We start from the raw sequence: 121896 nt of genomic DNA on the forward strand, positions 1-121896 counted from the left end.
AGTTCTTCCTTAAATGCTTTGTAGAAATCTCCTGTGAAACCATCTGGTCCAGGGCTTTTGTGTGATGGGAGTTTCTTGATGACTGCTTCAATTTCCTTTGCTGATATTGGTCTGTTCAGGTTTTCTGCTTCTTCTTCATTCAGTTTTGGAAGATTATATTTTTCTAGAAATGTGTCCATTTCACCTAGGTTTTCAAATTTCTTGGCATACAGTTCTTCATAGTAATTTCTTACAATCCTTTGTATTTCTGTGGTATCAGTTGTAATCTCTCCACTTTCATTTCTAATTCTGTTTATTTGAATCCTCTCTTTTTTTCTTGATGAGCCTACTTAAAGGCTTGTCGATTTTGTTTATCTTTTCAAAGAACCAGCTCCTGGATTCATTGATCCTTAGAATTGTGCTTTTAGTCTCTATGTCATTAACTCTGCTCTGATCTTGGTTATTTCCTTCCTTCTACTTGCTCTGGGCTGTCTTTGTTGTTGTTCCTCCAGTTCTTGTAGGTGTAGTGTTAGGATGTTTGTTTGAAATGTTTCTATCTTTTTAAGGTAGGCCTGTATTGCTATGACCTTCCCTCTCAGGACTGCCTTTGCTGTGTCCCATAGGTTTTGGGTTGTTGTGAGTTCATTTTCATTTGTTTCCAGAAAGTTTTTGATTTCTTCCCTAATCTTGTTCTTGACCCATTCATTGTTTAATAGCATGCTATTCAGTCTCCATGATTTTGAGTGTTTTGGGTTTTTACCCTTGGCGTTGGTTTCTAGTTTCAGACCCTTGTGGTCAGAGAAGATGCTTGATATGATTTCAATTTTCTTGATTTTGTTGAGGCTTGCTTTGTGTCCTATCATGTGGTCTATCTTTGAAAAAGTTCCATGGACACTTGAAAAGAACGTGTATTTTGCTTCTTTGGGATGAAAAGCTCTGTATATATCAGTTAAGTCCATTTCCTCTAAGGTATTGTTAAGTGACACAATATCTTTGTTGATCTTTTGTTTGGAAGACCTGTCCATTTTTGATAGTGGGGTGTTAAAATCCCCTACTATAATTGTGTTGCTGTCAATATCTTTCTTGAAATCCTCCAAGATTTTCTTTATGTATTTGGGTGCTCCTATGTTGGGTGCATATATATTTACAATGTTTATGTCTTCTTGGTGGATTCTTCCTTTGAGTATTATGAAGTGACCTTCTGGGTCTCTCTTTATGGCCCTTCTTTGGAAGTCTATTTTGTCAGATATGAGTATTGCTACCCCTGCTTTTTTTTCCTGTCCGTTTGCTTGGAAGATTTGTTTCCAGCCCTTCACTTTCAGTCTGTGTAAGTCTTTTGTCCTGAGATGGGTCTCTTGTAGGCAGCATATGTGTGGGTCATGTTTTCTTATCCATTCAGCTGTTCTATGTCTTTTGATTGGAGCATTTAATCCATTTACGTTTAAGGTTATTATCGATAGGTAGTTATTCATTGCCATTATTTCCTACCTGTGTTCCTCTGTCTTTCTCTTTTCCTTCCTTTCCTTAAAGCAGTCCCTTTAGCATCTCTTGCAGAGCTGGTTTGATGGAGCTGTATTCTTTTAGACTTTTTTTGTCTGGGAAACTCTTTATTTGGTCTTCTATCTTGATTGAGAGCCTTGCTGGGTAAAGTAGTCTTGGTTGCAGGCCTCTGGTTCTCAGTACTTGGAATATTTTTTGCCATTCTCTTCTGGCTTGGAGCGTTTCCATTGAGAAGTCAGTTGCTAACCTTATTGGGGCTCCCTTGTATGTTACTTCCTTTTTCTCCCTTGCTGCCTTTAAGATCCTCTCTTTGTCTTGGAAATTTGCCATTTTAATTATGATGTGTCTTGCAGTGGGTCTCTTTGGGTTCCTCTTGCTTGGGACTCTCTGTGTTTCCTGGATTTGGGTGACTTTTTCTCTCCTCAGATTAGGGAAATTTTCCATCATTACTTTTTCAAACAGGTTTTCTATCCCTTGCTCTTCTTCTTCTCCTTCTGGTATTCCTATTATACGGATATTGTTACGTTTCATGTTGTCCTGCATTTCCCTTATTGCCTCTTCATTCTTTCTGAGCCTCTTTTCCTTTTCTTGCTCCTTCTGGGTGTTTTTTTCTACTTTATCCTCCAGCTCGCTGATCCGATCCTCTGCTTCATCAAGTCTGCTTTTAATTCCTTCTACTGTGTTCTTCAATTCAGAAATTGTATTCTTCATTTCCTCTTGGCTCTTGTTGATATTTTCTATTTCCTTTTTCATGTTGATATAGTTTGCAGTGAGTTCATTGTAGTTTCCTTGTAGTTTCTGGTAGTTCTCTTTGAGCTCAGAGAGCTCAGTGAGTTTCCTGATGACCATTGCTTTGAACTCAGTATCTGATAGTTGACTTGCCTCTTTTTTGGTTAGTATTCTTTCTGAGACTTCCTCCTTTCCTTTCATTTGGGAATTGTTTCTTTGTCTTCCCATTGTTTGTGAGGCTCTTCTTGTTGGCCTCTGCGTCTTAAATTGCTTTGTTCTGACTCCCTGGATTTATGATATGAACTTCTATGGTAGAATGCCAATGGGATTCGGTGGTGCTGTCTCCTTACTCTCCTGTGCTCACTGGTCTTGAGCTGACGTTTATGTGTTTAACACGGTCTAACTCTAGTCTTTTCAGCACTCCAGGTTTTGTTGTCTCACCTGTGGGAAAAAGAGAAAGGGGGGGCGAAAGAAAAGAAAAAAAAACAAAAACAAAAACACACACACACAAAACAAACCAAAACAAAGATGGGAAGGAGGGAAAAAGGAAATAGGAAAGGAGGAAAGGAAGGAAGGAGGGAAGAATGAATAAAGAAAGATCGGAGGCAAGATAAGAAGGAATTTTAGCAAAATTAAAACATAGAAATAGATAAAAGAAGGCAGGAAGAAGACATAAAAATGGTAAAGGATGGGAGGAAGAAGGAATGAAAAAAAAGAAAAAAAGAGAGAGGAAGAAGGAATTCAGGGGGAAAGGAAAAAAAAGAAAAAGGATAAAAAAAAAAAAAAAAACCCCTTCTGTTGGCTTTAAACCGGTCAGGTTATTTCTGCTGGTGTCCTGTCTGTGCAACGGGAGGGGGTGGTTGGAAGGATTGGTTTCACTTTTCTCTCTTCCTGGGTCACGCTCTTCGCTGTTTTGTAGGTGTGGTCCCTGGCAGTCAATCAGTCCGTTGATCAGCCAATCCAGCCGCTTTGGCTTGTGACGCGTGCGCCAGCAGCAGGGGAATCCAGCCGCTTTGGGTCTGTGACGTTATTTTGTGCCCTGAGCGCGCAGCCGGCGGACCAATCGAGCCGCCAGGGCTTGGAACGCTGGCACGCAGGTGGCGGATTCAGCCGCCTTGGGGTTAGGACACTCGCCAGCAGCTTTGTATTTAGAAAACAGGCACCCAGCCGTCCCTGTGCTTGGTGAGCGCGCGCAGCCCGCTGAGCCACAGGCTCTGTGCTTGGGGGCCCGATCCAGCCGCCCTGGGCTTGAGTCTCTCGGGCGGGCCGGGCCGCCCTGGGACTGAATCTCGCGGCACTCGGTTCCGAGGTTTTGGGCCTGTGGGTGGAGCAGCTAGACTCTGCTCCAAATTATCTCGGAGGTTTCAGGTGTGGGCGCCCCTCCGGGGTTTCAAGTGTGGGTCCCGTTCGCTAATCTGCTCGCGCGCGCGACCGGACCTCAGGTGAGCGTAGCAGTCCAGGGGTGGAGGGGGAGGGGCGCCAGGGGCCTCGGCTACTACCGAGAGTTCTCTAATTAACCCCTGAGTGTCTCTATTTTCTTTTTCTTTTTGAGAAATTCCTCCTTTTCAAGCCCCCCTGGTCTAATCAAGCACCTGGCTGCTCACAGCGCAGCCTGGCCCTCTCCCAAGACTCCTGCCGCAGCCCCTGCGCCAGGGCTGGCGCTTCTGCCGCCCTTGTACTGCGCGGTCCTGGGTCCCGTGGACCTTATTGTCCTTCAGCACTCTTCTTACCGTCAGATCTTTCAGTGTCCTCTATCTTTGGTCTCTGATCTTCGTATATGCTGGAATACTGTTGGCTGTTCGCTCTGCTCCTCAGATCAGCTAGGTATTTCCCTGGCGTTGAGGGGAAGTGGACTCCGCTCCCACCTATGTTGCCGCCATCTTCCCCATTTATTTATTTTTAGAGAGAGGGGAAGGAGAAAGAGAGAGAGAGAAACATCAGTGTGTGGTTGCCTCTAGCACGCCCCCTACTTGGGAGATGGCCCACAACACGAGCTTGTGAACAGCGATCCTTTGGTTTGCAGGCCCGCACTCAATCCACTGAGCTACACCAGCCCGGCCAAAAATTTATTTTCAAAAACATTTAATAATGTTGGAAAATTCCATATAATATAATGCTTTTTAAAAGTTATATAAAAACCTCCCTATAGTAGAATCTCAATTTTGTAAATGTATATTTTGTGTATGCATAGAAAAAAAACATAGAGAGCACATAAACCAGAAGGGCCTTCCCAGAAATCTGTGGAACCAGAGTACATAGGACCCAGATTCCCAGGACAGAAAGTACAGAAGAAACCCATGACCCTCCAGACCCAGGGCTAGGGGAACCACCCATGGTGGTAGCTGAAAGGGGACTCCAAACTGGACAGTGCTGAGCCTTGCCACCCAGGGCCCAATGCCCTAATTCAGCCTGTAGCAGTGACACCCCTCCTCCCATCAAACAAACTCCATATGGGTCCATAGTCAGGAAAGACAAGAGCATGCAGCAATAGAAATTTGATTCTGAGATCCTGGGGTCTCAGGAATCCCAGGATTCCTTGTTGTTGCTTGCTCCCACCTAGCTGGTGTTAATCACCAAAGGCAAGAATTTGCATGAGCTTCATCTTTCAGCACAAGAGGCTTCACCCAATCCATAGGAAGGGCACCGTCCCAGGCTGCCCAGCACACACTGACCTAGCTAGCCCCCAAAGCTAAGGGAAAGAGACAGAAGCTAACACTGCTCAAGTCAAAACACATTGAGTACTGACTACATGCCAAAACACAGAGCTGTGCGCTTAATGACAGGGGGGTGTCTGTATCAGGATGGGGGCTGTAAGGCAGGATTGTTTTTCCTGGGAAGACCCTGGGCATTTCCTCTTCTCACTGTAAAATAACCAATGACTGCACATCCCACCTTAGTCCCCCAGGCCAGAGAGAGATTAATGAGAAGCTAGCAGATCTCTGCCCAGATTATGTGCTTTGTGGTTACGATCATTATTTAATGAGTCTATGTTTTTGATTAAATCATGAAAGTCTTCTGTCCTTACTCACCCTTTCAGTACTTCCAATTTATTTGGATAGTTGAGGTGTTTAAAATTTTTGGTTTGGGTTCTATAAAGTGGTTAGGGCTATCAGACACCTTGGCTCCCCAGAACAGGAGTTGGCTGCATTACTTTGGGTTAGTTTCCTCATCAGTAGTTGCATCATTGGGCAAGGGTAGCCAGGAAGCTAAGATCTTTGCTAATTTTCATGGTGCTGTTCCTGATGAAAATCTCTGATTTTCATCTCGAACATGAGCTTATCATTGCTGGGCCTGCTGGTTCTGAAAAGTGCATCACAAACACAAGACAAGTTTTGTCTGACAACTTATTGAGGCTGCAATGATAGCAGCTGCTCTTGGAGTTCCGCTCAGCCACCCAGAGACGACAAGAAGAAAGATGCCGGCAAGTCAGCCAAGAAAGACAAAGACCCAGTGAACAAATCTGGCAGCAAGGCAAAAAAAAAAAAAGTGATCCAAAGGCAAAGTTTGGGACACGCTCAACAACCTACTCTAGTTTGACAAAGCAACATATGACAAACTCTGTAAGGAGGGTTCACAACACAAGCATATAACCACAGCTGTTGTCTCTGAGACACTGAAAATCCATGGTTCCTTGGCCAGGGCAGCCCTTCAGGTGCTCCTTAGTAAAGGAGTTGCTTTTAAACTAGTTTCAAAGCACAGAGCCCAGAAACACCAAAGGTGGGGCTGCCCCAGTTGCTGGAGAAGATGCATGAACAACAGGTCCCACCAGCTGTACATTTTGAAAAATAAAACCTCATTACATCAAAAATTTTAAATAAAACTACTGTAATTAGCACAAAAATTTTAAATAAAACTACTGTAATTAGTACAATGTTGATGCAAAGGCAGTCAATTATAGCAGTAAAACAGCATAAAGTCCAGAAACAGACACATTCATCCCTGGACACTCGGCTTATGGAGGGACTGCAGAGCAGTGAGAAAGAAGTCATTTAGGCACATGTTGCTGGGCCAAGTGAATATCCATGGGGAAAGATGAAAATTGACCCGTATCTCACAAAGCCACGAAAATCAATTCCATGTGATCCACACATGAAAGGTAAAACAATAAAATTTGCAGATGATGTGATGGGAGAGCATCCTTATTACCTTAGAGTTTAGAAAGATTTCCTCAAAGCACACAAAAAACACTAACCTTAAAGCAAGTCTCTCAACCTTGCACTATTAACACTTTGAACTGGATAAACTTTTGTTGTGGAGGACTGTCCTGGGCATGGTAAAGTTTAACAGCATCCCTGGCCTTTAACCACTAGATGCCAATAGTACAACCACCACCATCCCAGTTATGACAACCAAAAATGTCTCCAAGACATTGTTGCCAAATGTCCTCTAGAGGTCCAATTGCCAAAATTCGGGGTGTGTGGGTGGGGAGGGACAGAATTTAAATCTAAGATAACAACAAAAAAATAGTCTAAGTATGTCCCAATTATTACCTGGAAAATACTTACATTAAAAATTTTTTCACCCTGGCTGGTTGGTTGGCTCAGTTGGTTGGAGCATCATCTCATAATCAAAAGGTTGTGGGTTGGTGGGAGCGTTGTCCCATAACCAAAAGGTTGTGGGTTCAATTCCCAGCCAGGGCACATACCTAGGTTGCAGGTTCGACCCTCCCAGTCCGTGTGCATACAGGAGGCAAGCCATCAATGTTTCTCTCTCTCCCTTCCTCTTTCCCTCCCTTTCTCTCCAAAAGCTAGAAAGAGAAAATGTTCTTGGGTGAGGATTAAAAAAATTTGTTTTTTCATTGTTCATCTGGTATTTGAATTTAACTAGGTGTCACGTATTTTATCTTATAACCCTACCTGGGGAGCAAAATCACCCCAGTTGAGAACTAGTTAAAGGAAAAATGATTTGACAAACTGGACTACAAAAAGGACTTCTAGTCATCAAAACACATCTTTAAGAGAGTAAAAAGGCAAGCCACAGAATGGGGGAATACCCTTGTACCACATATACCAACAAAGGGTTCATGCAGAGTTTATAAATAATGCCTATCAATCAACAAGGGAAAAAAATCAGACAACCCAGTAAAAAATAGACAAGAGACTTGAATAGGAAATCCACAAAATAAGATATCCAAATGGCCAATAAACATATGAAAGCTACCCAACTTCATTAGTAAAATGAAAATTAAAACCACAATACAATATCACTACACACTCATCAGAATAGCTTTTCTAAAAAAATGGTTGATAATATCAAATACTGGTCAGGGGAGTGACAAGAACTCTCATACATGGTAGAAGGGAATATAAATTGACTCAACCACTTTAAGAAACTGAAAATGCACATGTCCTATGATCTATCAATTCCACTCCTAGGAATACACCCAAAAGAAATATCTGCATCATAAAGCATGAAAAGAATGCTCATAACAACCTGATATTTTGAAGCAACCCAAAAGTCCATCTAGAGTAGAATGAAAAGAACCTTTTCAGTATGGTAACACCACATGGAATGCTACCTTCAATAAAAATAGAATAATATGGATGAATCTCACAAGCATAATGTTGAGAGGAGAAAAAAGCCAGACTTAAAAAAAGACCTATTGTGTCAGTCCATTTATATAAAATTAAGAAGCAGACAAAACTAACCTATTGTGTTAAAAGTCAAGATAGCATTACCTTTTGTGAGGAGAGAAGGGGCAGGAACTGGAGGAGGTGCATCATTTGGGGAATGGGAGGCTTCTGGAGGGCTGGTACTGACTGGTGTCGTGCTTACATGAATATGTTCACTCTGTGATAACTCACTGAGTTACATTAATGTTACACTGAAATGAAAAGTTTGGGTTTTTTGTTAAGTTGGGTTTTAATCCCCCTAAGTTCTTTGATTATCTCATTTCTAATTAACATCTAAATCTTACTATTCAGTGATTTCTATTTTCTTTCTCATCCAGCTAATTTTACTATATTTTTAATATATTTTATTGATTATGCTATTACAGTTGTCCCAATTTCTTCCCCTTTGCCTCCCTCCACTCTGTACTCCCATTCCCTCCAGCAATCTCCCCCTTAGTTCATGCCCATGGATTGTGCATATAAATTCTTTGGCTACTCCATTTCCTATACTATTCTTAACATCCTCCTGTCTATTCTGTAACTACCAATTTGTGCTTCTTAATCCATGCATCTTTTTGCCCATTCTTCCACTTCCCCCTCCTGGCTGATAACCCTCCAAATGATCTCTATATCTATGAGCCTGTTTCTGTTCTGCTTGTTTACTTAATTTGATTTTTAGATTCAGTTATTGATAGTTGTGAATTTATTGCCATTTTAATGTTCATAGTTTTTATCTTCTTCTTTCTCTTAAATAAGTTCCTTTAACATTTCATATAATAATGGCTTATTGATGATGAACTCCTTTAGCTTTACCTTGTCTGGGAAACACTTTATCTGTCCTTCCATTCTAAATGATACCGTTGCTGGACAGAGTAATATAGGTTGTAGGTCCTTGCTTTTCATCACTTTGAACACTTCTTGCCAGTCCCTTCTAGCCTGAAAGTATCTTATAAGAAATCAGCTAACAGTCTTTTGTAGGTACCTATCTGCTTTTCTCTTGCTGCTTTTAAGATTCTCTCTTTATCTTTAACCTTTGGCATTTTAATTACGATGTGTCTTGGTGTGGTCTTCTTTGAGCCCATCTTGTTTAGGACTCTGTGCTTCCTGGACTTGTATGTCTATTTTCTTCACCAAATTAGGGAAGTTTTCTTTCATTTTTTTTTCAAATAAGTTTTCAATTTCTTGCTCTTTCTCTTCTCCTTCCAGCACCCCTATGATTCAAATGTTGGTACATTTGAAGTTGTCCCAGAGGCTCCTTAGCCTATCCTTGGTTTGGGGGGGTACTTTTTTTCTTCTAGCTGTTCTGATTGTTTTTTTTCTTCCTTATATTCCAAATCATTTATTTGATTGTTGGTTTCATCCACTCCACTGCTGAGTCCCTGTAAATTTTTATTTATCTCACTTAGCGTAATCTTCATTTCTGCCTGGGTCTTTGTTATGCTGTTGAAGTACCCAGTGAGTTCTTTGAGCATCCTAATAACCAATGTTTTAAACTCTGCATCTGATAGGTTGCTTATCTCCTTTTTTGTTAAGTTCTTTTTCTGGAATTTTTTTCAGTTCTTTCATTTGAGCCATATTTCCTTGTCTCCTCATTTTGACAGCCTCCCTGTATTTATTTCTATGTATTAGGTAGAGTTGCTTTGACTCTGTCTTAGTAGTGTGGCCTACTGTAGAAAAACACAACGGTAAGTTGGATGGGGCAGAGCCTTAGGTAATCACCAGGGTGGGACAATCCATGTTACCCAAGTTGATGGAGTCTCAGGTATGGTATCACTACTCTGTAGCTCTGTGGGGGGGAGGGCTCAGAAAGGGGACAATGCTGCTGCATGGTCTCTGGAGTTTTGTTTGAGAGGAAGCTATCCCCTAGCACTTACCCTGGTGCCAGACACTTTAGTTTCTGCCTGTATGCCATTGGTGCCCTTCCAGCTGCTGCTGTAGTGCTGGAGCTCACAGGGAGTGAGTCTGGGTAAGTCCTAATTCTGTTGCAGGACCTTTAAGAGGAGAGGATTGAGAATCCTGCAGTTTCTTTTGCCGCCCCTACCCCCACTGGTTTTTACAGCCAGAGGTTATGGGGACTTATCTTCCTGGCACTGGAATCCTGGGCCGGGTGGTCTGGTGTGGGGCTAGGATACCTCACTCCAGAGGTATCCCTCCCAATTTTTATCCAACACACATGGATGTGGGACTGCCCATTCCATGTGTTTCCACCCCTCCTACCAATCTGGATGAATGTGACCTCTTTAATTCATTACTTGTCAGACTTCCACACAGCTCAATTTTCTGACTATTCTGGGTGATAGTTATTTTGCATTTCAGTTTGTTGTGGTTGTGCAAGGAAGTAAGCCCTGTTTACCTACATTTCCATCTTGACCAGAAGTCTTTACTATATTTTTTAAAGGTGTGTTTTTTAGCCCTGGCTGGTGTGGCTTGGTGGATTGAGCACCAGCCTGTAAAACAAAAGGTTGCTGGTTCAATTACTGGTCAGGGAACGTGCCTGGGTTGTAGGCCAGGCCCCCACTAGGGGGCATGCAAGAGACAACCAGTTGATGCATCAGTATTTCTCCCCTCTCTCTAAAAATAAATAAATAAATAAATAAATATCTTTTTTTTTTTAAAGGGTGTGTTTTTACCCATAGCAGTCAGCCTCTTAACTATGCTGGTTAATCACTACGTTCGATTATTTTAAGTGCCTGAAAACATTGATCCAGGAATTTTATTTCTTAATTTAAAGGGGTTTTATGGGGTGTTGCCTTTTAATATTCTATCTTTCCATTTTTCATTGACTAATTTTCCTATTGTATCTGTTATCTCTCTCTTCTGTAGGATGTTGGGTTTAATTGGGTATAAACACTATTATGAAAGGAATTACAGCTAACACCTGACCTTCTTTAAGTTGCAATCTATTTGCACATCCCAAAATTTAACTAAAAACATCACTTCTAATTTCCACCCTCAAAAGGCATTTTCCACCCTTTGTTTCCTCCATTAATACAGTTTGTATTCAATTAACAGCTTCTCTAACCTCCTTTTTATACTCTATGAACTGTCAGATGATCCACCATAGAGAGTACTCCATTTTTTTTATTCATGGTTCATTTTTTATTACTCATTCAACCTTGAGTAATAAAAGTCTACTTTGCTTTTCACCACCTCACCCACTCACTCAAAAATTTCCAGAAAGGATGTCAAATTGTTTTAGAAGGCCACTGAATAAGTTTTTTGCATCTGGAGATGATACATAAAATCTGGTAACATTTAATTGTATGTGAAGGTGATTCTGAAAATCACATGAGAATATGATTTCTTCCCATAGACATTATGTAAGTTTGTACTTCAAGATTATTTATGTCCTCCCCACATATCAGGTCACTTAATTCTCACCTGCCTAACCATATGTTTCTTTTACTGTGGAATTATGTCCCATGGACCATCTTCCCGTTAGGTCCCTGCTGATCAGATAAGCCCTCATAAGCTGCCCATAAGCCACTGAGGGTTTCAAATTCCGTGTTTAGTAATTCATGACCCGGCTATGAAATAGAACTATTTCTCTCACCTAGACTGGCTTCACTTTTCCTGCCTGCATCTGTTTTGCTACACTGGCTGGCCAGGGGAAAAACAAACCCAGGAAAAGCCTCCTGATGACCACTGTTACAGCCCAGAGCCTGAACACTGGCAACAGCCTGCAGCCTGCAGCCCTCTCTTTGAGTGGGTAAGAAATGGAATTTCTGGCCCCAGCCAGGTGACTGAGATGGTTGGAGCATTGTCCTGCACACCAAAAGGTTGTGGGTTGGATTCTTGATCAGAGCACATATGGGAGGCAGCCGATCAATGTTTCTTGCTCACATGAATGTTTCTTTCTCTTTCTCTCTTCTCTTCTCCTCTCTCTCTCCCTCCCTCTCTCTCTCTCTCTCTCTCTCTCTCTCTCTCTCTCTCTCTCTCTCACACACACACACACACACACACACACAAATACTCAAACACACAGAAAATGGGACTGATATGGAGGTGAGAAGGTATCAACTCCTGAGTAAAGCCCTACTGGAAACAGATGTCTGGATAAGGGTCTCACTAGAGAGGGTGGCACCGAGAAGTCTTCATGGAGGGGAAAGAAGAGGAGGGGTACTCCCATGGAACAAGAGCTGGTCTCTCCTCAGAGGAAGAGGCTCAGGGACCCTGCTTTTTTTGCCACAAATCCAGGGGTCAGAAGAGACTATCTTACAAAAGAGGGTCAGAGGGTTCCAGGATCCTCTATCTGTCAGGTCCCCATTTTAGGATTTTGGGTGTTTTGTTGGCTCTACCATATTGTAATCAGAAACCAAGTGAAATAACGATTTGAATAGCATTTAGCAAGTAACATTCCAGAGCCTGAGAGAAGTTGCAAAAATCTGCCCCCCAAAAATGAAGCAGGGGCCATTCGCACAGTTAGAGATGGCATAGGGAAGGGCAGAGATGCCTGTCACCAGCAAACCCCCATCCCATCCTTCCCCAGCCACACTGAGGCAAGCTTCCTGTCCCTGTAGTAGTGATGGCTTCACCACCCAGAGGGACTGTGCTCAGCTCCTTTTACTATTTCAGGAAACAGCTGTGGGGAAAAGAGTCTGATTTCGATTAAAGAAGTCTTGGCGATTGTTGCAGACTCAGGAAGGACCCTTGACTTCCTGAAGGGCTAGCCAACTACATTTTCCCCTACACCCAGATATGTAGGCAGAAATATCTCGTCTTGTTGTCTGGCTCAGTTTTGAATGTTTTAACTGCCAAAGTTATCAGGTGAACTGTGAGAGCTGCAAATAGTTTAACTAGTTCAGTTGTCAAAGGAGAGGCTAAAGAAGAATAAGTTGATCCACCCATCCCCAGAACCCAGAAAAAAAAGAAGAGCTTAAGGCATTTGAAGGGAAGCCGGGTACACTCCAGCAGAGCCTGCCCTCTGTCTGCCTCCCTGGAGAGCAGGACATGGCTTCTGGGAGCAGAGCACTGTCCTTATGTATATCCCCTCTCACAAGGGGCACAAAGCTCTGGAAGGGATTCCCACCTCACCTCCATGAGGATATTGATCGACTACCACCTTCCTGAATCTGTGATCTAAAGGCATCTATTTTAACAGAATCTCCTCTCCCTCTTCCCCCCCTCCCCAAGCTCACTGGAAGACAGAGTCAGGAGAGAAAGAAGGGACTGTCAATAACTAGGGTATGACTGGAGAGGGGATGAGATCCTTGATGCCTCAGAAACCTAGCTGAGATTCTACACTGGAGGATGAGGTGAGTGGGGACCCCCATCGAACCCTAGTCCAACAGTAGATATGTATCTCAAGTATGGAGAACACTCCGTACTTGGCCACATTGGTTGGTTTAGAGATGGACACGTGAGCCAAATCAGTCCAAGGAGAGTCAACTTCTGAGATTTTTGCTGGGATTAGAAACCAAGAATCCATCCTTGCCATAAAGGGGGAAATCTCCCTGAAAATGAAGACAAACTACAAAAAAGAAGAGCTCAGAACTAGAAAGATGTTGATTCCTAATGACATTAGAGCACTTGGATCCAGTCATGCTGGAAGTCAATATGTTTTGAAATATTACCCAATGTATCTTCCCCTCTCTGCACTTCCTTTTCTTTCTGCAGTATAAAGAAACAAATAAGATAAGCCTTAGCTTTGAATCTCAAAATAAAGTTATTTTGTTCCATATCTAAATAATAGCTTGGAAAGCAGAAGATTCACTTGCAAAAGTAAGGTTTTGTTGAGAGAAGAAAATATTTAACTGTTCCAACTAGCTGGATCTTGGAAGACTGAGCATAGAATCTGTTCTGTAATCAAAGAGTAGAAAAGAGCCCTGGCTGGGTGGCTCAGCTGGTTGGAGCATTGTCCCATACACCAAAAAGTTGTGGGTTCAGTCCTCAGTCCAGGTGCGTACAGGAGGCAGTGATTGGTGTTTCTCTCTTCTGTTTTCCTTTCGTATCTTTTCTTTTCTTTTCCCTTTTCTTCCTTCCTTTCTTTCTTTCTCTCTTTCTTTCTCCCTCTCTCTCCCCCTGCCACCTTCCTCTCTCTCTAAAATGGATAAAAAGCATATCCTCGGGTGAGGATTTTTTTTTAAAAAGTAGAAAAGAAACAGGATGTGTATGACATCAGAGCAGTTGTCCATTGCACAGCTTTTCCTGGGTTGGGGGAGCAGCTAGAAGAGATTTAGAGAGAACAAAACTAGACTATAAATACTGCCTGGGTTCTCTGAGAAGGAACCCAGCTAGGGAGGTAGGGGATTGATGTGCAACCCAGAGTAGCAGAAGGGGTATCTGAAAACAGCAGGATTATGCCACCATTGCCAGGCATTGCCAAGAGGCTACAAGCCTCTCAAAGAAGCCCTAATTGCCAAGCAGAACTTGTGGTGCTATTAAAATATAGTCCACAAATTCTTTGACATTCCTCCCTTCAAAAGTTAGAGGCAAATTCCTCTTCCCTTGGACCTAGTGACTCACTTCTAACATACATACAGTGATTGTATGTAACTTCTGAGACTAGGTTGGTTATTAAGGGCATTGAGATTTCCTCCTCATTCTCACTTTCTTAGATCACTGGCACCAGGGGAGACATCTTCTATGTCGTAAGGACATCAAGCAGCCCTATGAAGAGGTCCATGTGGCAAGAAATTGATGTTTTCTACCAATAACCAACAAGAAACATGGCCTCCCACCAACAGCCATGTGAGTGAGCCATTTTGGAAAAGGATCCTCCAAGTCTTCAGATAACTGCTGCTTTAGCTGCTATCTTGACCATAACCTCATGAGAAACCATGAGTCATAATCACCCAGATAAGCTGCTCCCAGACTCCTAACACACAGAAATCACAAGATATAATAAATATTGTTGGTTCAAACCACTAAGTTTTGAGATAATTTGTTAACAGCAATATACAACTAACAGTGCCAGGCTGCAACAAGTTGCCTGGGCAGTAATGACTGAGGCAGATAATCAAGAGATGAACCTGAGGGGAGACTAACCAACACCTGTACATTCCACACTGTTGTCCTAAAGACAAGCCAAGTGTTCTTCGGTGCCCCAGGGCAGGCTCTGGAACACTGAGATCAAGGAAAGGACCATGAGCATCAAAAGCAAAAGGTATGATACTCAGAATCATGGGTGTCTGTATCAAAACACAGGCCCAAAGACCTGGCCTAATCAGCTGTGCCTTAGATGTCAGCAGGCAACTTCTAAAGGCCAAAGGAGACAAGATTCTTCTGAGCAAGCATTGAGAACTAGACCACAGTGCCTGGACCAAAGGGCCTCCTTCACCCAGGTAACTGAGAGTAGGAAAAGGAAAGTGGGATATGGCACTCTGAAAGGCTAAGAATTTACTCAGAGAAACTGAATTAACTGAGAAATTTTAAACTAGAAATGATAAAGTTACTTGGGTTAGGTGAGTTTAAGTTTATTCCACTACCAAGGAGAAATGTTCATGAATAATTTATGTTCAATTATAAAAAATAAAGTTATGCCCTGGCTGGTGTGGCTCAGTGGGTTGAGCACGGGCCTGCGAAGCAAAGGGTTGCTGGTTTGATACCCAGTCAGGGCACATGCCTGGGTTGCGGGCCAGGTCCCCAGTTGGGGACACATGAGGGGCAACCACACACTGATATTTCTCTCCCTCTCTCCTTCCCTTCCCCTCTCTCTAAATAAATAAATAAAATCTTTTTAAAAATAAATAAATAAATAAAGTTATGTTGCTGCACATCTGAGATCTGACTATAAATTTTAAATCCACTATGTATTTTTATTTATTATGAAATAGTTCAGACATACAAAAATACAAAGAAAAACAAAGTGCATGAATGCTCATGTACCCACCACCTAGCATAAGAAATAAGAAATCAGCCCTGGCTAGTGTGCCTCAGTGGATTGAGTGCCAGCCTGTGAACTGAAGTGTTGCCAGTTCGATTCCCATTCAGGGCACATGCCTGGGTTACAGGCCAGGTCCCCAGTTGGGGCTGTGCAAGAGGTAACCAATTGATGTATCTCCCACACATTCATGTTTCTCTCCCACTCTTTCTTCCTCCCTTCCCCTCTCTCTAAAAATAAATAAATAAAATATTTTTAAAAAAGAAAAGAAAGAAATCAAAGTCCTCTGTGTACTCGTCCCTGATTGGATTCTCACTCAAGCCCCTCTGGGAAATGCAATCCTGAATTTCTCATTGTCACGCATTCCTTTTTACTTTGACTACAATCTCCTTATCTCCTCAATAAAAAATAGTATGATTTTGTCTATTTTTAGTCTTTAAATAAATAGTAACATATCATAAATACTTTTCTGCAACTTCCTTTTTACTTAATATTTTAACTGTGAGATTTGCTCTTGTTGAAATTTGTAATTCCAATACATCTAGTTAATTCAATTTCTCAGTCTTTTAAAATATATTATGGTTACTGATTGTTCCTATTATCTTACTTGTAGTTTTCTAGTTTTACCTATGCTTTTTTTAGGTTTTAAAACTTTTGGAGGATGGAACCAAGATGGTGGCGTAGGTAGACACACTGCGCCTCCTCGCACAACCAGAACTGACAGAGAATCGAACAGCAAGGGGGACCAACACCAAGGAAATAGAAAATAAACGTTCATCCTGACTGGTAGGAGGGGTGGAGACGGGCACCAGGGTGGAGAGGATTTGCGTGGCTGTGGCGGGACTGAGACTGGCGGAGTGTGGGACAAATGGCGCAGGCAGTCCGAGCACTAGCAGACCCTGCGACCCCACATTTGCACAGATAAACCCAGAGGGCCGGACTCAGAGTGGCGGAGAGTGGAGCAGGCAGAGTGGCGGGTGGCACCCTGCAGCACCACATTCGCCCAGATAAACCAGACGAACGGCGGGCAGCGAAGCAGACCGCACAACCCAGGGCTCCAGCTCGGGGAAATAAAGCCTCAAACCTCTGATTGAAAGCGCTCCTGGGGGTTGGGGCGGCAGCAGGAGAGACTCCCAGCCTCACAGGAGAGGTTGTTGGAGAGACCCACAGGGGCCTAGAGTGTGCACAGGCCCACTTACTCGGGAACCAGCACCAGAATGGCCCAGTTTGATTGTGGGTATCGGAGTGAAAGATTGAAATCCAGAGGAGAGTGAGGCGGGCGCCATTGCTCCCACTCGGCCCCTCCCCCACATACAGTGTCACAGCGCAGCGACCAGCATTACCCTGCCCAAGTGAACACCTAAGGCTCCGCCCCTTAAAGTAACAGACGCACCAAGACAAACAAACAAACAAAAAAAAATGGCCCAAATGACAGAACACTTCAAAGCTCCAGAAAAAATACAACTAAGCGACGAAGAGATAGCCAACCTATCGGACGCACAGTTCAAAGCACTGGTTATCAATATGCTCACAGACTTGGTTGAATCTGTTCAAAAAACAGATGAAAAAATGAAGCCTATGCTAAGAGAAACAAAGGAAAATGTACAGGGAACCAATAGTGATGAGAAGGAAACTGGGACTCACATCAATGGTATGGACCAGAAGGAAGAAACAAACATCCAACCAGAAAAGAATGAAGAAACAAGAACTTGGAAAAATGAGGAGAGGCTTAGGAACCTCCAGGACACCTTGAAACGTTCCAACATCCGAATTATAGGGGTGCCAGAAGGAGAAGAGGAAGAACAAAAAATTGAAAACTTATTTGAACAAATAATGGAGAACCTCCCCGATCTGGCAAAGGAAATAGACTTCCGGGAAGTCCAGGAAGCTCAGAGAATCCCAAAGAAACTGGGCCCAAGGAGGAACACACCAAGGCACATCATAATTACATTACCCAAGATTAAATGCAAGGACCTACATCCAAGGTTACTGTATCCAGCAAAGCTATCATTTAGAATGGAAGGGAAGATAAAGTGCTTCTCAGATAAGGTCAAGTTAAAGAAGCTCATCAGCACCAAGCCCTTATTATATGAAATGTTAAAGGGAGTTACCTAAGAAAAAGAAGATCAAAAATAGGAACAGTAAAAATGACAGCAAACTCACAGTTATTAACGACCACACATAAAACAAAAACAAGAGCAAACTAGGCAAACAATTAGAACATGAGGGTTGTCAATAAGGGAGTGGGAGGGGGAGAGGGGGGAAAAGGTACAGAGAATAAGTAGTATAGATGATAGGTGGAAAATAGACAGGGGGAGGGTAAAAATAGTGTAGGAAATGTAGAAGCCAAAGAACTTATAAATATGACCCATGGACATGAACTATGGGGGGGGGAATGTGGGAGGGAGGGGGGTGGGCAGGATGGAGTGGAGTGGGGGGGGAATGGGACAACTGTAATAGCATAATCAATAAATATATTTTAAAAAATAAAAAAAAAACTTTTTACTTTCATATTTTTTTAAATTGTGCATTTCAATAATTAAAATCATTTTAACAAAAGAAAATGGCACTCTGATTAAACTGCATTTTAGAGCCTGCAGGACCCCTTGGACCAGCTTAGTTTTTACTCTAGATTTCACTGTTGTCCCACCCAGCTTCTTCCTTTACCAACATGCAAGTTCTTTTCCTTCCCTGCCATCCAGAGAGACAGATGGGAGCGCCAGGTGTGGCCTTCATTGTCAGTAGTTCTGATGTGAAAAGGGGCAGCACAGTCATTTAAACTGATCCAACCTCTTTGAATCTTACAAAATTAAACAGCTAAAAGTAGTAAACTAAGAAGGCAATGCTTATAGAATATACAGTGCATATAGACGGTGTGGGCCTCATTACAACTTGCCTACTTGCTCTCCTGTTCATTCATTTATTTGGAAGGCAGTGGATTTTTCTCTTCCGTTTCAGTCTTCTTCAATTCCGACTTATCAAATTTCTCAATCTTGGCCATATCAGGTTTATCAGACAAGGTTGCTGAGGAAGCGTAGGGAGGCATGCAAATGAGAGGAGTCCGATCTGTGCAGTGACCACTGCTGAATTATATCTACACTTTCTTTTTATTGTCATTAAATGGTTAAATTGCCCTCTTGTTTCTCTCTGCTGATTTGGAAGTGCACATTTTATTACTACTATGCAATAGTTGCCCTTAATTTCTTTTTAATCCTCGCCTGAGGATACGTTTTTATTGATTTGAGAGAGAGAGAGAAACATCAGTGTGAGAAACATCAATTGGTTGCCTCTGGTATGCACCCTGACCAGGGATCGAACTCACAATCTGGGTATGGCCCTGATTGGGGGTTGAACTTGCAAACTTTTGGTGTATGGCACAATGCTCCAACTGAGCCACCTGGCCAGGACTGCCCTTAATTTTTTAAATATATATTTAACAGTTTAATATTATTCAGTATTATTATCCTTTCCCCAATAGTTCAGCTACAGTCACATACTTTTCCATTATTGGTGACTAATATTTAAGTTCTTTTCATTTTTACCCACCAATTATGTATTATGATTGCTGCTTTATATGGTCAATGTTTGTTTGTATTTACACATTTGTTTACTAACATTTTGATTATTCTCTTGCATATCATACCTTCGAGATAATTTTCTTTTTTTTCCTGACAAAGTTTAGAAGTCTGAGGATGGTAAAGTCTCATTTTTTCTTGTCCAAAAGTATCCTTGTTTTACCTTCATTCTTGAATACCAGTTTGTAGGCAAACAATTCGAGGGTGTCAATTATTTTCTGATAGCATTTGCAGTTACTATGGTACTGTACTACTGGTTTATATGGTTGTGGTTGAGGTGGCAGTTGCCCATCTAATTGTTATTTCTTTATAGATAATGTTTTCCTTCTGACTGCTTTTAAAATCTCTTGTCTTTGTTTTATAGTTTTATTATGATGTGATTAGGCATGAATTTATTCTTTATTCTACTTGAGATTTATTTTACTTACTGAATCTGAGTATTCATTATCTTTCATTAATTTGTGAAGATAATCTTCAAATATTTTCTCCATCTCCTTCTCTGTCTCCTCTCTTTTGGAATGCTAAATAGAAGAGTTAGAATCTCTCACTTTATCTCCCCTGTCTCTTACCTTCTCTTTCATATTTTCTACTTCTTTGTCTCTCTGTGCTGTATTATGGGTAATTTCTTCATATCTCATTAGTCCTCTCTTAACCAATGATAAATCTATTCCCTCCTACTTAAACTCATTCAATGAGTTTTTAAATTTCAATCATTATAATTTTTAGGAGTTTGAATTAGTTATCAATTCTGCTAGAATTTTTTTATAGTCTCATCTCTTTGTCATGTTTTTAATGTCTCCTCCTTCTTTAAAAATTTTAAACTTGGAAGTTTTATATTCTACACCTCAAAATTCTAATATCTGAAATCCTTTTTGGTCAAACTCTGCTGACTCCTCCCCAGAGTGGTTTGTTTCCCCGTGTTTTATAATTTTGGATTGAGTGCTGATGGTTGGCAAGATTTTATCTAATGAGATCCTGTGAAACCTAGGGTTTACATTGGTTCCTATCTGGAAGACTTACTCGAATTCTTGCCTTAGGGCTCCTAAGGCCAAGCAGGTAGGTAACAATGAGTTCAAACTCCAAAACTGTATCAGGGCAGGCCAATAGATACAACTTCTCAGAAAAGACTAATTTTTGTTGTTGTTTCTCAGCAAATCCTACCCAAGAGTCAAGCATATTGAAAACAAGTTTCCTAATCATGTTCTTTGATACCAAGTGGGCATAGCCCACCAAGAACTTTACGCATGAGTCTCATTCCCAATCTTGCTTGGGTCCCAGGCATCATCTCCTGTCACCCAAGCCTCTGGGTTACTGAAACTGACAACCAATCACAAAGTAGCCTCAGTCCCAAGGCACACTTTGTTTTTGTTCTCTGGGGCTTTCCTTTGTTTTCCAGCTAACTCACAAATGTATTTAAATGGAGATGTGTTAAACTTTATCCAGCATAACCAGGAACTTTGCGATTAAAGGGGTTTTTTAGGATATATATGCCACCATAGTGTTCCTCCCACATGTTCTTAAATGTGCAGACCAGTTTGGTGAGGAGAAACATGCAGAAGCAGGAAAACCTATTAGAAACTATTATGGAATTAACATAAAAATTTAGATAACATCTTGGAGGAGAGTGGTGGTGGCAGAGATAAAAAGATGGGCGATATTTAGTAAGTAAAATCAACAGGGTTTCAGACATTCAAGAACAGGTGTTTAGTGAGTTTTTACAGGAGCCAGAAGCTCAGAGGAGAGATTCAAGGTGCATAATTTGGCAAATCGTCTTTGAAAAACTGGTAACTGAGTTCACCGAAGAAGATGCTTGGGCGTAAGTGTATGGAGGGAAGAGAGGAAGGTCATAGGACCTAGCTTTAAGGAATACCAACATTTTAAAACCTTAGAGGTGGCTAAGCAAGCAACAGAGACTGAAGAGTTAAGAGAAAAAGCCAGAAAAGTGCGGTTTTCACTGAGGCCAAGAGATGAGCATTTCCAAAGGGAGGGAGGAGTCAGCACATGTCCAGTGATACAGAGTTCAAGAAAAAGGGCTTAAAAGTAGGCAATCAACTTGGTGACACATGGGAAACTGGTGATCTTGGCTAGAAAGGCAATGAATGATAAACTCAGAGACAGATGACGGTGAATTTGGGAAGTAGAAAATGGACACTCATCATTTAGAAGTTTGGCAATGAAGGCAAAGACAGAGGCCATTAGCAGAGAACACAGAATGTTTAAATGCCGATAGGAAGGAACCGGTAGAAGAAAAAAATAAAAGCCCGGTTAAAAACAAATCCGTTGTAACGGTGGAAGGATTCTTTTGGATTACTGACCCACCAAGTTAAATGGACCTTAAGAATGTGACGGTTCGAACAGTTCAGGTTCTAGGTCAAGGGTGTTTTTCTACACTAACACGTTCGTTTTTCCACTTCCTCCCCTTCGTTTCCAGACCCTGGGTCATTTCCACCACCCCTCTTCGGCCCCTCCCCCAACCTCTTAGCGGACAGCGCCCCTTTCCCTGTCCCTCCCCCACCTACACAACCCGGGCCAAGTCGCTTTGCTTTGAACTCTTCCGGGTCGTCGGGTAGAGCCACGCCTAGTCTCGATCTTGCCCACTTTCCAATTGGAGCGCGCTGCCCAAAGGACGCACGCGCGGCAGAGGGGGTGGGGGGTGGGTTCCCATCTCGCGCAGGCGTTATCAGGTCTTGGTTGCTATGCGGGTGCTCGTGGGTGAGGGAGGGCAGAGTGGGACAAATGGGGGAGGCGGGTTTATGGAAAAAGATTGAACCAGGCGTTAAGGATTAGGTGGGCCCCGATGGAGGGTACTGTCTCGTGCGCCGGCAACCTGGCCTTGTCCTAACTGAAGCCGAAATCTTCCTCATCCCTGTAACCTGTGTTACCTGTGTGTCGCAGGGACGGGGCCGAAAGAGGGGAAGAGATCTGGGGTCAAATGGGACGGCACCAGAAGACGGGGCCACAGGCCAGAACAGAAGGCACGCCTGCCCGGAAGATAAACACCTTGTATTTTCTGACCAGGTGGAGGGACGGGCTTCATTGGGACAGCCCTCATCCAGCTGCTGAAAGCCAGAGGCCATGAAGTGACTCTGGTCTCCCGAAAGCCAGGGCCAGGTCGGATCACGTGGGTATGTCCACCCTCTGGAAGCTGGTGGGTGAGGGGGAGGCCCGATTTAGCGCCACAGGGCTAGGCTGGCACTGTGACCTTTTCTCTGACAGGATGAGCTCGCTACGTCGGGGCTACCCCGCTGCGATGCGGCCGTCAACCTGGCTGGAGAGAACATCCTCAACCCTCTCCGAAGGTCAGTTGCTGCTGACCCTAAAACTGATATCCTCTAGAGCAGAAGAGGGTACACTCTGATGAGACCTTCCGAGATGTGAAGAATGGAGCTGCCTGATCCTTAATTATTTATCCTGCCCCACTCCTCCAAACCCACCCTCCCTCCTACCCACTCAGCCAGTTGACTATAGTCCTCACTTATAACCCAGGACACCCAAAAAGGATATGCTTTTTCCCTCTCCAGGAGAGATGGACAGTTTCTCTAAACCACAATGCAGGGTTTTACTAGAAATGGACATGGACAGGCCCCAAGGAAAGGGAGAGGAAGAGATATGTGCATGCATGTATTCAGTGGCTTATTTCCTGTTTCTCCTGCAGGTGGAATGAAGCCTTCCAAAAAGAGATTCTCAACAGCCGCTTGGAGACCACCCACCTGCTGGCTAGGGCCATCACCAAGGCCCCACAACCCCCCCAGGCCTGGGTCTTAGTCACTGGTGTAGGTATGCCCCAAATCACTAACCCCTTATGTTAACCAGGAGAGGGGAGTACACAGTGAAGGCGTAGCTCAGGCCCATCAAGGTATACATGCCCAGAAGTCTTCCTCCTAGGCCCTTGATCCATGCATCTTTCTCCTAACCTTTGTGTACTTTCACTGAGAAACAGGACCCTCAGAGAAAGAGGGTGGAGTGGTACTGCCCCGAGTGCCAGGAAAAATTCCACCTACTCCCAGGTCCCTTGCTTCTCACAGCAAAGTTCTTTAGGAATAGAATTTCTGATTCTTGTATTTCACCTTTGGGATCAAATAACTGCAAACAATTTCGGCATATATACCAGCCACTGAGTGTTTTACACACATTACAGCATTTAATCCTCACAAGAACTCTATGAGGTAGATACTATTATTCCCCTTTTAAAGACGTACAGATTTTGCAGAGAGAGGTTATGTAACTTACCTAAAGTTATAGTTAAAGTGGTGGAGCTGAGATTAAAACTCTGCCTGGCACCCATGTATTTATTCTGAACTACACTCTATCAGTGTCTCAGCTTAGCCCTGCAGCAAAAAGTTAAGTTACTCGAGGGCAGGAACAGGTCAGCTAATGGTGACACTCAAGGGAAAAATATCCACGGCTCCATCCCATGAGACCACAAGGGCCAAGGTGGGTTAGGCCAAGGGGGCCCTTCACTGCAAAAGACCAGGCAGGACCAAGGCCAGCCAGGCAAACAAGTGCTATTTCACTGGCAGCTTACTACCAGCCCAGCCTGACTGCTGAGTATGATGAAGACAGCCCAGGAGGGGATTTTGACTTTTTCTCCAACCTCGTAACCAAATGGGAGGCTGCAGCCAGGCTTCCTGGAGATTCTACCCGCCAGGTGGTGGTACGCCCTGGTGAGACAAAGGGGCCTGCCTATCAGGCGGGGTTGGAATGTCTTCTCTGTCCTGGGACAGTTGGGGGTGAGGGTAGCAGAGCTTACTGAGTGAGAATGCCCCCACTTCTGGCCAACCTGCAGATGGGAGGATGGGAAGTCCCCAAGACAGCTATACCCCTCGACTGCTACATAGCTAAGCCAGCATGGGAAAAGAATGAGGAAGGGGGAATAGAAGGCACAGTGAGGCTGCCTGGAGGCTGAGGGGTCTCCCTATACCATCCTTCTTGCCTGCTCTAGGGGTTGTGCTGGGCCGTGAGGGCGGTGCCATTGGTCACATGCTGCTACCCTTCCGCCTGGGCCTGGGGGGCCCCATCGGCTCAGGCCAACAGTTCTTCCCCTGGATTCACATTGGGGACCTGGCGGGAATCCTGGCCCATGCTATTGAAGCCAGCCACGTGCAGGGCATCCTGAATGGTGTGGCTCCAGCCTACAGCACTACAAATGCTGAGTTTGCTCAGGCCTTGGGCACAGCCCTAGGCCGCCCAGCCTTCATCCCTCTCCCTAGCACTATCGTGCAAGCTATCTTTGGGCGAGAACGTGCCGTGATGCTGCTGGAGGGCCAGAAGGTGATCCCACGGCGGACACTGGCCACTGGCTACCAGTATTCCTTCCCAGAGCTGGGAGCTGCCTTGAAGGAAGTCATAGCCTAAGTGAGAAGGCTCATGGCAGGGCCCATGGCCTGGCCCTCAACAGAGGCTTCCCTGGTAGGGACTGACTGAGGAGGATGAGGTACTCTTACTTGCAATGTGAACCCATCTGGTTCTTGGGGATTCCTCTCTCCCTGTCCTTTCTCATCATTCTGTTGCTGCACTTTAACTGCCTGTCCACTGTTTCAAGGGTGCAGTCTCATCGGGTTGGGACCGTAACATCTTCAACTCCTTATGAAAGAATCTCCGAGTTCGGTACCCCTACCTGACCCATTCCTGCCCTGTTTCTCTTGCTATGCAGTGAATGCTCTACAGTTTAGGCAATAAAGATAAATTATCTCACTGGTTGTGGCTCATCTCTTTAGCCTAGATTCTCCTTGAACTTATTTCAAGGAGTGTCACCCTAGAAGACCCCTCTATGTGGGGTTTTGAAAGTTACAATGGGAATTACCTCCCTTTTTGTTCCCTCCAAGGAGCTGGTAACAAATATGGGGCATGAAGTTACGGAAATGGCAGACACTAGAAAACGAGAGGTGATGATCCATTTCCAGTGGGTTCTGTGGTCACCCTACAACTTGTGCATGTGGTACCATTAGGATGCCAGCAGAGGAAGAGATGAGACCCAAGTCTAGGACAGCCTTCAGTCTGTTGCTGAATGGCAGTGAATTAATAAAGCAATCACACAGGGGTCCCAGTTCATCAAGCAGGAGTAAGCCAACAACCCTGTCTGTAAGAAGCTTTGGACTGGCTTCACATCTCACTGAGGCTACTCAGTCAACCAGAGTCCCATGCACAAAAGGAAAGAAACCTCGGGTCTACTTCACAGCCACCATCGTTGAAAGTGAAAGGGGCAAGGAACTACCAAAAACTACAAACAATCCTAATAGGTAAAAAGAAATCCCAAGTGTTCATTTAAGACCCTCTCCCTTTTCACCTACCCTGATACCTGCCACAACTTGACCAGTAGTTCCTCTAGCCCCCCAACTGGGGCCATATTAATCAATCACCTTTCTTCCAAGGAGACTTGGAGTCACTGTCTCCTATCTCCCTGACTAGGTCTAGAGGTACACATCACAACAGGGAGGAGGAGCAGACACTAGGACCCAGAGACCCTCTCCATCACTACTCAGCTCCCACTAGTTGCTGGAATGAAGAACAGGGGTGGCAGCCTTCAACTCCCAGTGCTGCTCAGGGAGCAGAAGCCAGAGTCTGAAAAGGATCGTGCCCAGGGGCTTGCCCGAGGGCCGAGACAACACAGAACCCTGTGGTCCCTGTCCCTCCTCTTTATCCAGTGTCAGACTCTAGGAAGTTGGCCAGCCCCATATTATTCCTGGAGGAATAACCAGCCTCAAGGGCAGAAGCACAAATCGGGGCTGCACTAGGGGAAGGACTACTTGGAAGCAGTCAGTCCCCTGGCACAAGAGGACTTCAAGCAGATACAGGACAATGACCTGTAGGAATCAGGGCAGAATGTTCCAACTGCACAGCAGTTGGTCTGAATCTCCTATTCTAATAATTCTTCAGTTTTCATTTTCCAGATAATTAGTTCATCTAGATACAACTTCTGTAACCCCCCTCCCCATATATATACTCACACACAAAGCAGAAGTGGGCCTCACTTTATGCAACGTGTTCTGTAGAGAAAACGCTAGGGTTAGATCACATTGTCATTGCAGAGCATGTCTTCCACTGGGTTCGCTACACCACACGTGCACTGAACAGGGGACTTTCTGACACATTCGTCAATCTGTAAACACGAATGCAACAGGAGAGCTGCCATTTAGAGGAACCCTGAGAGTATTCTGGTAATGCAAACAGTCACCCCTAACTAACTGTTTTGTAAATGTGGATTTGGGGGTTGCCCAAAAGGGACGCAGCCATTATAGGGCACATCATGAGGGTGCAGTGTTAAAATCTAGGGCACAGGCCATGGGGACAGGGGACTCCCAGTTCTCTGAAAGTGAGGTTTGGGTTTGGAAGCCTATGCAGTCACAGACAGACACACCTGAGACTTGGTCCAAGTACTTTTCCTCCAAAGAGCCCTCCTCCATGTTCTCATTTCTCCCAACAGGTATTTATACATCTGATTTATAGGCAGAAGTAAAGGCCAAGTAGCTCAACCAAGGTCACAGACAGGCACAGCTGAGACCAGAAGCCAAGTCTCCCTCTTCCTTTCCCACCAGCTCCCTGCTGCGCCACTGTGACCCAGACCCCATCACACTAGCCTTTCCAGGGCCCAGCATTCCCTTCAAGGCTCCCAGGAGCTCTGCCAGGCCTGGGAAGCATCCTGTCCTCTGGCTATCCAGAGCAGCAGCCAGTAGTAGGAAAGGCTCGGCTTTCTTATCACCTGTCTTCATTCCTCTCCCACCTACTCCAGCTTCCATCCCCAACTCAGCTTCAAGGAGGAGCTGGCAGTCCGAGTCCCCAGGATTTACCCTTTCCGGCAGCCCCCACTTCCTACAGAAACCCTGTACTAAGGTTGAGGAGTTGGAGCTGAACAGAACAGAACCTCTTGAGAGCTGGTTGAGGTCCTGCCTCAGGAGGAGATCGGGTCACTTTATGGACCTGTCCCCAAAGTGCCCCAGGCAAGATCATTGGAATGCTCTCCCTCAGTCCTTCCCTGACCCAAGGCACCAACTCAGAGTGGGTCTGGGTCAGGGTCTGAGCATCACAGGGATCCTCACAGAAGAGGCTAAGCTGGGCAAGGCTGATGCTGATGGGGAGGCAGCCACTCGGGCCAGCGAGGCTCAGAAATTGAGACTGAGCAGAGCCTCAGAGAGCTGATTGATGTCCCGGCAGTAGGGCTCACGCTGCAGGATGAAGTCCACCTTGTGATCCTGGCCCCAAAACACTTCCAGCAGCTGGCGCCGGAGCCTCTCTGTCTCCCGGGTCTTCCGAATGCCACCACTGCCTTTTTCCTCCTCCTCTCTCCCCTGCTGCTGATTACCATGTTCTGTGAAGCCCCTGGAAGGATGCTGAGCCTTAGAAGACCCCTGTACCCTAGGAAGAAGCAGAGAGAAGAGAGGAGCTGATGTACATCCTGGAGAGAAGTTAGAGCTCAGTGGGCCTCCCAGCATTCCACTGCTCTTAACTGCCCTGCCTGCTCCTGGCTCTGAAGTTCCCCAAGCTGACCACTAAGCAGCAGTATCAACCCACTCCTGAAGGGGAGACCTTTGAAACCAGGAAGGTGAACCCTGCCACTATTATAATCTAGTTCTAGTCTAATAAATTACTCACTTAATGGCCCAGCAGAGGGAGTGCTGAATACCAGTGGCTATAAGTAAAAGCGACCACGTTCCAAATAACTCCAGCAAACACTGACTAGGGGAAACAGGAAACAGGAGCTTCCCTCCCAGCCTGGAGGGTCTGTGTCAGGGCTTCCAGGGAAGCAGTTAGGGCCAAGCCCAAGGCAACCTAAACCACTACAGAATTAAGCTGGCCCAGATTGAGGTCACACTTCTCCCAAGTCTCCAGGCCTGCAAGGCCCCTACAGAAAGGGTGCCAGGGCTGGGGGCTACCTAGGACAGACTGGGGCATTACCTGACTGGCTTCTTCAGGAACTCATCCAGCATGGGGCCATTTCGCCCCAGTGGGTCATCAGGGACCATGAAGAGGTTTCCCACGAAGGTGAAGGGCAGCAGACTGGATGGGGACAGAAAACGTAATGGTCAAAGAGGGGCCCCTGCTCATCTCCCAAACAGCTGAGACTAACCCCACCAGCAGCTGTAAGCTACCATCCTTCAAGCCACTGTCATGCCCGTTTCCAGAGTCCTCACCCAGTGGCAGAGCAGAACCGGTTTTAGAGAAAAGTCTGAGTCCGAGCCCTTTTCTCAGGGGATGCCCCTCACCGCTCTCTGATGATTGCCATCCACTTCTCGGACTCCTCCGCCAGGTCCCGGAACTGGTCATTGGAGACAATGATCCCATCGGTCTCTTCAGCCAGCTTCACCATGAACCTGTCTCAGAAACCACGACATTCTGGAATTCTCCAAAGCCTCAACCCCAAAGAGTGTTATCATCTCCCATGACCTACTCCTGGTGATGGAGATCTATCCCTCCTTGCCCCCCTCATCTTAACCCAGCCACCAGAGGATGGACTGCATACAAGTGTCATGGGTTAGAGAGAAAACAAAGATGAATCCAGTGTGGAATCCCAAGAACTTCCCCTCCACTCACCACAATCCTCCACCCAATACTTAGTGCTTCGTTAGGAAGACAGTAAGATCTAGCCCTGGTTCTGTGCTCTTCCACCCTACAGTCACAAATCTGTCATGTTTTTCCTGTGAAAAGCTTTCCATTCTGTCCCCTTCCTTTCCAGTTCCACTGTCACCACCTTAGCTATTCAGACACTGCACCTGAGATACTGATAAGGGGGTCCCCTGCCCCCTGACATTTACCACCTTCTAGTTCCTCCTGCCCTCCCCCAAAAGAACATGCCCTTCAGCCACACAACATTCTTCTATACTTGCCCTTTACCTCCCGAATAAAGTCCACATGCCTAGGCCTGGCAGCCAAGCCTCTCTGGAACCCTGATCCAGCCCCCTTTATGGCCTTATCTGTCCCAGTATTCCCAAAGGTACTCTCGGCTAGTGCCAAATCAATGATCAGATTACACCCCGCTCGTCAAACATGCTCTCTCACTTTATGTTTCTTAAACTATTCCCTCCAGCTGGAAAGTGATCCCAAACTCCACTGATGAACAGAATCACCAGAGTAACTTTTTAAAAAGAGATGCCTGGGCTCCACCCGAGTAATCCTGATTCCATGGAACCAGGGGAGGGCTCATGAAAAGGTTGGTGAGGATCTTTTCAAACACGGTTAGAAACCCAGAGATCCAGCCCATCCCATATCCTTCTCTAGCATGGAAAACACAAATCTCTCCCTTCCCACAAAACCCCAGCCAGAAGCAGTTTCCCCTTCCTCCAGGCTACTGAAGTGTTTGGTTTATAGTTTCTTTGTGGCTCTTTGAAATCAAATTCCCAACATTCCCACCTCTTTCTGAAAGCCACACAGCTAGCACTAAGTGGGAAGTCAGTATTTGAAAGACACTGTGGTATCGAGGGGACTAGCAAAAGGATTTGGGGTGACAGATGTCTGGTTCTGAGTTACTGTCTGGGAAACAAACTAAGGAGATGATGTAGAATTGTTTATGGTATCATATAATATACAAATGGTATTTTCAGGCTAAGCACAGTTACTATCACCGTGTTACGTCACATGTTGTTCAACAGTATTCACCCAGTATGCCTGTGCAGGGCATGACTGCTGGTCACTGTTCAAAACTCTAAGTTCAGGTCGTGCTGTCAGCCTATCAGGACCTACACAACTGTATGGACACATGCCTTTAAAATTCACAGCAAATGACTCAACCTTCAGCTTTAGTTCTACGTAAATGCTGGTACAAATAGGAGGTTCCACACATCATAAATAATCTGTGAAATCTAGACATAAAACAAAAGCATTGGGACACAGGGAACTGTCTTTTGGTAGAATACTGTTTACCTGTTAGGGAGAAAAATTTAAGTACTTGAAAAGATAAAATATATAATCACTGTGGTATGGAAATCAGTTTTTTTTTTTTAACTGAAAATACTAAGAGAATAGAGAACTTTCATTGTAAACATTTTTAATTGGTTAATAAGCTTTTAAAATCTGCCCATTTCCCACACAGTTTCCACAGGAAGTGACCCTATACCTGCAAGGTATAGTAGAGCAGGGTCTATCCCAGGACACAGCTTTAAATTCTCATTTTTCCTTTGCCACTTATCAGACTTTGCCAGGAGAGTTAACCACTCTTACCCTCAGCTCCATTTCTGTACCACAGAGACATAACTCTCTGCTCCACTTGATTGGGTTCACGAACAGTTAAGGGATATCGCTGTATTCTTGCCTAGCACCTTGAGTGAGAAAAGCACATAGCTTATGTTCTTTAGAGAGTCACAAGGAGCATGAATGAATGGAAGAGGAGCCTGAGACAAGAGGTTAATTCAGCAACAGACTGGTCCACAGTCAGAGTCAATGAGTAGTGCAACCTGGGGCTCCAAGTCAGATCATCAATTTCCAGGTCCAGTGATCTCTCTTTAATGCCATGTTTTATTTATGTTATGTTTTACATTATTATGCATGGATTGTGTTTCTTCATTTGACTTGGTACTTGGAACATTGACTCTGGTTTTTCCAGAACACTGGGGGAATTTCTCCACGTGTTTGGAAATTTAGGTTGTAAGAAGGCATTGTCAGCTATTCATGTCATCAGCTTTCCTGTCTTTCCATTAAACTAGTATTTTCTAGACAGTAAGGCACTATATAAATGCAAAGCACTATTTAGTTTGGTGAATGAAAAATGAATGATGAATGGGCAAACACAGTTGTCTACCAATCATCTCATCTCACCTGCGGGCAGGTTTACCTGCCCAGTCATAGAGGCACATGGTGGACTAACTGGCCCTTTGCTCAATCCCCAGGCTTAGAAACAGTGCAGAGGGTCAGAAGCTTCTGGCTCTCCTTCCATCTCCCCCTGAGCTCCTTGAAGGGTCCAGGAAAAAAGCAAGTACCTGTCATCATAGGAGGAGATCCTCTTGCCATCCATGACTCGGGAGGGAGTGAGGGAGAGCAGACTGAGAGAGTAGAGCTTTTGCAGGAAGTGACCCTCTAGAAACAGAGGAGCAGAACGTGGTTATCCTCAAGGTAAAAGCAGGGTCTATCCCAGGACATAAAAAAGACAAGGCCCAACTCACCTCTGACCTTGGCATCTTTACTGAAGCGCCACTGAGGCACAAAGACAGTGATGTCCCGATGGCCACGGTCCCAGAAGTACTGCACAGCAATAGCAATGCCCCGGCTGGAGAAGTAGTGCTGGAGGCCATGCCTGCAGTGGGACGGGGTCAGCACTCTGAGGCCCCAGAGGAGAGCCTAGCAGCCTGGCTGGAATGCTCACCCTTCAGCACATGTCCCCAAGGTGAACAATACTGCCCATCTCATCCCCCTCCCCAGGACCCTCATCCCCGCCTGGTACTCACACCATGGCCACGTTGCTGCCATCAATGACAATATGGCGGAGATCTGGCTGGCCAGGTACATTGGCAAGGCACAGGGTAAAAGGGTCCTGTAGGGCCTCCTGGAAACGCTGTGTGCCAGTCACCAAGTTGCCCCCCCGGGTGCCTCGTTTCCATGGAGACCCCCGACCTCGAGCCACAACCTGCTGCTTGTCTCCCCTGTCTCCTCGGTCTCCACAGTACCACGGGGGTTCAGGTGCAGGCGGCGGGCTAGGCACTCTGGGAGGTGAGGCTTCCCCATTGTGGAGCCGCTGGAGGAGAGAGGCTCCCCGGAGCTGAGCTGCCCTCTGACAGGGACCCTGGGCACCAGGAGGCTCATCCTGTATACAGAACCTTCCTCTTTCCTGAGGCACCCCCTCCTTCCCCAAGGCCTTCCCCTTCAGGAGCCCTTCCTGCCCTGCCTCTCCTCCCCCTAACTGTGACCTGAAGGTCACTTCTTTCTCCCAGGCCTCTGCCCCTGGCAGCTCCTTCCATCCCAAATCCATCTCCCTGGGACCACCCTGCTTCCCTCCCTGCTTCTCCATAGCATGTCTCTCTCCCCTTGACTCTTGCCACCCTGTAGGTCCAGTGTCTAGGGAACCCCTGCCTTCACTCAGGGGAGGTCTGACTCCCTGGTGTGGAGCACCCAGCAGGCCTGGGTTCCCCCCCTCCCAGGAAGGAAGCCCTTGGGGCCCCTGCCCCCTGGATGCCTCCTGCACCAGGCTCAGCAGTTCCTCCTGGACGGGGAGGGGCAGCTGCAGCAGTGCCTCTCGGTGGGGATCCCCCTGGGGCTGCAGCAGGGCACAGAAGTCTCTCAGCACTCCAGCACACTGAGAGCTTCCAGCAGATGGCCCTGGCCGGAAGTCCCAGCTCAGCCGCTCTACCAGTTCCTCCACTCGGCTCTGAGCCATGACGAAGGCCTCAGTCAAGCCACTGACCATCAGTGAGCCAGGCACCCCAGGTACCAGGTGGGCTGATGTGCTCCAAGCCAGGCAATCAAGAAAGATGCCATGGGCCCCCAGGAAGATGCAGTGCAGTTTTGGTGGGTAGTGGATTTCATCCTGCAGCTCCGGGCTGCAGAGACCCTTCAGGTACTCCTGGGGGAAAAAAGGGAAAGGTAGGAAAAAAGGAGGCTACTAGAAATCTTCAGGCTCACTGCTCTCCCCTGAGCTCCAGGATGCCTCAGGAGACAATGGAGCCACACAGATCCTGACAAAGGTGAGGGTTAAAAAGGGATCAAGAATCTCACTTCCTTCAGCTTTCCAGCTGACAGCCATGGCTAGTATTTCCACTTAGAACTTGACTGCCGTTAAGATACAATCATAATTAATTAGTTACAGGACTGTTTCTCTAAATATTTATATGTGTGTGTTGTATATTCCCATCATAATTATCACTATTGCCAACTTTGACTGAACTCATGCTTTACCTCATTCACAATAAGCCCAAAAAGGCAGGTACTGCTATTATTCACATTTTATAAATAAGGGAACTAAAACTCAGGTCAAAGCACTGGTAGGCAGTAAAGCTGTACTGGAACCCAGACCTGGCCTCCCCTACAGTGAATTCCTTGGTGGGGCCTGCTTGCCCAACTGGATTTTCTCTACTGTCCCAAAGAGCACTAGCTCATTTGAATTGAAGCAACATGTCTCCAAGCCCTGGCAGATCCTAGGTCATCACAGCAGAAATAAAACCAAAACTCCAAACAAACACAAAGTTGGAGAGTGTCTCACAGCCCAGGGCCACGGAGATTGCCATGAGACCAACAATGGTGGAGATCCTTCCCAGCTCCTCCTCTCCCAGGCCTCTGAGAGGGGGATGGAGTCCTTGTTCCCAGAAGGGTCAGGAAGGGGGTGTTCACCTTGGCTCTGCTGGAGTTTTCCTTGGGGCCCTCCAGCTGCAGCCAGATGTGAGGGTTCTCAGGACAGTCCTTCGGGAGGACGCTCATCCCCACGCGGAAGATGCGCTCTACATGGGGTTGCTGCTCCCGTACCTTGTCCTCGGCCTCCGCAGACACGGCAAAGCGGTCAGGGGACGGGGAGCCAGCCCCCCAGGTAGGCATGGCTGCTCGTCCGCCCAGACCTGGAAGTAGGAAAGGCAGCTCAGAACCTCGCTATCCCCTCAACCCAAATCTTGGTCTGTCGGTCTACATCGGCTACCAACAGGTCGCACCTAGTTACAAATCTGGTAAACAACCCAGGATATCTGGGGCCATCTTGGGGGTAGGAAGGGAACTTCAGATTAAAGGGGCATGTGCCTTCTCTCCAAAGAGGACGTCATGGATAAACAAGGCTGTCTCTCTGGGATGAGCGTCTGGGCTTTGTAAAAGGATGACCACAGCCCTGAGCAGGGGCGGGGGTTGGGGGGGGGGGTGGGGGGGGTGCTCCAGCTTGGTCTGGGTCCAAAAAGGGTGGACGGGTGACGAAAGAGTCCCTCTCCTCGGGGGGCTCTGCAATCACTGGGTTGAAGACGTCCTCTTTAAAATGGATCCTCACCAAGGCTTGAACTGCGCTGTACTCTGGAGCCCCTCGCCTGCCATTTTCAAGGCTCTAGCCACTCTCATTCCCGCCTCCCCTTCCCTCCGCATCCGCTGCCACCCACTAGGTTGCGCCACGCGCCCCACCCGGGGCCCAGGGGCCCGACCGAGCCCCGCCTACAGCTTCTGGCGGCCGCCGCCCCCGGCCACGCACTGCGCTGAGGCCTCCGACTTCCACCTCTACCCGCCTCGACCACCCGTTGCGTCCTCTCGAGCCCGTGTCTCTAGGTGTCCGTCGGCCCCAACTTCGCCTGCGCCCCTGGCCCGGGCCCAGCGGAGAAAGACTGGGGACTAGGGGGGATCGAATCTGGGCGGGCCTTCCCGGATTTCTCACCCAACGGGGACCTCTCTTCACATCACGAACTGTTTTTGGAGTCACTTCCTGGCCGGGGGCGGAGTCATCCGAGCTCCTCCCCGGACTAAGCTCGCTAGGCGCCCCGGCGCTCGCGGGGCAGGCCCCCCCGCCCAGCCAGTCTCCTCCCACCTCTCGGCCCTCCCCCCCCCCCCCCGCCCCCGCCTCGGCCCCGCCCACTTGCCCGCAGTTCTCCCTACAGTCGCTTGGGATACCTCTGGGTTCTTGCTGGTTCTCCGTAGTTCTCAGGAAACAGGGACCACTCATAAGAGTCAGAAGTGAAGACAGCCTTAAAGGGACTAATCCAGTCCCTTTCAATGAAGCTATTGGAAGGTTGGAAGGCCAAGGAGGAAAAGTGACTGACCCAAGCACTTTCCCACCAAAACAATTGTTGGAAAAAGACAAGGGCTTTCCTTCCTAACAATGGAAAAGATGCCACTCAGAGTGCTGTAGACGTGTGAGGGACTTTGAAGGAGGGAAGAATGAGGAGGAGGAAGGGCTATAGGAGCTGTCTCTTGCACAAACGCACACACACCCTATCTCTGTGGTCCCAGTTCCAGCCTTCAGTACTCTCCGGAGGGGCTGTCCTGGAATTCTGGCTGTACCCCTCCTACCGGGCTGCTTCATCTCTCCTCTCCCTCCCAGAGCCCAACTGCTGTTATTTTGTGCCCTGCCAAGGAGGAGGGAACTGCAGTGACAGCAGGAGTGAGAAGCAGGACAGAGTTGTGGTGCACAGAGAGGTATGGAGAGGGAGACGCTGAGACCAGGTTACAGTGAGACACCGAGAGAGGGCTGAGAAGCCGGGTGAGGGGATTTGAGAGTCTGAGGGAGAGCAGAAACTGAAAGGAGCACAAAGGTGGACAAGAAGACCAGGAGGACTTGTGAGTCAGAGCCGCTCAGCCATGCTGGGAGCAAAGCAGCACTGGCTACCACGTCTCTGGCTACCAGGTCTCACACTCAACTCCAGATTGCCCATGGCCCTGATGATTCTGGCCCTGGGGACCGGTTGGGCTGAGGAGGGAACAGACCCTGTCCTCCTGGAGGGTGAGTGCCTGGTGGTCTGTGAGCCCGGCAGAGCTGCTGCAGGGGGTCCTGGAGGAGCAGCTCTGGGAGAAGCACCCCCTGGAAGAGTGGCATTTGCTGCAGTCCGAAGCCACCATCATGAGCCAGCAGGGGAGATCGGCAATGGTACCAATGGGGCCATCTACTTTGATCAGGTAACCCCCTGCCTTGCAAGGACCTGGAATAAATCTAAGCCCACTGTGCTGTGGCCAGTTGCCCCTCAATCCCACTGCCCATCTCCTTTCCCTTCACTCTTACCCATACTCCTCCTTGCCCTTTCTCAGTATTTCTTTTGAATCTGTGCATTCCTCCTTTTGGCAGCTACTTGCCACCCCTTATTTTCCTTACTCACTGTCCCATCTCCCAACCCAGCAGTTTCCCTAAGTCCCAGGTGTCCCCAGCCCAATCAGTAGGGTCTGCTTCCCCCAGGTGTTGGTGAATGAGGGCGGTGGCTTTGATCGGGCCTCAGGCTCCTTCGTGGCCCCTGTTCGGGGTGTCTACAGCTTCCGGTTCCACGTGGTGAAGGTGTACAACCGCCAAACCGTCCAGGTGATCTGAGCACTAGGCCCTGTCCCAGGTTGGGTGGAGGGAGGAATAAGCGAAGCCCAGCTGAATCCTGGGCAGACCCTCCACTGGCGTGTGTCCTGGGGGCCCAGGGGAAAGGGAGGAAAGGGCCTGCTTAGCAGAATGTGGAGGACCTGCACACCCCTGGCCACCCCTCAGCCCTCCCAGGAGAGTGCATGAGCTCCAGGTTCCCAGATTCCAGGGTATCCCTCTGGGGCTGGGGAGAAGAAGGGCAATCCTCAGAAATGCAGGGTCCTAGGACAAGGTCTGGGGAGAAATGCTAACTAGGCTGCCTTCCCAGGTGAGCTTGATGCTGAACACATGGCCTGTCATCTCAGCCTTTGCCAATGACCCTGACGTGACCCGAGAGGCAGCCACCAGCTCTGTGCTACTGCCCCTGGACCCTGGGGACCGGGTGTCTCTGCGCCTACGTCGGGGGAACCTGCTGGGTGGCTGGAAATATTCAAGTTTCTCTGGCTTCCTCATCTTTCCACTCTGAGGGCTCATGCCTTTCAAGGACAGGAATCTAACCCCTGACCTCTGGCCTATGCCCTCTCCCCTCTCCTGCCCCCAAAGCAACACCTTTGAAGTCGGAGAGAGGTTCCCTTTGGCTGTTTGTATTTCACCTTCTTGCATGGGACCCTGTGCCAAACACCTAAGGTGATGAGCAGAGCTATGGTGTCCCCAGACCTGGCCCCTCTTAACCTCTCCCCCTTCCCAAATGCCCTCACAGTCTCTCACTGAATCTCTTTGCAGCCCTAGGATGAGGGCAGGATTTGGCAGGTAAAGAGTCTGGCCATACTTTGCAGACTTTGCTCTTCCTTCTCCCACCCCACCCCCAGCTTGAAGCTCAGAGCTACTTGGAAACAGGTGGACAGGAGAGCCTGACAGGCCCCCACAAGGGCCCAGATGGACCAGGCTCAGCATGCTGTGCAGACTCCTTCCTGTGAGGAGTGCCAGCATCATGGATCTTGGCCAGCACAGTCAGGAGCTGAGCCAGCCCATATGGACTACGGCGGGAGGCTCAGCCACCAGTAGAAGTGTGGGAAGGCCACTGAGCAGCCCACAGCCTATGGCTAATAGGACAGGAAGGGGACATGTGACCAGCCTGAGCAAGGTACACATTTTTCATGTACATTGGGGCAACCAGCAGGCAGTGAACCTGGGTGTTCATCTGTACCAGATCCCAAATGACTCTGGCTCTCACTTCCCCAGCTGAGACATGGGGTGTGTATGTTTGTTTGTACCAGCTGAGAGCAGGTGTACGGCACTTCCTTGGGCAGCTATAGGTAGAAGGTCACATGTGGGCAAGTGTAGATCTCTAGTCATGGAACACATCAATGCCCACAGCCACCTTCTAAAAGAGTTCCACCTTTGCAGTCTATACTTCGATCACTCCCTGCTCTGACAACCACCTTCCTACACCAGCTCTCAGTTACCTGCAGTGAACCTTATCTAGACTGTCCCACTGCCTCTCTTCTCTCTCCTGTGCTGTCTTAAACTTTCTACTACCTTGAATTCAGTAATTCGTCCCTTCAACCAATCTCCTGCCAGTATTATAAACTCTCTTACCTCCCTGTCCCATTGGCCCAGCATGGGTGACTCAATCAATAAAGCTACTAGAGAATTATTGTTGATGAGACATTATCAGATAACTCAAGATAGAAGATGCCATTAGAATATGGGTCAGGAGACCACCAGGTATGTCGTAGAGATTATAAAACTGTACGTTAGAGTCAAATAAAAAAAGGATTTAGTAATACTATTTTAAGTAGGAAATACCAATGTAACTTTGTGGTTTTCAAAAGAAATAATTTTTCAAACAATCACTAAAGTAGCATAGAAACAACATTAGGAAAAATTCTCATAGGCATCCTTAGCACCTGGATCTTTACCTCAAACATTATTCACCTTTAAAAGGATTCAGGGTTCCTTGGAGAGTAGCTCCATGTCTCAAATAATTCTAGGTCTGGAACATGTTGTTGATGCCAATAAGCAAGGATACTTTTCTAACTGTATAGGGTAGAGTGAGAAGGCAAAGGAACCAATTTTAAAAGACTCCCATCTGACATTCTGTGGCAATTTCATAATCAAAAGGAAAATAATGTAGTTAATTGGAACAAGGTGATTTTTTTTAATTTATGACTCTAGTGACACTCCAAAAGGAAGAAGTCACTATGAAGCATGCAAAAAGGCAGTTCATATACTGAGTGAAGAAGAATGAATATATTGGATATTTTTAGTTAATTTTGATAAATACAAGACTATAAATATAGTAGATATTTTAACTATTCATAAGGTACACTTACTTTTCTTTATCTGTATAAGCAGGGAGGGATGGATATAGAGAGCTGTGAGTAATTCCAGAAAAATGCTGGAGCTGTACCAAGAATGAAAGAGACTGATTGGCACCATCTGGCCATATATTATAGCTAGGAAGAAAGAAAGCCCAGCAGATAACTGTTCACTGCTCAAACTTGATCCTTCATCTCTTGGGAAAGGGAGCCTCTATATTACCTACTAATTAAAATGGGCTTACAGTAACAGTAAAGTCCAAAATAAGAATGGCTTACATAAGGTAGAAGATTATTTCTGTCTCGCATAGAAGAATCTGCAAACAGAGCCCAGGGATGGATGGCAGTGCTTTTGGATTCCTGTATTCAATTCTCGTGCGCGCTCGTGCGTGCGTGCGTGCGTGTGTGTGTGTGTGTGTGTGTGTGTGTGTGTGTAGGGGAGGGGTGCTTTCCACAAAGTACCAAGCAATGCTCAGACACCAGGATATCCAAGATTTTGACTCAATTCAACACAATTCTGGCACTACCTGCCTGGATTTTGCATCAGATTCCACAGGTTAAGGATTCATCCTACACCCCAACCCTCTTCACTTCAGACCCCAGTGGAAAACCCATGGTTAAATGTACTGTTAAATGTACTTCTTCTGATCAACTACCTACAGATTGGAGGTTCCAGCGACCCCCCTCCTTGGCAACTCAGGTCAAACACCAGTCTCAAGTCCAGGCTGTTCCCAGTGCCTCTGATTGACTGGCTGGGTTCCAGTGTTAAACAAAAAATTTTAGCTTCCATAGCTGGGTTTTTTAAAAGAAAGGATTTATTAGGCCATTGCTAGCAAAAAAAAAAAAAAAAAGAAAGAAAGAAAAGAAAAAAAAGAAGACTAGTCTCGGGGCATGGAATCTAAACCACTGCACAGCAGAGCACAAAAGTTAACATGTCTGACGTCCAGGAGTTTTGCAAGTGTTTTTTACATCGGGTATGGGGGAGAAAGCTGTAAGCCTGCTCTGAAAGAATTTAGGTTAGCTGTATGCAAAGGACTGGGGGAAGGTGAGGTGGGGCTAGTTCAGGGAGGGGTGCAAGAGTCTGTAGAGCTCATGTACAAAGAAGAAGCGAAGGCTCCTGGGGTTTGCTGGCACCCCGCTATTCTCTCTTGGATAATCACAGAAATAGCTACCTGGAAATTAATCCTACGTTCCAGTAGATGTACAAGAATGTGGGCAGTCATTTGTCGTGCAGCAATTAACAGGAACTGCACTGTCTCTTTCTCTCACTCTCTGGCACTGTAGCTTTAATTTAGACTCTCAGAATTTTTTCCCTGGTCACCAGTTACCCCCTCCTTGGGTTCAATTACTTTGCTAAAGAGGCTCAAAGAACTCAGAAAAACATGTTACTTAGTTGCTACATCACCAGTTTATTATAAAAAGACTTAGGAACAGCCAGATGGAAGAGGTGCATAGGGCAAGGCATAGGGAAAGGGCACGGAGATTCCCTGCCCTCTCCAGGTGCCACCGCCCCCCAAATCTCCACCTGCTCACTAACCCTGTCCTTTTGGGTTTTTATGAAGGCTTCATTACAGAGGCACATTTAATTAGATCCGTGACTCAACTTTCAGCCCCTCTCCCCTCCCCAAAGGTAGGATGAGTGCGGGATGGGCTGAAAGTTCCAACCACCCTTTAGTTGATTCCATCAGCAACCAGCCCCCATCTATAAGTGCTTTCCAAAGTCACTTCATTAAATAACAGAAGACACCTTTTTCGGTCTCAACACTTAGGAAATTCTACGGGTTTCAGGAGCTGTGAGCCAAAAATTGTGGAAGACCAAATATATATGAGAAATATATTTTGGTCATCTGAATGACCAAGTACATCTTTCTTATAAATCATAATATTGCAGTAGTTTTATGAGCGTCACAGCCCAGTTTCTCTCCCCTGTGTTCACCATCTGTAGCACATCACCTCCTGACAGGAGGGCTCCTTGAGTTCCGCCATCACATGAGGAGCCTTACAGCCCCAGGAAGTAGTTTAAAAAAAATAAATAAAAGGCCACACCCCTTTTCTTTAAGGTCACTTTCTGAAAGTGCACCTCACATTTCTGACTGCATCTCATTGGCTGGAATAGTAGTTTAACACAACACCCATTTGCCTCACAGTTTCTGTGGGTCAGAAGTCCAGCAGGGCACAGCGGGATTCTCTGCTCTGAGCTCCCAACATCAAACACAGCTGTGGGCAGAACAGCCTCTTACTGAAGTGTGCGAATCTACTTCCACGCTCATTCAGAACTCAGCTCCTGATGGTTAAAGGGGAGCAGAGTTTGCAATCCCAACATATGCCTGTTTGGAATATCGATTGTTTTAGGCTCGTTAATTTTAAGAGCCAGCCAACTTGGGAGAAGCTCTGGAAACCAAGAGTAAGTTACTCTCTGTAAAGGACATTTACATTTGTAAGGGACATTTACATTTACATCCATCTTTAAGGGTGTTTATCTCACTATACCAGCCCTGCCTTCACTATCAGTGGAGAAGGCCCTGGACTGAACTCTGCACGACAACCTTACCTTTGTTTACTGTGCTTTACCTGGTAACCTCCCATAACTGACTCTCCCTGGCCAACGTCTCTGTCTTCATCTGACGGTGGTATGACAAGGTGATGGCATCCACCCTGGTGGCGAGTTAATTTGGTGTTCCCGGAGCTCTCCCGTGTATACAGGAGGTATACACGTTATTAAACTTCAATTTGATTTTCTCGTGCTAATCTGTGTCATGTTAATTTCATTATTTCTACAGCAAGAAGAACCTTACAGTACAGGATAATTTCTTCCCAACGTGGCTGTAGGACTAAGGTCCTGGCCCCCTCCATCTCTGAGCCAGCTACATCAAGCCAAGTCCTTCTCACAGTTTGAATCTCTCTGATCTACCCTTCTGCTGCCAGCCTGACTGCAGTAGAGAAAAGTCTCTCATTTTAAGGACTCCTGTGATTAGATTGGCCCTACCCAGATAATCCAGGGTACAGTAAGCTATTTTAAGGCCCATGACCTGAATCACATATTCAAAAGTTCCTTTTGCCATGAAATATAACATATTCAGTGGTCCCAGGGATGTGGCATGGACAGCTGTATATTGTGGTTGATAAACTCAAAGATGACATCATTTAAAGAAAAGGCATTCAGTTACAATACATTAAGTGCATGGAAAAGGTGTAAGCTTGAAAGGGTCCCATGAAATACAAGATAAGCTTGGGTTTTGAAGGTAAGCCAGTTCCCAGGTCCCAACCCAGAATTCATCCTTTCTATTTTTTTAACTTGCGTATGAGTTTTTTTTTTAATTTTTATTTTTTTTAGGAATGCAAGAGATGATATTTTATTGATTAAAGGAAGAAAAAAAAGATATCATTTTGAGAAATAGTAAATCTTGGCAGCAAATCTTGGTTTTGGGGGTTTTTTTTAAATATATTTTATTGGTTATGCTACTACAGTTGTCCCATTTCCCCCCCCTTCACTCCACTCCATCCTGCCCACCCCCTCCCTCCCACATTCCCCCCCCCTATAGTTCATGTCCATGGGTCATACTTATAAGTTCTTTGGCTTCTACATTTCCTACACTATTCTTACCCTCCCCCTGTCTATTTTCCACCTATCATCTATGCTACTTATTCTCTGTACCTTTCCCCCCTCTCTCCCCCTCCCACTCCCCTGTTGATAACCCTCCATGTGATCTCCATTTCTGTTCCTGTTCTAGTTGTTTGCTTAGTTTGCTTTTGTTTTGGTTTTAGGGGTGGTTGTTAATAACTGTGAGTTTGCTGTCATTTTTACTGTTCCTATTTTTGATCTTCTTTTTCTTAGATAAGTCCCTTTAACATTTCATATAATAAGGGCTTGGTGATGATGAACTCCTTGAACTTGACCTTATCTGAGAAGCACTTTATCTGCCCTTCCATTCTAAATGATAGCTTTGCTGGATAGAGCAATCTTGGATGTGAGTCCTTGCCTTTCATGACTTGGAATACTTCTTTCCAGCCCCTTCTTGCCTGTAAGGTCTCTCTTGAGAAATCAGCTGACAGTCTTATGGGAAGTCCTTTGTAGGTAACTGTGTCCTTTTCTCTTGCTGCTTCTAAGATTCTCTCCTTCTGCTTAATCTTGGCTAATGTAATTATGATGTGCCTTGGTGTGTTCCTCCTTGGGTCCAGCTTCTTAGGGACTCTCTGAGCTTCCTGGACTTCCTGGAAGTCTATTTCCTTTGCCAGACTGGGGAAGTTCTCCTTCATTATTTGTTCAAATAAGTTTTCAATTGTTTGTTCTTCCTCTTCTCCTTCTGGCGCCCCTGTAATTCGGATGTTGGAATATTTAAAGTTGTCCTGGAAGTTCCCAAGCCTCTCCTCATTTTTTTGAATTCTCGTTTCTTCATTCTGTTCTGATTGGATGTTTCTTTCTTCCTTCTGGTCCACACCGTTGATTTGAGTTCCAGTTTCCTTCCCATCATTATTGGTTCCCTGTACATTTCCCTTTGTTTCTCTTAGCATAGCCTTCATTTCTTCATCTAATTTGTGACCAAATTCAACCAATTCTGTGAGCTTCCTGATTATCAGTGTTTTGAACTGTGCATCCGATAGGTTGGCTATCTCTTCGTTGTTTAGTTGTATTTTTTTCTGGAGCTTTGATCTGTTCTTTCATTTAGGTCATTTTTTTTTTGTCTTGGTGCGCCCGTTGCGTAAAGGTGGGGGGGAGCCTTAGGTGTTCACCAGAGCAGGGTAACACTGGTCGCTGCGCTGTGACGCTGTATGTGGGGGAGGCGTCCAAGAGGGAGCAATGGCACTTGCTCCACTCTCTGCCAGTTTTCAGTCACTCCCTCTTCTACCCACAATCAAATTGGGCTCTTCTGGTGCTGCTTCTCGAGTGGGCGGGTTTCTGTACGTTCTAGGCCCCTGTGGGTCTCTCCAATGAATTCTCCTGTGAGGCTGGGAGTCTCTCCTGCTGCCGCCTCAAACCCGACAGGTGTTTTCAATCAGAGGTTTGAGGCTTTATTTCCCCACGCTGGAACTCTGGGTTGCACGTTTGGTCACCCGGTCCACCAGCTGCTGCCTCACCAGCCAGCTGCAGCTTTGCCCACCCTGCTCCACAATCCAGCACTTCGCTGGGTCCACCAGCTGCTGCCTTGCCAGAGTCCTCTCTGCCCCGCTGCCCATCTCCGCCCCTCCTACCAATCTGGATGAATGTTTCTTCTTTATCTCCTTGGTTGTCGGACTTCCATACAGTTCGATTTTCTGTCAGGTTTGGTTGTTTTTTGTTTTTAAATTGTTTTTGTCCTTCGTTTGGTTGTGTGAGGAGTCACAGTGTGCCTACCCATGCCTTCATCTTGGCTGGAAGTCCGTATGAGTTTTTTTTGAGCTAAGCTGATGACAAGCTGGAAAGAAAGATCTCAAATGCTCTGGAGAAAGGCAGTTTTGCAGTTTCCTTTATACATTTGGAATAAGAACATATTTAATGATAATCCAAAACTTGATCTGCGCTGAAATAATATTCTTTTGGATATCCAAATTCAAAACTTGGTCTCAAATGAGATAGTGTCTGTCTCTTGGGTCTACAAACCAACTTTTATAATGAGTTTAAATGTTGGTGTGATAAATTTCATAATCCTTGTAGGATATATGTGCTTTACCAAATGTTTGATGTTTTTAGAGAAGTGACCTATTTTATACTGGTGATTCTATCGAAGTATGGAGGAGAATTTAAGTTTGCAATTAATGTTTAAATAATTTGATTTGTACAATGTTTTGACTTTGATTTGTTGGTTATATAAATCATGTTTAAATGTTGAGACAATTTTTGCTAAAATGGATATATGAAGTAAATAGATTAAACAATAAATAAAGCACAGATGGTGGTTAACATTCCACTTCAGGTACAAAAAGCTCCTCAAACTTTAAGGATCCTAAAAAGATAATCCAACTGCCCTGCTCTCCCTAGAGCCATGCTGTGGCAGCTGATCACTGCAGAGAAAAGTCCCACACTGGAGGGTTCTCTGTGGACCTAAATCCATGGCCCCCAGCCACACTGTCCTCAATCCTCCAGGCCAGTGGTCCCCAACCTTTTTGGCACCAGGAGGGCTCGGTTTCATGGCAGACAATTTTTCCACAGACCAGGGGTTGGGGGTGGTTTAGGGATGATTCAAGCACATTACACTTACTGTGTGCTTTGTTTCTATTAGTGTTACATTGTAATATATAATGAAATAATTATACAACTCACCATAATGCAGAATCAGTGGGAGCCCTGGGCTTGTTTGCCCACAACTAGATGGTCCCATCTGGGGGTAACAGGAGACAGTGACACCTGAAGTGTGTTGCTTATGTCCAGTCTACTCTGTAATCTCATTTTGGTGGTTGTCACTACAGAAAATCCTGCTTCACAGAGATAGGATGTTGGAACTGGAAGCAGGCTTTTCAGTGCTTTTGTGGCAATCTCAGGATATTCCACCTCGACTTTAATCTAGAACATATGGAGATTTGAAGTTGTCTCAAACATACTTATAAGGCCACCATCGTTTGCGATCACAAGCAGTTGATCCTCTTCTAGCACAGACAAAGTCAAATCACCTGGCCTATTCACAAATGGGTCGAGGATCCATTCCTTTCCAGTTCAGGGGTCTTTTGTGGTTGGGCAGTAATGCTCAAACCCTTTTGAAAGCTGAGATAGGAGATCATGCACCAGCTGGGAGAAAGAAGGCCATGGCTCAGTTCTTTTCAAAATTTCTGCTAATGTTTGAAACAGGTAAAAAATCCCAGTGTTCACTCATCACCCCCATAATTCCAGTTTGGCTTTGAATGCAGCCCCTTTATCTGCCAACTTGAACACATTGGCATTCTCCCCTGAAGTGACAGATTGAGTTCATTGAGCAGGTTGAATGTGTCACACAAGTAAGCAAGTTTTGTGAGCCATTCTGTGTCACTGAAATGTGCTGCCAGTGGTGACTCTTTTTCTAAAAGAAATCTCTGGAGCGGCTCCCGTAACTCAAAAACTCTGGCCAGTGATCTACCTTTAGAAAGCCACCTCACTTCTGTGTGTAAGAGAAGACGTGTGTGCTCTGTGTCCATCTCCTCACAGAGCTGCATGAACAGACGTGAGTTAAGAGCATGTACTTTAATGTGGTTGATAATTTTAATTACATCCTGCAAAATGCTGTTAAGTTCAAGTGACATTTTTCAGCTAACCAGCACTTCTCAATGGATGACAGACAGAGTGTATAGACTCATATTCAAAAGTGACCTCTTTTACCCAAGGAGTGAAACCAGAAAGCCATCCAGTCATGGCAGCCACTCCATCCGTGCACATATAGACACAAAATGACCAATTCAGTTTTCCTGATACGTAATCATTCAAAGACGAATAGTTCTGTCGCTGTGGTGTTGGTTGGCAACAAAAAGTGCACATAACATTTCCTCATGCACATCCTCCTGAAAATATATTGCACAAAAACAAGCATAGTTGCCTTGTTGTCAACATTGGTAGACTCATCAACCTGGATTGCACACCGTGGTGACTCATTAGTTCTCTTTAACAATTGTGCCTCAATATCTTCTGCTATTTCATCAATTCATCTAGTGATGGTGCAAGCCAAAAGAGGAACACATGCTACCTTTTGGGGGGGGTTTGGTTTTTTTAAGTATATTTTATTGATTATGCCATTATACTTGTCCCATTTTTTTCTACCCTTTGTGCCCCTCCACCCCGCACCCCCCTTCCCTTCAGCATTCCCCTTCTCTTAGTTCATGTCCATGGGTCATATATATAAGTTCTTTGATTCTCCATTTCCTGTACTATTCTTAACTTGCCCCTGTCTATTTTATACCAAATCACGCTTCTTATTCCCTGTACCTTTTCCCCCATTTTACCCCCTCCACCTCCCCACTGATAACACTCCATGTGATGACCATTTCTCTGATTCTATTCCTATTCTAGTTGTTTGCTTAGTGTGTTTTTGTTTTTGTTTTTTAGGTTCAGTTGTTGATAGCTGTGGATTTGTTGTCATTTTACTTTTCATGTTTTTTATCTTCTTTTTCTTAGATAAGTCCCTTTAACAGTTCATATAATAAGGGCCTGGTGATGATGAACTCCTTGAACTTGACCTTATCTGGGAAGCACTTTATCTGCCCTTCCATTCTAAATGATAGCTTTGCTGGATACAGTAATCTTGGATGGAGGTCCTTGCCTTTCATGACTTTGAATAGTTCTTTCCAGTCCCTTCTTGCTTGTAAGATTTCTTTTGAGACATCAGCTGAGAGTCTCATGTTAACTCCTTTGTAGGTAACTCTCTTCTTTTCTTTTGCTGCTTTTAAGATTCTCTCCTTATGTTGCCCTGGCTGGTGTGGCTCAGTGGATTGAGTGCTGGCCATTCCAAAGGGTCTCCAGTTTGATTCCCAGTCAAGGCACATGCCTGGATCACAGGCCAGGTCCCCAGCAGGGGGCACATGAGAGGCAACCACACATTGATGTTTCTCACCCTCTCTGTCTCTCTCCTTTCACCTCTCTCTAAAAATAAATAAATAAAATTTTTTTAAAAAAGAAAAGATTCTCTCCTTATCATTAATCTTGGGTAATGAAATTATGATGTGCCTTTGTGTGTTCTTCCTTGGGTCCAACTTCTTTGGGACTCTGTGCTTCCTGGACTTGACTTGTATGTCCATTTCCTTTGCCAGATTGGAAAAGTTTTCCTTCGCTATTTGTTCAAATAAGTTTCCAATTTTTTGCTCTTCCTTTTCTCCTTCTGGCATCCCTATGATTCACATGTTGGAACATTTAAAGTTGTCCCAGAGGTTCCTGAGCCTCTTCTCATTTTTTTTGAATTCTTGTTTATTTCTTCCTTCTGTTCCAAATCATTGTTTTGAGTCTCAGTTTCCTTCCCTTCACTATTGGTTCCCTGTATATTTTCCTTTATTTCACTTTGCATAGTCTTCACTTCTTCCTTTCTTTTGCATCCATACCCAATCATTTCAGTTAGCATTCTGATTACCAATGTTTTGAATTCTGCATCTGATAGGTTGGCTATCTCCTCATCAATTAGTTCTTTTTCTGGAGTTTTGATCTGTACTTTCATTTGGGCCCTATTTCTTTGTCTTGGCACACCTGTTACTTAGTAAGGTGCAGAGCCTTAGGTATTCACCAGGGCAGGGCAACCCACTTCACTGTGTTGTGGTGTTGTATGTGGAGGAGGGGTCAGAGAGGGAACAATGCCCCTTGCTCAGCTCTCACCCCACTTTCAGTCACTTCCCCCACTACCCACAAGTGAATCGGGCACTTCCAGTGCTGATCCCCAGGTAGGTGGGTTTGTGTACCTTCTAGGACCCTATGGGTCCCTCCAGTGAACACTCCTGTGAGACTGGGAGTATCTCCTGCTGCCACAACCCCCACAGGTTTTTACAGCCAGAGGTTTTGAGGTTTTAGTTCCAACGCTGGAATGGGTTGCGTGGCCTGTCTCGCTCCCCGGTTGTTCTTCCCAGTTTATCCACACACTAGTGTCGGACTGCCTGGTCCACCAGCCACCACCTCACCCGCCACTGCGTTGCCTCACCTCGCATCCTCTCCACCTCAGCTGCCTGTCTCTGCCCCTCCTACCAGTCCAGATGAATGTTTCTTCTTTAACTCCTTAGTTGTCAGACTTCCATACAGTTCAATTTTCTGGCAGTTTTGGTTTATTTTGTTTTTAAATTGGTTGTTGTCCTTCTTTTAGTTGTGTGAGGAAGCAAAGCATATCTACGTATGCCTCCATCTTGGCTGGAGCCATGTACCACCTTTTGAACTGCAGTCTCTCCTGAAAGTTCGTGACAAATGTCCTTAGCAGCAGGCAGGATCAACTGTTCACCAGTAGTAAAGGGCTTCTCAGCTTTAGCAATGCAGTTAGCCACCAAGAATGATGCTCTCAATCACTCAGACACATTTGATGAAGTGGTGGCCTTCAATAATTGCTTCTGTTCTTCGTGTTCACATTTTTTTCTTTTGAGAAACTCCAAAGGCTTGTTCTTAATGCAGGGTGCTTAGGGTCCACGTAACAAAGCAGTTTTAAAGGTCTCATGGCTTCGTTGGATATCCAGTTGCCACATATACAAAACAGGCTTGAAGAATATGAATCATCTGTTGTAATGAACCCAAAATTTAAGTAGGACTCTTGGTATTTTCTTTGAAATGCCACTTTCTTTTTGTTGGCAGTCTTAGAATCTCCTGCTGTCTCATCATTGAGTCTTTCCCCCTTTTCAAAGAAACTCTCCAGCGACTTTTGTTTTTTACTCATCTTGGCTAGGGTAGTTTGTGGCCTTACCAAGACAGTGACTAAGACAAGTGTGCAATGGGGGGAAAGAGGCATGGACAGAAGTGGTAAATAAAATAATGGGCGGACCATATGTGGACTAAAATAAGTGTCAGATTCTGACTTAAAGCCTGCCACCGGATGCAGCTGCACAACTGAAGTACATCAACTCACTTGCCACTGTAAAGCCTGCCACCACATGCAGCTTAATTGTCACTTGTCACTCACTGATAGGGATTTGGTATGGGTCTGCAAGAAAACGATTTATTTTGGTCCCTGTGCAGTCAAATTTCTCTGCTCGTGATAATCTGTATTTGCAGCTGCTCCTCAGCTCTAGCATCACGGTCTCAGCCCCACCTCAGATCATCAGGCATTAGATTCTCATAAGGATCGCACAACCCAGATCCCTCACATGAGCAGTTCACAGTAGGGTTCATGTTCTTGTGAGAATCTAATGTCACTGCTGATCTGACAGGAGGGCAGAGCTCAGGCAGTAATGTGAGCTATGGGGAGCGGCTGTAAATACAAATGAAGTTTCACTTGCTCACCTGCTACTCACCTCCTTCTGTTCAGCCTGGTTCCTAACAGGCCACAGACTGGTACCAGTCTGTGACCCTGGAGTTGGGGACCCCTGCTCCAGGCAATTCTTCTGTGGTTTCCTTTGCCAGCCTCTTTCCTCACCCTCCCCAGAATCCAAGTGAAGCCTTCCATTTTCTCCTTGAACCTCTACCCCACCAACTTTGCCCCCACTTGTCAACAACAGACAGCCTCACATTTTACTTCACTGAAAAAGTGGAAACACCAGGCAGGAACCCTTCCCATCACCACATGTAGAAATTCGCTATCCTCCTCATCTGGGCTTCTTCCTACCTGGATCAGTAGAAGATGTGTCCTTCCTCTTGCCAACACAGCTATCTTCATCCTCTAGCCATGGATCCCATTCTTCCAAACACACCCTCTTCTTTTCTCTCATCTCTCCTATATGTCCAACTTCTCCCTCTCTACTTACTCCTTCCCTTCAGCAGTTAAATTAACTCAAGTCTCTTAAACCTGAAAGAGAAAAATGGGTGTGGAAATGGTTGTAGATATATAGTTATTCTGGGCTCTATACGTCCCCACAGCTAAATGGCATCATCCTCCTCCCCTTTAGAGCCAAATATCTATGTTCACCAGTTACTCCCCTCTTAAGTCAACTCTGGCCTCCACAACTCCACCTAAATTGTGCTCAGCTGGTCACTACTTCCATGTCACTAAAGTCAATGGACACTTCCTAGTCCTTCTGTTACTCAGGCTCTTCTTAACAATTGACCCTCTTGGCCACACTCACCTTCTAGAAGCACTCTCTGACCTGACTTCCCTGACTGTGTACTCTCTGGGCTTTCCCTCCGTCTCTCTGTCCAAGCCCCATTTTTTTCCAGGCTCCTCTACCTCAGCCCATCTCTTAACTATTGGTTTTCTCCAAGGTTCTGCCCTAGGATTCCTTCTATCTGACGCACTCTCAAAAGCAGAAATTTCCACCCATGTACTGGCAACTTCTGCATTGTTTATCTCTATCCAGAATCTCCCTCCTAAATCTCAGACTTATACATTGTATGTCTCAGCTTGAAGTCAACCTACTGAAATTAGAGTCTTTTCTTCCTAAATCTGTTCTCCCTCCCTTGTTCTCTGCGTCTCCAAATGGAACCTCCCTGTTCCCCCAACGAAACACCAACTCTTCTCTTCAATTCTTCCCTCTCCTGTAACCCCTGTGTCTAATCACTCACATCCATGGATTCCATCCATTGTTTTCTATCCACTGTTTTCTAGCCTAAGCCACCCATCTCTTAGAGTTCTACAAAAGCTTCCTCACTGGTCCCTTGGCCTCCGGTTTTGCCTCCCTTAGTCCATTCTCTGCACTGGTATTGCCCTAGTGACCTATCAGAATGAATTTCACTGCCCAGAGCTTCGCAGGAGAATCCCCAGGAGGGGAGTGGATCTCAGAGTGAAATCCATATTTCTTAACATGGATTTCTGAGGTCCCTTACAATCCAGCTGCTGTAATTTCCCTGCTTCATTTTTCACCATCTACAAGAATGTGAAAACTTGTGGAATAACATCCTTTATTAACTGAGGGAAAATGGCACTTCTTGGAAAAATAGGGTATGGCATTCGAGTCAAAACTTACCAAGGCCAAAGGAATCATTCTTGGACCCAACTGAGGTCAATCAGGACCTGTTTTAGTCTATACATCACATTAATCTGGGCCAAACTGAAATGGAGAGATCTCAGCTGAGACTATATAACATATTCATAAAAGATGGCAAGGCCATAGATTGTGGAGGGAAAGTAACTCCAGGAATACAGTTAATGTACTTGCAAGAGAGGCAGTGGGCATAGTGGTTAAGATGGTGGGCACAGGAGCCTCTCACTTAGCAGTTGCCCAGGACCTTGAGCAAGTCAGTTCGCTCTACCTCATTTTCTTCATCTCTACATGGAAAGAATAATTGTATCTACCTGACAGGATTGGAAAACAGATCAGTGCCTGGCACAGAGAAAGTGCTCAATATATTTAAGTTACTGTTATTGTATGAATTAATAAACAACTTAAAATTTGAACATGTCCCAAGGATTCTTGGAAAACCTTTAAAAAGCAGGCTCGATATTTACTTTGTTTTACTGTGGCCATGTATCTGTTACAATGCTTCTTTCTTTCAGGTATGTTCACCTTTACCCATGAACACAGGACTTAGTAAAAGGTTGCTAAGAAAACATGGTACAGCAAGGCACACGAGGTGGGGGTGGGGGGTCCTAATCTCACCAAATGGTTTATGTATGTTTTAATGTGGGAATAGGATACAGCATGGGATGCTCTTTATAGTTTGCTTATGTCATCATGGACTGTCTGCATGCTGATGACTTTGTAATTTCTCGGTTAGACACTTGGCTAAATCCATCAGCCAGTTCCCCCAAGGAGAAGGGAAAATGGTGATGGGTATAAGTGAGAGAAGTAGTGACTGGTAGTCTTCAGTACCCAAGGTGCTCAGCTGTGGACAAACCCTTTTTATTCACTCCTTTAAAAACAGGAAGCATCTCCAATCCCTGCTCAGACCTCGTAAATTGTCCAACAGTAAAGAAGAGACATCTCACCATCATAGGGCTCAAGAGGCCAATGTGGGCAAAATCTAATATTGCTTATTATTTTAGGTAAAAATGAAGAGATTTTGCTGAGCCACCTTTCTGACCAGTCTTCCACGTAGGAGTTCTGAACCTTTCTCTCACTGACCTGTACCAAGAACCTGTGCATTATGTTTGGTGCAGGGAGTCAGGAAAGACCAAACCTGTATGAATGATGGGTGAGATAAGACCGCAGGCCGCTGTGCCATGGGGCCCTATGCCACGTTCTTTCCCATGCCACTCTGAACTGTATTTGCTTGTTGGACTGTCTCTCTCACCTGACTGTGGGCTCCAAAGGGGCAGAGACCTATGTTAGCTCACATAACCTACTATCCACCCCACACCTAGTTAGGGCCTGGCACACAGTAGGTGCTCTATAAATACTGAATGGCAGCGTACACTTGAACTGGGAGATGTCAGCTCATGTGCACACTGCCATTCAGTTCGGGAACGTAAGAAAGGCAGCAAGAAGCAGAGGCCTGAAGTGGGAAGTGTGGCCAGGGTTAGTTAGGAAGGTCTCTGAGTCTGAGGGGCAGTAACAGCAAGAGTTCTAGAGGCAGGAAGGAGAGAAATGTTAGCTACCGTGTGATCCTCATAGTCAGTTTGGCCACTCTAATCAAAAAACACCATAGACTGGGCGGCGTAAACAACAGAAAATGTACTTCTCACAGTTCTGGAAGCTGGAAGGTGCCAGCGAATAGTCTAGGGAGCGCTCACTTCCTCACTTGCAGACAGCCATCTTTTCACTGTATCTTCACAAGGTTGACACTGAGAGCAAGCTCTAGTTTTGTTTTGTTTGTTTTGTTTGTTTTGTTTTCTCTTCTAATAAGGACACTAATCCCATCATGGGGGCTCCACCCTCATGACCTCATCTAAACCTAATTACTTCCCAAGCCCCCCCCCCACACACTTCCTAATGCCATCCCCCTCAGGGTTAGGGTTTCAACATATGAATTTGGGGGAACACAAACACGCGGTCCATGGCTGGCAAACGCTTACTACACACCCAGCAACACGGAAACCTCTCTGCACAGATTATTTCATATAGTCCTTGTACCACCCATAATTTAGGAATTGTCACCATGCCTTTGATATGTGGGGAAACCGAGACCTCAGGAAACAGGCCACATAAGTAGCAGATAATAGAGTCAGTATTCAAACCTAGATCTAGCATGTTTCCAATACAAGTAAGCTGGTTCAGCATCGATGCCATGCCCTGATGCCAGTCGTCATTCATCTTCCCACCCTGCCCATCTTCAAGACACAAACTGGAAGGAGCACTGGCTTGGAAGCCACAGCCTGGGCTTTCCTGGTGGCCCTGCCGGCCCTGCCGTGAGCCAGCTGGAGGCCTTCAGATCACTGACCTGAGTGCTGGTCTCATCTATAAAATAAGAGCTGGGGTCAGATGAACTTGCAAAGGTGCCACCAGGTCTCCAGATCTGCAAGCTGGCCTGAGAAACATGCAGCCATGTCTAATGGCTGCCCCCCAACCCTTCTCGCTCCCATAATTGAACTGAAGTTAAAAAAGAACTGGACATTGGCTCCATATTGACCTTTTTATTGATAAACCAAATGGAAAATAAAAAGGTATAATTTCATAAATGTGGTTAGCAGGGGGAATAGGTATAGCACTGGGGAGGGAGAATGAGGTTGGCCATACCATAGGAGGGGGAGGAAAAGTGGGGAGGGGAGGAAAAGAAAAGTTCTCGGCTAAAGCTCCCACAGCTCATCTTTTAATTTCTCCATGTCTGCCAATCATTCTTTCCTGGACAGAGCAGCTAGAAATGGTTTCAGGGCAACATCTAGTAGTTTGTCTATAAGATATGGGAGATGAGGAACTGGAGGAATATGAGTATGGGATTTTGAGGGATTCTCTCACTAGCACCCGTCACCAGAACCTGTCTATGGTGCACTGAGGGTCGGGAAACTTAATCCCGGTCCTAGCTCAGCTGTAAACTAGCTGTGTGACTTCAGGCAAGTCGCTTCTCCTCTCTGGGCATTTCCTTAGCTGTAAAACATCAAATTCAACTCTATGGCAGGTCCTACTCTAGCTCTTGCAATGCCAAGTGTGTTGACAGCCTGAGCTAGGCCAGGAGACTGGCTCAGCTTTGGAGAAATAAGAGGCCTAGCCAGAGGGTTATGGTGCTGGCCTTCACTGGAGTTTATTTTGTCAGCAGTGGCAGCAAATCAGCGTGTAAGCACACACACTTATGAGAACTCACTCTTGCTGTAAGCATGATCATTGCAGAGTTCTCTGACAGAGCCCAGATTTTGCTCTACATAGAAAGCAGGTCCAGGAAATAAGGTGGGAGGTGGGGAGTGATCCAACCACAGCAGTCACACACTATGTGGGGGCCGAGGATGTAAGGTACAGTGGAGGCAGGAGGAGGGCTGTGGGCTTTGGAGTGGGGTTGAGAGGTAGAGCCACATCAGCACCTCACTGTCTGCCATGCTGCTCGTTTCAGACACCCTCCCCTCTTCAAAGAGAGGCCTGGGTCCCTTGGCCTGGTTGAAGCAGCTCTTCAGGTAGAGATGCCACACTTGGCATCAAGATCCTTGATTCCTGTGTGGTTGATACCATCACAGCAGGGGTCAGGGTTGTCTCCATTGGCTGGAGTTCAATGAGGTAGGCTGACTCAGTCTCCCCTTGCCTTTTCCTGCTGACAAGGTCACCCGTGGCTGGCCACCCTCCTACCCCAGCTCTGAGTCTAGGGTCCCTGGACTGCTAGTCCTTCTTTGACAGCTGAGTAGTCCTCACCTGGCCTGCGAAAACTGACCATGAGACCAGGAACTGGCTGCCTCTCCACAGCCTGCATGGACTTGCATCAACTGTGACAACTTCAAGGGCAAAGGGTCCCCACATGAAGATTAGGGGAGAGGAGTCTACATTTGAGGTTTCTGTTTGAGAGGGGAGTGTGTGGTTCTGGTTCTGAGGTCCTGAACCACACTGTTTCTTGACTCAGTAGCCAGAATTCAGACTCTGGGTGTGCGTGTACATGTCTGTGAGTGTACACCTACACACATGTGGCAGGGTGAAGGGGATGCTTGAGGAAAGACGTTGAGCCTGGCCTACCTCGATAAGGGGACTTTGCACTCCCCTGGGTGAAACTGCCAGAGGCCTGTATCTGACAGCAGATTCTCCCACAGGGACACTGGTCCCCACTTCAAGGCAATTCGGCAAAGCTTTATGAAGTAACTTCACAAAAGGCACAATGGAGGCCCCCAGAGCAGCTCTGAAAGGAGTACTGATGGGGGGAGGAGAAGGGCCTAGCAGCAGCAGCCCAGGACCCTGGGGGTGTGACCCCCCTCACTGCTTCAACTCACTAGTCCAAGACCTTGAAGGACAGGGGCGTACCACTCTTGGCAAAGGACTTCATCAAACTGCTAGGGTAGATGCACCCAAGCTTCTCTGGGGTTGGGAAGCCCCAGACCCTGTAGAGAGACAGGCTCAGCCGATCCCCAATATAGAAAGGACCCACCCATTTGGCACTGCTGCCATTCCTGGGGAGGGACAGCAAGAGGACCTGGTCACCCACGTTCCACTCTTTCTCCTGGCTCTCCCTCTTGAAACACCTGTTCTCTGCCTTTTCGCTGGCTGTGTCGGCCACCCTCCAGTGGAGCTCCAGTAGCTCCCCCACCAGCTGCAGCAGGAAGACATCCATCTTGAGTCCTTCGATATTTGCAGAACTCATCTCCCACCACAAGGGTTCCATCAGCCTCTCCTGGCCCCCAGTCAGTATCTGGAATGGTGTGGCCTGGAGGGAGGAGGCCCTGAAGGCCAGGTGCAGCAAGGGCAGAGAAGCTGCCCACTTCTTGCCATGCAAGAAGATAAACTCCTTGAGAGCCCTCTTGAATTCCCAGTAGGCCCCTGAGCTCGTCAGGCAGGGGAACTGGAGGTCTCTACTCAGCGAGGCAGCCTGGGCTCCCAGGGCCAGCCCACAGCTCACCAGAACATGCCGGGCAAACTGGGGGCCCTGGGTGGCCTCCAGCCTCACAGGAACGCCCCACCTTGCAAACACATGCTGAAGCAGCACTTGGGCCACAGCCATGTGTGTGTAGGGCTTCAGCGGGAACGCTTCCACCCACCTGGTGTTGGGATCAGCCACAATCAGAACATGTTTGTGGCCCTCCTCACTTACAGTGATTGGGCCCACCACCTCAATCTGCAGGTTCGACCAGGGGGCAGTCGACCTGAGGGGCCACAAGGACTCGATAACCTTCAACTCGCTGCCAAGATTTCGGGGGATGCAGAACAAGCAGCTCCTGCAATAATCTCTAACATGCTCCTGCATCCCAGGCCACCACCCCAGCAACCGCAACTTCTTGTAGGTCTCCTCCGGCCTCTGGTGGGACCCCATGGGGAGGTCATGCACAGAGAAAATCAGATCCCTCCTGAGCTGCTTCGGGACTACCCAGACCTTGGGCTTCTTATCTCCCTTGAACAGAAGCAGGCCACTCTCCTTGTCCAGGCTGAGTGAGTTAAAGGCAGAACTGAAGGGTGAGGAGCCAGACAATTTCTGCCCAGCCTGCAACTTGGCAATGATATCTGCCAGGGTGCTGTCACTCAGCTGTAATGCCAACAAGTTGGGCCTCTTGCCCACAGTGTGGGGAGACACCATGGGAGCTGGCACATCCATTGGCAAATTCCAAAACTGCCCGCCCCCCTGTGCACCCTGCTTGGCCAGAGTGTCCACCGTTACAGCAAACAGGGAGCCACGGTAGGAGGTTCGATAGATAAACGGAAGGGATGAGAGGCCAGAGGTGAGGGATATGATGTAGGAGAGCAGGCTCGGGTGAGGTAGTGGAGCCCCATCGGAGGACAGGAAGCCCCGGGTCCTCCACAGGGGCAGGAGCTCCCAGAGGAGGCTGAAGACCCAGTTGCAGTGTGTGAGGAAAACCACAGGGAGGTGGGACTGGCCAAAGTGCTCTAGGCCGCAGGCCACGGCAGCCAGGTGGGCATAGGTTGGTGTATAAGGTGAGCAAGAGAAGGAAAGGGAGACAGGTGGGCTGGTGGGAGACAGGACATAGAGACCAAAGCCAGCACACCACTCGTCCTCACGGTAAAAGCAATAGCCTGACATGTGGATGCAGACAAACGTGGACAGGTCAGAAAAAGGAGGCAGAACCTGGAAGAAACGAGGCATGGAGGATACAGGAGTCAGCAGCCGGTTTTCCCCCAGCAGGCCCTGGAGAAGGGCCAGTTCCAGGGCCCTCTTGCCTTTGTCCTGTACCAAGAGGGACCATCGGATCAACCACGCTTTCGAAACCCTGCGGCCCTCCCACACCTCAGGATCCACAGTGGAGCGGGAGGCATAGGAAAGGTCCAAGACCACTGGGGTGTCTCCAATGCAGCAGGAAAAATGCTTGAGGGCCCAGGCCACAGCGTAGGGGCTGTCTCCCCCGGATTGGGGGCCCTCGCTCTCCTCATCAGGGAGGAGGGGTTTTGAGGTATAGGCAATGGGGTGCTTCCTCCCTGAGTGCTCCTGATAGACAGTGGCCGTCAGGGCCACCTGGCTCACTGTCACCTCCAGGTGGAAGGGCAGCTGGGAGTTGGGGGCCGTCAGGCAGAGGGCAGACACAAGGGCTCGCTTCAGGGCCAGGAAGGCCTTCTCGTGTTCCTGGTCCCACTGCCAGTCCGGCTTCTGCTTGAGGAGGCTGTGTAGGGGACCCACAAGGGCTTCGTAGTCAGAGATGACATCCCGGTGGGAGTCCATGAATCCCACGAAGAAGGAGAGTGCCGTGAAGTTGCTGGGGATGGTCATCTGGGCCAAGTGGGCTAGAACCTGCTGGCAGGGAGCCTGCCCATCCCAGGGGATGCCTAGTGACGGAGAAGCCACCGCTGGAAGGAGATCGATGTCAAGGGCTCTGTCGATTGGGTCGTGGAGGCTGAGGCACCGGAGGATTTCCTCTGAGAGGGAAGGGCACTCAACCCTGAACACCGACCCCAGCAAGGAGTCCAGGTCCTCTTCCTCGGCTGGCCTCTGCATGCCCTGTCCTTCCCTGGGCTCCTCGTCCTGCCTTTCCCTGAGCTCTTCATGCTGCCCCTCCTTCTTCTCCTCCCTGACTTCTTCCACTTTCTGAGGACTCTCTGGGGGCCTTGGATCAGCGGTGTCACTCAGCTCAGAGATGCTGGCTGAACTGGGAGGAAGAGCCTGCCACGCCTTCAGGAAGTTGCCAATGTCGGTGTCCAACCTGTACCGAAACACCAGAGCAGAGGGGCCCCATGGAATAGGGAGAGGGACAGCCTGCCCCAAGAGGTCAGCCAAAAGGAAAACCGCACCTGTGGAAGCCCTGCGGAGCCCCACCCTAGTGCTCAGGTTGGACGGAGTGCCAGCTTGCAACAGAGCAGGCCCTCAGGCAGGACCCTGCCCACAGGTACTCCCTCTACCTCCACCATGTGCTGGGATTCTCAATATGAAATTCCAATGTACTCTGAAGGCTTATCCAGTCAAAACCTCATTGGCCAAGTGACATTTTCTTTGTTTAGCCTCACCCAAGGACATTTTTTCATTGTTTTTTAGAGAGAAAGGAAAGGCGAGAGAGAAACATCGATGTGAGAGAGAAGCATCAATTGGATGCCTCCTGCACGCACCCAGATGGGGGATCACATGCGCCTAGACCAGGGACCAAACCCACAACCCCTGTATGTGCTCTGACCAGGAATTGAACCCACCACCTTTCAATTATGGGGTGACGCTCCAACCAACTGAGCTGCACTGGCCAGGACAATCAAGTGACATTTTCAACCAGTTTTAAGTCAGCGGTTTGATGAGAATTAGATGACTGCTGCTTCCAACCTGACACCAGGATGAGTGAGCCAGGGAAAGGTCAAGAGAGGGAGGGAGGCCTGACTAGGGATTTGGGAGAACACAGCAGACAAACTTCAACCACATCATTTTTTTCCCAAACTGGGAGCATGAGTCTGAGGGAAACTGGCCCAGGAAGTAGCGCCCTACCCAGAAAATCCACCACAGTCCCTTGTGGGCCCAGGGAACCGGGAGATGGGCAGCAAGGTGGCTCAGAGGAGGTGAAAGCCAGAGGATCTGAGTTACGGCAAACTAATTCTGCTGGCACCAGCAAAGGAACCTTGGGAAAGTATTTGAGTCTTAGATTGCTTATCTGTAAAATTAGGACAGTGGTCATGTATGTCAAACTCAAGTTGTAAGGACCAAAGAGGATAATAAATGTGGAAAACAGATCTACTTGGCATAGACTTTAGACACAGTTGCTCTTGCACACAATGGAACAAGGACGAGGCTGCAGCACCAGTTCCAAAAGCATAGCACTGGGAAACCATCAACGGCCCTCAACCGGAGATCCCATACCGATGGGTTCCCCTGTGATGCAATACCATGCAGCCACTAAAGTGAGCCACATGAATTAACCTCTGGAAAAAACAATAAAAATTGAGTACAAATGACAGTTGTGGAAGGATACACATAATATTAAAGCACGTGTGCAAACCTGTAAAGCTGCAAAACTATACTGGAAGTGGTTTACGGATGCGCAAATAAGTGGGAGAAGTGTAAAGACGTGAAAAAGTCAAATCACTAGACAAATGCTGGCTGCCAATCAGGGGAAGATTCTGCTCAGTCCCCGGACGGGCTGGGATGCTGGGGAGGCCCATTACCTGTTTGGCTTCCTCAGAAACTCGTCAAGGGTGGGGCCATCACGGCCCAGGGGGTCATCGGGCACCATGAAGAGATTTCCCGCAAAGGTGAAGGGCAGCAGGCTGGACACAGAAGAGAGGAGGCACATTTGCAGGGGAGCCCTTGACCCACCCACACCCCACTGCTGCCTGGACGTCTCCACGGGGGCAGAGACCCACATCTCTCCTCGGCAGGTGTTGGTGGGCACTGTCCTAAGGACCCTCTCCCTGCCCAACACCCTGCTGCCGGGGCTGCCCGACAATCAAAGGGAAGGAACAGCCCAACCCCCTCACCGATCTTTGACCATCAGTTTCTTGGAATTATTCATCAGGATGTGGAGCTGCTCATTGGTGACGATGACGCCATCTGTCTCCTCTGCCAGCTTCACCATGAACCTGCAAGGAGAGAGGGAGTCACTGATGACCAGTGACCAGCCCCTCCCTTCCTGGGCCTCTGGGGAAATGAACTTGCAGCTTCACTTTGTGTTGGACCAAGACCGCCCTTGGTAGTGGGAAGCCAGGGCTCAGGAGCCCATCCCCCATCTGTGGGGGTATTTGGGATCACCACTAGCCCCTGGGAGGGGAACTGAGATGGATGCCTCCCAGCTGTATATACAAACACAGACCCTTATTTCACACATAGGCATTCATAGATACCCACACAAACCACACAGCCGTTCATACCCAGATGTGCATTTTACTGCTTCAGTTTCTACATCTGTAAAGCATTAAATACCTCCCATGTATTGCTGTGAGGGTTACATATTGAAGTACCTAGCTCGGTGTCTGCCCCAGAGCATACACGCAAATTTTCCATTGTTATCCTTCACCAACACATAACATTCATGTAGTACACATATAAAAGCACACATCTGAAAAAACAAACCCATTTCCCAAGGATCACTTCTCCTTAATCTCTTTTACCAGGAAAGAAAGAAAAGGCCACCTCCTTAGGCATTCCCTGAAAATTGAGTGTCCTGCTGCCCCAAACATGTTATTCCACTAGCGCCCAGCAGAGGGCCTTCTGCAGAAAAGCCATCTTCCCTTGAACCCAGGCCTGAATCTACATGTACTTAAACACCTCACCCAGGGGCCTCGCTCTTGAAGGAGACATGCCTGAGCTGCCCTCCCAGCCCTTCCCAGGCCTGAACACTGAGCAGGTGCCAGGTTTTTGGAAAAGTGGGGAGAAACAGAATTTCTCCCTGTCCGGCTTGGAAGGCGCCTTGGCAAAGCCAAGACCCATGTCTGCCCAGCATGGACTCCAGCCCAGGCCCAGGGGCTCTAGGAGGGCCTTCCTGCCCCACAGAGGCTGCATCACAAACACCCCCTTGGGCACACTGGTTGTGCAGCCATGCTGGGGACTGGGTGCTTAGGACTGACAAGTAGGGAGGCATTCAGGCTTCAGCTAGGAGACGGGGCCAGTCTAACCATATTCAGAGCCCAGCCAGAGCTCCAACCTCACATAACCACACACATACCTCCTCCCAGTGCCAAGGCTGGGGAAGGGAAAGATTGAAGCAGCTCCTTGAGACATGAACTTCAACTCAAAATCAGCTGCTTGGGGGAGCAACTCACTCAACACACCAGGAGTCACTTGGACTAATCCCATCCAGGGTAGCGGGTCTCAGTTCGTAGGCCACAGGGAAAGGAAGCCTGTTAACTAAGGGCAATGGCGCTGCAGAGTCTCAAAGTCAGGAATGCCCGCTGGCCTCGGGTAGAGCCGACACTGGAGCCCTCTCTCACTGCGTCCCTCTCTCTGCCTACACAGGGTCCCTCTCTGAAATGACCCCCTTGGACATGTCTGCCTCCATCTCCAGAGAGCGGATGAGGCAGGACTCCACCTGACACACCAGCCCAGTTTCCAGAGTCCCACAGAGGCCTGGGGACCGACACACCTGTAATCATAGGTGGTGATCTTCTTGCCATTCTCCAGCTGAGAGGGAGTGATGGAAAGCATCTTGAGGGAATGGAGCTTCGTCAGAAAGTGGCTCTCTGGAGGTACAAGGCAGAAGACAGAGATCGTCAGAGGAAGGGCTACATGGAAAAGGCCATGGTAGGGACAGAGGCAAGGAAGGAAAAGCTGGGGGCTGCTGCAGGGGCTGGGGGAAGGGACAACTCACCTCTCACCCTCCGGTTCTTCTTTAGTTGCCAGGTGGGTACAAACACAGTGACTTCTCGGTGTCCCCGGTTCCAGAAATACTGCACTGCCATGGCAATGCCACGGCAGGAGAAGAAGTGCTGAAGGCCGTGCCTGCAGGCGCGGTGGGACGTGAGGGAGCCACTTCCTGACTTAGGAATGGCCCTGCCTCTCTCCCTCCCTCAGAGCCTGGGCAGCATAGCGGGCAATGCCGGGGCCCCAGCATCAGCACCACAGGCAATGACAATGCCTTTCTCCCTTCCCTCCATCATTAAATATTCAGTGAGCACCTACTGGGTATGCTCACCTACTGTGTGTGTAAGCATGTGTGTGCATGGGCACAGGTGTGTGGGGGTCTCCAGGGCAAGAGGAGGAAGAAGGCGAACTCTACACTCACAGAGTTCAGATTAGAGCTGGGAGCAAACATTCGCTGACCACCTACTGTGTGCTGGGAGTGCTCAGCACAGATAACTCTACTGTGTTGGTACATTAAGTGGTTTTGCATATATTTGTGCTGACACACACATAGTAGGTGCTGTGCAAAGAGGGCCACCTCTAAGGGTTGGTCAGGAAAGATTTCATTGAAGGGGCCTGCGCCGGGCCTTACAGTTCCGGCTACACATTTGAAAGCTGGCCCGGGGTGGACTGGTGCCATGTTACATGAGGCAGGCTGCAGTGGCAAGAGCCTGGGCCTCGGCAGTGGACAATCTGAACTCACAGGCCAGCTGGACCTCTTACTGGCTCTGGGACCTTGGGCAAGAGTCACCATGTCTCTTGAGCCTGTTTCTCCTTTTGTCAAAAAGGGAAAACAGAAACCTGCACTTGCAGAGCTACTGTGACAATTCCACACACATGGTTTAGCATGCGGTAGCCACTCAGCATAGGTCACTTGCCTTCCACTTTTCCCATGTGAACCCCACGTCATCCATATACAGAGGTCAAAAGAAATGCCCACCCTGTCTGCCCAAGAATGCCCTGACCCAGCTCCCCAGCATGCCCAGCCTGCCCCATGCTACTCACACCATGGCCACGCTGCTGCCATCAATGACCACTCGCCGCAACCCCTGGTTCCCAGGCTCTCCCGACAGGTTCAGCTCGAAGGGTGTATTCAGGGCCTCATGGTATCTCTGAAAGCTGGTCACTGTGCTGTTCGCCTGTGGTTGTCGAGGCGGCTGCCTTGGGGCCCCCTCCCAAGCCCCCAGGAGCCCGCCCACCTGAGAGGGGTGCTTACTACTGGGAGCCAAAGTGCTGCTGGACCGGAGGCCCTGCCTCCTGGCCTCCCCCTTGTCCTTTGGGAAGGAAGCACTGCCCCTCAAGGAAGGCTGGACCTCTCTCAGGAGCTTGGCTGCATCCAAGGCCGGCCCTGGATCTGTGAGCGCCTTCTGAGATGCAGGCGTTTTCGGAGCTCTGGAGGCTTTGGGAGCCACAGGTGCTTTGGGGGCCACAGGTGCTTTGGGAGCTGTAGACCCTGTTTTAGCTGCAGGCCCACTTTGAGCTTTCGATGTTTTGGGACCCGCAAGTGATGTTTTGGCTACAGGCATTTTCTGAGCTACAGGAACCACTTGAGCTGCCAGTGCCAGTCGACCCACGGCTGCCTTTTGAGCTGTGGGCCCCCCATGAGCTGCTGGCTTTGTGGGAGCCAAAGGCACTTTGGGGGCTGCAGATTCTGAGTGCACTGCAGGCATCATCTGGGCTGTAGGCACTTTGGGGGCTGGAGGCAGCACTGGGTTTGCGGGTGCAGTTTGTGCTGTGGGCACTGGGGTGGTCACAGGCACTTTGAGAGTATCAGGCCCTGTCCGAGCATCAGGTACTGACTGAGCTGTCAGCCTCCCTTGACCCACAGATTCCTCTTGAGTTGCAGGCACCCCTTGCCCTGTCAGCAGCACTGGAATGGGCCCTTCTTCTGGCCCCTTACAATTCCACTGTACACTTTCTTGATCCCCCGGCTCACTTCCAGCTTGGTATTGGGACGTAGAGGTCAAAGGTGGCCCTACCTGTGGAAGTCCTGGACTAGCTTTGTCCTGTATAGCTGAGCTCCCTGAGACCACCAATAAACTCACAACTTTTGGGGGGGTCTCTGCCCTTGAGCAGTTCTGTAGGGCTGTCTCTCCTCCTGGCCCCCCTTCTGGTCTACAATCTGGGCTTTCCACACTGGGCAAAGGAACAAGCTCCTTCTGCTTCCACTCCAGGTTTAAGGGCAAAGGACTCTGCCCTGGCAGCTTGAACTGAATGGGGCCCAGAGGCCTCTGCCAGAAGGGGAAACTGAAGCATGCCTGGGACAGGAGCCAGGTCAGGTGGAGGGAATGCAGTTCATTGATCCTCCAGAAGGTTGCAGCAATAGCCCCTGGCCACAAGGGCCCAAAGGCCGGCCCCGGGGCCCAGGCCTTCCAAGATGGGCACACACCCAGGGCTGACATTGGAGGCTGGAAGGGGAGTTTGTCGTCCACCCTCTGGACCTGCCTCTGCTGCAACAACGCTTGTGAGTGGTTCGCAGAATCCTGGCTGCTGGCGGCTGGCACCGGCCCTTCCTTGCGAGCACTGTCCGTACCACTTTGGTGGTTGGAACCAACCCTGGAGGAAGCCCAAGTTTGTTGGAAAGGTGAGGAGGCCAATTAGGTCCCAAACTCTTTCCTTGGGGTGGGGAAGCAGGGGCAGGGGCAGAGATGCCAGACTGACTCTCCAGAACTTACCGCACCAGCTGGTTTGCTGTCTCCTGCTGTGCATTCTGTCCCGAGGTGGCTCCCAAGCTGGTTAATCTCTTTGAGTTTTCTGTGCTCCCGTTCTGGAGGGCCCTCATCTCCAGCAAGGGCCCAGGACCATCTCCCGTGGACGTCATGGACGAGCCTTCCTTCTGCTGGTGGGGAAGGCAGATGAGGACCTCTGGGTTGGAGCGGGTGTTGGAGGTGCCAATGCGGCTGAGCCACTCGATGATGTCCTCCTTGCCCGCAGCATCCTGCACCAGGCTCAGCAGCAGCTCCTGGACTGCTGGGGGCAGCTGCAGCAGTTCCCCTGCATGCTGGTCACCACGGATCCAGATCAAAGCCCCAAAGGCCCGGGTCACCTCAGCCTCCCAGATCCCCCGGGGGGTAAACAGAGGGGCAGGGCCCCAGCGCAGCCGCCCCACCAGCTCCTCCAGCCAGTTCTGGGTCATGATGAAAGACTCAGTCAGCCCTCCCACCATTAGGGAGCCAGGGGGGCCGGGCACCAGGTAGGCCAGGGTACTCCAGCAGAGGCAGTCGAGGAAAAGGCCCTGGGCCCCAAGGAAGGTGCAGTGCAGGGCTGGCGGGTAGCGAACCTCCTTCCACAGCTCTGGGTTGCACAGTCCCTTCAGATACTCCTGCAGCCACAGTGGGGAGAACACAAAGGAAGTCATCCCTTCAGGAGGCAGCCACTGGCTCACATGTCCCCATCCAGAAGACGCAACCCCACCAAGCAGGTGCCCTCCCCCTGCCTCCCAAAAGCCAATGACTGCCCCATGGCCACCCCCTCTCTCCTTGGTCCTGCCTCCTCACACAATAATTTCTGTCCAGGAAACTGACAGAATGGGGGAGCCCTGGAGAAAAGGGAGCACCCAGGTTTGGAGTCAAAGGACCTGGCTCTACTTCCAGTCCGACCTCAGTAAGTTAGGTTAACTGTGGGAAATTTATCATCTTTTCAGGGCCTCAGCCTCTTCACTTGTATGACAGGTTAAATGAGGTACTCCTAAGGTCCAGTCCTACCCTGACATTCCGGAATTGTGAAATAGCCAGGGGGAGGGGAGATGCACCCTCCACGTGCCAGGAACTTAGGTGACCTGGAGCGAGTTATTTATCCTCCCTGTGTCTACATTTGCTCATCAGTAAAATGGAGATAATAGTTCTGCCTCATTAGGCTATTGTGGAGCTTCGGTGAGTTAATACACAGGAAGTGCTTGGCCTAACGCCTGGCATGGCCTATTCCCATTTTGCAGGCTCAGAGGGCTATGCAGCTTGTTCAAGCTAGAGGGTGACTGGGCCAGGACCACAACCCACATCTGTCTGACCCTGAAACCAAGGCTCTTTCTACTTCCTCACGCTGACTACACATGACAACAGGGTAATCCTGTGGGATTCTGGCTTAATCCACCTTCAGAAAGTCTCTAGCACAATCTGTACCCGTAACCATGGTAACTCTGTGGCCCAGAGGGGACAGAGGAAGAGGGGAGGAGATAAGTCCCTGGGCCAGCATCCAGGAGATAACCTCACAGATACACACAATATGTATGTACCAGAAGAGAGGCCTTGGGCTTTCCGGGCAGACCAAGTCTTTAGCTTACAGGGCTTGCACACTCAGTCTTTAGCAGTCCCTGGGATGGGAGTGGTTGGCTTCCTTCACTGCATGGCTGAGTCCCACCAGCATGAATCCAGGAGCTCCAAGGGAGCAGGAGCACTCCCTCTTCATCAGCCACCCCCTGGCTGACTGCATTTGCCCTCCTGTCACTCCATATCTCTGTGTCGATAACAGTCACGTTCTCCCAGCTCTCTCCAGACAGTTCCATTAGAAAACAAATGCTCCATTTTGGATCTCCAGCAGCCATCCGAAAGACCACTCCAGGCCCTCTGCTCAGTGCCCAGCCTGTCCTTCCCTGCTCCGGCCTATGCTTACCTCTTCCATCTACGGGAGAGGCCCAGGTCATAGACTGCCAACCCCTTCCCCAAAGGGCCCGAAATGCACCCAGGTACTTAGGCCTGGGTCTAACCCCTTTCTAATAAGTCCAAAACCAGCTCAAAACAGACATCCCAAGCCAAACCCTCCCACCCAGAATCTCAGCTGGACCCAAGGGGGAGTCTGACCAGGTGTGGGATCACTCTCACAGAACTTAACAGACTCCTCCGTGCACACCACGTCTAACCACATGAAAACAATATTCAAACATGAAGACGTGCTGGGAAAGAAGATGATGTCTGGTTTCTTTCTTTTGTTCAAAGAGCTTAAAATATTTCTTGTACCATTAACTATTCAATATTTTTAAACTAAAATATATATAGAAACTGAAATATTTTTCAAAATAATAAATCTGAATATTTATTGAACGCTTACTATGTGCCACACATTATCTCATTGATTCCTCTCTCAGCCCTATAAGAGAATTACTATCATCCCCATTTCAGATGGGCAAGGATGGGCACATGTCCTAGGTCACAGAGGTGACAGGCTGGTACTCTTAGCCACCCTGATTCCAAAGTCTGGGGTCTTAACCAAGATGCTGTCTATACTCTCAAGGAAAGAAAAGGAAGGAAGGAAGGGAGGGAGGGAGGGAGGAAAGAAAAGTAAACAACAGGCATTTACATCCAGAAAATACCTGAAGAAATTTCCCTGCACAAAGTCCATCCAGACCTTTTTCCTCCAAGAGGAGAAAAAGTAGAGACAAGGCAGGAACAAAATAAGCACAGAAAAAGTGGTGTGTTTGTAAAAATATATTGTCCAATGTCCTGCAGATCACTGTCCATTCAACAAGTCATTACTGAGCACGTATTATGTGCCAGGCACTGCTCTACGATGACAAATGTCAGCAGGCATGGAGGGACAGCCAGTTCAGACTGGAGGGAAGGATGCAGAGACAAGCGTGCTGAGGGCAGTCATCAGCATGCCCTTTACCACTGCACCATCTTTCCAACCTGGTAGAGCTACTGATGGGTGTGGCCAGCAACCCAAGAAAGTGAAAGACACTCAGCTCAGGAAACAAGACATTTAACAACAAAAAAAAGGCAAAGAGATGCCAAAAATGACAGCAAACAGAAATTGCAAGATGACAGCTACACAGGCCAGACCAACCGAAGGAAGGATGTTCCAAGAAAAAATGTGGAACTGAAAGAACACCTTGAACTGATAGATTGACGTTGTAGAAAACTGTAGTGAGAGGCCACTGAACATTGTAAAATTAGCAATAACTACAAAGAAAAATAAGCATATTAAAAAGCAAGGGGTTCTAAACCTCAGTGAAATAAAATAAGAAAGAAAACACAATCATAGTACACTTCAATGCTTAGAGGTTAACGATATTTGCATGGGCATCATGATGCAAATACTAAATATAGATGTAACAGAAAATTGAAAATTAACTATATTGGGGATATAGAGGGGGTGGCAATGTAAGGAAGTTAAACCCTCACCTACAATAATAAGAAGTAAAAAATAATATCTAAAATGGATTAATCAAAAGCTAACAGTACCTACAATTTTTTTTTAGGAATGTGGAGATGTGCAAATGTCAGAGCAAACACCGTCTACAAGGAAGGGCACGGAAGAGAGAGTCGTGTTGGGAAGGACAAGGCAGGGGTTCAGTGTGTTCTATTGTGAGCTTTTCCAAAATTATTGGACTTTTAAATTATTAATTACTTGGATAAAAGAAAAATGAAGTTTAAAAAAAAGGAGAAGGGCTCTGACCAGTGTGGCTGGCTTGGTTGGCCATTGGTGCACAAAGCGAGAGGTCACTGGTTCAACTCCCCATCAGGGCACAAGCCTGGATTTCAGGCTTGGTCCAGGTCAGGCAAAAGGCAACTGATCAAAGTTTCTCTCTTTGTAATCAAAGTTTCTCTCCCTCTTGTTCTCCCTCCCTTCCCCTCTAAATAAATAAATAAGCAAATAAACAATCAAATAAACAAGGAAGGAAGCTCCTTCTTCTCAATGAGGCGACAGAGTGGCCCCCCAACAGACACTGAGATGCAGATCTTTGTGAGACCCTGACTGGCAGGACCATCACCCTCGAGGTGGAGCCCAGTGACACCACCGCAACCACCAAAGCTAAAATCCAATACAAGGAGGGCATCCCACCTGAGCAGCAGCTTCTGATCTTTGCGAGCACTCTCAGATGGCGACATTGAGCAAGACTCCACCCTGCACTGGATGCTGCATCTGCAGGGTGGCATCGCGGAGCCGTCCCTGGCCAGCTCTCCCAGAAGTACAGCTGCGACAAGATGATCTACCACAAGTGTTCCACCCACCTGCACGCCCACGCTGACAACAGGTCACAAGAACAACCTGTGCCCACGAAGAAGATTAAATAAACCTCCACACCACAACCTTGCCACAGGGCGGCCTTCTGCCCGAACCCTGTGACCCTGGGTCCTCAATAAAGTTCCCTGTTCGTTGGATGAAACAATAAAAAAAAAGAGAGAGAGAGAGAGGGTAACGTGCCCACAACACAACTAGGGGATAGCCTTGATTTGTAGCATTTGCCAATTTATTGTTTTTTAAAAATATTTTGGAAGCCCTTTTTTTAAATCCTCACCCAAGGACATGCCCATAGATTCTAGAGAGAGAGGAAGAGAGGGAAAGAAAAATCTACCCTTGCACATGCCCCAACCAGAGGCCGAACCCGCAAACCAGGCATGTGCCCTGACCAGAATCAAACCTGCAACCTTTAGGTTTAAGGGACAATAGTCCAACCAACTGAGCCACAGGTCCAGAGTACATTTGCCAATTTCTCTGGTGTAAAGACTCCCATCATGCTGATTTCAAACTACCAATGGGAGGCCACTGGTTTGCAAACTTCCTGAAATTTTATTGGAGCCAGCTCCAGCATACCCCTGGCCTCCACCAAGGTCCATGATACTATGCTCACAGTCAGTGTGAAGCAGGGATAGATGAACTCCCATCTGACAGCCAAGCCAAACATCAGCAAACCACACCCTGTCTCCCAGCTCCCTGAACACAGTCTCTGGCTCCTAATCAATGCCCTCTCCCATCTCCAAAAAGAGTCTCCAAAAAGGGGAGAAGCAAACATGCACCTCTCCTCTGGTCCTCACATCTTTGCCCAGGAGGACAAAAGGGCTTGTCCCTGGGCGACTCAGGTCATTACTAAAACCCTCCTTTCCACTTGCTGATTTCACCTCAGTGGCCAGACCTCCCAGTGTTTGTCTTTGCTGCCTGGGAATGTGATTCCAGCAATGTCTTTATTTTTTAAATCCCACAACAACAAAACAATGTAAAGACACTCTAGTTTGTCAAAGATTTTTCCTGGAAAACCAGCCACATATGATGTAGAATCGCAACCCAGCCCTTCTCCAGATAGGTCCAAATCCTTCTTGACCCTGCTTCCCCTCACCAACAGGCCATCCTTATCCTCAACCCTCCTACACCCTGCAACCTCCAGTCTCACTGAGGCCTCTCTGTCAGTTGGCCTGTGCATCGTAGGCCATTATCAAAATGCATGATTCTGTGTCCCTACAGCTGGAATCAGGATAAGCCACAGGGCCTCCACACAGAAACCTTAAGACATCTTTACACTGACCTTAGAAAGCATTTAATCCAAGCTTCTCACTTTACAAACAAGAAGACTGAGACTTAAGAGAGGGAAAGGACTTGCTCAAAGTTACACAGCTAGTTAACAACAATAACCGACATCTATACTCTATAGCTCTGCACATTTTGCAAACGTACGTAAGCATGTATTGTTTCAGCTGATTCTCACAACCACGCCATAATGTGGGTGTTTTTGTATTATTTTCTAGATGTGAAAATAGGCTCAAGAGAAGGTAAGTGATTTGACCCAGGTCACCCAGTTAGAAGGGAGCAAACCCCAACTCCAACTCTCTCCACCACACCCCTCTGTCCGGGTGTACCTCGGTGGCAGCACATTCAGCCCGGATCTCCTAACTCCTGGGACAAGCCTTACATTCCCTACCTTCCCTGCCCTACTTCCAACCCCCTCATGCTATATTTCCATCTTAAACAGTGTCTCTCCCCAGTGGAAGACAGGATGGGGGGAGCTGGAGGAGCCACTGGGTACATTAGCAGGGCCTGGGGTGTGAGGGCCCCGTCCCTGATCCCCGAGGAGGCAGTGGGAGTAGAAGCGAACAGGCCTGGCGAAGTTGATCCAGGATTGAAGAAGGAGCGGGGGAGCTGGGCACCTCAGAAAGCGCCAAAAAGATTAAGAACCCAAAACAACCCAAAGACTCCTCTTATTAACCCACCCTATCCCAGCTACTGAAAAGTCTTCATCTCACGGCTCCTGCACAGCTGTTTGAGGGGTAGGCACCCTGCCCCTCCCCCAGCACCTCTGTCAGAATTGGAAAAACTGCTGAAGCAGCAGCTCAACAGAGGGGCTGAGGGAGGAACTTTCCAGGCTGCCTGCCTGCCCTCTGGCCAGTGCGTTCTGGACCTCCCCCACCCATGGCCTTGACCAGTTGGGATGTTGGTATAGACCCAGTTGGGGTGGTCTGGGGAAGAGGAAGGCTGTAGCATTCCTGCCAGGAAAAGATTAGATAAAGGAATCCTAGGGAAGAAGGAGACCTTGGCCATGATTGGGGGTCAAAGGGAGCTTGAGAGGCCCAAGTGTAGGAGAAACTTGTGAGAGAAGCCAGGGAGAATACAGAGAGAAGCACTATGTCCTGGCCTATCCAGTGCCCAGCCCCATATGGCAGGTCCTTTCATCTGAAAGCCCATGGCCCTCCTTCCAGATTTCAACCCATCCCTAAGGGCTGGTGCCTTCCAGGGCAGCGGCACCACCACCCCTGAGCCCCTGCAACAGGCTGCCTAGGACATCAAGACTGTGGAGCAGGGAGCCCAGAGCTCTGGGTTCCTGTCCCAGCCCCTGCCACCCCCACCTATCGGACCCTGAGCACTTAGGCCCCCTGACCCTCTCCAGAGTCCGATAACTCATCTGCAGTGCCAGCATTGCTTTACTAGCATCTCTAAGGTCCCTCCAGTCCCAGCACTCTGAGAGATTCCACAGCGCAGCCCAGGATTTAAGGAGACTTAAAAAGAGATAGAAAGATCCTCTTGGTGAAGAACAAAGAGGTGTGTTGCAGAGGCCATAGAACTGCAGGACCTTAAGTTTTTCCCCAGATGGAAGAGGGGAGTTGTGGATGCTGGGGCCCTGGCCAGGGAAGGCTCAAGGGGGTACACACGCTGGGGAGCCTCTCTCAGGGAACTTGAGGGACAGAGGTGGCACGCAAGAGAGGGGTGGGGCTGAAAAGAAAGAAGAAACCAGAGGGAAGGAACCAAGACTGCAGATCTTGAAAGAGGGGAGGATGGCCCAGTACCTGCCCGCCATTCTGCCGAATCCAGATCCCGGGGCCTCTAGGGATCCTTGTCTCCCCCGGTGGCAGCGGAGTGGGAGAGGGGTCTGACAGGAAGGGACGGGTGGGGGCGGGAAGAAGCCGTTTACCTTGGCTTTGCCCATGTTCTCCTTGGGCCCCTCGAGCTGCAGCCAGAAGTAGGGGCTGTCCGGACGGCTCTGGTAGGCGTTCAGCTTCACCCTGAAGATGCGCTGCACTTGCAGCCGCTGCCGCTGCACACGGGGCTTCGATTTGGTCTGCACCATGACCCATTCCTGAGCGGGAGGGTCGCCCCCTGCCAGGAGCATGGCTGCCCCGCCTGCTCCTGGAAGGAGGGAGCCCGAAGTGTCACCGGGGTCACAGCGCGGGAGGCTCCCCAGCCCCCCGTCGGAGGAGCCCAGGCCACGCCCCCTGCTCCTGCGGCGCGCTCGCGCCTCCGCTGGGGTCCTCACTGCCGGCTGACCCACCCGCCCCCCGCTCGGGCGCCCGCCCGCTCAGGCGCCCGCCCTCCCGAGCTCCGTCCCTTTCGGCGGCCGCTACCGCGACAATCTCTTCCTGCCAGGGGTTGCCGCTGGGGGTGGGACCGGTCGGGCTCCCGCCGCCCTTCCCTCCGCCCCCAGCCTTTCCCCTTCACCACTCCGCCAGGCCCTCCGGGATGAACTCCTCCGACTGCTGGGCAACTTAAGGGGGGGTAGGTAAGGAGGGGCAGGCGAGGGGTGCTGGAAACCTCTGCCTTCCACTCAAGTTTTGAGCCCAGAGCCAGAATCTAGGGGTCTAAGTTAATTTCCTTCCACGTTCCCCTTTCCCCAGTGGAAGGAAAAGGAAAGGGAAGGAGGGGCATTCGGATGAGCCTGAAGGGGCTAGGTTTCAGGGATCTGGCCTTTCTCCCGGTTCCTCCCTCCCACCCACTGCCTCCCGGGCCTCTCCGGAGAACGGGAACCTGTGCCCACTCCTTCCCTCAAGGAAAGGGTTAAGAGAGGACTGGGTGGGGAACCCAGGAGGCCCGAGCCCGAAGAAACTCTGGGCTGGAAACCGGGCCGGCAGGAGACGGTAACAGCACAGCCTCCCCACCCTTCCCCCTAAGTCTGGGGACGGCGGGAGCTGGCAGGCCGCCCAGACCCTCCTGAAGCCCCCGGGGCTGGAGGGGCCTCCCTGCCCCAGTTTTCAGACTTGCCTTGTTTATGAAAGACTTTTTTTTTTTTTTTTAATAGCAAGCTTGAGTTATGCCCTGAGGCTTTAGGATGGGAGTGAGGGTCTGGTGGGTAACACGGACTCTGAGGGTTCCGGTTGAGGGAGGACTGACCCATGACCCACAGCCAGCTGCTTGGTATCAATGGTCAGGGACTGGCCCTGGGCTGGGGGCCACTTCCAACACTGGGCCAAGGAGGCATCCCCAGCACAAAGGACACCTTATGCAGCCCTGTGGCCTGAACAGAACCTGGCTCTGTGGAGGGCACAATCTGCATCTGGGCCTCAGTGACCTTTATGTTCCAAACCCAAACCAAGAGCCACAGTCTAACAACAAGTGTACCTATGGGGACAAAGGGCAGTGGACTTTAAATCAGAGCTGCCATGGAACATCTGGGCTGAGGGAACATCGAGTTTTTGTGTGTGCGCAGGCCAGGACCAGGAGTGCCCCACTGCAAGGAAGTGGCCCAGCTGGGGGAGGGGAGATGGGCTCACACCACTCCTAGTCTGGACTGAACTGGGCCCAACCAGTCCAGTCCCACACCCACTTCTGCTGCTTCTCCCTAGATTGGAATCCATATAAGGAAAAAAGGTGATCTATATCACCTCTGTCTCCAAGGCCTTGCTTGAGCTCTGCTACTTGTCACGTCCCTAACCTGCCCTTCTACAGCCCCTGACTCCCAGACTCCCAGAGTGAACTTGTATCTCTCCACTCTTCCCACCTCTAACTGCTCTCCCTTTATCAAAAGAAGCTCCTGACTTACTGTGTACTTCAGTTACTCCTCTGAAGCGAGGTGACAGCCAAGCACCCCTGCTCCCCACTAATAAATATTAAGTCTTGCTGCTCTCTTCCAATTAACTGTGGACCTCGAGCATCTTAAAGGAAAGCTCTCAGCTTTAATCCTATGTTCAAATCCCATGTAGAGGGTGGAAATAGGTAAAGGTTAGTAGTCAGGTGCTTGATAAATGGGAAAAAGTGGGTAATTTATTTAAATTCTTGTGCCTCTGTTTCCCTTAGCTCACAAAACGGGGGATAATAATACCTACAGCACAGGCTGTGAAACAGACCACACAGGTACAGCTACCACACCCGGCACATTGCCTAGCAAGGAGGAAATGTCCAATATGTTTTCATTTTTCCTCTCCAAGTCTTGTCAGTTCTCCACCACCTCAGCTCTGACCGCTATGTCACCATACATTCCCAGAGATTCCTCTCCTTCCTATCCTTTTGAATTTCACTGCCACATATATGCCACCAGTCTGGCTCCTACATCAGGCTCTCCTTACCCCTCCTGCTAACCCGTTCCCTTCCTGCCTCTCCACCTGAGTGTAGTGGAGTTAGTTTGATATCCTGGTTCTAGTCCCAACTTTGTCAGTGATGAGTTGTACACTGTTAAGCAGGGAGCTAAATCCCTTGACGTCTCCAGGCTTCCTCATCTAAGGAATAGATGGAAGATAAATAAATAAGGCCAAATTCATTCATTCATTTAACAAATTCAACACATATGTATTCAGAGCCCACTATGAGCCAGGACCTAGGTACAGAGTCTTGACTAAGACAGGTATCTGCCTGCCTTCGCAGAATAAACGGAGAAAGAAGAAAACAGCTGTGATTTCAAGGAATGGTACTGCACACGCATTGCTGGAAATAAAACAAGATATGGTAATGGAGAGTGCCCCAATGGGACCTCTTTGGTTGGGGTGATGTTTCAGCTAGAGGGAGAGCAAACACCCGGGCCCTCAGATGGTGACACCCTAAGCACTAAACAATTTTTGATCCCTGTCTCTCCCCAGCTGGAATACATCTAGCCATTCCTTGACTACAATATTATGTTAAAACTTGTTTGATTGTTTTGGAGGACTTCCTTGCCCTGACCCAAATCTACCTTCCACCCTGTATAGAAAGATCCCAGGTCAAGTCTAAATAGAATCAGATATGTCTAGGCATGTTGGTCAACAGGGTAGCACACCCTGTGGTGGGCCTGTCTGCATAAGGAATGAGGAGCCTCAGGGAGAAACTCCCTGTGATCAAAGGACTGGCCTGCTCTGCGATCCTGACAGTAATAGATCTTATCCCTCCCAGGCTCCAGAGGGACAGGCAGTTCTGTCACTGGAAGACCTCCCCACCTAGCCCAGACCATTCCCAGCCCAATTCCTGGGGGTGGGGGTGGTGAGCCCTGAGACCCAGGCAGCCTGCTTGGGATCTTTTGTGTAGAGCAACCCAGAGGGGAGACAGGCTCCTCCCCAACTTTGCCAGGGTCCCTGGCCAGCTTGCTTTCCTGGAGGGCCTCCCATCAGAGAAGTGGCTTCCCAATGGCACATAGAATGGTCAAGACTTAAGATGGTTCCAAATGAGCAGGCGGGGGCAACAGCCAAGGAAACTGGAGTTACTCTAGGTATTGGGGGAGTGGTAGCGCCCCCTGTTGGTCAGGATCTGGGTAGGAAATCCAGAGTCCCCTCAAAGGGATGGCTGATGGAATTTTAAAGAATAGATATTTTATGGGGATGTGGGCAGGGTTAAGGAACACCAATAAGAGGGGGGTGCAGTACTCCAGGGCTAGTATGGAGGAAGCTGTAGGCCTGAAAGGGAAAAGGGAAGAAGTGGTCACTGGAACCAATAGGCCAGAGCTGGAGCTGTAAACAACCACAGAATAGGAACTGTGACCTTTGGTAAAAAGTCACAGCCATTGAGAAGCTGTGGCTCAGCATGGAGGGGGTCACCTTTCAATTCCCTGCTGGTGCCTACCATTGGCCAAAACCAATCAGAAGTCAAAGGGCAAGGAAGTGTGGTCAAGACAGGCCACTGAAGTCAGCCTCAAGGACACAGGACAGGCTGGAGAAGAGCGAAGGGGAGAACTAAAGGGACACCAAATAGTCAGCAATAGTCACCCTTTGGCCCTTAACGCCCACAGGCTGATGAAGTCCAAGAACATTAGCATTATATGAATCTCCCCTGCACCTCCCCCATAAACACTCTATCTCAGGAACAGGGCTGACTATCCCTGAGCTCCTATTCAGAACACAGGGCTTAAAGGCAAAGGCTTGCACTCAAATCCCAGCTCCATCACTATATCGGTTTCCTAAAGGTGTCTTTACATGTTAGCACGAGTGGGTGGCTTAAAAAAACAGAAATGCATTCTCTCACAGTTCTCGAAGCTGGAGGTCCAAAATCAGTACATGTAAAACTACTCTAAGCAACTGGTGCATGAATGGACAAACTATTCAGTGGAACAGACCAAAAATCTAGAAAAGTAGAACATCCACACCCCGGAATTTAGTATTCTGACAAAAGCTCTTCAGTCTACGTGTATTTTTCCATAAATGATCTTGGGACAATGGGGAACTCTTTGAGATAAAATAAAATATCCACACCTCACCCCTACACCAAAACAAATTCCTGAAGGATCAAAACTTTAAGTATCAAGAATAAGATTATAAAAATACTATAACAAACCATGGGAGAACATTTTTTACTCTTACACTGGGAGAGAAAGGCCTTTCAAAGGATGGTACCATATTAGAAGTCATTTAACAGGTGTTCACAGATGCCACCACACCAGCATCACTCTTGAACACCAGAGTGACTTCTAGCTCCCTGAGCTCCAGCCGAAGAAGGAAGGTAAATAAGTAAGGAGGTCTCTGTATCATCACTCAAATGGAGGGGTGGTAAAGCACCAAGAAAGCAACTGGCTACAAAAGCCTCTTGCAAGGTCCACCCTCTTCTGGAAGGGTGAAGAAACCTCATCATTGCAGGCCTGGTACCATGTCACTGTGTGTAATTAGACATTATCAGAAGTCCACTGAACTTATGATTTGCAAACTTCCCTTGCAGTGTCTGGTGTGCAAAATTGCTCAGGACTTCAAAACTGATCTGCCCTTCCAGAGAGCAACTTACTGGTGCTTTGCAGGAGGCATATGAGGCCTGTCTGGTTAGTCTTTTTGAAACTCCAGCCTGTGTGCTATCTCCATGCCAAACATAGAGCAATTATGCCAAAAGATATCCAGCTAGTATACCACATACCGGAGAATGTGCTTAAGAATCTATTATTATGGGAAATGTTGCCATTTTAAAAATTTCTCTTCTTCCTGTTATTGTTAGTTCTGAACATTATATATTTTTTCCCATGGGGTCAAAAGGTAACTAAGTATGTGATTGCAAGTGGAAAATTGGGGACAGAAATCAGGTATTGTCAGTTTTTCCCTTTTCATTTGTGTGTGAATTTTTAAAAATATAAATGTAGGGACAGAAAGCATTAATGCAAGTCAAACTGTTTCAGTGAACAAGTTTCAGCAGTTCGACTTTATAACAATTGTAAATAAATCTGTTAAATTTTTCTGGACAATGCCAGCATTTGGGGTTTTTTTAACAAGTTTAATTTACTTTATTTTTCTTATATAAAATTATGTGGCGGCCACAGCTAGAACCTGCCCACTGCCCTGGCTCCTCTGCACGGACATTCTGGGGAGGGTCTTAACTAGATGGTCAGTGAATCCCTGTAGGGAAGCCCGGTGAACACAGTCTTTTGCCAGAGGTCAGGGGTGAGAGAACTCTGGGTCTCAGAGATGGCATCAAACGTGGCCTTGGCAAAGTTGCCCAGGGTAGCTGTGCAGCCCCTGGCTGAGGTGTAGCAGTTGTTGATACCAGCCATCAGCAGCAGCTTTTTGGGCACCGGGGCTCAGATGATGCCAGTGCCCTAGGGTGCAGGGATGAGGCACACCAGTACAGAGACACAACACCGGGTCACCTTCCAAGGGGCAGTGTGTGGCTTGCTGATCTTGGTTTCCCAGTAGCACAGGGACAATAGAGACCTTGGCCAGGGTGATGGCCCCACGGATGGCAGTGGCTACCCCTCTGAGTGCTTAACACCCAGACCAGCATGTCCATTGTAGTCCCCAAAGGTGACAAATGCCTTGAACCGGGTCCTCTGGCTTGCACGTGTCTGCTTTTGCACAGGCATAATCTTCAGAACCTCATTCTTGAGGGATGCCCCCAAGAAAAAGTCAAGGATCTCAGATTCCTGATGGGCAGAGAAAAGAGATAGATCTCCAGGGACTTGACCTTCATGTCCTTGCCTAGGCATCCCCGTGTGGTGACAAGGATCCACTTCTTGTCCTTGGCCTTGCCTTCATGAGCTTTGAGCTTTGTCGCCTCAGCCCAACCTTGACCCCAACCCCCACCCCGGCTGAGAACTCAGTACCAGATGCTGCTGCCAAATCCTCCACTGAAGCTGCCACAGCCTCTGGCTCCAGGGCCCCCCAGGGCCTCCCCACAACACCGGCATCATCCACCATTTGGTGTTTCTTTGGAAAAGAAGATGGATTTTTTAAAAAACAAGAAAATTTCTTATTGATGACAAAAAAAATTGCTTCATACATTCAGTTACATAAATATAGAATTTTTCCCCATGAGAAAATTAACACCATAAACAGAGTCAGTTAACAAGTGAAAAGCTAGCAAAATATATTTGCCAATTATAACACAGACCAAGGGCCAATTTCCTTAATATTGAAACAGTTCTTATGAATCAATAAGAAAAAGATTAACTCAATAGAAAAATGGACAAAGTATATAAACAGCACACGTAAAAGGAAATATAAGTACTTCTTAAACATATGGAAAGATGCACTCTTCAGCACTAATAAGAGAAATGAGAATTAAAACTACAGCTAGATGGCATTTTTCACCTATGCAGTAAGAATCAGCAGTGTTTGCTAACACACAGGGTTGGCCATTCTCATACCCAGCTGGCTGGCCCTCAAGGACAGCACATGGCAGTATCCATCAAAATCTCAAATGGGTATACTCCGAGACCCAGCAATGGCACTATAAGAATGTATGTTACCAATATATTCTCACAGATACTTAAAAAAATATGAGCAAGCCCACGCTTTGCAGCACTGTTTGTTACGGCAGCTTGAAATAATCAGTGTGTGTTTTCATACAATGGAATACTGGCATTTTTTTTTAATGGGGGTAAAATTGGGCTCCTCTATGTGTCCAAAGATGAAACTATACCCAAGACATACAAAGTTGAACTTTATAAAGCCAAGTGCAAGAGAAGGAGTGCTGGGGGGACCATCCAACTGTTGCTGTCCCAGTGTGCTGGCCACACCCTCACCTTGAGGCACGTTTACATTGTCCGAAAAGAAGCCGAGGCTTCACAGCCTCCCTTCACATAGGCCCTGCCAAAGCCAGCTGTTTGCACGGTCCTGTGTTTCTATCAAATTTTCAAGAGAGATTTTAACCCCACTGGTTAAGGTCATGGTGCCTTTCCCTTCAGACTTCCCTCTGCTACACTTCCCCTTATCTCAGGTGACATTGGAGTGGCCAAGGGCATTTTGGGGATCTGGCTAAGGGGAAGTGGGTTGCAGATACACGACTTATAGGTTTCGTGGGATAGATTTACATGACTTGCCGTAACTTCCATACAGACTTAAGTAATTATTTGCCATGCCTGAGCCAAAATGTCTTCCAGAACTATTCCTACTGCCTGTGCCCTGTACCACCGCATCTGAGATGGTCACACAAACTGGATATTAAGCAGTTAGTTGTAATTTTAAAACACTATGCTATTTTTTTGAATTTTAAAATGTTTGTGGTATTTATGTTCTTTAAAATGTGTAATTTAGTTTGATTCTTCTGTTTTGTGCCAAAAATTAAAAGCCAAATGCAGAATACCTTGCTAACCTCTGTCTTTAGAGGGAAAAAAAAAAAAAAAAGGAGTGGCCCTCTGATTGGCTTAGTCCTCGGGAGTCCAGGCAGCCTGACCCTGGCTGCCCTGTTTGAACCCCCAAAAGAGAAGCTTTTGTTAGTGGGAAACACATGTCCTCTATTCCATAAGGGTCCTTTGTTCCCCCTACAGAGATCCCAAAGCCAGAGTTTCTCATACCCAAGTGGTTTGCTCTCTGTCTCTCCTCAACTATATTACAAATTAACAGGCTGACTCCATTGTTTCACTGTTGGCAAACATTCGAGGGACAGTCTTTCATGCTGGTGCTGGCCCTTCTGTAGGACAAATTCCTAGAAACAAAATTGCTGCTTTCAAGGCTGTTCATGCTTAGACTGTTCTCCAGAATTATGGTGCACTTACGCTGCTAAAAAATTATGTGGCCAATAAAAATAACGAGGTAGATAATTTGTCAATTCCTTAAAGTGGGGGAGCAGGGCACAGGCTGCAAAACAAGACACATAGTGTGAATTTAAAGAAAAGGCGGGCCGAGGTGGGTAGGGAATGTGGAACAAGACTTCCACTTCCCCTTTCAGCTTCTTAGTGCTTTACATTTTTAAAAAATATTTTTAATAAACAGGTACTGCCTTTATAATGTTTTAACATTAATGGGAAGAAGATAGACTTATTCTTATACAAATATATCAATACCTAAGGAGGAAATTCTTCCTTCCGTTATTAAGAATGTTCCAATTGGCATGAAGGGCGCTATCCACACCTCTCCTAAGCTCTTTTCTGAAGGGTTGTTCCTAGGACTTCAAGGTTGCTGTTTATCTTGGCTTGAGCTAGCAGAGCCTCTGTCCCTGACATCACACCAGACACAATGGTTTCTACCTTGCTTCTGTCCTGGCAATACTTCTAGCCCTTCCTACAAAAAGCCTGGTGTATGGCTCATGGGGATCTACTCCCTGGCTTCCCAGGGACACCAGAGAACACTGGTGACTCTCACAATCACCCCATATTTACTGCCTTGAGACACCGATGCACTTTGGAAAATTGCCGCACAAAACCAAGGGCAATGTTTCAAAGTCCTAGGGGTGTTGAGCTGGGGCTTTGAGGCTGGCTGTGGGGGCATTTGGATTCAGTGGCTGTGGAAGGCAAGAGGTCTGGTGGGGGTATTTTTATTTTTAGAGACTTTATTTTTAGAGCAGTTTTAGATTCTTAGCAAATTTGAGTCGAAAGTACAGAGTTCCCATATGCCCCTTCCCTCCACACATGCATAGCCTCATTCATTATCAACATCTAGCACCAGTGTGGTACTTTCGTTACAATAGTTTACTTAGGGTCCTTCTTTCTTGTTTCGTTGTTGTTGTTGTTTGGTTGGGATTTTTTGTTTGTTTTTTGTGTGTGTGTGTTTTTTACTATAACACTGTATTAACACTGAATCTCACAGCTCTCGGCAGCAGTGGGCCTACAGTGTCTAAGAGGGAACTGACCACTTAGATTAGTGTGTCGCGCAAGCAATTCACTCACTGCTTTTCCTTATTTTACCCATGAATGTGTCCTTATCTTCTGAGATGTATTTGGTTCAGAAGCCACAGACACCACCCTGGCTTCAGAAGGCAGAGACCCAGTTAATTGAAAAATCCCACTGTCTTGATGGCACAAGCTTGCTCAGACATTTTTAGTAACTCCCTAGCAGTAGTTTTCCAACATTGTTATCCATGGAACCCATTTGGCAATGGCAGTTGAGCACAGTGATCAAAAAGGTAGACTCTGATATCTGGAGCCCAGAGACTATATCCCAGGTCTAAGAATATCAGATTTTTCATGTGTAAAGAGGATAATAATACTACTAGTCGAGGAGGTGGGAAATTGGGGGCATTAATGAGATAAAGTATATAAAGTGCTTGCTAGATATATAATAAACATTTTTTAAGATTTTAGTTATTTATTTTGAGACAGAAGGGAAGGAGGGAGAAAAAGAGGGAGAGAAACATCAGTGTGTGGTTGCCTCTTATGTGCACCCTACTGGGGCCCTGGCCCACAACCCAGGCATGTGCTCTGACTGGGAATTGAACTGGTGACCCTTTGGTTCACAGGCTGGCACTCAATCCACTGAGCTACACCAGCCAGGGCTAATAAACATTTATAATCACTAGTTCTTAGTGTTGTTGTTATTGTTCAAAGAAAACATTAAAGGGAGTCCAAGATATGAGATATAAAATCAGTTGATATGATTTGAACACGTGGTTCTACCAGCTCACAGGTCTATGTCTGACCTTGCAACCCTGACTGACACTGCCCACCCCAAAATTCACCATTCACCTTTGCCACCATCCAACCATGCTGATGACTTACTTTGTACCAGTGTGTCCTGCAATCTCTGAATTTTTGTCCAGGCTGTTCTTTCACCTCCTCTTACCCATCTAAACCCTACTACAGTCGGAGGTCTCAGTCAAACACTATTTCCCACTTCCTGTTGAAGCTTCTTTTACATTTGCCACTGTAACCTCTTCTCCAATCAAGTAGTACTCACTATCTCCACCAGCTGTCCTCAACCTTTCCCTTCTTGTTTCTCCTCACAACCTGGAGAATTCATGTGGCAGATACGCTCTCTGAGAATGGCCACAATTGTGCAAAATTCCTAGTTATAATGCTGCTGGGCTCTCTCACCCAACAAAGTGTATTAGATTGCAGTGAGTGTGGTGACATAGAGGCATACATTTCAAGATGCTCTGTTTCATCTAGAAGAACCATTCACTGGTGCAGTAGGTTGAATAGTGTCCCCCCAACATCCAAGTCCACCTAGAGCCTCAGATTGTGACATTATTTGGAAATCAAGTCTTTGTGGATCTAATTGATTAAGATGAGGTCTTACTGGATTAGAGTGGGCTCTGAATCCAATAATGACCAGCGTCCTTATAAGAAGAGGAGAAGATAGAGAGACACAGAGCAGAAGAAGACCGTGTGAAGATGGAGACAGAGACTGCAGTGATGCAGGAGAAGGACAAGCCAAGGATGGCCAGGAGCCATCAGAAGCTGGAAGAGGCAAGGAAGCATTCTTCCCTGCAGCCTGCAGAGAGAGCACGGCCTTGTTGACACCTTGATATTGGATTTCTGGCCTCCAGACACTAAAAGAATAAATTTCTGTTGTTTTAAGCCACCCAGTTTTTGGTAATTTTGATAGCAGTTCAAGGGAACTAATACAATTAGCTTCAGCATTTAAACTATTTTTAATTAAAAAATTACTTCTGTGCCACTTTATAGTGCCTCACTCACGTCACTGCACAGGAGCAAGTGGTTGAGTGACCTCTAGGACACATTTGACCTCATCACATACTGTCCTCCATGGTTATCGCCAGAAACGCTAAAAGACAGCGGTCACAAACAGCAGTCACAGACAGTAGTCAGGCAGGAGGTCTGCTAGCTGAGCAGAGCCTGAGATAAGCAATAGAGGGTGATGGGGACTCTGATAGCTAGAGAGGCAATGTCCAGTCTCAGTAGGCCAGCAATAACTCAGCTCTAGCAACTTGTTGCCAAATCTCCCCATTTTTCAAGAAAAAATAGTAAACCTGAACTTTTACGTGAAATAGAATTTTGTGTTTATGTTGGCGACTGCGGTAGATTGCAAAACCTAACTTCAAATTCCTCTCCGTCTATATGCACACCCTTTGCAACGTGACCTTGCCACACCTCTCCTCAGAGAGTAGAGCCTGGCCCAGCCTTGTGTCTTGCGTTGACCAATAAGATGCAATATGGGTGACATTTGCAACATTGAACCAAGATCTCAAGAGACCTTGGGACTTTGGTTTTTCGCCCTCTCGGAATTCTCTGCCATCATGTAACAGAGCCCAGTATCATCTGAAGGAGGGTGAGAACCCACCTGGAAAGAAGCCATGTGGTCAGAGAGAAGCCAAGTTATCCCAGCCTCCCCAGCAGTCCCAGCTGAGGGCTCAGATAGGAGTGAGTTCATCTAGGACCAGCTAGCTGAACTGACCACTGAATGCAACCATGTGATGTGCCCAGGTGAGACCAGCAAAAGAACCACCAGGGTAAACCACAGAATCATAAGGAAAAGTAAATCATTGTTGTTTTAAGCCACTAAATTGGGGTGGTTTGTTACACAGCAATAGATAACAGGCAGAAATTATTAAAGCACCATGCCCACCAAACACCTCAAGTTACTAGTTAGTGATCTCTTAACTGTGAACTCCTGGAAACCAGGAATTGTATCTTATTGGTCTTAGTGTCGCAGTGCCTACCATTGCCTGGTACTTACTACTCCACAATTGCTTTGTGAACAAATGAATGTGGCTGGATGAGAAACTCCTCCTGCACAGCTGCAGCCTCTCTGAGGGTGGGTCTTTGTTGTACATGCCTTTTTCCTCCCAGTAGAAACCAACAGTTCTCCCTGCAGTTATATATTTCTTTTTTTTAAGTTTGATAAATAATGAATTAGTAGTGGAAATTGCATAATAGAATAGAATTTTAGATGGCTGATGAACAATTAAGCCAACAAGAATTTTGGTGATGGTGTGTCACATCTTGGGAGAGCAAGAAAAGGTTGCCCTGTCCAACTACAACCTCAAAGAGACAATGGTAGGGAGTCTTGATGGCGGCAGGAAGCAGAGTGCAGCCAGATCCACCTGAAACTGCGAAACTCCAAAACCAGGAGAGACTATGGTCAGTAGCCAGTGGGGTGCTAAGTAAGGAAGTGTTCGAATTTTCAGGATAGAGAAAATAATACAAAAACAACCTGAAATGGAATTGAAACTTAATCTCCCCTGCTTTGGAAAAACCTTTTGTGCTCTACCTAGTCACTCACATTAGGGGAAATAAAACATTTCAGCACCTCGTTTTATCTATGTACTATAGCTTCGTCTGCACGGCCAGGGTGTGGGGCTGGCCAGGGATCAGGCAGGTCAAGGCCTTGGCCTACTTTCTTCCTCTGCCCTCTGCCACCAGGGGGATAAGGAATGAAGAAGACTTCTCTCTGAGGCTGAGCAACCTCCTTAAAGAACCTAAAGAATGGAGGGGAAAGGGGTTCAGTTCCGCTCCCCATGCACATACATCCAGCCCATATACCCCTTCCCCACTCCATCCTTTCAGCCGGGGACTGGGGAGGTGGGACTTGGCCATCCTGTATTTTATCTAGCACCCCTGAGTGGGAGGGTCACCTTCTACAGGCTCCTCTGCACACTGCTATTTGTGACACAAACTCCTGGAGTGTTAGACCTGGAAAGCATCTCAGGCACTGTTTGGACCTGCCCAACCAAGCAATTTCCAAATGAGAGCATGAATCCCAAGGCCGTTGATTAAATGTCTGAATTTCAGTCCTGGCCAGTATGGCTCTGTGGCTGGAGCATTTCCAATAACCAAAAGTTTGCAGGTTCGACCCCTGGTCTGGACATGTACTATCTCCGGTCCCAGTGCATAGATGTTTCTCTCTGTCCCTTCCTCTCTAAAAAGGCAATGAAAAAAAGATGTCCTCAGGAGAGGGTTTTAAAAAAAGTCTGAAGTTCAATCTCTGAGTTGTCTGGCTGCCTCATTTGAAGGCAGCCCTGGATGTTTCCTTTTTCCATTTTTTAAAATTTATTTTTCTTTTTTTTTAAAAGATTTTATTTATTTATTTCCAGAGAGAGGAGAAGGGAGGAAGAAAGAGAGGGAGAGAAACATCAATGTGTGGATGCCTCTTGCACTCCCCCAACTGGGGAAACAAGTGCCCTGACTGGGAATCAAACCAGTGACCCTTTGGTTCACAGGTCAACACTCAATCCACTGAGCCACACCAGCCAGGGCTAAAATTTATTTTTCAGTCATAGTTGACATACAATATTATATTAGTTTCAAGTGTACATAACAATTAGACATTTTATATACCTTACCAAGCGATCACCTAGATAAGTCTAATACTCATCTGACAACCTACATAATTATAATATTATTGACTATACTCCCCATGCTGTACTTCACTAGATGTTTACTTTTAATCTGATTTTACCCATGAGATAAGGAATTGGCTGCAGTGTAGTGGAGAAGATTGCTGGCCCTGGTGTTAGGAGATAGCCTTTGAATCACAGCTCTGTCCTCAGGACGCTATGTAACTTTAGTCACTTCTCAAGCCCTCTGTGCCTCAGTTTTCTCAGCTATAAAATGGGACAGTAATAGGAACAACTTCTCAGGATTGTTGGGAGAGGCTTAAATGAGGCGAGCTGTGAAAAAGTCATAATGAAGCACCAGGAGGTAAGCTCTCCCTCAGTGCAATATACTTCCACTGCTGTGGTTCTTGGGGATTGCAAACTCGGAGTGGAGGCCCATAAAGCGCTCCCCTGATATGCATCACAAAACATGGCAGCTTTTATTATTCACTCTAACTCTTTGTATCTGCGAAGAGTTATTAATAAAAACACTGTCTCTGCTCTTCAGGACCTTTCAATCTAGTAGGGGAGACAGGGAAGTCTCCCTAAAAATGCAGTTAACACGACAAATCTACAAGTATTAAGGGCCAAATAGCTGATGGTTATGAGAAGGAGAACCAGTCTTCCAGAGGTGGTCTGAGAAACGCGGAAGAGGATCTGGACGTGAAGTTCGCACAGGAACAGGGGCAGGGCACTGGTTGCTTTTCTAACCTTTCTTCTCCCGTCCTCCCACCCCACCCTCCACCTTGTTATGCTGCCCCCTGGTGTCAGTCACCTTCCTAGCACTCCTGGGTGATAACCTCAGCACTGTTCACTCCAGGGCAGTATGGGGCAAGAGGCTACCACCCACCCCAAGGCACAGCCAAGCCAGACTTGAAGCTTAACCAGGTCTCACTGGACAGGAAGGGGCCTCTATTCTTTAGTATTTACAGTGGGCCCTAAATCCAGTGACTGGTGTTTTAATAAGGGAAATCTGGTCACAGAGACACAGGGAAGAATTCCATGTAATGGCAGAGGCAGAGATTGAAGTGATGCTTCTACATGCCAAGGAACACCAAAGGTTGCCAGCAACCATCAGAAGCTAGGAGAGGGGGCTGGAACAGACTCTCCCTCTGAACCTCCAGAAGGAACTGACTCTGCCAACCACTTGATTTCAGACTTCTGGCCTCCTGAACCATGAAAAAGTAAGTTTCTATTGTTTGAAGCGACCCAGTTTGTGGCACTTTGTTATGACAACCCTAGGAAACTAAGACATTCGAAAAGGGCTAAAGGAATTAGAGGAACATTAAAGGGGAGCACTGCCTAGTCATGGAGCTGCCCCCATTCCCCAGTCATGGTGCCCCTCCCTTCAGGATCCTACCTCACTGCAGTGGAGGCTGTTTGGACACACTCCGACCTAACTAGATTCCTCAAGGTTCAGGCCCAAGAGAAAAAAGCATAGGAGATGCCCCTTCTAACTCTACCCAAGGCCTGAGTGACAAACACACGTTTCCTGACGTTGGATGCTCTTCATCTAGGATAACACTGACATTGGAAATAATCCCTTCTTCCAGAGAATGCCTTGTCCTTGCACCCCCAAAAAGAGGGGTGGATCCAAAAGATTTTCTCAAAATATAGTCATCCACCATTGCTACAAGAGATACATAGGCAGCGCTATAGAACAAGTTCAGTGACCTTTCTGTGAGGTCCCAAAACCCCCAGCATTTCCCCCACGACGCCGTTGTGTAACTGCCCGTTAATTCCTGAGTTCGGTGAAGGAACAAACCCTGTTTGTCTCATTCACTGCTGTATCCCCTGTAGCTAGTGCAGAGGCTGGCACATCATAGGCGCTCAGTAAACATCTACAGCTGGCAGCCAGGACCCCGTCGCATGTCGAATGTGCTGGAGATTGCACAGACAGTTGGCTGAGCCGGGACTCCAGCCCAGGCCCTTTCCTGTTCCCTGTTAGGAATAGCTCGTCCCACTTAGCTGAGCTAAGTAGTAGGTCAAGCCCAGACTTCTCTTGCCTGAACTACTGCAAAACCCTTCTTTGTGGTCTCCCTGCCACTTTCTCTCCACACAGCTTATAAGCTTAAATCACACACATGCACACACATGCACAAACACACCTGTAGACCTTTTGACTAAATGAATGAATGACTCCCTATTATTCACATTCCTTAGCATGGCCTGCTGAAGCATCCCAACTCTGATTCCTTCCTACCTGTTTGGTCTTGAACTCATACACTTTAACCCACAAGCATGACCCCCTTTCTCATCCTTGTCTTGTTTACCCAGAAAACTCCTTCTCCTCCTCAAAAACTCAATTCAAAATCACCTGCCTTTGTAAAATGTTCTTTGACCCTCCCTCTTGGGTTCAGTCCCAGTGTTTCCATAGCAACGTATCATTTCTGCCTCTCAGAGAGCTCAGACCAACCCCCCACACACATACACCCCAACAGCTCCAGGCAGAAAGGTCTCTCCTACTAGTGAATGTGTTGTTAGTTCCTCCAGGGCAAGGCCCCAGTGTGATGCCCATGTCCTTCACACCTAGCACAGGGTTTGGCACAGACTAGGGGCCTTGGAGGACTTTGTGGAGAGTTGGCTAATTGAGCAATCAGACACTGAGGCTACTAAAACCAGCTCCTAAAAAAAGCAGCCAAACCTCTATGCACTTCCCACATCTGGGATTTCCAGGAAGTGTGGAAGATACTGTTTCTCTGCAGTTTATGGCAACTTAGAAGGTCTGGCAGCAGGCTCCAAGGCACCGCAGAGCCTGCTCCAAGCACAGCCCAAAATCCAACTGGAAGGCTCCCCGCTGAGCCTTCCTCAGGCGTCTCGTCTCGGAGACCCAGAGTTACAACCAGAGGAGGAGACTCAGTAAGCTCTCAGGGAAGCGGCTCCCACACCAGGCTTCCAGGCTGTCCCTGGCACCATCTTATACATCTAAGCAGCAAGACAGAGCCAGGTGAGGAAAGAGGTAAGTTGCAATATCAGGAATGTTTGCTCCCTTCACTTCCCCAAATACACTTTCCAAGTGACCCACTGCCCACAGCAGCACAGATAAGATCTGTGAGGGGAAGGGAGCTATTGCTGAATCTGGATGGGGAAGACCTGACACTTGTTTGACAAATGACACTAGTTCTCAAACTTTCCTGTGCTGAAGGATCACCCAGAGTACTCTTTAAAAAGCAGTTACCTAGGCCTCTGCCCCACCCCCACCAGAATATAATTGAGAAGGTCGGGGGTTGCCTAGGAATCTACATTAAAAAACAAAGCAAACCACCACCCCACTCCACCACCAACACCTAGTGATTCAAAGGCAAGTAATCCTTAGACCACACTTTGAAAAACCATGGCCAAGAAAGTCTTTTCTGGCACCAGATGAAGATCCAGCACCCTTCTCTCCCAACCCCAGCCTCAGGGAGCTAGATGTCTGTGGGGACCCTGGAAGGCTGACTCACATCAGGATTCTAACGGGGAGAGGGGTTAGCCCTATGAAGTGAGGGCAGCACAAGCGCCTTGCAGAACTGTCCCAAGCAAGTAGATGTCAGCTCACCCCCAGGAGGAACTTCAGGGCAAATTGATTGCATCACTCCCAGCTTAAAGCCTACCATCTAGTGGGAAAGCTCCCATCATCGCTGGATAACTGTAAGTTCCCTGGCACACCTACAAGGGCCCTCAGAATTCAGCCCAGGCTTTCCTCTCCAGTCCCTCCTCAGGGACCCCCACTTCCAGAACTTAACTTTTTCCATCCCCATCGCGCAGAACCTCTCTTGAGCCTTCAAGTGTGCAAGCCCTCCGTCTGTCAGCCTTCCCTGTTCGCCTCTCCTCCAGGACCTGGCCCCTTCGGGCAGTTCTGCCTGGCCTGCCTTTCCCTGCTCTTGGGCTGGTTGGTTCCATCATGCTGCAGGTCTCAATCTAGAAGTCACCTCGGAAGTTCCCTCTAGCCCCCACAGCTGGACGGATTGCCCCTGCTCTCTGATCCTTGTACACCCTGTAATAAATTTGTTCTCTGCCCCACGAAGACCTGACATACTAGAAGAAATACATACTGAGTTGAACTGAGTTATAAAACTCAGTATATATTGAGTTATACATGTTGAGTTATAATGAGATGTTGATTTACTGTTGCCTCAAGAGGCTAAGAGACCCTCCAGGATCCATTGGCTGCACTCAGTAGCTGCTTGATCAGTGTCTGGCAATGAATGAATGGCAGCACCCTGGCCTAAAATGGAATCACCTACCTTGGGAGGCAGTGAGTCGCCTTCACTACAGCTTTTTATTCACAGGAGTTGACCTACCTACCCCTTGTTAGGGGTCTTGGGGTAGGGAGGGGGAGCGCGGGAGTCGAAGAATGCTAGATACAACACGCGCATCGCAGGGTCTCTCCTGACATGGAAATTACAGGGCAACGACTCTGGTCCCTACTGGAGGGCATCTCTGAAAAGCAGCCAAGGCCCCATGTGCTGACCACTTGATGTCAGTTTGGTTCACAGCTGTTTATATTCAGGAAGAAAAAGGAAATTCCTTCTTAATGAGGGTTGTCCTGGTTCTCTTGCTCTCCGTTCCAGAGCCAGCTTCTCTCACACCCGCCCTAGAACACATGGGTTCTTGCCAGGCTTGCATGGACCCACTAGACATACAGAGGCCCCACCAGCATGGAGGTGAGGCCAGTTTCCTAAGTACCGACACCCTGAATACATTTTGGATGTGGCCCCCAGCAGCCACCAGGTCTAGCCAACTCAGGTTAGTGGTACTCGGTGCCCACTATGTGCCAGGCTCCATGGAGCAGGACTGACAAGGCCTGACTTTCCCCAATCCACTGGGGACTTGGCCCCATAGGCTGTCAAGGCAGGGAAGAAACCAGGTGTTCAGCACGGGCCTGTCAGTGGCGATATGTGGGCATACATGCAGGACAGGCCCAGAGCTCATACAGTGCACTGAGCCCCAGGGCAGGTGGCACTCCGAGCTGCTACAGAGGCTGCTCGGCTTCCTGCAGTCTACCTCCAAAGCACAGATCTTTCCAGAATGTTTTCAGTCCCCAAGAATCCAGACTGTGGATAGACCCATGCCAGCCCTCCCTCACCCCCAACCTTACCCCAGGGAGATAAGCTTCAGGAGCCTGAGCCTGATGAGTGGGGGTGTCTGGGGGTGGGCTGGGGGCAGAAGCACAGGCATACAGTGTTCACCCTGTTCCTGACTAGCTGTGTGACTTTGAGCAAACCCCTCCTTCTCTGAGTCTTAGATTCCTCCTTAGTGAATGAGAGAGAAGGTCTAGACTGGAGTTGCCTGACCTTGGCTGTGAATCAGAATCATCTGAGTGGTAGTAAGAGAAAGAAACTTGAAAAATACATATTCCTGGGCCCCATCCCAAAGACCCTCCAGGCGTCTGCATCCCAGAGAAAAGAGGCTGCTGAAGCTCTGGCCCCAACCTCGACCTAGCTGTGGAGCCTCTGAGGCCCCTTCAAATCCTTCCCAGGCCCGTGCTCTGAGAAGCTCCTTGGGACAAAGGGATCCCAGCTACATCCCACCTCTTCCCAACCTCTAAGCCACCTCAGGCCAGGATAAGCTGCACCTCCTCTCTGTCCAAAGAGTTCTGGAGCCTGAATCAGCACTCATCAGTGAGCAGTTTATTACCCATCAACTGTCCCCAGCCTCCCAGCACGAGGGCCCATACACAGTCTAGACACAGCCTTCACTGGGCAGTCCTCCCACCCAGCCTCAGTCTCCACCCACCCCAGTCCTCCCTGCTCTCCCTCCGGAGGCCTCCCTGGCAGCACCAGGCCCAGGGGGCCACATCTCAGCTAGGGGAGGGGAGGGAGAGCAGGGGGGGAAAGGCAAAAGCTGGGGAGAAAAGAACCAGATTGGCCCCAAGCTTCTGGAACCACCACCCCAGAGTGAAAAGAAAGTGGGCAAGGCTGGGGGGGCCTCAGAGGTGCGGGTTGCCAGGCGACGGTTCAAGCAGGAGGCTCTTCTCCAGGAGGTTCAGGGAAGCCACTCAGGTCTCGACCAATGATCTCACTCACTGTAAAAGAGGGACAATTGAGAGACTGGGCTAGGTAGGGGCAGGTGCCCTCCTTTTCCAGAGACCCTTAATCCATTCAAGGCAGGTCTCAGTCTAGCATGCCTCTAGGCTCCTCCTCCACTGGGCCTCAGTTTCCCCAATGTGTCCTGACACCTGCTCCCGAAGTCCACTCTTGCTCAACTCTATCCATGTGGACTCCCAGGGCCCCTCCCACCCTTTCCCGCTGGCTCAGAAGCCTGCAGTATCAGGACAATTGCTGTCAGCAGGGCCAGTGACAGGTGCAGTCAGTGGGAGGAAGAAGAGATAAAATACAAAGGTTCCTCATCAGCAACCCTGACCACAGCCACCATGTTTAAAGGAAAGTGGAGGCAAGGGCAAACAAACACACTTGACTGGGGCCTCAGCAAGCCACTGCTCCCCTCTGAAATTCAGGGTCTGAGTCTGCAAGCTGGGGAGCTAGATTGAATAACCTTCAAAGTACTTCTAGCCTGAGATTTAGTGATCATGGAGAAGGGTTGGGGCCGAAACCCCACGAACCCTTCAGAATTAAGTTAAATGGGTTCACATGGCTACACGCACCAGGAATTTGCCTCTGAGACCCTCTGACTGGCCGCAAGGGATCAAGGATGCCCAATTTCTGGGAAGCCAAGCTCTAGCCCTCAGCAAACATACTGGGCAATCTCTCACACGTGCTCACACTTGCAGCTCCCAGTGCCACACCCACCTTCCTCCAGCGTGATACCCTGGATAGGCACACTGTCTCGGAAGCCGCTGCCGTAGCCACCCCTGGATTTCTCCTGCTCTGGAGTCCCCTCCCCAGGGCAATAGCTTGACCCCACCTCATTGTACCCCTCAGCAGATGGGGGATGAATGCCACTCTGGGGAGGGAAGGGGCCTTCCAGAGGTGGGGAGGAAGGCAGTGGAGGCCGGAAAGGGGCTGGAGGAGGGAATGGCAGCCCCAAGGGAAAAGGGGAGCCCCGTCCCCCATAGGGGTCACTAGGGAAGGGCCGGGGAAGGAAGGAGACTGGAGGTGGGCGAGCACAACCTGTGGAACCCCCAGTCTCAGGGAACATCCGAAGGCCAGGTCTGTATGATGGTGGGGGCCCCGTTTGGGGGTACAGAGGGGGTGTGCCATAGCTGAAACCTTCCGACAGGTAAGGAGGTTCATAAGCAGGGTCTTCATGGGGATAGGAGGGGTAGGGGGCCCTGGGTGGTGAGAAGTCCATGTCAGTGCCAAAGGAGGGGCCTGAGGCTGAAGGGAAGCCCTGGAGAGATGAGTCAGGTAGGGGCTCCTCCTTGAAGATCACTGGGTGGATGGGAAGCAGGAGGACACACTGTGAGAAGGCTGGCAAACTCCCCACTGCACAATCCCACCCACCTTCCCATTTCCAAGTTTTCTCCATCCCCTGCCCCCTCCCAATGGGGGCACGGCATCCCCCTGCCCTGCACAGCTCCTATGTCCCCACACCCCACCATGAGCTATTCTGGAGCGCACCAGGCAGGAACTTGAAACTCTGCGTAGGGCTGCGCTTCCTGCGCCCATTGGAGACATAAAAGTAGACCTGGACGGGCCGGGACACCCTCTTGTTGCTGTACTCAGGGACAGTCAGGGTCAGTGTCACCTGGGAAGGAGCACAGGATGAGGCAGAGAACTCTCAGGGACAAAGGCTCAGCCCAGCCCTTCCAAGGACCCGAACTGTACCTCCTGGATTTTTTTATTTGCCCAGGAGCTAAGTTTGCTCCCTAGAGAAGAACCTGCTCCCAGAGTGGCCAGAATGCCTCCTCTAGAAAAGAACAGGTCATTTCACAGTCCATTCCCATGGGCAAGGACACAGCTGGGAATTCCTTGACTTCTCCCCTGTCCCGCCTCCGAGGTGGGCACCCCAGTGACACTGGTACCTCATTGCTCTGCAACCGATTCACTGTGGCCTCCTCCTCCCATTGCAGCTTTCCATCTGTGTGGGGGAACAGATTGCTCCAGCTCAGCTCCAAGGCCCCCACCCCATGCCCAGTTCCCTGTCATTTCTCCTCCTGCTAGAGCCACAGTCAGACTCAGAAGGCCCCTAAAAGGCCTGGCTCACAGAAGAGCCCACTGCATATTTACTCAACTGAATGGAAAAGGCAAGGCTTAAAACTGTCCACAAGATATAGAACAGTAAACTGAGACCCACAGAGATAGCACAGCCAGCCTAGGGACCAGAGGGCATGGATGACAGAAGCAACTCTTGAACCCTCCCACCCAGCTCCAAGCATCTCTTCCTGTGATAGTGCTGAGAAGAAGTTCGAGGGTAGGAAAGGGTGCTAGCTTGAAGCAAGGCAGTGCAACCTCAAGACTCATGATCCAGCACCTCAAAATCTGCTAGATTTGAGTGTGGGGGTTAGTGCTCCTGGTGGTCAGGGTTGGGGGGGGGGGGGACAAAGACCTCAGGTTGGTGGGTGCAGCTGAGCCCCTCAGTCTTCCCTTCTCCCCCCTGAAGCTCCGTTTTGGGGTATGTCATAGGCTCTCGTGCTCACAGCTCTGCTGCCAGGCTCATAACTCAGGAAGGGCTCATCGTGCTGCTATGAGGATGTAAGCTACCTCTTCCCTTCTTCTCATGGCTCCTATCCACATGGGGTCAATCATCTCAAAGCCAACTTCTCTTTAAAAAATAGCATGTTTATTGCTTACACTTGTTCAGCATCCTAAGCATCCTAGATTGCTGTCATGACCAAGAAGAAGGACAGTCTATCTGCCCCATTTTACAGAGAAGGAAACTCAGGCTCAACTAGCTGGTTTAGTGGCAGTGCCAGAGTTCTTCCACCTGCCTGTTCCAACTCTTCCTGCCTGCCCTTCCCTCCCCAGGAGGTACTCACCAGGGCCCCTCTCGATGAACACCACCTTGGAGTCTGGCAGGAAGTTGGAGCCAGTCAGCACTAGCTCCTCTCCTCCTCTCACTGAGCAGGCACTGGGGCTGTAGGCCTCCACCTGGGGCAGCTCCTGGGCTGAGCGCTGGGCTGCAGAGCAGTGCAGGGAAGGCCTGGCTGGGCTGAATATGGAGAGGACAGCCTCCTCTGCCCCCAGCTCCTTGCAATAACTGCCACAGGGCCCTGGAGGAGCCCTCCTCAGTGGCAGACACACAAGTAAACCCACAGAGTCCCTGGGGTGGCACCCATCATGTAAGAAGCCACCCAGGCAGAGAGTGAAGCCAACGGGGCAAGCCAGAAAGTTATCCAAACAAGGGCACAGGGCCACCCTGGGCAGAGGGAGGACAGGGACACTCTAGTCCAACCCAGAGACAGAGTCTGCAGCAGGGGCAAATTAGGACACTTCTCCTACCCCTCCAGTATAGGAATAAGGGCTAACTCCTTTACAGGGCTACCCAGGACAGACGGGACACAGGACACTATGCCCAGGAGAGAAGGTGAACAGACAGACACACAGACAAGAGGGTCACAAGAGACAGAGAGATGCATAGGGCCTCTTTGCTCACAGCACTCAATCGGCACCGATGCTGTCTGCACAGAGACGACCTTCCCGCTGCCCTGGGGCACGTGTACCCGGAATACCAGCCGCACTCGTGTGTTTTTGCGCCCAATGTCTGTCTCACCCTTCCGCAGCTCAATGTCTGAATTCCGAAGTTTCAGGATTCCAGCACAGTCAATGCTGAAGGCAAAGAGTGGATGGCAAGCCTTCCCAGCTGAAGCCAGAGTGGTAATGCTCCTCACCCACCCAAGAGGGAAGCCCCACTCTCTATGCAAAGTCCTTAAGACCTTCTCTGGGAGCACAGGAGGGCTATTTTATCCCAGAGATGGCCTCTGCAGAGTGCTCCCCAACCCCCCAAAGTCCTCTTCTAGATGGTGAGAAGGCCTGGAGCTGCTCCTCTGGTTGATGTCTAGCTCTTCGGGGAAGAGGAAGAGTGGGTCTAGTTTAGGACCCATGGAAAAGACTGGTCCTGAAGCCTGAAGACTGAGGGGAAGTAGAGTGGGGACCTACTTGGCTGCCATGTTGTTCTCAGGAAGCAGGGTCATCTCCAACACCTTGGTACCACTGACTACAGCTTCATAGCTGGCTGTTGCCACCATCTTGCCAGTGATGCGGTGAACCTGATAGAAGGCATGAGGCCGCAGGTTCCTTTCATCTGCAGTGCCGATAAACATCTGTAGGGTCAGTGGCTTCTCACTGTAGCCGAGGAGCTGGCAGAGGGAGATACAGGTAACCCAACTGAAATCTCCACTGTCTCATCCTTCATCCATCCCAGGGTTTTCAGTCCACCGGGGGTTGAGGTTGGTGAAAGACAAAGGATATCCAAGAAGGGATTCCCAGGGGGAACGGGCACCAGTTGTGGAGAAAACATGGCCTGGAATTCACAGTGTTATTCTTGGAATAAGGCCCAAATTGAGCTGGGCAAAGGAGAAAATCTCCCAAGAGAGACTGGCTCAACTCAATGGAGACAACCTAACTCCCAGTGAACTTTGGCCTCAGCCTAAGCCCTCCCCCACATCTGGCAGGCCATCATTTTCCAGAGTAGACAGGAGGCTGGTGTCCCATGGGATGAGGGAAGTGGGGGTGGAGGGATAGAGGAGTAGAAAGTATATCCGGGTCCTTGAAGGGCACTCTTCCTCCCCCAACTCCAGCCTGCCTGCAGGGTCACTGCTGAGAGGGAGTGTGGGAAAGGGCAGTGCCACGGGTCTGCACAGCTGGATCCCATCTGCAGGGATGTGGGACTGGAGAGGAGAAAGGCTAACAGGCCTGGCCTCTGCCCTTACCTTGACTACAGGGTGACCACCGGGGGCAGCTTTGACAGCACCTCGGCTGCCCTCTGTCTCGTAGTGGGCCCGGTGGTGGGCTCTAGGCTGTACCTCAATCCTCAGCTCCAGCTGCTCGTACTGACTGGGCAGAGGCCAGTCCAGTGGGGGTAGGGCAGAGGTCCTGGACAGAAGAGAAGAGCACTGGTCATCTGCAGCCTCGGACCCTGGTCAGGGCAGCACTGAGTGTCAGCGCCCTGGAATGTGAGGGAGCAGGGGATCTGGGTGTGGGAGAAATCACAGCAGAAACAAAGCAACCCCAAAACCCAGAAGCGAGGTGACAGACCCCGCAGAGCCCCTCAAGATGATGTTACGGAAGATGGCACCAGGCCTGAGACTCCCTCCTTTCCAGGTCTGAGCACAGGGTCTGAGATGGCAAGGGTTCATTTGGACACAGAGAAACCCAAAGCCCATCTTAATCCTTAGATCTGGATGGGAAGGGTGGAGCAAAGAAGCACCACTTTAGACTGGAAAGGCCTCAGAGATAAACCCCTTTGTTTTTCAAATAAAGAAACTGAGACCCAGATGATAGAACACAGTGGGCTGATGAAGCCAGTGACTGACAGAAGCCAAGACTGATTACAGACCCTGTTCCCAGGTCAGCACACACTCTGCTAGTGGGGGCCGGGCAGGTCAATTCCAGAAGCTGGGAGTTACAGATGTGCAACTTTCCTGTTTTGAGTTCTCAGATACCCTTGGCCAAGGGACCTCAACTGGGAACAGCCCCAGGTGATGTTTGGCAATGCCTAGAGACATTTTTGGTTGTCTAGGGGAGGGGATGCTATTAGCATCTAGTGGGTAGAGGCCAGGGATGCTGCTAAACCATCCTACAATGCTAAACATCCAGCACAGCCCCCACAACAGAGAATTATCCTGCTCAAAAAATATCACAAGTGCTAAGGGTGAGAAACCCTGCTCTATAGGAACCCAAGGGAGCAGGTGTTAAGGTTTCTTTCTGCAGGAAACTTTCCTGGATGGAGTCAGCTCAGTCTCACACCCCTGGGTTTAGGATTATTGGAATGGGCAGGATTCCAATAATGGAATCCCTTTGAGGGTAAAAAGGGTAGAAGAATGCAAGAACAGCTTGTTTTAATATGAAATTTTGTCTTGCAAATACATGCTATTTTAATTTGAATGAGCAGGTACAATTTCCACCAAGCCAGGCCCTAGAAATTAAAAGTTAGAGAACCGGACTTCTTGCCACCTGCTGTAGGTCTAAAATCCAGTCCACAGCCCCACATCCAGACAGTGCCAGCCCAGAGCTAGGTGTGCGGAACCGGAGAGGAACTCCCCTCAGCCTAAGCAGTGGGGGAGGGGTCTTTTTCTAATTGGGCCACAGTCAATGATTATCTTTTGCAAATCATTGGTTTGTAGAGGCATGCTGTTGTAGTTGTAATTCTCCCCAAAACTGGGTAAATGGCAGCAGCCAAACTAGTTGCAGATTCATTTGAGATGCCAAGGGCACAGAAACTAGGACCTTTCTTCAAACACATCCCCGGCCTCCTGCTCTGAAGTGGAAGGGCTGGAGGTAGCAGTGGTGCAAGGCACAACCCTCACCTGAAGATGGGGCTGTGTCCCCCAATCCGGGCCTTGGACCACGCCAGAGGGGAGGGCACTGCCAGGTAGTCCATGCCGGCCACCTCCTTCCGAGGACCACCTGGAGGAGCTGCAGCCTCCTCTGCTCCTGAAGGCAGCTTCCCATTGCATGGGGCAGGCTCCTCGGATCGAGGCAGGGCCACTGCCTGCTCACTGGAAGTCCTCCGGGTTTTTTGGGGGATGCTCTCTGTTGGTGGGGCCCCCACATAATCAAAGGGGCCGGGAGACCCAGGATCCCGGGCCAGAGGCAATGGGGGTGGTGGAGGTGGCTCCGGGCCCTCCTCTCCCAGGCTGCCCCGGCGGGACAGAGCTGGAGAGGCTGAAGACGGGGTTCCCGAGCTGGAATAGCGCCGTTTGCCACATGGAGAGGCAGGCCGTGGGGAGGCTGGGGTGGGCCCAGGAGCACTGAGAAGTAGCCAGCTATCTTCTGGTCCCCGGCCTCCAGGGCTTGGACCATACAGGCTCCAGGGATCATCGGGGGTCCATGGTCTAGGGGATGAGCGCGGGGAGGGCAGCGGGGAACCTAGGCCAAATCGGGAGGCTGCTTCATTTAGCTCAGACTCCACCTCATCACAGGCCGAATAAAGGGCTGCCTCATCAGAGGCATCTGAGAAGAAGCTCCACGAGGACAGGCTGCTGCTGCCAGGGCTTGGGCTGAAGAAGGGGCCCCCGCCCTGGCCGCCTGCCTCTCGGTAGCCTCCAAAACCTTCTGGCGGGGGGTAATCCCTGGGGGAGCCGTCCCCCCAGGCATCAGGGTTGTCCTCCAGAGTGGATGGCGGGTCAGGCGTGGGAGAGATGGAAGTGATGCGGATGCTTGGACACTCAAGGACACGGCCTCCCCCAGCCCCACCGGAGCTCCCTCCCGGCCCCCCCAGCCTCACCGACCGGGCCGGCTGGCTCTCCCAAGTGCCTGGTGAGGGGGCTGGACGGGGCGGTGGTGAGTGCATGCCAGGCCGAGGGGGTGGTGGCCGGGGAATGCCAATAGGGGCCGCGCCATAGGGAGGGGGCTCCCTCAGGACCAGACGGCAGCATGGCGGAGTGTCCTCTGAGTCCAGTTCTGTCAAAATGGGAAGGGAGGGGAACAGAGAGAGGGACGTCACAGGAGATGGGAAAAGAGAGAAGCAGATGAGATGTCTAGGTTCCTTCAGTAGCCAGCCCCGTAAATGCTGTATACCACCCGATCCTCAGCAAAGAGGGTTCTGTGCGGTGCCCTTCAAAGCCACAAAGACAGGAGCAAAGTTGGACCTCGGAAGGTGGAAGAGATAGATTCAGAAGTGCCAAGCCTTTCCCCCCAGACGGAAAAGCTCACACTCTGAGCCCGCTGCCCTGGGACCTCGGGTACCAGACCTGTCAGGTCTTAAGGTGAAGGAGGTGGGTCGGGAGGGGCTGGAGCCCGGCCTGAAGGCGCGTTTAGAGAGGCGCTGGGATGGGCTGGGGGCGACTCACACATGAACCCAATTAGCAGCCGTTCCCAAACCCCCAAACTGCGCTGGCAGGAGCCCCAGTTGCTATCGCAACAGTGGCCAGGGGAGAGGGCCGCCAGGGCAGTAGTGACGCGGGGAGGTGGCTCCTCCCTCGCCCCCCCCCAATTCGGGGGCAGGGGTGCCGCTTGCCCTGCGAGTCTCGGCCGGGTGGGGGGAGGGGGACACACGCCGCACGGATTCCGTGCGAGCGGCGGCCGCCACCCCCGACTCAGTCCCAGCCATCTGCCTCTCGTTGCGGCCAGACGGGAGAGGGGGAGGGGTGCCCTGACGGAGCCCGAGAGCGCCCCGGGCCCCGGGCTTTGGGTCCGCGGGGTCGGGGCTCAGTCCGCAAGGGGCAAGCTCCAGAGTACCACCTTCCGGTCCCCCGGCCGCGCCGGGCGCTCTCAGGACCGCTATTCCCGTCCGCCCCTGGCCAGTGACAGTCGGCCCAACCTAGAGGCGGCGCGCGGTCCGCGGCACCCCCACCCCCACCCCAGTCACGACCTAAAAAGGAGAAAGTGGTGCCCGGCCCCCGGCAGACGTCCGCAGACCCCCAAGCCTCGCTACTCCCCTCAACCTCTGACCCCTTCATCCCCCACCCCGGGCTCGCTGCCTTGAAGTTCCCAGACTCAGGATCCCGGTACACCCCTCATTGACCCCAAGACCCCTTCCCGGCCCCGCACTAACCTTCCCCGGGCCCCCCCGCGCTCAGCGGGGGGGCCTCCTTTTCCTCCCCGAACACCAGCTTAAATTCCAGCTCCTCATCCTCGCAGCTTGCTGCCCCCATGGATCTGGCCTGAGACCCCAGGTCCGGGTCAGGGTGGGAGGGGGAAGCTCAGGAGGCTGCCGTCGCTTCACCCGTGCCTCCCTCCCTCCCCTTCTTTAAGACACCCCCTCCTCCGACGCCGCCGCCTCCCTCCGGACGCCCCCTAGTTATTATAGAAACTTTTCCAAACTTTTTCCCCCAAACTCCTTCAAAGCGGCCCCCCCAGCCTGTCCCTGATTGGCTGCCCAGGATGCTCCAGCTCCTCCTCCAGGGATGCACGCGCCCCTCGTCCTCCCCCACCCTCTCTTTCTCCCTCTGTCCTCCCTCCAGTCCCTCCCGCTCAAAAAAAGAGAGAGAGAAAAACTGAATTGGAAAACGGTCCCTCAAGCGTGGTATGACTATAATGATGCCGATTGGCCCGCAGTTGTGACAATCATTTCTCGCGGGGAACACTACCACCACTACTCCCCCCAGCTTAGCTTAAGTTCAGGGGCTCCGGGTCCGAGCGCCTTAAAGGGGCCACATTTGGGGCCCACAGTACAGAAGGTCCACGGAAGGCCGTTTCTTGAGTTCTGAAGGAGTTCTGCAGTCATCAACTAGTTAAGAAGGCCCACCTCTCCTCCCCTTTCCCTCAGGCCAAGAGGACACTCGGGTGCAGAGCGGCTCCAGGCTGCTCTGAAAAGCAAAAAGGCTACTCCTTCGAAGTCCTTCGCCTGAGGCGACCTGCCTGGGCCTTCGCGAAGCCTTTGTTCTCTCAAATCAGCCCTTCCGCCGTCCGTCTCTCTTTCCCACTCCACCCCACCCCCAAAAGGTGAAGAACATTCAGCCGTCCTGGAGATCAGTTCATAGGTCCATGGCCCCAAATGGGCGATGATCCAGGCCGGGCTTTACCGTTGCCCTTGTCCCAAGCTTCCAGAGAGGCCATTAATTAGCCCCCGCGGAAAGTCGGCTCCCTCCGCCCCAGAACTGAAGTCTGGAATGAGTCTCTGACCCTTTGGTATCCCGCTCCGGCTCTCTCGCAAATCCTGGCCAGGTTTACTACGGGCCCGGAGCCCCGCGACCGGGTGGGCCGCGTAGTGGGACACCTGTCACCTGGGCGAGAGGAGGAGGGAAAACTCGGACTGGATTTTCCAGGAAGGGCAGGCAAGGGAGGGCCCTGCTTTGTGAAGACAGATTTAGATTCGAAATTGGAGCTCCGACGTCGGACAGGGTGGGGTGTTACCATTTCCCCACACGCAGACCGTGTACTAGCACGCGATCTTTAAATCTTTCCTGCTCAGGGCTGCGCCCCATCCATGGTGTCACAGCCTCGCATCTAAAGGGTTAAGTGACGGCCCTCGGGTCAGACGTTTACAAACACTCGGGAGCCGGGCGGGGACCGCGCCCGTTACTCTAATGAGAAACAGGCTCGGCCAGGCAAGGAAAGAGGGGAGGGGCTGGCCCAGCGGGCTCGAGCTCCGCAGCGGTTGAGGCGGCTCCCTCCCACCCTCCCTCTGGCCCGCCCTGGGGACCCCCCAGCCCCCGGGGACCCCAGTGACGTGCGGAGCTGCCCCGGCTGGGAGCCCAGGGCCGCGATCCTGGAGGGGCGGGGAGAAGAGGCGGGGCTGGCGAGGAGGGAAGAATGTTCTGAGGCCGAGAGAGTGGGGAGGCGGCCTGGTTTGATTTTCCCCCCCTTTGGTTGGTGTTCTCAGGTTACATTTCCCTTCCAGCTTCAACTCGGAAATAAAGGAAGGAGGGAGAGAGAAACACACTGAGACCTGAGACTAGCGACGACCTAAGAGGGATGGGGCAGGGTGGTGGGAAGCGGAGTCGAGAAGGGCAGGGTGAAGACCCCGACCGGGACCCAGCCCTTGCTGCCCTCCACCACGCCATCCTTGAACCCCACCCCCCAACGCCACCCCGAGCCCCCCTCCGCACCACAGGCAGACGCGCACATTCTTTTCAAATGTCATATTTCCTTTGATCCTGGGCAGCGTTTCTCCATGTGTCTGGCTCAGCTCCTGCATAGCCAGCAGCCTCCCCCTCTCACCCCCTTTGTATATTTTCCTGGAGAACCTCCCCCCTCCTCCTAGCATCTGGAAGGCCCTGAGGGCTGGCGTCGGCGCACATTCCCCTGGCGACTCTGGCCTCGCCTCTCGGTGACTCAATTTCCCCTCTGCGGTTGTTGGGGGAGGGTGGGGAGCAGAGGGGAGAGTTGTGAAGCGCAAATGTGGTACAAACTAGCCTGAAGACTGCTCCGGGTGCCAAGTTTCTCTCGGGGGAGTGGAGGGAGGACCCTCCACTCTGAAAACCCTCCAGTCTGGGCTGCAGCAGAGGGATGGAATTTATGACTTTGGCCATGTCCAGCCTGGGGAAGAGCGGGTAGTTGTAAATTTAGGTTAACCTACTCTTCTACCCCCTGGCAAAAGATGACCCAGCAGCCATCTCTCCAGCAATTCCAGGTTTCTTGCCCTACTGGCCTTTGTCCTGGCTTGCTGCCTCCCAGTGCACCTGAGCACAACTTGGCTCTCTCACCTGGCGTTTTGAAGTGCTTTTGCCTCAGGCTCTGCACTTTCACTATAATTCAAGTCTTTGGAGGTGGTTGCTTATTATTATTTTATTTTATTTTATTTTTTTATTATTCACAAGATATATTCTCCTTGTAAATTATTCAAGTCATACAAAAATACATAGGAAACCATGATAGTCCATTTTGTATACATTTACTAACATATATACATATACCCATAAGCTCTCTTTATACATATAAGAGACACTACAAGCATTTTCCATGCCTTGCTCTTGTTGTTGTTGTTGTTGTTCAGTTAAAAATGGCTTGGACACCTTTACCTGTCAACACAGGTGCATCTGAAAATGGTGACGAAAGTTCCATGTCTATTTGAGGTTAGTGACAAAGCTCAGTCTGGAACCAAGGCTTCCTGGGTCTTTATCCAGTGCTAATTCCATTCTACATAGGAATTTGTCTTAGGCTGGGCCACCACCACCCCCCCGCAAAGCAGAGCCTGAGACAAGTACTAGACGTAGGTAGTGTATTGTGGAAAGAAACCCCAAGGGACAAAAGTGGCAGACCAAGAAGAGTGAAAAACAGCAAAGGATGGAAATTCTGGCCAAGGGTGTGGTATTGAGCCACTCAGAGGAGGAGCATTGTCCTCCTGGGGACCCTTGTGGAGTTGTATATAATGTGATTCAAAGTTGGTCCGAAGGTTGTGGGTTATTGTTAAGCTAATGTGATTCAAGAGATAGAGAGAAGAATGTTTATCCACTCATTCCTACTCCCAGTGGTGAAAAATTGCCCCTTAAGTATTAATTCCCTTACTCTCCCAGGTTTACACAAGTGTCAGAAAATGGTAGGTGTCCTGCAAGGCTGCAGCAAAGAAGCCTCTAAGCAAAAGGTGAGAGATAGAAGCAGGTACTGTCAGGTGACACCTGGAAGCTGTTGGTTCCACAGTAATAGCTGGAGTAAAAAGATGGATGGAGAGTTAGATGAGGCAGATAAGATGTGTCCTAGATAAATCGTTCATTCATTCAAACCAAAAGTACGCATTAAGGAACCTCTATGTTCAGAGGCAGTTCTAGGCATCGGGTACCTATGTCTATAAACCAAGCTCCCAAGAATTTCCAGTTATTATCAGGCTGAAAATATATCTCATACTTGACATCGGTTCCTTGCTCCCATAACTGCAGAGAACTGTCAGTGTTTTTCATGCTAGTCATGCTGCCTTTCCATTCCTTTCATTGCCGTTCCAGTGTGGGTCTTGAGTTTTTTCTGATTTAGACTCTCAATAACAGTATCTGATGCCAATGGCATATCCTACATGTTTGACAACTGAAACATATCATTTTAAAAATGCTTCTTCTCTATAACAAAAAATTATTTTCCTTATTAATAATGATATGAAATGTAATAATGGCCAGAAAAGAAAAGCAAAGAGTAAAAATATTTTTATTGAACTCATGTGCTCATATGTATAATCATGCTGGTAATATATATATATATTCAATATAAATGAAATCACATAATATGTCACCTTTTGTGTCTAGCTTTTTTCACTCAGAGTAATGTTTTCAATCTTCATCTTTGTGGTATGTATCATTCCTTTTTTAGCTAAATGTCAACTTTAATATTGAAAATCTTCTCCACACAAAAACCAGGTATATCAATAGTTGTAAAAAATCTTAAACCTAAGGATAAAATTGGCCAGATTCACAAAAAATCCCATTTCACAATAAATTCCAAATATTGCAATATGTCTTTGTTTCTCCAGGATTGAAGCTAATAGCTTTCAAATGTCTCCTTTGTTGAAAAAACTTTCAAACACAAATAAACACTTCAAATTTTTTACATAATGTATTAGTTTCGATTACTGCATAACAATTCACTCCCAAAACTTTGTGGCTTCAAACCACAATGATCATTTATTGTCCTTCATGGTTTCTATGAGTAAGAAATTCAGACAAGGTATAGAGAGGAAGTAAGAAATTCAGACAGGGTACAGAGGGTACAGGGTACAAAGTGTAGCCATTCTCTGCTCCACAATGGCTGGTGGGGGACTGAGAGCTAATGAAGGCTGGGAGCCAGAATCATTATATGTCCAGCAGTTGATGTTGACTGTTGGCTGAGATTTTAGCTAGAGCAATTGGCTGTATCACCTACATGTGACGGCTCCGCGTAGTTTGGGCTTCCTTACAACATTGCAAGCATTGAGAGACAGAGAGAGCTCTGAGCAGGAGTTACATTTATTTTTTTTATAACGTACCCTTGAAAGTCATGGTGTGCCATTGGTGAAGGCAGTCACACACCTCTGGCCAGAATCGAGGGGTGAGAACATAGACCTCACCACTAGGTGGAAGGAGTATCTGTTACACTGCAAGAAGAGCGTGTAGAGTGAGATAAACACATACAGGTGGCCATTTTTAGATGGTCGCAGTCTTCCCACTGGTCACAACAATTCACATCCCTCCCATACTTATCCTTTCCCCATAGACCCTCAAGTCCCAGGATCATCATGATACCAAGCTCAGGCACAAAGGACCAGATCTTATCACTTAGATCCTGGACCTCAAGGCTGAGTAAATGCGGTGTAACAAAGCATCCCCAAAGTTAGCGGCTCCTTTCAGGTATATATTATCTGATTGGGAGATAAGATGTAAATATATGAAAGATTATATTCTAATAAACAAGTGTAACAAAAACCAGTAATTCTGGAGATGGAACAAAGCAGTTCTATCAATAAGAGATGTTTAATTGGAAGCAACAGAAATTGACTCCATATAAGAAGCAAAAGAGGGATTTACTGAAAGGTAACATCACAGAACTAACAGAAAAGGAGAATCAGGCTTTAGGAGGGGTGAAAACCAGTGGTTCTAGGGATCTAGTCCTCAAGACCTGAGGCACAGTCTCTTCATGGTGCTGGACGTTTTCAGTTCCCACTACGTACCAAGTCCTTTCTGTTTCCAGGACTTCGCAGTTGCTGTTCCTTCTGCTTGGATTTCTCTTTACACACAACCTTCTTTGTCTGACTAACTTTTACTCATCTCTAGATCTCAGCTACAATCTCATGGCATTCTCATAGCATTCATAACACATAACCCAATTGTAATATGATAATTGTGTACATGTTTAATGTCTGTGTACTCCACCAGAGTATACAATTCTCTGAGAGGAATTTTGTCCTTTTTATCTACCAAAGTCTCTAACTTTTTAATTTTCAAGTATATAATAAACATTTGTGGAAATAAATGAAGACCATGCAAATGAGAACAGGCAAAAGCTGTTTATTCACAGCTTGTTACAGCAAGGGAGTTAGCCACCACCATTTGCATTTTGGCAGGAACTCAAAGTCAGGTAAAGGAGTGGGAAAGCTTTATTGTGGAAAAAAGGAAAGTTTTGGGTATGTTTATTGGATAGGAAAACTATGGGTGGGCTAACTGGAAGCAGGGTGTCCTATGTGATTGGTTAAGGGTGCATTATTTGGCTTTCTCGGGTTGGTCCCAAGTTGAAAGCAGGGACAAAACTTAGGGAAGCTGCCACTTATTAATCAAGATCTGCTGCTTTAGGAAGATTGTTACAGGGTCTACTGTATGGCTTCCTAGTCTGTCTGGTGAGGACAGTGGTCTGACTTCCTCTAAGTTGGACTTACAGATGGTAGACTGGCTTCCTGGGCTGGTTAGTGTGGATGATTGAGTTGGGTCCCCAGGCTACTTGCTGCGATTGTGGGTCAGTTCTATTGTTATATATGGTCTGGACATTGTTCATTGTCTATTCAATCTCTCACATTTATCAAAAAATCTATTGTGTTCCACACACCATGATAAGCTCTGGGATACAGAGATTGATAAAAGATAGTTGTTGACCAATTGAACTGTTCGTACAAGATGGTGTTTAAATAACTGGGTGCATCCATTAGGATTAGGCTTAGCTTGGGTATGACATAAAAACCTAAACCCCATGGTTTAAGTGAAATTTAAGTTTACTCCTCTCTCATATAAAGGCTCTGCAGGTAGGCACTCAAACTCTGGTATGGCAGCTCCACAACCATCAAACTCCCAACCCCCTTCCAGCTTGCTGTTCCACCGTTCTTAGCATTCTGCTTCACAGAAAGTGGTTGCTCAAGGTCCAGCCATCACATTCATATTTAAACCACCAACAATAAAAAAACAAGAGCGGAAGAGGACATACCCTTTCCCTCCCTACACCATTTATATTTACTTCCCAAGGGGCCAGATTTTAGTAATATGGCCATATATAGCTGTAAGGGAAGCTGGGAAATGTATTTATTCCAAGTGCACATATGTAAAGCTAAAAATGTCAGGTTTTATTACTAAGGAAGATGAGGAGAAAGACCATAGGGGTCAATTAGCAGCCTCTGCCAACTGAAGAAATGGGATCTGGGGACTATCCATAAAGTCTCTTTTCTCTAATATAGAGTACTCTTGACTTACCATGTAATTATTCTCACTGTTACAAATCAAGTTCCTTTCATAGTTAAAAAGAAATAGCTGTATGAGATTCATGGCTGTCCTATTTTAAGGATGTTGCCCAGGAAGTTGTCTACAGCCAACTGTCAGAGTCCTTAGTGTAACCAGGGACACTTTTTCCCTCAGCTATCAACAGCTATGCTTCTCCTGAATCATCAGACAAAGGACAAAACCAGAGAGATGGCAGGTACTGAGTTTTTTCATAGGCTAAGCATTTGCAATATATTTTGCTTAGACCCTTATTGCAATTAATGTGGTCCATGGTATTATGTTGTCTTTTTGGATGAATTTGTGATCCAATCAAATTCATGATCACATACATTTAATTTCATAATCACATAGAATTCCCTACATTTTGACTTAGAAAATTCCTACAGCTCCTTCTGGGTATCATTCCTATTTGCTTTAACGTGTTAATGCTTCTCACCCTCTGGTCTGTCCTGGTTAGAGGATGAGGGTAAGATGAGGTAGAGGGGGTGGGGCATAGCAGAGTCTCACTCTACCCTCTGGAAGGAGGACACAGTGAAATGCTTTGAAGTGGACTATGGGATTGGATTTCCCCAAGACTTCTACTTCTTTTCTTAGATCCATATTTGGATTATCAAGCCCCTGATAATTTTCCACATCATTATTCTTACTTTCACTGCAAAACACTGGTGAAGTTGTAAACTTATCTGCAGTTTAACAATGTGCAAGATCAGTTTCAGCATTACTTCATATCTGACATCTACAGGGAGAAAGATGTCTGGAGTATGCTGTAGTTTCTTCTGGGTTTTGAGGTGGATATTCTGTGTTCTAAGTTCTTTGTTTCTCCCATCTTTAACCACCCAATGGCATTGGAAGCTACCTGGTCCCTCAAGGCTTCATCTTGTTTGTCTTGCTAGAATATGGAAGGAGTCTCATTTTCTTTCACATGATCCTTACTCCACATGCCCACATATTCTCTAAGGTTTTATTTCATACAATCCTAACTATAGACTAGTGGAATGGCTTATTGACTGATCACTTAATTCACCATCAGGGAGATACATATTGAGGTTAAGTGCTCTTTATACTTTGACCTAGTGACTAATAAATGGTATTGTTTGTCTAATACCAGAATCCATGGTTTGGAGAAACAAGATGTGGTAGGCAGAATAATGGTCCCCAGTTATTAGGTAAGAGTCTGCAAAGAACTTTCAGCAGTCTTGTGGTACTGAGAAAACAAAAATTGGAGTTAAAGTCCTGTCAAGAAGGAGGGCCTTGATTAGTAGCCCCGGAGTCCCGGCTGCTGTATCTGTCAGAGTTTAATCAAGAGACAGATATCACACAGGAATTTGAATGAGAAAAGTTTAATATAAAGAAGTATTAACTATAATCAGGCATTGAATTACCGAGAAATTGGCTAGTAAGAAGAAAGGATAATTCCAAAGAATACAGGAATAGCAGATATCAGAGAGAGCCACCCCCTCCTAGGGCTGAAATAGAATATCCAAGAAAGACCACCCACCCTGCCCCAAACTCCCTCCCAGGGCTGAGATCTAGATCTAGTTTAAGAGGAACTAGTTGTGGCCCACTCGCTGGTAGAGGAATTGCAGAGATACTGCACCTCAGAATTCCCTGCAAAGTTGCCCAAGGAGGTGCCCAGGGAAGTCACTCATGGGGGAGTGCCTCATCATTTGCAATTCACTGAGAATCTACCCAAGGAGGTGATAGGTGAAGCTGTTGGCTGCTGTGTGCTGCTAACTGGCTGGCGCTGAAGGCAAAGTACGTGCCCCTGGAGCCTGGCCAAAGGGAGGCTCAACTAGGGAGAGACCTCGTCCTCCTCCAGTGTTTCTTCAGCACCCTCTACTGACAATGCTTAACATCATGCCAGCTGGCAAAAGAAAAACATTTACAGAATCCAGCTCTGGTATTGTAAAGCAGGAAGTGAAGGGTGGGTCTGGAGCTGAGGGTTAATTGATAATTGGCACAAAGGGCAATCTGGAAATAGGTCAGCCTACCCTAAGACTGAAACTCAGCTTCAGATCAACTCAACCCCATATTGGATTAAAGTGATTTTCCCCCTATTCCAATTGCCTTCCAGAAATAAAAGCAAATGACCTCTGAAGAAACCTGGTATTTTCCAGAGACACAAACTATCTCTACAATTTTTCATGCAAAATAACTGTCATTCAATCAAAAATTATCAGGCTGAAAACCAAGATAAAAAAGAAATACTCAATAGTAACAGGTCCACAGCCAATCCAGATATTGGACTTATAAGACATAGACTGAAATAATTGTAATTGCCCTGGCTGGTGTAGCTCAGTGGATTGAGCGTGGGCTGTGAACCAAAGGGTCACTAGTTTGATTCCCAGTCAGGGCACATGCCTGGGGTGCAGGCCAGGTCCCCAGTGCGGACCACAAGAGAGGCAACCACACATTGATCTTTCCTTCCTTCTTTCCCCCTCCCTTCCCCTCTCTCTAAAAATAAATAAGTAAAATCTTAAAAAAAAAGAAATAACTGCAATTAGTAAGTTTGAGAAAATAGATGATAAGATGGAGAATTTCAGCAGAGAAATGAAATCTATAAAAAGAATTAAATGTAAAATCTAAAACTGAAAAATCCTATAAATAATATAATTGTCTCTGTTTCCCACTTTTCATAGGAGCTGATCCAGTCCCACTTAATTTTTCCCACACAGAAAATTGCTTTACTTAATAATTATTATTTTTGTCTATTATGTGCCAGGCACTGTAATTAATACATGCATCATATACTTTTATCCACCCACTGACCTTGTTAAGTAGGTATTAGTTCCCCTGTTTTATATATATGAAAATTGACACAGAGATTAAGGAATTTTCCCCCAAACAATTGAAATGGTGAAACTGAAATCCCAGGTCTATCACACTGACTATAAACTTGCATTCTTGCAACTAAACTACAATTACCTCTCTCCTTCCTATTTGTCTGAGCAGATGAAAACTGCTTTCTTCCCTGTCTCTTCAGTGTAATTCAGCATCTTCACCTATTTCCTATTTTTTTGTTTTTAAATCCTCAAATGAGGATGTATTTATTGATTTTTTTTAAGAGAGAGGTGGGGAGGGAGAGGGAGAGAAAAACATCAATGGAGAGAGAAACATGGATGTGAGAGAGAAACATCGGTTGGTTGCCTCCCAAATGCGCCCCAACCGTGGACTGAACCTGCAAGCTGGGTATGTGCCCCGACTGGGAATTGAACCCACAATATTTTGGTGTTTGGGTTGATGCTCCAACTAACTGAGCCACTAGCCCAGGGCTCTATTTCTTGTTTTCTTTTCATAAAAAGACTTAACTCTAAGCAAAGCTAATCCTTCTACCTGTGCACCTGACTCCATCCTTACCCCACTACTCAGGGCCCTACTTCCTCTCTTAGGCTTGGCCCCTTTCCCTCAATACTGCCACCCCCTTGTCTCTATAGCCTCAAGTTATCCAACCTCGGAAAGGAAAGGGAAGAGGAAGGGAGGGGAGGGGAGGGGAGGGGAGGGGAGGGGAGGGGAGGGGAGGGGAGGGGAGGGGAGGGGAGGGGAGGGGAGGGGAGGGGAGGGGAGGGAAAAGAGAAAGAAAGAACCCCTTGATTCTTCATCTTGCTTAATCTAACATCCATTCTTTTCCCTCCCTTCACTACCTAACTTCACAATGGTAATTTCTGCTCTCAGCTTCTGTTTCCACAGATCATACACACTCATTAACTCACTCAAAATGAAATGTAAAATCCCTCTCTCAACCATCACCAGAGTCCTCCTTACTGCCAAACCCCATAGACTGTTTGATTCCTTTCCCCGTTAACTATCTCTAGCAGATGACTATGGTCTGCAGGTCACATCTCTGAGTTCAGCCACAGCTGTAGTGGATTGTTCAGTATGACTCACCTTGTACTGCCAGCATTCTGCTTCAGGTCTGCACCTTGACCTTCACATTCTGCTTCAGGTCTGTATTAGTCAGGGTTCTCCAGAGAAACAGAACCAATAGGATGTTTACATGTGTGTGTATATATGGAAAGAGATTTACAATAAGGAATTGGATCACACAGGCTGCCAAGTCCACAGTCTGCATTGTGGGCCTACAGACTCAAGACCAGGGAGAATCAATGGTGTGGTTCCAGTCCAAAGGCCAGCAGACTGGAGACCCAAGAGAACTGATCGTACAGATGAAGTTTGAAGGCAGTCTGCTGGGTAATTCCTTCAACTGGCTAGATAAGACCCACCCTCATTATGGAGGCGGCTTAACTCAATGTTCACCAACTTAAATGTTAACCTCATACAAAATAAACATACAACCCTCCAAGTTGACAAATAAAACTAACCATCATAAAGTCCTTCTCCCACAAAATGGGACTTGCTCATCATCCCTCTCCTAGAGCACTCTGATGCAAACACAGCCAGGAAGTGCAGAGAGTTAGTGTCCAGGTGCAATCCTCAACCAATGAGTGCATTCATTGGTGGATGAATATTCCAGACTCCCATCTTTCATGAGGACAATTCTGAGAGTTCTGCTGGAGTGAAGCCTGCATTGCCTACAACTGCAAGCTCAAAAAAACATGGTTTTGTTGGCTTTTCCTCCTTCCCTGTCTCACTCTGTGTTTTCTCATTCCTGCTTCTGGGATCCCTCCCCAAAAAACAACCTGCACCTAAATCCATGTTCAGGCTCTTCTTTTGGGGAAACTCAAACTTAATGCCTTCTTAGTAGTAGCTGGCTCTGTGATTCTTTCCTGATTCTTCCCTGCCTCTCTGACCTGTTTCTCTAACTGGTTTTCTTCTGTTGGCCTGATCTTGACGATGAGGGGTTCTCTGTCCTCTACCTTCTTCTTGTCTCCCTCCATAGACTCTCCTGGTTGATGCCATTCATTTCAGCACAGTGCTTGCCACTATCTCTGTTCTAGTTTCCTATTTCCTCCTGCCTTCTGGGGATCCCCTGAGGCTTCAGCACCTGGTTCTCACACAAATGTGCCCACATCCAAACACAATCTATTCCCACACAATATATGTGTCCCTTCTATGTTCCACATCTCTTTTCATGGTATTATCATTCTCTCAATGTCCCAGAATAGCAACTTCAAATATTCCTTCTCTCTCATCCCCTAGATCCTTCTATTAATGCCTCAGAAATAGCTCCAGTTTCTGTTCCCTCCTCTCTATCTCCACTGGCATTAACTCTGTCCAGGTCTTCATCCTCTCTTTCTTTTTTCTTTATTTTCTTAATTATATTTTATTGATTATGCTATAACACTTGTCCAATTTTCCCCTCATTGCCCCCCTCCACCCAGCACCACCCACTCCCTCAGGTAATCCCATACATTGTGCATGTCTATGGGTCATGTGTGTAAGTTATTTGGCTACTCTATTTTCTGTACGGCTTTTAACATCCCCCTGTCTATTTTGTACCTACCAATTTATACTTCTTAATCCCTTCACTGTTTTACCCATTCCCCCACACCCCTACCCAAGAGCCATCAAAACACTCTCCATATCCATGATTCCGTCTCTGTTCTTCTTGTCTGCTTAGTTTGTGTTTTAGATTCAATTGTTGATAGATATGTATTTATTGCCATTTTATTGTTCATAGTTTTGATCTTTTTCTTTTTGTTAAATAAGTCCCTTTAACATTTCATATAATAACGGTTTGGTGATGATAAACTCCCTTAGTTTTTTCTTGTCTGGGAAGCTCTTTATCTGCTCTTCGATTCTAAATGATAGCTTTACTATGTAGAGCAACCTTGGCTGTAGGTCCCTACTCTTCATGACTTTGAATATTTCTTGCCAAACCCTTATAGCCTGCAAAGTTTCTGTTCAGAAATCAGCTGACAGTCTTATGGGAACTCCCCTGTAGGTAACTAACTACTTATCTCTTGCTGCTGTTAAGATTCTCTCTTTATTTTTAACCTTTGGCATTTTAATTATGACGTGTCTTGGTGTTGTCTTCTTTGAGCCCATTTTGTTTGGGACTCTCTGTGCTTCCTGGAATTGCATGTCTATTTCCTTCATCAAATTAAGGAAGTTTTCTTTCTTTATTTTTCCAATAGATTTTTTATTTCTTGCTCTTTCTCTTCTCCTTCTGTACCCCTACAATGCGAATACTGGAATGCTTGAAGTTGTCCCAGAGGCTGCTTACCCTATCCTCAGTTTTATAGGTTCGTTTTTCTTCTCGTTGTTCTGATTGGCTGTTTTTTGCTTCCTTATGTTGCAAATCATCAATTTGATTCTCGGCTTCATCCACTCTACTGTTGCTTCCATTGTAAACTGTTCTTTATTTTAATTAGTATATCCTTCATTTCTGACTGGATCTTTTTTATGCTGTTGAGGTCCTCACTAAGTTCCTTGGTCATCCTTATAACCAGTGTTTTGAACTCTGCGTCTAATAGATTGCTTATCTCCATTTCATTTAGTTCTTTTCCTGGAGTTTTGATTTGTTCTTTCATTTGGGCCATGTTTCTTTGTCTCCTCATTTTGACAGCCTCCCTGTGTTTGTTTGTATGTATTAGGTAGAGCTGCTATGACTCCCTGTCTTGGTAGTGTGGCCTAATGTAGTAGGTGTCTGTAGGGTCCAGTGGTACAGCCTCCCCTATTACCCAAGCTGGGTACTCAAGGTGTTCCCCTCACGTGCATCGAGTACACCCTCCTCTTATAGTTGAGCCTTGATTGCTGTTGGCAGGTGAATGGAAGGGATTTACCCAGGCCAGTCAGCTGTAAGGATTGGCTGTGACCACTGACCACCAACCTCCACCCTCTGTGGAGGATCAGCTGTGTAGGGGCAGGGTGGTGGTCCTCCAACATGGTCTGTAACTGTCCACTGGGTGTGCAGGCTCTGGGGTTTCCCAGATGGTGCAGGCCAAGGTCAGGCCCCACCTGTCTTTTGCCCGGGGTCAACTTGCCTGAGCTATAAAGCAATCTGAGGTTGCTACTCATGCTGTGCTTGGATATTCCCAGGCAAAGCCAAGCTGTGAATCTAGGCTGGCTGCTGCTAGTGCCGGGCCTGCGGCCACTAAGCAAGAGGTATAGGGGCTTGGGACTCATTGAAGCCAGGTGATGCTTGTTTGAGAGGATTTAGGAAGTTGTGAAGCATGAGCCAAGACCAGCCATTCATATGGAAAAGTCACAGTTAACAGGGCAGGGCAAACAGTATTAGTCAGGTTGATGGAGGTTCAGATATGGTACCTGCCTGCCAGCTCTGTGGCTCTGTGTGGGGGAAGGTCCAGAAAAGGACAATGACCTCTGCCCACCTTTCTGTCTAGGGGAAAGCTATCCCCCAGCTCTCACCTTGATGCCAGACACCTGAGTTCCTCTCTGTATGGGCTGGTGCCTTACAAACTGCTACCCCAGTGCTGGAGCTCAGAGGGAGTGAGTCTGAGTAATTCCGTGTGTGGATTCTTTAAGAGGAACAGCTTGGGACTCTAGAAGTTTCTTCCACTCACTCAGTCCCTTGGTTTTTGCAGCCAGAAGTTTTGGGGACTTATCTTCCTGGCACTGGAACCATGGGCCAGGGGCCCTGGTGTGGGGCTGGGACTCCTCACTTCCAAGACATCCCTCCCAAATTTTATCCACCAGGTGTGGATGTAGGGCTAACCCATTCCACGCCTCTGCCTCTCCTACCAGTCTGGATGGATGTGGTTTCTTTAATTCCATAGTTGTCAGACTTCCATTCAACTTGATTTATGATGGTTCTGAGTGATGGTTGTTCTGTAGTTTAGTTGCAATTTGATGTGGTTGTGCAAGGAGGCAAGCCATGTTTACCCATGCCGCCACCTTGATCAGAAGTCCCCCCATCATCTCTTTCTTTTTTGAAGATTTTATTTATTTATTTTTAGAGAGAGGGGAAGGGAGGGAGAAAGCGAGGGAGAGAAACATCAATGTGCTCAATCAGTTGACTCTCACACAGCATTCTGACCAGGACTGAGATCGCAACCCCAGCTGAGGATTAAACTGGTGACCTTTCACTTTGCAGGGTGACACCCAACCAACTGAGCCACAGTGGTCATGACCATCATCTCTTTCTTAAATTCCTCTGTGGTCTCCTGTTTTCTCTGCCTCCAGATATCCCCAACTAAATTCATGCTCCAGGCAGCCACTGACTTGATCTTCCTAAATCACAGATCTGATTGTGCTGCAACACAGATCAGAACCTTCCCACAGCTTCCAATGTTAAAGCAAAGCAAAACCTTTAAACTTTTGGCAGAGAAGAAGTCAAGAAGGCACATCTTCAGGTGAGAATAGTGGTCACTTAATCATTCTTGTTGTTCATTTGAGCTACTTCTCTACATCCACACCGAAGCTACAAAGGTGGAAGGCACCCTCTTCCACCCAAAAGCTGTTCTAAGCTACACAGATTCCCTGTCTTTAGTTCCCCTATCAAAGGTGAGTCAATTTAACACTTTTGAAATGAATTTCCTTAAAAGCTAAGAGAAAAGATCCAAAAAAATATGCACACACACACACAGACACACCATAATCAAGGATGTCTGAACCTTTAAAACAAATAGATCTATTTTTTTGGTTATATTTTATTTTATTTTTTTAATATATTTATTGATTATGCTATCACAGTTGTCCCATTTTCCCCCCTCACTCCACTCCCTCCTGCTCACCCCCTCCCTCCCACATTCCCCCCCTATAGTTCATGTCCATGGGTCATACTTATAAGTTCTTTGGCTTCTACATTTCCTACACTATTCTTACCCTCCCCCTGTCTATTTTCCACCTATCATCTATGCTACTTATTCTCTGTACCTTTCGCCTCTCTCTCCCCCTCCCACTCCCCTATTCACGACCCTCCATGTGATCTCCATCTCTATGGTTCTGTTCCTGTTCTAGTTGTTTGCCTAGTTTGCTCTTGTTTTTGTTTTAGGTGTGGTCGTTAATAACTGTGAGTTTGCTGTCATTTTTACTGTTCATATTCTTTATCTTCTTTTTCTTAGGTAACTCCCTTTAACATTTCATAGAATAAGGGCTTGGTGATGATGAACTCCTTGAACTTGACCTTATCTGAGAAGCACTTTATCTTCCCTTCCATTCTAAATGATAGCTTTGCTGGATACAGTAATCTTGGATGTAGGTCCTTGCCTTTCATGACTTGGAATACTTTTTGCCAGCCCCTTCTTGCCTGTAAGGTCTCTTTGGAGAAATCAGCTGACAGTCTTATGGGAAGTCCTTTGTAGGTAACTGTCTCCTTTTCTCTTGCTGCTTCTAAGATTCTCTCCTGTTTAATCTTAGATAATGTGATGTGTCTTGGTGTGTTCCTCCTTGGGTCCAGCTTCTTTGGGACTCTCTGAGCTTCCTGGACTTCCTGAAAGTCTATTTCCTTTGCCAGACTGGGGAAGTTCTCCTTGATTATTTGTTCAAATAAGTTTTCAATTTTTTGTTCTTCCTCTTCTCCTTCTGGCACCCCTATAATTCGGATGTTGGAACATTTCAAGATGTCCTGGAGGTTCCTAAGCCTCTCCTCATTTTTCTGAATTCTTGTTTCTTCATTCTGTTCTGGTTGGATGTTTCTTTCTTCCTTCTGGTCCACACCGTTGATTTGAGTCCCAGTTTCCTTCCCATCACTATTGGTTCCCTGTAAATTTTCCTTTGTTTCTCTTAGCATCGGCTTCATTTTTTTCATCTGGTTTTCGAACAGATTCAACCAATTCTGTGAGCATCTTGATAACCAGTGTTTTGAACTGTGCATCTGATAGGTTGGCTATCTCTTCCTCGCTTAGTTGTATTTTTTCTGGAGCTTTGAAGTGTTCTGTCATTTGGGCCTTTTTTTTTTTTTTTTTTGTCTTGGTGCATCTGTTACTTTAAGGGGCGGAGCCTTAGGTGTTCCCCGGGGCGGGGTAACACTGGTCCGTGTGCTGTGACACTGTACGTAGGGGAGGGGCCAAGAGGGAGCAATGGCGCCTGCTCCCCTCTCCACCAGATTTCAGTCTTTCACTCTGCTACCCACAATCAAACTGGGCCCCTCTGGTGCTGGTTCCCGAGTGGGTGGGCCTGTGCACTCCCCAGGCCCCTGTGGGTCTCTCCAATGACCTCTCCCATGAGGCTGGGAGTCTCCCCCGCTGCCACCCCAACCCCCACAGGTGTTTTCAATCAGAGGTTTGAGGCTTTATTTCCCTGAGCTGGAGCCCTGGGTTTCGCGCAGGGTCTGCTTTGCTCCCCGCCATTTGTCCAGTTTATCTGTGCGCGAATGTGTGGCCGTGGGTGCTACCCACTGCTCTGCCTGCCCTGTTCTCCGCCACTCTGAGTCCGGCCCTCTCGGTTTATCTGCGCAAATGTGGGGACGCAGGGTCTGCTAGTGGTCAGACTGCCTGCCCTGTTGGTCCCTCACTCCGCCAGTCTCAGTCCCACCACGGCCATGTGAGTCCTCTCCGCCCCCACTGCCCGTCTCCGCCCCTCCTACCGGTCTGGATGAATGTTTATTTTTTATTTCCTTGGTGTCGGACTTCCTTGCCGTTCGATTTTCTGTCAGTTCTGGTTGTGCGAGGAGGTGCAGTGTGTCTACCTATGCCTCCATCTTGGTTCTCCTCGAATAGATCTATTTTGAAATAAAACTAATACCTATAAATATAAAACCATTTATAAATGTAAAACTGTTTATCTAAAACTTTTTTTAAAAAACAAGAGAAAATCATTATGACCTTGGATTAGCAAAAATTTCTTATAGATGACAACTAAAGCACAATCCACCAAAGAGAAAAATAGAATATATAAGAAATTTTAAAACTGAATAATAAGTAAACAAATGACTCTATAAAATATGGACAAAAGGTTTGAACAGACACTTATCTAAGAAGATGTGGGTGGTAAGTAAGCACATGAAAAAAGGCTCAGTATCATTAGTCATTGTGGAAATGGAAATTAAAATCACAATGTGAAGCTTATCAGAACATCTAGCATTGAGCACACCAAGTGTAGGAAAGGATATAGAAGAACTTGAACTCTCACATTGCTAGTGGGAATGTAAGATGGTACAAGCACTCTGGAAAACCATTTAACAGTTCCTTCAAAAGTTAGATATGTACCGACCATATGATTGAGCCATTCCATTCCTAGATATTTACCATTCCTAGATATTCAAGAGAACTGAAAGCATATGCTCATGTAAAGACTTGTACATGAATATTCATCGAGGCTTTATTTGTAATAGCCAAAAATTATTGTCCATGGACAGATGAATGGGTGAAGAAATTGTGGTACAATAGAATACTACTCAGCAATAAAAAGAAATGAACTATTGATACACACAACAACATAAGTGAATCTCAAAATTAAGTTGACTGAAAGAGGTCAGACAAAAAAGAATACATACTATGTGATTCCATTTACATAAAACAGAAAATGTAAACCAACCTGAAGTTATACAAAGAAGATTAGTGGTTGCCAGGAAAGGGGAGGTGGCACAGAAGAGCAAAAGGGAAGAATTGGAAAAGGGCACAGAAACTTTTAGGTATGATAAATGTGCTCACTATCTTAATTGTGATTGAAGCAGGGTGCAGCCAAGAGGAGGGCCCCAAGAAGGGATTTGTAATGGGGTCCAGGACTCGGGGTGTCCCGGAAACATTAGAAAAATGTATATAGGATGTCCTCACCCCTACAGGCCTGAGCCAGGGGGGATGGGACACATGGAACAGGGCCATTCAGAGTTGTTTTGGGTAGCAAGAGCTTCGCAGCTAACCCCTGGCACAGTCATTTAACATATCTATAACCTTTAACTGGTTTCATGGATGTGTTAAGTAGCTGTGGCCCTGCTTTGAGCCAGGGAGATGGGAGTGGCTTCCACCCAAGATGGGACTGGGAAGCAACTCCCCCTGGTTACAGGGCCTGCGTGAGAGCTTGGAGATGATTGGCTCCAAGCCATGGGGCCACACCTGCCCAGACTTACTATGGCAGCCCAGTAAAGCTGGAAGAATACAGGGATGCTGGCAGATGTAGCTGACTGTAGGAGGAGTCGGAAATGGGCTGCAAAGGAAGATGGGAACTGGGATTTAAACCTAGGCCCGGCAGCCATAGGTGAGAAGAGAGACCATGTGGCTCTGAAGTAAAGAAGAGAGACCATGTGGCTCTGAAGAGAGGAGAGACCATGTGGCTCTGAAGGGAAGAAGAGAGACCATGTGGCTCTGAAGGGAAGGAGAGACCATGTGGCTCTGAAGGGAAGAAGAGACCATGCAGCTCTGAAGGAAGGAGTAGACCACGCGGCTCTGAAGTAAATAGGGGGCCACATGGTTCTGAAGTAAATAGAGAGAACCACGAGGTTCTGAGGGGAAAGGAAAAGGACCACGCGGTTCTGAAGGAGAGTAAAGAGGACCACGAGGTTTTGGAGTGCTTCTTCTTGCCACGCGGCTTAGGCAGCAGGAGAGACTTTGCAGCCATAGAGAAAGGGGAGAAAGGACTCTTGCTGCTGGGCCATGAGAAGGTGCCACATGGCTTTGGATTAACTGGAGATCGCAGCAGCCACACAGCTGATGGTGCTGGGAGCCTGAATCACGGACTTCTACTTCTTTTCCTGAGACACGGTACCCCGGACTGGGCACAGGGAGAGGGAAGGACTGTGCATCTGTGGGTATTCTAGAGGACTTTAGTATCTTACTGAAGACATTAGGTCATTATTCTAAGTTTGTGTAACTTTTGAATAAACAATTCCTTTCCTTTTCACCAGTCTCTGGCATTGAGAGACGTCTTTCCTCTGGCGGCGGGCATTGCGAACCTAGCAGGTGGGCGTGGGGGGAAGGAACCTCCAGAGACAGAAAGGCGGAATCCTTTCTGTAATAATTTATCGTGAACCACCCCCACCCCCTTGCTCTGTAACATGATGGTTTCACAGACATATACATATGTCAAAACTCATCACATTATACACCTTAAAAACGTACAGTTAATTGAAAGTCAACTCTACTTCAATAAAGCTGTTAAAATATTTAATTAAAAAATACTAATAGTCTTACTTGATTCAAAAATCCTGCTTCCCAAGTCGCACACTGAGCTGACTTTTACGTGTTCTCATGATTCTGTCCAACATCTTGGTGGTGTTCTGGAGACAGGCTGGACTCAGCTACAACTTATACTCCCAGAACTGTGCCAAAGCAGAGAGAGATGCACTGAAAACAGAATTCAAAGCATACATTGAGAAGGCTTCTGGCAGCAGCATGAAAATTGTGAAAGTGAAAGAGGAATAATCTACCCTGACTAAAGCTTGAAATGCTACATTTTCAAGGTGAAGATGTGTGGACATGTGTTATGGCAGATTGAAAATGGTCTCACTGTCTTGTTTATAGATTGGCAACGCAAATAAATTAAAGTACAGTGTAAAAAAAGAAGTCCTGCTTCTTGATTCTTTCAAAGAACCTCACCCATAAAGGGAGGTAGCTGAAAGCGTAGATCAGGTTTAAAACCCTGTCCTGTCTCAAAGTTGTTTATGACCTTGGGCTGGTTACTTAACTTCCCATGGCCTCCTCAGTTTCTTCATCCATCAGATGGGGCTAATAATAATCTTCCTCACCAGTTTGTTGTTAAAATTTTAGTAAGATAACAGGTGAGTGAGTCCCTAGCCCATTCTAGATGCCAGAATACATAATGCCCTATCTCCAAGGGAGCTAGATTCTTTTTTTTTGTACCCTTCCTTTCCCCACCTTTCCTCTTTCCTTCCAGATAGGGTGGGGTCCTAGTCACAAAGAGATTCAGAAGAGAAACAATGAGGAGGAAGCAGAGCAGAGGACTTGGATTGTGTTGCCTTGAACACAGTGCCTGAGACCAGAACTTAAGACTTCCTGGAGGGTGGTCCCAGGGATCAGGAGGGAGGGAGCAGAAAATATAAGTCAGGGAAGGAGAAAATGCCAATAAAAATGTGCAACTGGTGTGGAGCTCAGCCCAGCCATAGCCTCTCTGAAGACCTGTGGAAAGCACCTTAGAATTGACCCTCTGAAGATCAGGAGGCTGGGCACGGACCCATGACCTCCACGGGGTGAGGGTTGCACTCAAAGCATTAACATTCCTCTCCTCTTGCCACACTTCTGTCAACTGAGGGAGAAAAACCAAGACCAGGCCTCTTCATGGGACACTGGCAGGGTCCTGGGACCATCCACCCAGGATCAAATCAAAAGTGGCCGGAGAACATGTGGCATGGGGCACCAAAGCAGCTGACTCAGGCCCAAAGCCCATGCTTAGGTTGACAGTGTAATCTGCTCAAGCTTATTGAGCACCTTTGCGCCAGGCAGAAGACCCCAAGTGCCTTTCAGTGGAAAAGCTAGAGACCCCAGATTAAAGCCCTCTCCCCTCAAGACCACAGGCAGGGACACTACTGAATTCCTCAATTGCTGCCTCAGAATATTGTCTGGGAGAGAATACCTGAGGGTGTGAGTCATTAAAGGGGCCCTGGGAGAAAAGGGGGGCATGGGAATTTCCCAGTAGAAGGGAAAGCTAGCTATTTCACTGAGCAGCATAAATCTTTTTTCTCTGCTCTACAAATAAAGTGAGAGAAATGTTCCTCAGATTGGAAACCCAATTGTGGTTATTGTTTTAATGCCTATCACTCATTAAGCACGTGATATGTGCCTGGAAATGTGCTGTGTTCTTTCATGCCTTATTTCATTTCATCCCACGGCAGCCCACTCCAGTAGGTATTATAATTAACTGAAGCTCGGAGAGACTGACTAACTTGCTAAATGTCAAACAGATAGTAACTCATAGAGTCAGAATTCAATCCCAGGTCCAGTGACCTGAGAGCCTGTACTTTGACCGTTGGGCTATGCAGCTAGGGAATCAATCTGAAGCAGTGGCCTTCCCCATTGGGAGGAGAGAGGCTGGGAGAGCACATTAACTGGACACAGAAAGCGAAGGGAGAAGGACTCCACTTTGATAGAAGGCGCACACTGGTTGTTGTATGTGTGTGGACA

General features: G+C 47.9%; 6 protein-coding genes and 2 pseudogenes across 16 annotated transcripts; 4 read left to right on the forward strand and 4 right to left on the reverse strand.

Annotated features, from left to right (window-relative positions):
- Window positions 1–5009: 5009 nt before the first annotated feature.
- Window positions 5010–5960, forward strand: LOC112300818 (small ribosomal subunit protein eS25-like; annotated as a pseudogene).
- Window positions 5961–21873: 15913 nt separating this feature from the next.
- SDR39U1 (short chain dehydrogenase/reductase family 39U member 1) lies at window positions 21874–24911 on the forward strand. The gene is made up of 6 exons (XM_024556341.2): window positions 21874–21929; window positions 22236–22342; window positions 22434–22516; window positions 22873–22994; window positions 23738–23881; window positions 24160–24911. The coding sequence occupies exons 1-6, from the start codon at window positions 21914–21916 to the stop codon at window positions 24570–24572; spliced, it is 885 nt and encodes a 294-aa protein (XP_024412109.1). The 5' UTR covers window positions 21874–21913; the 3' UTR covers window positions 24573–24911.
- Window positions 24912–26173: 1262 nt separating this feature from the next.
- Window positions 26174–34546, reverse strand: KHNYN (KH and NYN domain containing). Of its 5 annotated transcripts, none has more exons than XM_024556321.3 (8): window positions 34474–34546; window positions 33465–33685; window positions 31589–32700; window positions 31307–31437; window positions 31124–31220; window positions 28418–28525; window positions 28110–28211; window positions 26174–27569 (listed from the first exon to the last, which is right to left on the reverse strand). In XM_024556321.3, the coding sequence occupies exons 2-8, from the start codon at window positions 33663–33665 to the stop codon at window positions 27317–27319; spliced, it is 2004 nt and encodes a 667-aa protein (XP_024412089.1). In that variant the 5' UTR covers window positions 33666–33685; window positions 34474–34546; the 3' UTR covers window positions 26174–27316. The 5 variants fall into 5 exon arrangements, with proteins under 5 accessions (XP_024412089.1, XP_045047749.1, XP_045047755.1 ...); XM_045191814.2 differs by lacking the exon at window positions 34474–34546 and adding an exon at window positions 34328–34467; XM_045191820.3 differs by lacking the exon at window positions 34474–34546 and adding an exon at window positions 34294–34467.
- A 791-nt stretch (window positions 34547–35337) lies between these two features.
- CBLN3 (cerebellin 3 precursor) lies at window positions 35338–36924 on the forward strand. The gene is made up of 3 exons (XM_024555829.3): window positions 35338–35708; window positions 35983–36102; window positions 36419–36924. Exons 1-3 carry the CDS (start codon window positions 35394–35396, stop codon window positions 36614–36616), a joined length of 633 nt encoding a protein of 210 aa, XP_024411597.1. The 5' UTR covers window positions 35338–35393; the 3' UTR covers window positions 36617–36924.
- Window positions 36925–53412: 16488 nt separating this feature from the next.
- On the reverse strand, window positions 53413–72172 carry NYNRIN (NYN domain and retroviral integrase containing). The gene is made up of 8 exons (XM_024555833.4): window positions 71768–72172; window positions 64329–64975; window positions 62659–64209; window positions 61622–61752; window positions 61397–61493; window positions 59796–59897; window positions 59484–59585; window positions 53413–58045 (listed from the first exon to the last, which is right to left on the reverse strand). The coding sequence occupies exons 1-8, from the start codon at window positions 71963–71965 to the stop codon at window positions 55177–55179; spliced, it is 5697 nt and encodes a 1898-aa protein (XP_024411601.2). The 5' UTR covers window positions 71966–72172; the 3' UTR covers window positions 53413–55176.
- Window positions 72173–72427: 255 nt separating this feature from the next.
- LOC112300824 (small ribosomal subunit protein uS5-like) lies at window positions 72428–78137 on the reverse strand (annotated as a pseudogene).
- A 12887-nt stretch (window positions 78138–91024) lies between these two features.
- NFATC4 (nuclear factor of activated T cells 4) lies at window positions 91025–101052 on the reverse strand. 7 transcript variants are annotated; one of them, XM_053928796.2, is made up of 10 exons: window positions 101043–101052; window positions 97784–98879; window positions 96188–96350; window positions 95415–95614; window positions 94912–95084; window positions 94295–94435; window positions 93341–93396; window positions 92937–93063; window positions 92166–92747; window positions 91025–91441 (listed from the first exon to the last, which is right to left on the reverse strand). In XM_053928796.2, the coding sequence occupies exons 2-10, from the start codon at window positions 98767–98769 to the stop codon at window positions 91374–91376; spliced, it is 2496 nt and encodes an 831-aa protein (XP_053784771.1). In that variant the 5' UTR covers window positions 98770–98879; window positions 101043–101052; the 3' UTR covers window positions 91025–91373. The 7 variants fall into 7 exon arrangements, with proteins under 7 accessions (XP_053784771.1, XP_024411619.1, XP_024411610.1 ...); XM_024555851.4 differs by lacking the exon at window positions 101043–101052 and adding an exon at window positions 99973–101023 and having other exon boundaries at window positions 92487–92747; XM_024555842.4 differs by lacking the exon at window positions 101043–101052 and adding an exon at window positions 99973–101021.
- An 18954-nt stretch (window positions 101053–120006) lies between these two features.
- Window positions 120007–120180, forward strand: LOC112300842 (ATP synthase subunit epsilon, mitochondrial-like). The gene has a single exon (XM_024556237.2). The coding sequence runs from the start codon at window positions 120007–120009 to the stop codon at window positions 120178–120180; it is 174 nt and encodes a 57-aa protein (XP_024412005.1).
- The last annotated feature ends 1716 nt before the right edge of the window (window positions 120181–121896 follow it).

This window comes from Desmodus rotundus, chromosome 7 (genome assembly GCF_022682495.2).
Source record: "Desmodus rotundus isolate HL8 chromosome 7, HLdesRot8A.1, whole genome shotgun sequence".
Classification (NCBI taxonomy): Eukaryota; Metazoa; Chordata; class Mammalia; order Chiroptera; family Phyllostomidae; genus Desmodus; species Desmodus rotundus.

What these genes read in the sequence shown, in the direction of transcription:
- LOC112300842 (XM_024556237.2), top strand. Translation starts at nt 120,007, where the DNA reads ATGATTCTGTCCAACATCTTGGTGGTGTTCTGGAGACAGGCTGGACTC.
- SDR39U1 (XM_024556341.2), top strand. An exon ending in GGCCAGGTCGGATCACGTGG is followed by an intron (nt 22,343 to 22,433) that starts GTATGTCCACCC and finishes TTTCTCTGACAG; the next exon opens with GATGAGCTCGCTACGTCGGG. An exon ending in CCAGGTGGTGGTACGCCCTG is followed by an intron (nt 23,882 to 24,159) that starts GTGAGACAAAGG and finishes TGCCTGCTCTAG; the next exon opens with GGGTTGTGCTGGGCCGTGAG.
- CBLN3 (XM_024555829.3), top strand. Translation starts at nt 35,394, where the DNA reads ATGCTGGGAGCAAAGCAGCACTGGCTACCACGTCTCTGGCTACCAGGT. An exon ending in GGGCCATCTACTTTGATCAG is followed by an intron (nt 35,709 to 35,982) that starts GTAACCCCCTGC and finishes TGCTTCCCCCAG; the next exon opens with GTGTTGGTGAATGAGGGCGG. An exon ending in ACAACCGCCAAACCGTCCAG is followed by an intron (nt 36,103 to 36,418) that starts GTGATCTGAGCA and finishes CTGCCTTCCCAG; the next exon opens with GTGAGCTTGATGCTGAACAC.
- NYNRIN (XM_024555833.4), bottom strand. Translation starts at nt 71,965, where the DNA reads ATGCTCCTGGCAGGGGGCGACCCTCCCGCTCAGGAATGGGTCATGGTG. An exon ending in GGCAGCAGCGTGGCCATGGT is followed by an intron (nt 61,753 to 62,658) that starts GTGAGTAGCATG and finishes CCGCGCCTGCAG; the next exon opens with GCACGGCCTTCAGCACTTCT. An exon ending in AAACTGATGGTCAAAGATCG is followed by an intron (nt 59,586 to 59,795) that starts GTGAGGGGGTTG and finishes TTCTGTGTCCAG; the next exon opens with CCTGCTGCCCTTCACCTTTG.
- NFATC4 (XM_024555842.4), bottom strand. Translation starts at nt 100,072, where the DNA reads ATGGGGGCAGCAAGCTGCGAGGATGAGGAGCTGGAATTTAAGCTGGTG. An exon ending in ATCGGTGCCGATTGAGTGCT is followed by an intron (nt 94,436 to 94,911) that starts GTGAGCAAAGAG and finishes ACTGCTCTGCAG; the next exon opens with CCCAGCGCTCAGCCCAGGAG. An exon ending in GTTCATCGAGAGGGGCCCTG is followed by an intron (nt 93,397 to 94,294) that starts GTGAGTACCTCC and finishes TCCCCCACACAG; the next exon opens with ATGGAAAGCTGCAATGGGAG.
- KHNYN (XM_024556321.3), bottom strand. Translation starts at nt 33,665, where the DNA reads ATGCCTACCTGGGGGGCTGGCTCCCCGTCCCCTGACCGCTTTGCCGTG. An exon ending in GGCAGCAACGTGGCCATGGT is followed by an intron (nt 31,438 to 31,588) that starts GTGAGTACCAGG and finishes GTCCCACTGCAG; the next exon opens with GCATGGCCTCCAGCACTACT. An exon ending in ATCTCCTCCTATGATGACAG is followed by an intron (nt 28,526 to 31,123) that starts GTACTTGCTTTT and finishes TTTCTGAGACAG; the next exon opens with GTTCATGGTGAAGCTGGCTG.